The 142674-nt window shown below is 45.8% G+C and overlaps 1 protein-coding gene and 1 long non-coding RNA gene across 2 annotated transcripts; both read left to right on the top strand.

Annotated features, from left to right (window-relative positions):
* The first annotated feature begins 6490 nt into the window (after positions 1-6490).
* On the top strand, positions 6491-14713 carry DUSP7 (dual specificity phosphatase 7). Its single transcript, XM_015641351.1, has 3 exons — positions 6491-7103; positions 9390-9818; positions 12314-14713. The coding sequence occupies exons 1-3, from the start codon at positions 6692-6694 to the stop codon at positions 12619-12621; spliced, it is 1149 nt and encodes a 382-aa protein (XP_015496837.1). The 5' UTR covers positions 6491-6691; the 3' UTR covers positions 12622-14713.
* Positions 14714-25950: 11237 nt separating this feature from the next.
* Positions 25951-141394, top strand: LOC107210415. The gene is made up of 6 exons (XR_004499180.1): positions 25951-26160; positions 42709-42808; positions 49542-49734; positions 51504-51547; positions 63878-63996; positions 140522-141394. It is a non-coding gene; the product is annotated as an uncharacterized LOC107210415 (long non-coding RNA).
* Positions 141395-142674: the final 1280 nt, after the last annotated feature.

The following is a 142674-nucleotide window of genomic DNA, read 5'->3' as shown; positions in this document are numbered from 1 at the left end:
AAACTCACCCCCTGGGCATGTGCTGGGAGGCTGGGCTGGGGACACAGAGCTGGGTGCAGCCTGCTCAGTGACAGCCCTTCCTGGAGGGTGGCAAAGCTGCTTTCACAATGGTTTCCCATGAAAACCCTGCACCAGGAAGTTCCCCACTTGGACTCCTTGGAAAAAATCTTCTTCTGCAGGAAATTGCTTCTTGAAAACAGCCCGGCAGTCTGGAGAAGCTGCCGAGGAACTGACGTGTGTGGGGCGGGCGAGGTGCTGGGTCTGCGGAGCCAGGGAGGCAAGGGAGCCGAGCAGAGCTGAGAGCCAGGGCTCAGATAGCACCAACAGCTCCTGCACTCCATGCCTTGGGCCATCCCTCTCTTGCTTGACTATTGTAAGGAGGAAGGGTTTTTCTGCCATACAAAAGGAGGAATAAATGGGATATGGAGGTCTGTATTGAACTCTAGGCTGTGCAGGCTGTGTCCAACACATGCCTGAGCCAGGCTTGAAAGTAGATGTTATTGGTTTCTTAAGTCCCATAAATATCCTGTCCTAGTCCATCATTGCAGTGACTGACTCTGGAGGGTCTCGTACCAAAGGGAGCATTGGAGCTTTCCCCTCCTCTGGCCCTTTGCAGGGGAGGATTTTCTAAGGGTGGTGACAGAGCTTCTAGACTTCCTAATTTAAAACTCACTGCTTAAAGGATAAATAATCTTAAATATTCTCCAGTTCTTCCTCTGGAAGGAGCCTGGAGCCCAGGAAGTGAGGCAGGGAAGAAGGGAAATGGTGATGTTTAAGGATGCTTTCTCAGTTTAATTAGATTGGAGATGCCCTCCCTTTGCTGATGGAGCCTCTGGGCTCTTGGCTTCTGCTTAAACATGAGCCCCCTTTCTCTCCTGGGTTTCATAGAAAACACACCCATTTCCATAAAAATGCAGGGGTTTCCTCAAACCCTGAACTTGGAGCCAGACTTTTCCTGGCTGGCCAGTGAGGGCAACAGGAACAAATTGAAGCACTTAACTTATCAGCTCACTTTTTTACTGTGAGGATGGTCAAATACTACACCAGCTTGCCTGGAGAAGGTGTGGAGTCTCCATCCTTGCAGATATTGGGATACCCAGCAGTAGGTGCAATACTTCCCCCAAGAGATGCTGCTGTGAGACAGGAGCTGGACTGGACACTCCTCCAGCCTCATCCCTCCTGGGCTGCTGTGACCACTGTGAGATGGTAACAGCCCCAGGCTGCCCAGACACTGCACGTGCTTTCTGTCTTCTGCACAGGGATGGTTTGTTTCTTCTGCAGGAACCTGCCAGAGAACAATTTTGACATCTTTGGAGCAGAGTTCACTGACACATTGACATGAAAGCCTCCAGCTGTGCAGCAAAAGGGCATCTCAGAGAGGCAAATGTTATGTCCATTTAATAGAAGGAAAATGGCACTATCCCAGAACCTGGCAATGCCAGTTCCATGGGCTTGTGGCTGCCTTGTGCTTCACAAGATGCTCCACAAAGGTTTCTCCTTGTGGTGCTTCTTCCCCAGCCTCCATCCATCTGCCTTGCCATGTGGAAGATGCTTCCAGGGCTCAGCATCCTAGCGGGATGGAGCCCAACATCGGAGACTTTGCCCTGAGGCAGGGCTGTGTTAGGAAGGGTGAATCTGTTCCCATGGCTGAGTTGGATGCCTGCAGTGCCAGAGCTGATGCTCCACGGGGATTGTTTGTGCAGACAGGAGACTTGGACCCTCCTGCTGAGTGTTTGTGGGTGAAAGGCTTCGCCAGGCCAAAGTCATCTGACATTTTTCTCGGGGGTGGGTGAAGTTAATGAGTCCAGATTAGGCAGTGCGGAGGCTGGGGAGCTGGATTTCTGCTGAATATATATGAAGACAAATGTAAATTCTAAACTTTCTAGGGAGTATTTTTACCCTGGCTCAGTGTTAACATCGGTAAAAATAGTCACAAATTAGTGCAGGAGTAGAAAGTAAAATTGGGGATTTTTTTTTCCCCTGTTAAAACCATGCATCTGTTTCTCTACCAGGAGTTAACCTCTTACATGCATTAATGAAACATGGGGTAAACCATCAACAAGTGCCCTCTCCTGACAAAATAACTCCTACTACATTAAATAATTAGGAAGGGAAGCTGAAGTTAAATAAAATGTCTTTTTTTAAATATTTTTTTTTTAAAGATAGAAAAAAGTGATTCAGTCCTAGAAATTCAGCACTGCAAGAGGATGTTAACATCACACCAGCCCACCTGCCTGGTTCCTTAGCACCCAAACGCTTGCAAAGGTGATGGGAGGTATCAGCCCTGTTCTGCAGATGAAAAGTACACAAAACTGTGAATTCACTCAACATCACAGAGCAAACCAGAAGCTGGCCTGGGGACCCAGGTTATCTGAACAAGTTCCCAGCTGAAATTTTGCTTGCAAAACACTGCTTTGTGTTGCCAGTCCAGCATGAAGCTGCCAGGAAGGTGCTTCCTGTCTTGGTACTGATGGATATTTGACCACAGGCACCTGAGACAGGTGAAGACTTCTTCTAGAAGGAGTTTAATTGCTGTATGGATGGGTATCTGGGCTATCAATCGTACCTAATACTTCTTATTAGATGTAGCAAGCAGCTGATGAGCGGTGAGAAGGTAAGTCCTATGAATGTTTAGCTGCTACAGCCCAGATTTGTTGGGGGAGAGGCTGGAGAGAAAATCCTTTGGGGGTGAAGTGTTATGGAGAAAGTGTATGTTAAAAAGAAAAAAGCTTTTCAGTGGTTCATTTTCAAGAAGAAAATATATATTAACTTCTGACCAGCTTCTAGTTTACTTTGCTCTGTAAATCCTTAGGAGCCCCTGCCTCACATATACTGTAGGTAGTACCAGGCATCCCCTTGGGGTGTGGCACCTTCTGCCCTTTACTCACATCTTGCCTGCCCCTTGGCTCAAAGTAGGGCCTGTCACATCCTTGGGAGTGATGCCTCTGCAGGGGCTGCCGGGGCCTGGAGTGGCTTTGTGGCAGACATCTGCTAATGATGCACTTACCTTGTGTTCTGCCATGACTCATGGTCTTTGTTTCTAAAACATCAAAACAACCTGTGGGCTCTGCAGTCAGAGAATCTGGGAAAAGAGAGGTGGTGGTGATGGAAATGAGGAACCTGAGCTGGCATCTGCACCAGCACCATGGGAGATGGGGACAGGTGAAGACAAAGCACTCTGAAGTCAAGCCAGCAAGATGGGGCTGTGGGCAAGGGGAAGTTGCCTGTTCAGTGCACTGGGCATCAAGTAGAAGGACTGTTGGAGGAGAGAGCCTTTCCATAGCAGAAAAACAGCCAGCAAGATGCACACAACCTGTATTAGAAATCTGGGGTCAGGGCTGGTATTATGGTTTGGGAATGATGGCAATCCCTGGGCTCCCCAGGGCAGTGGTCACAGCACCAAACCTGCTGGAGTTTAAGAATGGTTTGGACAATACTCTCAGGCATGTGGTGCGACTCTTGGGATGCTCCTGTGCAGAACTAGAAGCTGGGCTCAACGATCCTTGTGGGTCCCTTCCCACTCAGGATATTGTATGATTTTGTCAGTCCACATGTAGAGTGGCTGTCGCTTTGTGCAGTCCTTGTCACAAGCACTTGGGGCTGTTGGGACCTGAGCTGGAAGCTGCTTATTTCTGAACATGTGTTGATCTTCTGTCAGCAAAGCCTTGTACACGGGGAGACAAACATCACCAACATCCCTGAGCCCCTGCCAGCCGCGCTGGGCCGAAGGAGGTGCTGGCACACCGTGTCCTGGCCCCAGCCCATAAGCCACGTCTCGGGAAACCTTGCGGGGTCGAGGCGCCTTCTCCGTGGGAGGGGGTTTGGAGGAATACCCACAGCTCTCCGCAGAGCAAGGGATTTACTCTGTGACGGGAGAAACAGCCGGCTGTCAGTGCCCGGAGCCTGGCAGGATGGTGCCTGTGGCTGAGGCGCACTTTGGAGCGTCTGACTGCAGAGGGCAGCACGGCGACAGGCTGGCACCGAGCGCTGCCCGCGGGCTGGCACCGAGCGCTGCCCGCGGGCTGGCACCGAGCGCTCGGCAGCCCGGCCCTGCCCCTGGCAGCCCGGAGCACGCAGAAGCGAGGGGAACCTCTTGCAATGTCCCTCAGGACCTGGCTGGGCAGGCAGAGGATGTCGCCTTTCTGTTAAGTGACATTATTTTGCTTTGGTCCCTCTCAGGGAAATCTGGTCTTCGCAGGTGACGCGTCTGGAGCCTGTCCCGAAACTCATGTGGTTGCTGATGCGACCGCAGAATGGAGGTGAAACATTTCTCTTCTGGTTTCACAGGACCAAACGCCGGCGGCTACACCTGCCTCCCTCGCACCACCAGAAAGGATCCCCGTAAGATTCCTGGGCTGTTTTCAGCACAACAGGGACTTTAGAACCAGATTTTAGCTCTTTGCAGAAGCTGCCGGTGTTCCCCTTGTGAATTGAAGGTGCTTCAATAAACATTCTGAAAGGTCAGCTATTTTCACTGTGCCTGTGGCTTGCATAAGAACCACAACATCCTCTGCTGCAAAGAGCAGTGTTAGGAACTTCCTACTGCCACACTGAATCACAATAGCTTCCCACAGCAACCAGTGGTAAAAATAAACTGGGCAAGGGGAAGTGGACAGCTTCTGCTGTTCCGCTTTCTTGGGCACACTTGAGTCACAAAAAAAGCGATGTAGAACAAGACATTTATTTTGCTGATGCAAATGAAATCCATGAATGGTTCAGAGCACGGTCCCGCTGAAATTACGGAGTGTTTTGCAATGAGATGCTCGCTGTGTTCAGAGTTAAATATGTGCTCAAATGCTGTCTTAATTTGGTATTTTCATCAGGATCCAGCCTTAGGAATTAGACTGAAAGGAGGCAGGGACCCCCCCACATCCGAGTGCTGCTTTTGTACTAAAGGCACAGGAATACAGCCCTCTTGGGATATTTCATGTGTTAATAATGTTAATAATGTTAATAAGGCATTTCACGTGTTAATAAAGACCACTGAGAAGACAGTGGCTCTAAAATGGTTTCAGTGCTAGATCTTGGCTTCAAGAAAAGCAGATTTTGACTGGAACAAAACTGTCTTCAATTACAAATCAATTTGAAGTTTTGCCTAGAGACAATGCCATTTGAACAGCACAGTTCTCAAGAACATTACAACTAAGACTCTGTGTGTGCACGTGTTTGTTTGCGTGTGGGGGAGTGTTTTAAGAGCAATATCTTTCCTGTTATACAAGGTACAGCCCAGTTGTTGAAATTCAGCCAGCTGGGGAAAAAAAACATGAGGAAATCTAGTCAGGTCGCTGAACCTGGGAATCTTCTGGTGAAACAGACCCTGCCTCTTCCCTTCAAACAGCGTGTGCTGACAAAGTTTATATTAAGAGGCTAAAGAGATGAGAAGTTAGGGAGAAAAAAGAGGAATGGCTCATCTGTCCCAGGCTGGGGAGAAGGAATGGTTCCCACTCACACCCACCGGAGTTTGGAGAGCAAGGGCTTTTCGGACAACCCAGGTGAGAAGAGACCACCGGAGAGCTCCAGACAAACCTGTGGCTGAAAGCTGGGTCAGCCCTGGGGTCAGGCCAGGTTACCTGGGGATGCGTTGGGCTGGATCTTGAAAACCAGCGAGGATGGAGATTGCACAACTCTCTGAGCAATCCACCAATGTTTGACTGCCTGCATGGTGAAAATAGACTGCACTAGAAGTGGCTCATACAGAACCACATTTTTAATGTCATCCCGCTCATTAAAAAGAGAAAGATCAAATCTATTTTGTAACAGGAACAGTTTGCGTGAGGCACGGAAAACTTCTGGTACCAGAGGACTGATTCACATGAGAAGGAATGTAATAGATGGAAGGAAACCAAAGGGTGCCTCCAGTTACATTCCTGTCTTGAAATATTAGTATTGCAGCACAAAAGGTTTGTATTTATAGTAGTGGATACCAACAGGGGAGATACTCTAAAAATAAACAAGGATGCACGGATAAAAACATCTACGTTGTAGCTCATTCTGAGAACGAAAGGGAATGCGGAGGCTTAATGAGTATCAGCCGATTTTATTTTGGGACTGTGAGCTCCTGTCAAAGACCAAACAGGGCTGGGCACGACCCAGTCGAAAGCCACGCGGGCCCGTCGGCCCGTGGGCTGGGCCACTTCGCTGCCGGACCCTTTAATGAAGCTGTAGCCCGCGGTCCGGCGGCGGGACGGGACGGGACGGGACCGGGACCGGACGTGCCCCGCGGCTCCCGCGGCCCCGCGGCCCTTCCCGCGCTCTGCCCCAGCCGCGGCCCCGCCCATGCCCATATTGGGCTGCCCCGCTCCCCCTGCCGCATCTCATTGGCTGCGGGGCGGCGGGGGCGGGGCCCAGCGGGGGGCGGGGCCAGCGTGTGCGCGGTGCCGCTCCGGCCGCTCCGCGCCTCGCCGGGCGGGGCCGAGCCGCGGGGCCCCGCCGCCGCCCCGCCTCCCGAGGCATGACACGCCGAGCCGCCGGCGAAGCCCCGCTTTAATTGAGGCCGCCGGCATGGGGCGCAGCGCGTAGGGCAGAGCGGGGGCCGCCGCGCTCCGGGCCGCAGACACCGCGCACCCACGGCCGTGCCGAGCGGAGCCGCGTCCGGCGCAGCGCAAGACCGACCCAGCGGAGCGGGGCCGCGTCCGGACGCCGCGTGGGTGGCCGGCGGGCCGGGCGCTGGCGGCCGCCGCTGCCGAGCCCCATGAAAACGCAGGTCTGGGGGAGCTCCCCGCGGGCGCCCATGGCTGCGGCGATGCCGTGCAAGAGCGCGGAGTGGCTGCAGGAGGAGCTGGAGTCGGGCGGCGGCCGCTCGCTGCTGCTGCTCGACTGCCGCCCCCACGAGCTCTTCGAGAGCTCGCACATCGAGACGGCCATCAACCTGGCCATCCCCGGGCTCATGCTGCGCCGCCTCAAGAAGGGCAACTTGCCCATCCGCTCCATCATCCCCAACCACGAGGACAAGGAGCGCTTCGTTAAGCGCTGCAAGGCCGACACCGTGCTGCTCTACGACGAGGCCACCGCCGACTGGCAGGACAGCGGTGCCGCCACCTCCGTGCTGGGGCTCCTGCTCCAGAAGCTGCGCGATGACGGCTGCAAAGCCTATTACCTGAAAGGTGAGGTGCCTCTCGGCCTCCCCCCGGCCCCGTCCCACTCCCGCAGCCCTTGTCCGTGTTCGCCTGCGCAGCCCCTGGCCCGCCGCTGCATCCCCGGGGTGCCCATCCCCTGGTCGCATGGAGGTGGCTGGCTTGTTCTGCCGTCTTCCCTTATCCCTTCTGCCTGATTTATTTTTATTTTTCTGTATGGATTTTTTTTTTTCCTCCTCCTCTGCATCCCGCTTTAATCCCCCGCACAAAATGGTCGCAGGCTGGAAGCAGCCGGGAGCGCCCCGCTCCTTCCTGCGTCGCCTCCCCGGTAGCGGCGGGAGGAGCCCTCCGGCGCTGCCCCGTCCCAGGCCGATCCCGGCTGGGCAGCGCCAGGCGCCCCTCGCCTCCGCTCCCCGGAGTGAACCTTTCGGGGGTTCCCCGTGCCGGCACCAGGCTCCTCTCCAGCCCTCCCGAAGGAATGGGCAGATTTTGGGGGACAAGACAGCGCTTCCCTATTTTTATTTTACCTCCCCACGTAACCAAAAAGCGAGCTCTTGGGTTTTCTTCCCCCTTTGCGAGGCAATGCCGCCGGTCTGGGAGCGGGCTGCCCGGCTGCTCCCCCGGGGCAGGGCGATGTGCAGCGGGGAGCTGCGCTGCCGGGGAGCCGAGCCCCGCACACGCCCCTCCGGCAGGTCTGGGGGTGCTTTGGGAGCTTTGGTGCTTTGGGGATTTTTTGGCCATTTTGAAAGATCGCAGCGGGCTGAGCAGAGCCCACAGCTGGGCTGCTGGGACCCTTCCCATCCTCCCAGCGCTCCCAGTGCGGTCGCTGGGTGGCAGGTTTGAGGCAGGAATGACAGGAGAGCGGGGGAGCCTGCGTGGGGGGAAGAGTGGTCAAGAAAGTTCCCACTTGCGGCTCTTTAAAAAACACGGCTGTTCCTTGATAGACCCTTTTTGGGGAGCCGGGGAAGCTGCTGGTGGCGGGGTGGGGAGGCAGGGGGACAGTCAGGTATTTGGGGACAGTCAGGTATTTGGGGACCAGCCCTCGGGGCTGCGCAGCCCCCACACGCCTCCTTCCAAAACATGCTGGGGGTCCAGCACAGGGGTTGATCCCATTCCCCCCTCAGCCCTCCGATCCCTGCCCGTGGGCGAGTCTCCAATCCCATCATCCCATCCCCGCTTGGGGTTCCCCATGGGCTCCGTTGCTCCCTCGCTTTGCATCCCTACTTCTCCTCCCCGTCGTCCTCATCCCTAGCAGGAAGGAGCGGTTTTGAAGTTACTCCTGAGCTCTCCCCGATGGTCAGGGGAGGAGCTGAGCCCCTTTCTCTGCCTTTTTCCGGGAGCCTCGGTGGGAAATGTTTCCAATTAAAATTCCAAAATGGCTCCTCGGCGCTGTCTGGCGGCGCGGGGGGAGGAAGAGGGCGAGGACGAGCCTTTTTCGTGAATGGATGTGGCAGGAGCTGTCTGTCCTGCTCAGTGACCCCGCCACAGCCGCCGAACCCACTAACGAAGTTTTCAGGAGCCCTTTCTAATTAAACCATTTATCAGTGTCAGATCCCGATAGCTGAACTCCGCTTGAATACTGCCTGGAAAGGAGGTAGATCACTGGGGTTTTTGCTTCCCTGCCTCTGCCTGCCTTCCCAAGCTGCTGAGCTGAAGAGCTGGAGAAAAAGACTCGGGGGCAGATGTGAAGGGTCCCATCACTTTGCACTCCTGCTGTGGTTTGGCTGAAGAGCAAACCTGTGACACTGCTCTGTTGCAAAACCTATTTGTAGTGATAAAACAGTTGGGAAGATCACTCTGTGGCAAAACTCAGGGGTTTTTTTCCTGCTTGGAGATGAATAATTTCGTTGGGTTTTAGTGCCTGGGGTGAATATGTGGTGGTTGTCCCTGATCTGTCTTTTCAGACATAGATCCTTTTCTCTCTATTAATAGCTCTCACCTAAACTGCCCCAGACCCTTATTTCTGAGAAGTGAACAAGGCGAGATTGTGTCTTGACATTGATTTGGTCTGTGGGTGTTTCTTTCTTCTGTGGTTGAGATTTGGCCCTATTTTTCACAAGCAGTATTGAACTTTGTAAGAACCACTCTTTGCTCTCCTGAGACCTGTTTGCTCAGGGAAGCCCAGGGAAGATGAGGGAGCAGGGAAATGCTTTTCTTGATGTGAAGTTGAAGGGATACCAACTTTTCCTGGTAAAGACTTTCTGAGTAACATATGTTCACATGTAGGAGGATTTCCCATTCTGAATAATAAAACTTTTTATTTTTATTTTTTTCTCTGTGCCTCTCCTCTTCCCTTTCTCCTTTCCCCCTTCCTAGGTGGCTTTAACAAGTTTCAGACTGAATACTCTGAGCATTGCGAGACAAACCTTGACAGCTCCTCACCCAGCAACTCTCCCCCAGCATCAGTCCTTGGCCTGGGAGGGCTGCGGATAAGTTCCGACTGCTCGGATGGCGAATCCGACAGGGAGCCCAGCAGTGCCACGGAATCGGATGGGAGCCCCATCCCGAACAATCAGCCTGCCTTTCCAGTCCAGATCCTACCTTACCTGTACCTGGGCTGTGCCAAAGATTCAACCAACTTGGATGTCCTGGGCAAATACGGCATTAAATACATCCTGAATGTGACTCCTAACCTGCCAAACATGTTTGAGCATGACGGAGAGTTCAAGTACAAGCAGATCCCCATCTCAGATCACTGGAGCCAGAACCTCTCGCAGTTCTTTCCCGAGGCCATTGCTTTCATTGGTAGGTAGTTGGCAGAACATCTCTTTTCATACTCACCACTTGGGTATGTGGTGTGCAGCTTCCCAGGGCTGCTGCTGTCTCCAGCCTCACCTCTCCAGGGCACAGCATCAGCTTATAAGCCGAGTGTCACGCTGTGAGGTGGCACATCTGGTGCATGTCACCTTGGCTGAGCTCAGGGAGGCCTCCCCTTCCAAAATTCAGCCCTCTTGCAGCACCTCAGCTGAGCTACCTGCAAGTGGTTTGACTGGCCCTGCTGCCTCTGGCCCTTGTTGTGGGGATTTGCACTGGTGTGAAATGGCTGAACCCAGGCAGTGGGGAGAGCTCCTTTGCCTTCTCTGCCTGGGGATGGGAACTGCATTAGTGTGACTGGTGCCAGCAATTCCTTAGCCCCAAATGTGGTTACAGTCAGGCTGTGTGTGTGTTTTCCCAAGGGGATTTGCTAGTCTAGTTGGGATCCTGCTGTAAGTCACCCTAGCATAACTAACTCCTTGTATGGATACTTCTCTGAAGGTAAGTGTCAACACAATGAGTTAGTTATAATAATTATACTGCAGAATTCCGATGGAAAAACTGCTCTGTAGACAGCCCCTGCAACAGTTTTGGCTGGTGGGGTTCAGGAAGGAAGATCCCTTCTCTCAGGCCAGCCTTCACTTTGAGAAATGCTTCTCATTTTGTGGGAAGTGTCTGTTGGGCTGAACAGGGATGTACACTTCCAGCCTGACCTGTGCTGTTTGCTAGCAATAGTCATTAGCCTAATCAGCTCTGTTTTATGGGGGTGATTGGCACAGGCAGTAATATCACCATTAACTATTAAAAGCCCCATGGTTTCATGTCTGGTTACAAACACTTGTTAGGTAAAGGAGAGGGGTACCTTTACCTGCAGACTGGAGCCTGTGCAGCCCTTTTCATTGTTGCCTATTTCAGACTCCTTAGCTTGTGCTTGCTGTGCTGTAAGGCCTGAAATGAGGCAGAGCAGTGGTGGATCCTTGGCTGCTCTTCAGCTGTCAGAAACCCTGCTTGCCACACGCTCTCCTCTGCCCCCAGCTTCTGCTCTCCAGTAACACGACTGTGCTCAGAAGCTGCTGCTTTAATGTGGCAGCAGGGACCTGTCTGATGTCCCATCTGCACTTCCTGCATGAGCGTCAGGGGTGAGGAACAGTGTCCCTGCTGACATGTGGCATTTGGGATCTGTCTGCTCCAGTCAACCCGTGTCTCTGTGAGCACCGAGCTTGTGCTTTCCAGTTAATGACAGGAAATGGAGGATTACCTCACTCTAAAACCAAACACCAAGAAATGCTGTGCAGGTCAGATGAAAAGGCAAAAATGTCTGGAAAAATGTTGAACAGGAGAGCCTGGGGGGAGGGCTGGGTCCACTGGGTGATGATTGCCCACCCTACTGGAAATTCTTGCCTGGTTTTGGAGGCTGGGCAGAAAACCTGTTGTGGCTTGGGTCTGGATTTTTGTTTCGCCTGCATCTTCTTTGCCCTTCCCTGCACTTAAGGTGCCAGAGTGTCTCTTACCTCCGGCTTTGCCCGAGGATCCTCTTTCTCCTGCCACCTTTTTGCTCCCTGCTGAGCTCTCAGTCAAATGACTGACTTCAAATAGGGCTGCCCAGAAGTAAAAGCAGTGCTGGGTACTTGCGTGCATTCAGTGCTCTCAGTGGCGTGTCCCTCTTTCAGCACTGAGATGTCAATTCATAAAGGGATCACGCTGTTCCGGCTGTGCGAGAGACAATGAGTGTGTGTGTGCTTTTCAGTCGGTGGCAAGGGAGGGGAAATTTCCCCACTGTTCTCGCCATTTTTTGGTCCAGCCTGCATTCCTGCTTCCCGCTACCATTCATCCTGAGAGTCTCCTCCAACACAAGCGTTTGTTTGTAGTGAAGTGCATTTCTGTCGATCCTAAAGAGCAGTTGCACAATAAGGGAAGTTCCTGCACTTCAGACTCTGCTTAAATTGGCATTGGCTGCATTCATGTAACTTGCTAGTAGAAGGAGGACAGGAACAGCAGAAGAGCTGTAGTTCATGCAGTGCTGGGCTGCAGCCTTGCCCTGAGTGCACAGCCTTCCCTGGTTTAGTTGGGGTTGCGCTGGGTGTGCTGTGCCCAACCACCAGCATCTCCCTGGAGCTGTCGTCTCCAGCTCCATCGGCTTCCTGTGGGTTACTCCAGCTCTCTTGAGTAGAGGGTACTGATGCTCCCTAGGCAAGGGATGTGTTGCTAGACTTGATTGACACTCCTCAAGCACGTGAGATGCTTGGCCTTGCTGGGGATGTGCACCTTTGCCACGCAGCAGGAATATCTCAGGATATGTCAGGATATGTCCCCTGTGGAGACAGATGTGGGTGTCCAAGGGACATGGGATGGTGTCACTAGGGGCAGGGGATCCAGTTCTGACAGTTGTGGCGCTGGGAGCGTGCAGCTGCCACCTGGCCCTGCTCCAAAGCCATGCATTTTTGGTTCAGAATAATAGACTTCCCCTTCCCCTTGTCTTGTTTCAGATGAGGCCCGTTCCAAGAAGTGTGGGATCCTTGTTCACTGCCTCGCTGGCATCAGCCGGTCTGTAACAGTCACTGTCGCCTACTTGATGCAAAAACTCAACTTGTCCCTGAATGATGCCTATGACTTTGTGAAAAGGAAAAAATCCAACATTTCCCCAAACTTTAACTTCATGGGCCAACTCCTGGACTTTGAGAGGACTCTGGGACTCAACAGCCCCTGTGACAACCGCTCGCCCAGTGAACAGCTCTACTTCACCACCCCCACCAACCACAACCTGTTCCAGCTGAACACCCTGGAGTCCACATGAAGAGGACGCTGCCTGGTCGGGAACTCGAGCATCGAATCGCTTCTCTTGAGTATTTCAACTCTTAAGAAAATATCTGTCTTGCCAGGCAGCTCTGAGATGAGTAGCTTCTCTGGGCAGAGGTGCCTGATCGCTGCTTTACGAAGGCTAGTGCCGCTCACTAAGTATCCTGATCCAAGTGGTTTGAAGAGGTAGTGTTTTTACAGGGGGTTATTTAACATGGGCGATGTTACAGCGTTTTGGACGCAGCTGTCACCGGCAATAACCGCTTTCCTGGGTGCATTGAGACTGTCAGAACACGCACACGTGTGAAGAGCTACCAAGGGTTAGCTTGCTGTGGAAAATGAGGAGATTTATGCACTTGGAAACCTTGAACAAAAGTTGTTGGGCCAAGACTGTTTTAAAACCCAAGTTTACTTTTTTTGATTTTAAAAAAAAAAATAAGAAAAGGTAGATCTTACTCGAGCTTTGGGTTCAAACTCTTTTTAGATATGTAAGTTCTTGACTGTTTGTACAGACCAGGTTGCAAAACCAGTATTTTATTCTGTTTCTTGTTTGATCATTTATTATTTTTTTTAATCAAATGTTTATATTGACCAAATGCATTTTGCACACTTTGTGAAGCCTTGGTATGTCCTGGCATATTACTGGGTACTCCAGAGAGAGATACATGCTGCTGCTGTTGTTGTTAGCATCTGGTAGGAAGCTTTGTTATGTGTGAAGGCCAGTTGGGCTTAAACGCAACCCCTTCACCACTCCTGCACTCACAATCACAAACTCTGCACTGATTCAGCCAAGGTGACTAAGCCGCAAGCTTTTTTTTTAATGCCACCCCTGCCAAAAACACTGTTTGCTATTGCCAGAGGTAAAACTCTCGTAGCCTCCAGAGTTGGTAGAAGCATGTCTGAGCCCGGCTTCATTCTCTGCTGCCTGTTGACTGACTTAACGTCATCCAGCTGGCCCGAAACCATTCCAGCTTCCCGAGTCCAGAAGGTAGTTGCGATGCTGGCGTTTCTTGTGCACACTGGATTCTTTCCAAGGTGTGCGGGGTGGAGGGGGAATGCAGCGAGCACCTGGAGCAGAGCGAGGATTGTGTGGCGGGACAGGACTCAATCGTCACGCACGGAGCGCGTGAGGGGAGTGAAGAGGTGTGGAAATGATGAGGAGAGCATTGTAACAGAGAATTTTTATATATATATATATATATATATGAATATATATATTAACTGGCAAATTCTGAGATGATTGGAGCTTTCAACAGAGGTTCTGATTTTTTTCTTCCTCTTTCGAATAACTTTATGCCGTGCCTTCTATTCTGAGAAGACTTGTATGTATTTCTGGCTAGTGTTTGGCAAACTCCTTTTACCGAGCTGGGAGGGGAGGAAGTGGTAATAATTTCTGGGAGGAGGGCAGAACGGATTTGGAAATTTCTTTATTGGCTGCAATGTAGTCCCTCCTTTCTCCCCCCTCCCTGTCCACTTTAACTCTCATGTAAGTGAAAAAAAAAAAAAAAAGCCACGGATTTTTTTCTAAATATCCAGTTTTTTGTACTTTTTTCAAGAAAAAGAAAAAATAATAATAAAAAAATCTCCATCTGGAGGAATGTTTGACGCTGTCACATCCTGAAACTGTTCTTTTTTTGTTAAAGATGTTATCAGAATGTTGGAATGAGCTTCTGTTTCTCGTTTTCTGGTTGTTTTTTTGTTTGTTTGTTGGGGTTTGTTTGCCACAATGTTGGGATCGTGGGTCATTGGAAGGGAGAATGGGCGTACGGTTGTGAGTGAGAAAATTGAGAATATCCTAATTGCATCTTACCTCATGGAGGAATTTATTTTTTCAGGGATTTTTTGACAGTGCATCTGTATTGCATTACAGCTAAGCTGGTTTGTAAAGGCTTCCTGTGCTGTTAGTGGTCTTTATTCTTTAAAGGAAAAAAATAAGATGCATCTTTTGATTAGTACAAATGAGAGATTGTTAGTGAGGAATGGTTCTGCTTTCTGAGTTATGAAGGAAAATTAGTGACCCTATATATACTGATCCAATATTGGGACTTTGTTTATATTGCAAATAAATATTATTTTTTCTTTAAAAATGATGTTTGTGTCAGATGCTTGTCTAGCCTCTGCCCATATAAGGGCACGCTGCTCTTATCCATTTTTTGTGGTCGATTAGGATCCTTCTGTGACCATGGAGAGCATTTGCTGGGCCGTGTTCAAGTGTGGTGTTTGGTTTCATGCACAGCTTAATTTTTAAGACCTGTGGTAAAATGGAGAGGGGGAGGTGGGCGGGCGAGGAGAGGGATAAGGGGGTATTGGATAAACTGGAGAACAAAGAACAGCTTGAGAATGGGACTGGCTTTGACCCCAGCCATTCCTCTATGCCAAAAATAAATAGATAAACTAAAGACACTTTTGTTCGCTGTTTAAGCGTGGCCTACAAAGGCATGGCAAGGCCTTTCCCACAACTGTTGTGTTAGCAGACTTTATTTTGGTAGGAAAGCAAGAAGTCAGGGGCTTGTGGGCAACCACCTGATGGGTTATCCTGGGGCTGTCAGGGAGCTGGAGCCCCCTGGGGAAGGGGGTGCTGTGTGTGTTACGCTTGGGCTGTGCTGTGTTCCTCTGTGCTCCCTGTATGGTTTGTGGGAAATCTGGAGGGGATGATGAGGATGCTTTAGGGTGAAAACATGGCTCTAAACATCTTGAGTGCATCCCAGCTAAGGGAGCTGTGACTCCCTGTGACTCTGCCTGTAGGTGGGCAGAAGTGGGTTCCCCCCAGCACTCCTTGTTTTAACCTGTATGGCAAGAAATTAAATAAACTGTTCAGTTGTTCAGTTCCTCAGGGTAAGTGTATGTGTCACCTTGTTCTAATCCTAGGGTCTGAGCACCAAAGGCAGGTAGTTTTTATTCCTTCCAGAAGCAGCTCAGGCTAGTGGGTGCAGAGGGGAGGTAAAGGCTGAAGCAGGAGCCAAGGGAGTGTGTGCATGAGTTTGTTTACTCCTGGACTCCATGATGGGAATCTGTGTATTGATTTAGAGGCCTGTTTGGGGCTAAACAAACGAAAATCTACCTGGTATGCAGGGGAAAGAAGACCTTTATGTTTTCCCCTGTAATTCCATGGTAGAGTAGCTCTTGAGGAAGACAGGAAACTCCGCTGGAGGCTGGCTGCACACTGGAGTGCAGAACAGCTTGTCAGGTGTATGGCTGTATTTGCTTCCATCTAATTTCCTATCAGGCTTTTCTGCTAAGGTGTGGAGCAGGATATTCACAGTTAGCATTGTAAGCACATTTGTGTGGTAGCTGAGTTGTGGCTGTCTGCAGCAGCACAGCTGCTGTTTGCTGAGGCCTTGGAGGAAGAGCTGGTGTGCAGGGAACCAACAGGCAGCACCTGACCCCTGATTCTGGGTCATGCTGTGAATGTCCTGGCACTGTGGCACTCAAAAGCCCTGTTGCCAAACGGAGGAAAATCATCCTGCTGTCTGCAAACAGGACACACAGGAGCTTTTTCCAAGCTTCCTAGCCTCAATAGCAAGGAGCAGCCAGCCTGCCTAGTCTTCAGCCATCAATGTCTTACAAATCTCTTTCCCTGGAGGCCTGATGTCCTGCAATTCAGGGAGGAGAAGAGAACTGACATCAGGCAAGGGGCAGTGCTGGAGAAACAGTTACAGAGGGAAAAGAGCGTGGGGTCTGTCTACACTCCCTTGCAGAGGCAGGCACGAGCACTAGCTGAGCGTAGGAGCACAGGCTGAGTGAGAAAGCTGGTTATGTTCAGAGCAGTGGAATTTGGCAAGGAGATAGAGCTTCCCACACGCAGCAGGGAGAAGCTCCTCGGTTAACTCATTGATTCCAGACAAGCTGTTTGTAAGATGCTCTGTGGTGTTCTACTCTACAAAAACAGGTAATCTCCTGCCTGGGCAGAGAGATCTCCTGTCCCTGGGTTTTCACATGTGATGCCACAAGCCCTCAGGCAATAGGAGTGGGAATTTATCTTCTTTTTTTTTTTCCCCCAATGGGTGACTTTATCTTAACTCATTTGAACAGTTAGAGGGACCACAGGTCCCAGGTGCTTTCAAAGTCTCTCCCTCCATTTCAAGTCATGGCAAAAGCACAAAGCTAGGCTTTACAATTCCCCACGGGAAGCCCAGCATCAGGAGCCCTGTGAGCAGGACACAGCTCAGGGAAGGGTCTTTGTGGTTACTTTAGCTTTTTTCCCCTTGCTCGTGTCTACCCTTGCTTTGGTGTGGCGTCAAACATATCCTGAGCATGATGCAAGTCAACCTTTGCAGCTCTGCACTTGCCTGCTGTTGCGACACCCAGAGACGCATGCACGTGGAAAAGCAAACGCGTCCTGCTACCATCTGAGTTTGGGTGCTCACATTTCCAAGGTAACCAGGTTATTTGTGGGCTGTTGCATTCTTGTTTTATCCTTTACGTGAGGAAATCAGGCTATTTGGAGGGTTGTAAAGGCATGCAAATAGTTCAGCTAATAAACACATCCCTGTATTTACTGGTACAGGATGTGATAGTCGTGCTCTGGGCTGCTCGGAATGTGTGTGAAAACCAGCTTTCTTCTGGATTTTGCACCATTTGCTCCCATGCTTCCTCAAATCTGTCTCTTCATTGTGGAGCGCTGGGCTCGCTAAACGTTGTGAGAGGGTGCGTGAGGGATTGCTCACCATGGATGGCAGCTCCTGGGAGTTCCATCCAGCCTCCATGTCCTGTTCCTGCGAGTTCCTTTATTCAAACTGCACAGTTCCCCTCTCTGTTGGCTTTGTCCTCTGGTCTCTTGCTGTATCACCAATATGTCTGGGCTCCAGGCTGCCACACGTGTTTCAGCACCAAACGTGGCTGTTCTCTGGGGGTCATGCTCTGGGTCCGGCAGCTGCTTGTGGGGCCTCTGGGTGGGAACTGCCACAAACCGTGAGGGGAGAAAGCGTGAGGGGAGAAACCATGAGGGGGAGTCCATGAGGGGAGAAACTGTGAGGGGGAAAACTGTGAGGGGGAAAACTGTGAGGGGAGAAACTGTGAGGGGAGAAACCATGAGGGGGAATCCATGAGGGGAGAAACTGTGAGGGGAGAAATTGTGAGGGGAGAAACTGTGAGGGGAGAAACTGTGAGGGGGAAACCGTGAGGGGAGAAACCGTGAGGGGGAAACTGTGAGGGGGAATCTGTGAGGGGAGAAACCGTGAGGGGGAATCTGTGAGGGGAGAAACTGTGAGGGGGAAAACTGTGAGGGAGAAACTGTGAGGGGGAAAACCATGAGGTGGGAAGAAATTGGTGTCCAGCCTCAGGACAGCTGTCCCCAGCATGGGCAGTGGAAGACACTTGGGGTTCTGCTCTCCCCACCTGCTGCTGTGACACCTCATGTGCCACATGGGTCCCTGACCTGGGAAGGCCTAAAAAGCTCATGGCCATCGCTGTGGCCGGGTCCTGTGGAGGATGAAGAGCCCAGGGAGGAAGGCTCTGAACCAGCCAAACCCCTCAGCCTGCAATGGAGGTGGCACCTCCTGTCAGAGATTGGGAGCTGCTCATGAAGGAACTGTAAGTTTCTGGAGTCTCAGGGCTCCTCCTGACACCTCCCTGGTGCCCTGCTCTGCTGTGCCGCCATCCTGGGTTTGGGGTGGGGGCTGGGTCAGGGTGGAAGCTGTGGTTCAGCTTTGGTGTCTCTGTCAAGGGTTGGGGTTTATTGATGGGTAGGGAATGAATCCTGCAGCAGGAGCAGCTGCCCAGGCTGGCTGTCTGGCCCTGGACTGCTGGGACCCAACCTCCATGGGCTATGTGGGCCCCTTGGTGCTGGGGCAGTGCAGATCCCCCTCCTCTGCCTGATGCAAGACATGACCACCAGTGCTTTGCTGGCCTTTCTTTCTCCCCCACTGATTGTGCTCATTGCTGAAATTGCTCTTGTTCTGCATTGTCCTTACTTCCTTCCCCTGGTTTCTCCACTGCCTGCTGTTTGTTCAAATGGTTGGGAGTTGAGGTGATCTCACATGGCAGTGGCTCCTGCAAAGCTGTGGTCCTTCTGTAGCAACCCTGGATTCCTCTCAGAGACATTGGAACATGTTGGAAATGGAGACCTGCTGTGCTATGGGGAGGTTTGGAGGGGATATACATATCACTTCTGTGCTGCTCAGTGGTACAAGTGGTCCAAGAGTGTGTAGGGCTCTAAGAAATATCTAGTGAGGGACCCAAGTCTGGGGAAAAAGGAGAATTCAGACAGATTTATTTTCCTACTTTCTTTCCCTAGAGAAACATCTGGCTTATGTAAAGCTGTTTGCTGGGTTTTTCACTGCTTTATTTTGAAAGTCTCTGCAATCCTGCACTTCTCATCTCCCATCACTGCCTTAGGGGCAGATTCTTCATGATTTGGGGTTTTGCTTCCATGAAATTTACTCTTTGTTTCTGGTCTGTGTTGTCTTTTTCTTCTCTTTTCTTTCATTTTCTTGTAAAGAACTACTCCAGTTTGACTTGTGGTTTTGCCTTGCTTTCTTCCAGGAGGTGAATTGTTGTGATAAGCCCTGCAAAAAATGGGAGGGAGCAGACTGGTGCTTTGGTGAGACCCTGGTAACTGATACAGCATTAGTGAAAGCCCTGTGCCAGGGGAAACTGAGTTCTGAGGTTTGATTGCATCCTAAAAGCACAGCATTTTTCTGTTTGGGAGATTTTGAATTGAATTATGTAGAGGGGATGCAGTTAGAGGGATTAGCACTCTCCTTCCTTTTGCCAATGTGGCTCTGAATTGAACCCATCATTTTCCCATGCATTTATCCTGGCAGTGAACTGCTCAGTACCTGGTGAAAGATTTACAGCCCTACTCTAGTGATGCAATTTGTTTGGATCTTACTCTAAATTTGCCATTTCCTCTCCCTGGGTGGCTGATTCCCTGCTGCTTGGAGCAGGCAGTGGTCCAGGCAGGATCACAGTCCCAAGAGCCAAGCAGGATCTTCTCAGAGCTGTGCAAAGCGAGGTGCTGGGAGAGAGTTTGACAGGATTCAGGGTGCTGAGCCTGCAGAAAGCTGCCCTCTCCTCTGACAGAACAAGGATCAGCTTTGCTCTCAGCTCCATCTCTGCATCCTCTCTGCCATTCTTCACCTTCCCTCTGCCCCCATTCCAGCTGTTGTCTTTGAGTAATCCTGTGCTAGAGCTTCAGACAGGCTCCTGCATGTCTTGGCCTTGCATCCTCTTGGCAGAAAGCTGAGAGTGAGAAATGTTTGGGAAAATCTTGTGAGTTTTTTTTGGTTGGGTTTTCGGTTGGTGGTTGTTGTTTTTTTGTTGTTGTTGTTTGGTGCTTGTTTTTTTTTAGTTTTTGTTGTTTTTTTTAACAAGAAGCTTCACTATTCATTCATTCCCCAAATAGCTTTCCCTCTCATTGGACATCTTCCTGCTAGGACAGTCCAAGCCTGTTCTGACAGGCAGCTTATCTGCCTGGCAGCTCTGACTGCTTCCTCTGTCTCTCCTTTGTGTGGGAGGTGTTTTGTCTTTCCAAACTTCTGCTGACTTCAGTGGGCATTAGCTTGTGCCCAAACATGCACTGATAGTGCAGTTCAGTGCTCAAGTTCACTGCTGTTTTTTATTTATGAACCTGCAGTGTATTTTTCTTTGCAAGGGGAAGGATTTAAGTGTTTTGGGGAGGGAAGGAGAGTTATTATTGAAATTTAGTGAGGCTGATGCTCTTGGTTCACCGTGGCTGCCTCCATCCTGCAAGTCCTGCAGCAGGACATGGTGAAGACACTGGTGTTGAGGGGTGCTACGCTGATGTGGGTTCAAATAAAGGCCTGATCTGCAAAAACCCTGTATCTGAAAAAGCCCAGAACAGCCAGCTTGTTACTTTCCTGTGTTGCCAGCCGCTCAGGCAACTTAGAGAAATTTCCAGCCTAATTTTAAACCTGGTAAAAGTGGAGACAGGTACATGAAGTGTGTGTGCATGAAGGAAGGCTTATGAATGTTGGTATTTTTAATAAAACAAAGTCAGTCATATTTGAACCTGCAGTTTGCCGGCACACAGAATCAATGCTTTCCTTGAGATACAGTTTCCAGTTAGCAAAACTCTGGATGATGGTCCTTTAATCTCCAGATTAAAGCCTCTTCCTTATGGGGAAGCATTTGGGTTTGTTTATCAAATTCTTTTCTCCCTGACCTGCAGGATCCTTCCTACTGTCCCTGAGATGCCACCACACGTCCAGTGCTGCTGCTTGTGCAGTGGCAGCCCAGGGATGTTTGTAGGTCAGGGATGACAGATACTCGGCAGGGCTCATCGGTGCTATTAATTAATTGCATTCCAACAGCAGCGAAAGCAGCAGCAAGAGTAATAAACAAATTATAATCTACATTATGAAGCTGACAGGTGCCACCCACTCATTACCTGTCTTTAACCACTCTCATTACTACCCAGTCTTTGTGGGAACTAATCTTGCTGCTCAGTGTCCGACTTGTTCACTTAATGCCATTATCTGAAGCAATCGGCCTCTCCCTGTGGAAGAAGAGGAAGGTGCTTTTCCTGAGGCTTGTTCTCTGGATGCTGGAACACAGGGAGCTCTGGGGTGGAGGAGGCCGAAGGTGCCCTTTGCAAAAACATGGTGTGATTGGGGATTGAAGACTGAAATCCACAGGGACAATCTAGGGAGGAGCTGGTGATGGGTAGCAAGATGGGAGATTGCTACTATGAGGAAAAAGCTGCACTTTGTTAATCTCCATGGATTATGGAATAGTATCCGGTGAAAGGGATAATAGGAAGAACCACTTTTATTTTCTCTTTCTAGATGTTTTCCAGGCTTTGGGAACAAGTTGGGTTGCTGACTAATGAGCCTTTTTTTTTGGCTGCCAAAGGGCATTGCAGGAGGAAGTCCTGGTAGTGTTTCTGTGGGGACCAGTTCAAGCTCCCCCAAGGAAAAAGAAATTGAACTCCAGAAATTTCTTGGGGTGGTCAGAAATTTCTTAGGCTGAGCTCAGCAAAGGTGAGGATGCTCAGCCAGAGGAGTTCAGCCTCCTTGCCTGGCTGCTCCATTGCCTCATGTGGGTCCTGGCATTAAGGACTGTGATGGGCCTGGGCTGCAGCTCTTCTCCTTTCCTCACTGACACTTCCTGGAGAACATTATTGAAAGCCTGGAAGATGAGGAGTTGGGCTGAGAGACCAGATGGAAAAATAGGTTTTTTTTCAAGATACTCCATGGATGGTTGGACCATGGCCAGAGGTCCTGTTGTGCTTTTGGGGTTTTAGGACATCTCATCAGGGGGTCTCTGCTGAGTAAATAATAAGCCAAAAGATGAGAAATAAAGGCAGAGAGGTGAGCTTTCCCAGTGAGAATTGGCATCAGTCAGACACAACAAGGGCCTGTGAAGAGCCAAACCTGTTGAATGTGTCTGTTAATTAAAAAGAGGAATAAGCAGCAGGTGAAGTTTTCTCTTGAGTGTTCAGAGTAGCAAAATCCAAAAGGTGCACTGAATTGCTGTAGGAAGTGCTTGCAATATGGAGTGGTGGGGTTGTAGCATATGATGCTGAGAAAAGCAAACCAATCCATTTCAAAATGGGATAATGTCACAAGGGAGAGAGATCTCAGAAGTGCAATGAACTGTGCTGTGGGAGCAAGGCTTGATTCTGAGCATGGTCAAAAAAACCCCAACCAGTCAATCTCTTGAAAAAGAGCTAAGAACAAACTGGATAAATGCATTGTATGACTCTATGGTGAACAAAAGTGTTTGGGGGTTTGGAGGGAATTAGAATAACTAATGCAAGGAAAATCCATTGAGTGCTTTTAAATTTCCATCCACAGTATCTTGTTGAGAAAATCCCACATCTGCAAAGAGCTGGAGCCTGGGCAGGCATTAGTAATGTAACATAGTTACAGGCTACATAGCTGCGTGGCCCCTTCTTACACTCTTCACTTGGTTCTGCTGTTAAGTACTGTAGGAAATAGGACAACAAGCTTGATCCAACAGTAGTTATTGGCTGTAATTCCTCTGCTTTTCAAAAAAATTGCTGCCCTAGAATAAGCTGTGTGGCACTCTGTGATTGTGTGTGTGTGAAGAGCTTTTGTGGAACTTGCAGATACTGTGCTCTCTCAGTAAACAGAGCTACTGAAGTGCATGGCTGGAGAAGACTCCTGAGGCTGTTGTACATCTGATATCTGAAAAGGACATTGCAGACAGCCTAAGCAAAGAGAAGGTCTTTGAACCAACAGAACCATATTGTTCTTCACCAGCACCAGTCACTCTGAAATGGACAGAAACCTTAGGTGATGGAAAGCCATTGCCTGGGTCACCAGACCTGCCTCTTGTATCCTCTGAGAAACATTTGGGCAGGAAACCAAGTCCAGAAGGATTTTATTTCTTTAACCTGTCCTCTCCCATCACTCCCTAAGTACTGTGCTTCTGGTAAAGGAGAGCTGGCTGACGTGGAAGTAGCTGGATGGGTCAGGCCAACTCATCCTGCCCTCAAAGCCCTCGTGTGCTACTTCAACACACACCGCAGTGGGGCGAGACACTGTGTGGGAGTGTGAGACAGTTCTTAATGTTCCTGTTGATCAAATGGCCCACTGAGTCTCCTGATCTGCTGTGGTGATAAGTCCTAACAAGGACTCTCTCTTAATCCTCATTATCCTCTGTTGGTGCTTCCTGCCCACATACACTAGATATTTCCTATCAACAGGGAGGAACCTCTGTGGAAGATAGGATCAGATTCCCAGGAGCTAGGCTGTAGTAAGAGTGAAGAAAGAATGAGGAAACTGTCCTAATTTGAGGTTAATCTTATAAATACAGGGTTGGATACAGACAATAGGAAGAGAAGTACCAGGAGAGCTTTAGCATTTAGTTAGGAAAGGACCATCTTTTTCCAGGAGTAGCCTGAATTGTAACTTATGATGTGGTGAAGTTACTGTTTGATGTCCGCTTCAGCAGAGGGGAAGAGACAGATTCTGCTTTGTGTTACCAGAGGAGGAGTAACCTGAGGAAAAAAAAACAGGGAAAGGTGTTTTCAAAAGCAATTTTTTGTCATCTATGTAGTGATTCAAGCGGCAGTATACGGATGGAGTGTTTAATTTCCCAGGTTTTATTTGAATAAGACACGAAATAAGGAGGAGAAAAGGGCTGTATGACTTTCTTCCCGAAGCAGACATGCTAATATACCCACTGGGTATTTAAAGTTGCATGGCATTGCTGAAAATGCAGAAACCCACAGATCTTTTCTTCTAGTATAAGTGGGTTATTGGGGTGGGGTGTTTCTTTCCCCCTACCTAGAGCCATAGCTGGAGCCTGGATCAGTCAAAGGCTTGGCCTGTCACCTTTCATGTGGGCTGGGTGGAGTGTGCTGAAGCTGTTTGTGGTGGGGAGTTCTCTACAGACAGTTGCTTTTATGAACCTTTTTAGTTAACCTGTTAAACTGAAGAGCTGCCTCCTGCCTGTCCTGTCCACATCCCAGCACCACGCACAGAGCCTGTGATGCCTGTGTGTTTTGTTCCAACACAGGGTGAGAGCCAGTGCCTGTTTGTGAGAAGTGAATCGCCTTTGTGGGGGGTGTGAGGGTCCCTAACTTCTTAATCACGTACAGCAGGTGTTCCAGCGTGATCCCATGTGAATGACTACCATGCAACAAGGTGTGGACACTGGTTGCTCATCCCCACCCTGAAGGTGGTGTTGCAAGTTCCTGAAAAATGCCGTCATGCCCTTGCGGGTTTGGACTCGTTTGGCTTTTCACTCTCTGTCCTGCTCACATGTGTGTGATGATGATGTTTTATTTGTTGGCCAGCTCAGGGCTGATCACTGCTTCTTCCCTCAGAAGCTTTACAGGCCTTGCTTGGACCAGGTTTGTGAAGCTACAGTGATATACAAACCCCTGCTACTTCCTAGAAACTTCCAGTCCTTTTTGGGTAGTCCAGCTTGTCCAGGAGATCTTGCAAAGCTTGGCCTAAGACGAGTGATACAGTAGTTCCCATGCTTCCTCTGTGAGTGAGGACAAGGCTTTTTAGCTGTTTATATACCACCTGTATCTTAATTTCCCACTTCCTATTGTTTCTGGCCCTCTCAGGATAATTATATTTTGCCTGAAAGCCAATAAAACAACCATGTTCTGCCATGTGAACTTCCAGTCCTTCCTCAGCTGGCTGTCTGTTGTTTTCTTGCCACCATGGCAGATTATGTCATCCAAGGGTTCAACTTCACTACAGACAGTGCACAGCTTGACTCTGGTGGCTGGTTTGGGTTTCTTTTTTGGGCTCTGTTTAAGATAAACTCTGTCAGGGAGCAGGGCTGGCTCAGAGGACATACACAGTGATGTGGGCACAGCAGATCATCTTTGTGCTTTTCTTTCATAAAGGGTTGCTAAGTAGTGCCTACAGGTAGTTGATACAGCTGGATAGTGAGCAGAGTGTAATTGCTTCTGCTATCTTCTGGGATGTGCTTCCAGCAAGTCACGACACCTGGTAATGTGCTTGTAACATCTATTAACCTTGTAATTATATAAGCGGTGCTTCAATACTGCCTGGTCACCAGTCTAGTGTGGAAACATTGACTGGGCTCTCCACGGTCACTGCTGAAATGCTGTGCCTGGTCACTGAGTTTACTGTCAGTCCTTGTCAGATGCTCCACACCTTCTCACAGCTCAAAGCCTACCCTTGTTTTTGGTTTTTTACCTTGGGTTTTCTGCAGTGTGGCTGTTGGAATGCTTTGCTGATCAGGTGCTGCGGTGTGGCCTTTCACCCCTTACAGATGACAGCCTGCAGTGAAGAGCTGTGAGGCTGAAGGGATCAACATTCCCACAAAGCCCTGAGCCACCTGGCATGGCACTGGATTTCAGGAAGCTAGAAGAACTGGAGTGAGTTGAGGCTTGCTGGAGGAAGAAGATTCAAGAATTCTTGTTTTGTGTGTACTGTTGGGATCCGGTATGCTGCAGGAAGGGGAGTCCATGTGCTGCTGGCTGTGGAAGGAACATACCAGCTACAGGGTGTTCAGCCAGGCAAGGGGCAGATGGAAAGGGATGTCCTGCACTGGCTGTGAACAGACTTGGGTCCCAGCCACCAGCAGAAAGATTGAGCTCTGAGCTTTTAACATACCATGACATCATGGCCCAGCCTTCTTCTCCAACGCCTCCTCTGAACATAGGAGTAAGGTGTCAGGCCAGAGTACCCAACTGCTGGGATACTGATCCTTACCTGGGAAGGTGTTCCCTGGAGAAATGCAGACAGCAGCATCCTGCCCTGTGGGAAGCACTAAAGAAGAGAAGGCTTGGCCAAGGGGAGATGGGGAGCACACAGGAGGATCTTGGGGTGGGGTTGGAGGACAGGCTGACTTCCAGGTCCAGCTCTGGTGCAGCTGTGGTAAATGCTCTTCACAGGACTGGGAGGGACAAGTGCTCAGTGAGCAGGGCGGGGTGGATGCTCTGTGCCAAACTCTCACTTGTCTCCTTTCTCCTTAGGGCATTCTTCATTCACTAAACTTGCTACTAAGGCAGCTTTGGTGGAAGTAATCTATTTCCTGAAAGTGGAGGCCCCTCCTGGCTGAGCACTCAGTGTTGGAGCTTGGGGGAACTGCTGTTTGGAAGAGCAGAGTGGGAAAAGTGGTGAGTTTTGCTGTGTGCTCCATTACCAGGGACGGTGGACAAGAATACAGATCAACAAACAACACCAAAAAGCAGAGAACCACTTTCAATTGCCTGCATTCAGATGTTCCTGGTGAGCAGAGCAAAGCTTTGAAAGGAGAGCACAGCCTCCAGTCTGTCTGTCTTCCTCCTTTCCTGGCTGGCTCTAAACAAGACTTCAAGTGCGTAGCTCCAGAATAAACAGTGAGTTTAGGGTGGGCACCATCTTTGCCCTCCACTATCTCTGGTGCCCCAGTTAGCAGGGACATGAGCCTGGGCAGCACCCCTCTGGCACAGCTGTCAGAAAAAATAACAAGCTGGCAAGTCCTGACTCCTTATTTATATTTTGGTGAAGGTTTTTATCATGTTTCCTGCAGGCATGGGCGCAGAGGAACGGGTGGTTTTGCTGTTAGCGTGCCTTTCTGATAAAAGCCAATGGCTTTTCACAAACTCTTGAGTTGCTGTTGGGTCTCAGTATCCCCTTTTGCTTTTCCATGTCACTGCTTCTCCTGTGCCTGCTGGAAGACAGGTGTCTTCTGTGCAAAGGATTTTTAAGAAGCTGCTTAGCCTGTTTACTTTTCATCTTTATAACCCTTATTCTGTTTCTTTATTCTTCCTCTGCCCCATAAACCTCCTGTTTACCTTCCCCAAGTAGAGAAACTTTACAGGAATTGTAATATGTTAATTGAAATTGCTTCTTGCTGTGCATGGAAACAAAAAAAGCAAACTACAACTGCAACACAATGAAAGCATAAACAGGAAAAAATACAAAAAAAAAAGCTTCATTTTGGAGACATAGTCCCTTAAGAATGCAAAACCTTCTAGTCCTGGAAGGTCTGTAATTCAAGTATCAATTGATGTGATGTACTAGAAGAAGAAATGTTTAACTTTTTTATTTATGTCCAGTAAATCTCAATGAAGCCTTCAGGGAAAAAACAACTCAGGAGGATTCAAAGGAAAACAGCTCGGAGGGCTTCCAGCTGTGTACGCACCACTTTAAATTTAAGAGCTTTATGGGAATGTTATTAGTTTATTCTCAGCAGTGTCACTGGAATGAGTCTGTAATTTGGAAACCTTTGCACAACTTTCAATTTTAAAATAAAAGAGAATTCTGGCCTAGATTTTAAAAACTGATTATGGAAGGGACCCTCAAACCAGTGGTTAGGTAACCCATAAATAGTGTCTAGAAAAGCAAGTTCCTTAAGGCTGTTTCCTCTCGGAATCCAAATTTAATGTGATTTATGTGATCTTATGTTGGGAAGTCACCATGTGATTTGGGCAACCAAAAATTGGTGAATTAACCATTAGCTGAAATATTTAAACAGAGCAATTGAACACAATGAGTAGAATCATCAAAACTGAAGTGTGTTTGTGGTCTATTTGTTGACTGACAAAGGAGTTCAATCATTTGATGAGCATTTGGCTCCAAGTTGTACACCAAGGTCTAGTGTCCAGCTGCAGTGGAGCAAAATGTTCAGTTAAGCTCAGTATTGATGGTTTATAAAGATCAGATCTATTTTTATTGCTTTACTTGAAAAAAACTTGAGAAGTTCTTGTGGTGTCTTTTTTTTAAAATCTTTTTAACCCCTTCCAGCAGGATGTCAGCAGATCAGAGCCAGGCAATTATCCCCTGCAGTTGGTCAGACAGTCATCAAGGAATTTCTTTGGTCTGGAAGTTTGAAGGGGTCCTTGTCTGTGCTGCACTGGGATGCAGCTAGGCAGGACAGCACTTTTCCTCTCTGCAACTTGAATTAGGGCAAAGGAAGAACAAACTGTCACTATGAGCTGTTCCAACCAACTCCCTTCTTCTATCAACTGCCAACCATGATTTTATGTTTCATTATTTGCATTACATCATTAGTCCTGTGCTAGGTGTTGCCCATGGCTAATGATGCAAAGCCTACCCCAGGTTTGGACACTGTACAGGCTTCCCTGTAGGGCGGATGTGAAAAAGTGTTTGAAGTGCTCAAGGAGGGGAAGCTGGCAAAACCTCCCCTACCTTCTCCCCTTGGAACAGTAAGATATTTAACATGTTAATTTAGCTCACTTATTAAAATGGAATAGTCATCTAAGAAGTAAAGCCTGCACAGGTTAGAAACTCCTTTATGCTTTCTGTGCTGTGTGTCTGAGCAGGACATTTCTGAGAGACCCTGTCAGAAGTCCACTGGGCTATTCCCACTGGCACAAGCCCAGCCTGGGCACTGGGGCAATTATTCAGAATCCATCAAACTCCTGGCTCTGTAGAGCATATAAATCAAAGCATTTCTTCTGAAGATGCCTGGTTAACAAACAGATCTTGGCTAGCTACTTGTCATTGACCCAGTGTTAGTCCTGTGTCCTCACAGCCCGTGTGTGCACACGTATTTCCACTTGCATTTTTATCATGTTCTCCTTTCTGAGCTTCCCTTTTGACTGTTGATAAACTGCATTGCTTAATATGGGCGAGGGTGTTGGTTTTGGAGGGTCTGGCAGGGTTCCCTGCGGAGGAGCTATCACAGTCTGGTCTCATGGTCTATCAGCTGGGCAGTGGAGCTTGCTGGGTCCCTCCCTGCAGGAGTGTGCCTCCCAGCTGCTATGGTGGGGGTAAAACTGGGAGAGGATGTTCTGTGTATTGCTAGTAAATCTCTGAGCAAAGTGGGCTAGAAAAGGGGATGGACAGTGCAGGTGGCAGAGGAGGGTCAGCCTGACTCGCAGAGCCCTCTGTGCTACACTGACCAAGTCTGGTCTGAAGAAATGGAGAGGGAAGTAATTTCTTCTCTGGCCTGTGTTGGTGCCTCTGCCCGCCCTGCTCTTGTGCAGTGCTGTGTGTGCAGTGTCTGGGAAGCAGAGCAGGGCCAGGCAGCAGGTGCCCAGATACTTCGTTCTTTCTCAGTCCTGTGGCAAGAGTTGAGGCCAGGTGTCTGTCACCTGAATCAAACCTGCCTTAACCTGATGGAAGTCAGGTCAGGGACTGAAGCTGGAATGTATCCTGATATTCCATGGCTGGCTGTACACTGGGAAACCCAGGAGTTCTGATGGTGCTTCATTGCTGTGGTAGGAGATGCCCTTTACCCCTCTCCGGAGTGGTTGAGTCTGTCTGTACTGAAAAATGCTCTACCTCCGGAAGAGGAAATGTGGGCCCTGCTTCTCTGAGATGCTGCAGGGTGGCCAAACATCCTCAGCAGATAGAGATCATGTAATTCAGGTGGACCACTAAACTTTTAGGCAGTAATTAGGACTTATACAGTAACTCTGAGTCAACTAATACCTGTGGGTGTTGCCTTGGCATACTTCCGATGGCAAATCCTTCCTGTGTAGGCTTGATGTTCTTACATACTCTGATGGCCTTTCAAATGCTCCACTTGGAAACTTGATCAAAAACCTGTGGTGATGCCAAAGGGAGATGTCCCATTAAATTCCTCAGTCTTCCTTTGGTCCTCTAAAACTGCAGATGATCCCAGGCAATTTCTTTGATGCCTTCTTCCCCAGTGGATGAAGTAATTACGACTTCTGTGCAGCAGGCTAATAGCTCTGAAGGCTTTAGTCAGACTGATTAACAACCACTGTGTTTTAATAAAAAATGTTCTGGTAAATCTTTCTGAATTGCAGCCCTAATTACTCTGCAGCCTGATGTGCAGCAATTGCAAAGCTAATAGGATCACCTGAATCCAGTTAATGAATCCTCTGTTATGGCTTGCTGTGACTCACAAGATGTGCAGTGTTTCTTCTGGTCTCCCCTGCCCTGCTCCATTCCCTGGTGAATATTTATGCTCTGTATGGCTGAAGGTAAAGGGGGTGTGCACCTAGACTCTGAATGAATTAACTTAAATATATGTGCATCCTTCCTCTCATTATTTCAAGGGACTTTTAAGGATCAAGAGCCTGGGCTTTTTGCTTTGGTCTCAAGGTGAGTTCACTCCAGAAGTCACCAATAGCAGCTGTTGCCTAATAGTTCTTTTCAGGATTACAGGTTTTGATGAGAAATCTACTCAACCCTGTTCTCTGCTTCCCCAGCAGTACTCTGCATCTGTGTTAGAGAGCAGAGTTAGGAGAAACACCCTTCCTTCTTGTTGCTAGCATTTAAAGGTGGTTTGTCCTGCATCAGAAAAGGAAAAAAACCTAAAACATTAAACTGAAAGTAATTTGTTTTGTTGGAAATTTCTCTGTAGGATTCAACCTTTTGTATGTAAACATATTTAAGCACCCTGGCTGCCTTCACTCCCCTTTCAAAAGAAGCAATACATATTAACCTCAAATCCAAGATTTTTCATCTTTGACAAGGTTGTAAGCTGGTGATTTAGTTTTGGAAAGCTTTGGAGTAGGACTCTTGGCAAGAAATACAGACCTACCAGTGCTTTTGGTTTTAAGGTGCCTTTTGCTTTTACAGGTGATTTAGGGCTACAGGTGATTTAGGACTTGTTGGCAGACTTGTGTTAAAGGCATGGCCTCAGTCAGGGATAAACAAGGATGGTTTGAAAGTGGCCTTTCAGGAGTTCCCTCCTTGCTCACTTCTTATTCTAAATGCAATGTGCTTCTTACATAGATTTATAGGTTTAACTCCTTGTTTAGGCACACTATAAAATGTGCCTCTAACCATGTACCTTGTAACTACCATAATAGCAAGGAAGCCTGTCTGACGAATTTAGTGGCAGGAAGCAAAGTCAACATCTAAAGGATGTAATAAAGCGATTCAGGTGGGTAGGACACAGCAACATACCAGAGGAAAGACTTGACACCAGTTACATTTCTGGTCCCGTAGCTCCAGTGCTGTCCTTTATTGGGCATAATCCAATGAACCATTTGTCTGAACTCTCATGGTGTTGGGGCTGTAAAGGGGAGGATGCATGGAACAAATCTTCCTCTTTTCTGCTGCTCTCATCACAGATGATTTCATACGTGGGTCAAGCTGAAAAGCTCCAGCTCAATACAGGGGTGTTAACAGAGGATATTGGACTGGGGTTTTCAGAGGCTTCATTAAATTTCTGTCTAGGAACTTGAAGCCCTTGGGTAAGAGGGGGGAAATGCTAAATGATTCAAGTTTTGCAGTAGAGAGATGAATGAAGTTACAATGGAACCATACAAATATTATTTGCATGCTGGCAACAGATTTCAGGTCAGCCCTTTACAGCTGGGAGCAGAGAATGACAATACTTTTTTCTTTTAAGCAGAGTTTAGAGCAAAGAAAAATAAAAGGCCTGGATGATGTTTAGAAGGAGGATCAAATCCAAGCCTGGCAAATCTGCTCGTACATGATAAGACAGGGAGGGCAAGAGAGCAGAGGTGGTGCTGGAAGGTTTGTGTTGCTTTCCTGAGCATGAGAAGTACAGCATCAGTCCTGTAACTGCTTCTGTCTGGCTGGGACTTGCAAAAAATCTGTTATGAATGATGGGCTGAATGTGGGAGGAAAGGAGTGCAGTTTATCTTAGATTTTTAAATATTATAGTGTCAGACTTCTGCATGTCTGGCTCTCCCCTAAAAGTTCAGAGCATTTGAAGGCTCCTTTTGTTTCTGGTATTCACAGGCATTTATCCTCTGTGCTCTGTGCTGGGCTCAGTAACTGGGAGGGGATTAGGAATGCAGGAGCTGTACCATGGTCAGATACCAGTTTTGATTGCCTGAGGTTTTCTTGTTACTGTTTTTGTTTGGTTTTCCTCTTTATGGAAGAAATGGGTAATGTGTGGTTGAAGTTAGTTTGACTCTGAGTTGCTGGATGCTTTGGCAGTGACATTAGCTTGGTGGTTTGGGGAGAGGGGGAATGCCTCCCAGAGTCAGAGAGGTTTTCTCATGGTGGGTGGGAGGAAGTCACTTCTCACTTCCTCCTCAGACAGAGCAGAGGTCTCCTGTCTCGCTTACATTTCCTTTAGTCCTGCTGATAAATATTTGTAATTTTGATGTTTTGGAAGCTGAGTGCCAGAAGATCAAAACTCACACTTGCTGGTTTTTGTGGAGAGTGAGAACTGGCTGCTTCCCACATGTTGTCTGTGGGATTGCTTCACATGGCTGCTCTGTGCTTGGACAGTGCCTCGCCCTACCTTGGGAGCTCTCGAGACAGGAGCTGGGCAGGAAGCAGCATGGCTGTGAGCTGGGCAGAAGCAGGATGTAGGGACCAAGAGGGATGGAGTTCATTCCTGGCTTCAGGGTGATGAGCAGGCATGGCAGAACATGGAGAGCAGCATGTGCTGGGTGCTGCTGGTCAGCAGCAGACTCTGTCCTCCTGTCACATTCCAATGGCTGACCAGACCCTGCCTAACCCACGCTGCCAGAGATGAGCCTCTCCTGCTTGACTCCAGCTCGAAGCAAGGCTGGAGAGGGAGCTGTCACAGTGGAGCTCCAAGCTCACTCTCTCTGAACCGAATGTGGGAGTTTGTGGCATGTCCTTGAGTGGGACAAAGATTTAAAATCTTTACCCCAACCTATGGGGAAAGCATTCAGGAGGCTTTCATCTCTGGAAAATGCACTGGGTTCTCTGGATGAAAGAGCTATTATTTACCTATCAACAACATAATCCCCCTCCCTCCTACAGATTGCAGGCAAGCTCCTGGGGCAAACGGCAGTGTAATTAAGAACAAATATTTACTATGAAGGACTAGCTGGGGCCTGGCTGGGCAAGCAGCCATGAGCCTTGTCTGAACTTGCCTTCTGTTTGTTCCCCTTTGAAAGCAAGGAGTCAAAGTCTTTTGTCAGAGAAGCGTTTGTGAGGCACAAGATGGTGGGTTGGGCCTCTGAAGCAGCCAGAAGCTATCAGGCTGTTTGTTCTAAGCCTAGGAAATCCCCCACAAGAGGAGTTCCTTGCATCTAGAGGCACTTCACTTTGGTGTTATGGATGGCTCTTAGGTACATCTGCAAGTAAGGGTTGGTGTGGGCACTGCACCTGGTGCCATGCCAAGCAAGCAAGTCTATGGAAATACTTGTCTAAAATCCCAAATTAATTCCGTGTTTGTTTGCATCTACTTTCCCTTCTGATTTCTGTTGCAATTCAAGATTTTGCTTCCCAGGAATCAAGCCCTAGTGTGTAGATGCAAGGGAGCTTGGCTGCTGGAGAAAGCATGAACTTACAAAATTGCTGGGACTGTTTCACAGCTCAGACTTGCAGCCTACTCACCTGCCTTCTGCCACTCTGATCAACAGCAAGGAGGGGTGACAGGGTTCTTGCTCATCTCCTGGCAAGGCTTGGCAAGCTGAAATTTAATAAATAAGTCAATTGTGAGTAATAGAAACAATTGCAAGGATGTGGTGTGTGGTTCAACCAGCTATCACTGCTGTGGTAATGCAACAAGGCATGTGATTAGACTGGGAAATTGCTGTAGCAATACCAAGATTTACAGCATGAGTCCCACAGAAGGAGTACTCGTGGGAGACACACACAGACACCCAGGGCTTGCAAAAGGACTTAGCAAAGTGTCTGAACAAAGCCAGCACCATCTTCCAGAGTGCTAAGGAAGCCATGGAAGCAACTGGAGAGGTGTCCTGCACCATGCTGGTATATGTGCTTTGAAACAGTTACACCTTGTCAGAGTTTTTGAGGAATATGTCACCAGCTGGGCTGATTTAAAAGGTCTTTTTTGGTTCAATCCTCTTTGTTGTAAGAATGGTCATGTACTATCAGCAGTGTAACAGCTGGAACCAGGGTTCGCAGATGCCTGTGCTCCTGAGCTGAGCCTAACATGTCTGGAACTTTGATCTTTGAGAACTGCTTTATATACTAGATATCTGGTTTGTGTATTTTAAATAAAATCCTTTGCTCCCAGAGAGAAAAGTTTGAGGCTTTGCTCTGAATGACTCGTCTCCTTTTGTTTGGGAGCTTGGGTGCAACACCAGGGAAAAGGCAGAGGTTATCGACTACACAGGTCTGGGGAATAGGAAGGGCTCTGAGCCATGGGCTAGGAAGCCACAGAGTCTTTCTCACAAAGAAATGAGTGGCTCTTGCCCCTTAAGAGCGCAAGAACAGCTTCAGCAGTGCCATTTGCTGTGGCTTTATCAGTGCCCACCTCCTGCTTTGGCCCTTGGTGTGTGTGGGGAGGAGGTGGCTGCTCAGCCACTGACAAGTGTGGTGACCAGTGTGTTAATGCTGGCAATCCCCAACTGCACTTGGAGCTTGAGTGGAACGAAACTTGCTTGCTGTTTTTCCCATTAAACCTGCACCATCCTGGCTCATAAGTGTGTGTGTTTTTTGGCTTCACTGTCCTGAAGAAATGCCAAAAAAGTTGTCAGGTCTCTGGTTTGGCTTCTACAAAGGTGTTGTCCATTCTGGTGTCCCGTGCATATGGGCTGTAGGAGAAGAGCCCTGCTTTTTCATCATTGCCAGTGAGCCAGACATCTACAGTCCCTCTGCCAAGCTTGTTCTGCTGTTCAAGGGTTCTGCTTGATTTTTAAAGGGAAGTTGATTTTTAAAGCTGCCTGGAGTATTTGCTGTGCTTTCTGAAAGAGAAGTAGGCAATGAAGTTCTGGTCAGAGAAAATATATGTTGGTTCTTTTGGGGAATGATTCTGGCCTTGTTTTGTTGATTCACACTTGCTGTTCTTTCATGGGCACATTTGCTCATTGTCAGGTTGAGGGATGCATGTCTTTGGAGTACTGTGTCCTGGAAAGGTGAGTGCTTGCAAGTATGCCTTGGATGAGACCTCATTCCCTTGGCAAGAGGATCCTGAAGCCAGATAGGCTTCTATAGACAGTGCTTGTATCCAGAGATCTGCATCATCCTTGTGCAGCAAGGCAGTAATCAGGACTAGGGAGACTATCTTTTAAAATTGTGTTTGGAGTTTTGTATCAAGGACAAGTCTGTGCCTGGGACTATGCATACACTGAAGAATGTCTTCATTTCCTTAAACTTAGCATGTTAAAGAGCGAGTTGCTGAAATACTTCCTACTTCTGCTCTTCCCCAGTAGTTTAGAGACAAGTTTAATAACTATTATTTGAAAAGAACCTAAGGAAAGAACTCAAGATATTCTTTTCTGTCTGACATTACAAAGAGACTTTCACACCTCATCTCCAGGCACTGCCAACTGAGTTGTGTCTTTTGTGATAGTTATCAAACAAATAGAGTAGGTACTTCCTAGCACTGTAGGTATCAACTGGACATTGAGGTGAAGCACACAAAGGAACCTGAGAAGACACTGAGGATCCCCAGAGAGGCAAGTGGGAGGTGCAGGTTGCTGTGGACTGCACATTCCTACACTGAGCTGGTGAGGAAGAGTTAACTCACTTCTGTCTGAGCTGAAGCTGGAAGCAGAGGTTGATTGACTGAACATTGGAAATCCTCTCTTCATGCCAGGTGTAACAAGGATCATCTGGTAAAAATGTGTGTCTGCCTGAGACAGATCTGCCTTAGACATGCATTAGCACGAATGGAGTTTGCTGTCTGCTGGAGGAGCCAGGTCCCCAGTTGAGCAAAGCCTAATGGAAATTGGATCCAGTCCAGAATGTCTGGATGGCATATGATATTTACTGAAATATGGTATTGCTTGTGTAAGCAGCACACCCTTCTCCCTCACTCTGGAAACCATCTGGGCTTCATGTGTGAGCGGCTGAAAACCGGAGCAGGAGAGTATCTGATGCTGTGTGGCTCCTGTGATGTGTTTCCCACTCTGGCCCCCCTGCCTGGGTGTCCTTGCATTTGCAAGCATGGGAGTCTCAGCCATGCCCCAATGTCCTCTTCACCCACTGAGGGCTTTCTTCCCATGCTCTGCAGTGGTTGTAAATGGAGCAGGGCTGTGTGAGGAGTTTGCATGGGGCTTTACTGACGGGGTAGGAGGCAAACTGTCTTGCCTTGGCCAGGGTACAATCATTTTGCTGGCCAAATCTTTCATTTCTAGCTGGGTCCACAGCCTGTAGTTTTATTGACTCTACTGATTTTTATACAAGCTGGACTCAAAGCTCCTGGGAACAAGGAAGGATTATTTGGCATGTCTGTGCTCTTGCATAGCAAGTGTTTTTTCCAAATGCAGCTGAGCACCCTTAGCAGAAACTTGGGACTGGGCAGAGGCTCCTGTCCTTGACAATGCCAGGCTAAGAAATTTTTTGTTCAATTGCTGCATTGAAAGGGCAGGAGGGGACAGAGGAGTACACAAAATAATGCAAGTTTGGCTGTGCTTTCCTTTAGCTTTTTGGAGGGGAGTTAGTTAAAGGTAGGACTTCTGGGGTGGGGTTAGGGTTTCCTCTGCTGTTTTCAAGGCTTTCCTTGTAGCTTCCTCTCTGTCTGTGAATGCACACTGTGGGTTTTGTTTCTTAGAGGGAGCATCATATGACAGCCCCAGCATCTCTGATCTTTCTGGCAGACTGATCCCTCTTCCTTCCTGAACTTGATAAACAGTCCAAGAAACTGTGCCTGTGTGTGAGTGCAAGTACGTCTTTCACAGACCACAATGCTTCTCCATTCTTGGTGTGGTTTTTCTATCCTTCTGTCAGAGTTTCTGGTGCTTCTCTGCTTTGCTTTCCCATCTCCCCTCCTGCTGTGGTTTACCTGCTGCTGCCTGACTTGAAGATGTGGGTGATACGTGAACAATCCATTTTCTGAGAACTCTGACTTGTGCTCCCTGGCCTCCCACCCTGATGGCACAGGTTTTCTGAGGTGGTGGTCAGGGTTTCAGGCCCTCTTGACAAGACTTTGCAGGGCTTTCTGAACTCAGCCTGCTTGTGCAGTGCTGGCAGTTTCTTCCTGCCAAGTGGTTGCTGTGGCTTGCAGGTTATCCAGATGTCCAGTGCAGGCAGATACTATTGGAAAGGGAAAACCTTCTCTGTGTGTCTGTGTAAAGCACTGTGGCACAGCAGAGCTCTGGTTCAGAGCAGGACTCTGACATGGTAGCGGAATGTGAATTGTTTCCCAGATTCCAGCTGTCTTTGGCCTAATGTGGCTAAAATACAGAGAGCCACTGAAGCAACTTCCCTTTTTTCCAACCCCAGCAGCTTGTGCTTTTGTGGCCAAAAGAGCTGGCTCCAGCTATGTTACTGCTGCTGGAAAGTGGAAATGCCCTGTGTGCAGACACCCATCAAGATCCAGGAGGGTCTGGAGGCCTGACCTTTGTACCTCTGCTCAGAGAGGGTCTTGTGGGCTGGGAATTACTGTAAGAGCTGTGCAATCCCTTGGGCTGAGGGGAGCATTTTCCTTAGCTCCTGAAGTAGTGCATGTTTGAATCTCTTTCTCCTCTCTAGGTCATTGCCAGTCTGAGTTGCCAGAGTCAGGCTGGACTAGCCTTGTACTGTGTCTTCAGCTCCTCCAGCTGAGTCTGATGCTTGAGAAGAGTTGTGTGCTCATCCCCATCCTCCAGGGTAGGAGAAAAGTTCCCTCTTCTGTGTTGTTTTCCTGTCTCTTGGACCCTTGGAGAGATCCAGCAGCTTGGTGTTCAGCAGCAGCATTTAAACAGGTCACTTCACTATGGAGGTACCTTTTCTGCTCCCTCCCTTCCTTTTTCCTGCTTTGGCAGATTGCCTGGCCTGATTGACTGCATTTTGATTCATTTAATCTCCTCCCTGGAGAAAGATGGGCAGGAGAGATGCTGTTGCTGCCCTGAGGTAGGAATCAAGAGCTGTGGAGTGTTATTTCATTCAGTCCAAAAAAGCCCTCTAACAGCACAGAGGACATGTTGTGCTGCAGTGAAAGGCGGCTTTGAGGGATCATGTAATCTGCCCTCGCCTGGCCTTGTGCTGTCTCTTGCTGTAGGGCTGGAATCAAAATACCATCTCAGATACTGCAGCTCAATTGATTGGAGCTGTTTCAACCAATTCCATCTCTGTGTTCTGGAGGAAGACCTTTCTTTCCTCCTTCTCCATCCTGGTCAGGTAACATCCAGGACAGTCAGTGTCCAGATGAGAGGTTCATCTTTTACAGGGAGGTGACCCTGTGAAGGAGACAAACAGCTTTCTAGAGAGCGGGGATGGGTGGGCTAAGGGTGTTGGAACAGGAGAGTGATAGGAGGGAGCAGATGAAATTATGTCCTCCATTTCTTTCAGCCAGAAGGGTTGTCGGGGTCCAAGGGTTGGAATACAGATGAGCAGCTGTGAGGCAGAGGCTGGAAAGAGCTTTTTTGTTCGTGCTGAATAACACTTGGTGCATTGGCTGCCTGTGTCTAGCTGTATGCTATCCTACAGGGATGTGAGCTGTGCCCTATTGTCTTTTCTCATCCTCTTTCCCTGGAACTTTCTACTGGGATGATCTGGGGCCTCTCTCGAAGGGTGCTGACTGATGACGTGCACTCAACTTTAAGCTAGTGGGGTTTGTTCTCTTCTCTCACCTATAGAAAGGTGGTTTCTTTCTGGTTTGCCATGGCAAAGAGGGATAAAGGTACCAAAACTTGCTCAGGCCAGCTCTCAGTGAAAGAATAGGGCTCAGAACTCTGATGTTGGTTGAATTCTGCCAAGTGAGACTTTCTGTATTCCTCCATGTTGCCTGTGTCCCTTGGCAGGAAGGGAATGGGATGAGAGCGCCCAGTGAATTTATTAATTTCTCCTGGGCTGTATCTTTCCAAGGTCACTGTCTTTCAATTGCATGCATATGGGTGGTCCCTCTGCCTAGCTGAGCTCTTGGAAGCCCACCAGGAGAAAGACCTCATGTGAGTATGAAATACAGAGCCTTTATACAGCCATCTCCAATGCTATTCTTTACCAGGACAAAGCCTCCTGGAGCAGGTCCCTGAAGGGAGCCAAGTTCTACATCCAGCTTAATTTCTTCTGACCACTGCTGTCCTAGACCAGTTCACATAAGGCCTTTTGACAGCCGGGTCCCGTGATCTTTTATTTTGCTCTAAGTAGTTATTTCTGCTGTTGGGAGTGCCCAGTCTCTTCAGGGAATGGTGGAAGGAGGTAGTGTCCTCAGCCTTGGCTGTAGCTGTGCTCCCTTCTGATGCTCTGTACAATCTTCAGTGCCCCAGCGTTTGGAGGAAGCTGACTGCAGCCTTATTTATATGCCATGGGTGGGGATATAATAAAAGGAAATGAAGAAGACTACACTAACAGCCATGGCTTTTGTTTGTCACCAGCAATACATTGTCTGGCCTCACTAAAAAGCAAATACTGAATGGCCAGCTGCCATCCCATCTTGGGCTCTGGCTAGATGCTCTTGTCTGGAGAGAGGAGCAGAATCAGGCCCATTTGCTCACTGCAGGTCCTGCTGCACAAGGCGATGGGAATGATGTGATGCGCTTCCCCAGGAATTAACACTGGATGAGGCACGTATTTAACCACAGGTCGGGCTCTCCAAGAGTTCTCAGAGTAAGACCCCCTCCTCTTTCCAGATGCTGGAACTCTGAAGAGTTCTCACTCTGGATAGACTTTTTTATTTAACTGCTTGGCTTCTGCCCAAGGGAGTCTGTGTGGCTTTATGGGAACGGAGTTTTAGTTGAGCAGTGAGTGTTGTGCACATTTGAACATGTGTACCCAGTGGATCATTCAGCTGGGGATGGAATTGCACTGCTGACCACGAATGTTTGTGCATATGCATTGATTGCACTTATCTGTAAAGTCAAAATCTCTACTTGGTTAAAGCTTCTGGTATTATACATCTGCTTGTTATTCTCTGTGCTTTGTGAGGCTCTGCTAAGCAGCCTCCTGCCCTGATGCATCCTTGTCTTTTTCCTCTTGTGTCTCCCACCCAGATGGAAAGTGGCTGTGCCACTGGGCCTTGCCACCCAGCTGTGCTTTTGGGAAATAAGTGATTTCCTTGGGGTGTCTGAGGGTGGTGGAACAGCAGGGCTGAGGACCCAGGCTCTCTCCTTGGCGTCTAGGAAGAACAATTGTTCTGTGGCTCCCTGAAAGGAGGTATATGCTTGTGTCTGCAGGGAGATACACTGCATCTGACTTCCAGTAGAACAATTTTGTTATTCCTATTTCTTCTAAATGGATAGGAGGAAGACAGGATGAGGAGAGAGGAAGAACTCTAAGAATGAAAAGTTGGTATGAGACTGGTAAAGACCTGTTACAAATGCAGGGCAACACTTCAGGGTGTTTCAGTCACACAGGGAAGGAGGCATGTAAAAATAGTCTGGACCAGTTGATGGGTTGTGCATGGCTCCTCCTCTGAGAAAGGTGGTGTAAGTTCAATGTTTGATATTCTGGAAAAGCATCCTTGTGGTGTAGGATTTATCAAAGTTTCAGGTCATTTACCAGTCCTGCCTTGAACTGCTGTGTGACTTCCTGGAAACTCTGTTACCTGCATATGCCTCAGGTCTTCCCTTGTCTCTCCTTGGCTGGATCTGTTCTCTCCATGGCAGTAGCCTCTCTTGCTCTCTTCTCTCCCTGAGCACAGCCCTGGTTTTGAGGTGGCAAAAACTCACTGTCTTTGTGGTTAAAAGCTAAAGCTTCCAAAAGGTCTGAGCTCCATTTCAAGTGTTCCAGAGAGGTACATCTGGGAGGGAAGGGGAAGTTTTGGCTGTAAAATGGAGCAGTGTGGGGTTTTTTATTCAGTGCTTTTGTGAGCCAATCAAAGCCTCAAGTGCTGTTGGTGCTTCTCTCTGTCAGCTTCTTCCACTGGAAACTCCAGTTCCTTTCTCTCGTCTACCCTGGACAAATAACTGCCATCTCAAGACCTGCAGGAATGCCAGATGGAAATGTTCTCTTCAGACTTGCTGGGCATACAGGGCTCATTTACAGCTTGCTGGCATGTGGTTGTTCAGAGAGCTGACTGGGCACTGCCTCCTCGCATGAGCAGAGGGAAACCAGGCTCCAGAACATAAAAGAAGTAAAGGAGAAGGGATTTGTGTGGCAGATGAAGGCAGCTGACGTGCCAGTGCTGGCAGTGCAAAGGTGTTCAGTGGATCCTAAGCTGCAGAAAGACAGACTGCTCAGCCTCCTAACTATGCTGGTTTTGTCCAGGCCTCTCCAAACACTCAGTGGACACTTCAGAGCTACTTGGAGCTATTGGATACTTCAGAGCAGCCCTCAGAAGCAAGCACCTCAAGCAGGGAAATTTAACTTGCCACAAGTTTGAGGCTACAAAGTAAATTAGTGGGGTGGTTTGTGATATGACCAGAAGTTGTAATTTCTCCATCTGTTCTTGGGCACTGCTAGGTACCACTAATTTTCCAGGGACAGACATTAAAGTCAAAACCAGCTCTGTTCTTGCATCCCATCCACCTTCAGCTTTCTCTTCTTCATACAACCTCTTACAGTGCTTTTAGAAGGAATGGGGAACTGGTAGTGGTAGGAATGCCAACAGGAGGAAAGGCAGGGTGTGAAAACACATTGGTAAACAGGATAAGTAATATGGATGGCAGCAGGGTTCCCAGGAGGCCAAGTGTGTGCTCAAGCTTCTCACTGGGGCTCCAGCAGACTCTGATAGAACTTTGATAGGAGTGGAGAAAGTACAGAGTTTTCCTAACCTACAACCCTTGTGAAAACAGCAGAAAGAGAACTTGTCTATAGCCAAGCTTTTTTCGGCTGACACAGCTTTCAGGTAAGTGTTTCTGGAAACATGACAATTTTTCCTCTTGCTCTATGGGATCCCCTCACTTGATGATCTAATTCAAGTAAGTGCTAAATGGCATCGTGGTCAGTGCCACAGTCAGCTGGGCTTCCTGCAGGGTCTTCAAAGGGATAGAGAGGTGCTTTGGAACATGAAAGGACTGACTTTGCAATAACACCCAAGCTTTTGCCCAGTAGACCCCTCTCATGTGAGTCTGAGGTGTATGTATGCATGTGCTGTGGTGGTGACTGAGGCCAGGTGGGTGCTCAGACCTGATTGTCTGAGCTGCCTGCCATCAGGTGCTGGGGTGTGCGCTGGGACAAGTCGCTATGGATTGGTGAGTTTAACACAGACTCAGTCATTGGGGAAAAGAGCTCACCCATTTCTGCCTCTTTCCAGGGCCCTGCTCTGACAGGCATTGCTGTGCTGTCCACTGTGCTCCAAGCTCTGGAGTCCTTGGGACTGCTCCAAGGCCGCCAGCCTTGCAGAGAAGATGGTTTTGTTTAGCTTGCTTATGTGAAGAAAATAAGTCTGTCAAACTAGGGATCTGGAAAGGAGCAGGGGAGCAGGAAGTCTTCCTGTTGGCATTTATTAGAAGGGAAATGAATGGTTTATGTTCAGGAGGCCCTGCTGGATGTACAGTGCTCGAGGACAGTGCTCTAGTGAAAGCCTTCTGACTTCTTGAGTCCGTGGTTAGAATGTGATCTGGAATGAGCAAGAAAGGGCTAAATATAGAAGCTGCTGGCTCTCATCCTGCAATGGTGGCTCTGCCCTCACTGCAGTCCTGGAGGCTGCAAGTTCTGCCTATTGTTCCGGTCACATTCTTGTGTCCCATGATGGGGCCTCTGTGATGGAATAAAATGAAGAGAAGCAGATGGGAAAACAATAACCCAAGGAATGGGCCCTGAGCTTTGCTGGAAGCTTCCAAAAACCCATAAATCCCCAAATGCATTTGTGCTGGATTAGGGAACTGAAGCAAAGCAAGGGCCAAGTACTTCCCTTCCTGTATCCATGTGCTCTTATTGCCCAGAGACAGATGTCTAAGGGGGCTCTACCTTGCAATAAATTATTGTAGTGGCAACTCTGTTTTCTCAGAATTTTAATCACGGCAACTTCTCCATCTGCCCTTTTTCTGCACTCTGACCATTTTGTCTTGTAGGCTGAGGGATAAAGTGACCCCCATCTTTTCATCCTCCTCCTGTACGACTGAGCTGGCTGCAAACAAAACATGGTGGGAGCCTCGCCAGGCAGTGGTGTTGGTAAGTGTTCTACAGAAAGGAATTGGTGACTGGGAGCCTCTTAGAAGGAGAGAGGAACTGATGAACAATGGGCAGGGAATATGACCTGCCTGAAACACCATGTTGGGTGATCATGAAGGTGATTGAAAGTCCTAAGACAGCTGCAATTTCTTTCTGTTTGTATTTGAAGTGCAGATTGTTATATACAGTATCCCTTCCTAAAGTGTGTCCCCATGCAAAACCCTCTGCAAGCATCAAGGAGGATGGATGATTCCAGAGATGAATGAAAGAAGTTTGGTGCTTTCTGCTTTACCTTGCAAAAAAGCAAACAACTTCTTTACTCACCTACCTGACTGTGAAGTTGCTTTACTCACACTCAGCCAAAAAACTGCAACTTCTTTCCCTGACAGCCTATTTGTTGCTCTCTCTTTGAGGTGGAGCAGTTCCCCAGAGGATTAGACCACTGTTGCAGCTGGTCCAGGGGAAGGGGGAGGCTCTGGTTTGGGGAGCGGGGGACAGGCTCCAAAGTGAAATGAGGTCTTTGAACCAACCATCTTGTGAAACCTCATCTTTTGGATCTGAGGCAAGAAGAGCTGCACAAACTGAATCTGTGCTGTTGCAGCATGGGAGCTAAGTTATTTAAAGCCAGGAGGGATCTATAGATCAGCAATCTTCATCCTTGTTAAAATTCTGCTTCTGTCCTCCTAATCCTTTCCTCAAGCATATATTCTTTCAGTCACCTTCCTCCCTGATATGTTTGCTCTTTACAACCACTGGTCCATGTTAAAAAGCTGTTGCTGCTCTGAATGGACAGATAAAAAGAAAGGAATGGTGAAACTTTTCATGAGTTGGAGTGGATTGGTCCAAAGCTACTGAAACCAACATCCAGGTTCACATTCTGTTTAATGGCCTTTGAATTAGATTTGGTGTTACCCAGGTGGTTTCATTTGCAGGACATGGGTTTTCTGTGTGGCTGGTTACTGTACTAGGGGGTATTTTGAACAGACAGATGTGTACTCTGGGATTGTAATTATATAGTTTGTTAACTTTATTGTTCCTTTCATTTGTGTGGGAGATTTTTTTCATTGAAATTATAGAGTGTTTATGCCCTTCTGTTCTTTGTGTACATAAATCACATAGGAACCTCCAAGTTCCTGGTGAAAAGTGAACTTGACATTGATACAAACCACTGTGTTGTGCACAGGAAAGTGCATTGCTTCCTTTGACCGAGTGTTGTGCTGCCAAATTTGTTTGATGTCCCCCATGTGCTGCTGTGGTGCAGCACTGGTGAAGCTGATGTGCTCTCGTGTCTCTGCTTCTACAGCTGAGGATAAGGAGCACACCTGACAAAACCTATTTCAAAGGCAAGGAGAATCAAATGCAGCTGGTTCCTGCTCTAGCTGATGTGTTTACTTGGAGGACTGTCCTAAGGAAGAATGCTGAGGATGGGGAACTGCTCCTGCCAGCCCCGTGGTGCTACCGGAAATGAATGTTTCTGTTTTCTTACCCACCTTGGTTTTAATTAGGGCAAACCCTGCTTCCTGCTGAACAAGGGACCAATGGAAGTGGATTTCATGAGAGACATGAAATATGTCCTCCTTTCTTTGGACTCTGAGCCACTGACAGCCTTTTCATGCCATCTGAATGGGATGTGGGAGGAAGCAAGGGAGGAGGAAAAAGACTGCAGGCTGATTTTCTCTTTTAGAGTCTGACTCCCATTCCTGTTGTCCCAGGGGGAGAGTGGTTTAAACTGCCAGTCAATGACCATTTCTCAAATGCAAAGTAAATATTTTCTCAGCAGACAAGTCATTGTGAAAGCAACAGTGGAGGGCAGGGAGGGGGCAGGTATAGGTTGGGTGCCAGGGTGGATAACACCAGGAAAGCCATCACAGTGACCTCCCAACCATTCACTGGGAACTGTCCAGGCTGCACAGAGTGGGAAGAGCAGAGTGTGGTTTACACAGTGAAGAAAGACGAAAGAAAGGTAGGGTCTTCAGTAGTGTGAGATCATCTAGCTCAGAGGTGATGGAAGGAGAGAATTCTCCAGTTTGCTTTGTCTCACTTCAAGGCACCAGCTAAAAGCTAAAGCCTTTTGTATGTGTGTAGAGATAAAAGTCTGTTGGTCAAATGCAGTTACTGTTAAAAGATAAAATCCCTAAAACCCCAGACCAGCACGTAGGGCATAAATGGTTGAATCCTCAATTAATTAGCTGCACATGTGGAAGCAAAATGTTTGGGCTTGAATGAAGTATTGAATTCCATTTGGGTGGGATGGTGTTCAGTAATGCCACACTGCAGTGTTTTGTTTTGGAAAAAAAGCCGGAGTAATTGAATTCTTTCTTAACATTGAAGCTATTCTGTAATTTGCAATTTGAAAGTGCAGCTTGGGGGAGCTGATTGCATTTCTCAGTGCCTGATCCTGAAAGTGAACTGATTGATTTCATGAGCCAATCTGAGTGTGAACAGAACTACCTTCACATTCAGAGCCCTACAGAACCCTGGGCCCTCAGGAATACAGCTACTGGAGAGAGCTGTGAGTTCTTATTGCTGTTATGAACAGGAATTCTTGGCTAAGAGTAACTGGGAGTGATTGCTTTGTATTGTATGGTCTGTACTGGAAGAAGGAGTATTTTCTTATATGATTTTTTTAAATCATTAAAACTTGCTCTAGCTCAGCCTCTAAATGCCCATGCCATTTTTGATATCACACTGGTATCAAGTCCTCTTCCATACAGTTTGGAAGTAGATTCTCTAAGGATGGTTTTGCCCTTGGTATGGGTACTTTGGTTTGCTTTACAGCTCTTTTGTCTCAAAACAAGTTTATCTTGAAGCAGGAAGAATTCTTGCTGCAGTCCCCCAAGTCTTCATTGTGCTTGTCCCTGTACAGTCAGAGCCCTTAGCTGGAGGGTTCACATTTTGAAAAGAACTGTCAAAGGAGTGACTTGCCCCAGGGTGCTAGGTGCTTGGGGAGGCAGCCTGAGAATAAAGTTCAGCTCTCCAGTGACTGGAGCCAAAGGCTCAGCCATCAGCAGCCTCCTCCCTGCTTCCTCGGGGAGCCCAAGCCTCACCTAGCACCTCTGTTGTTGATGCCTCTGCAGCTTCTAGTCACAGCCTGTGAATGACCAAGTTTGTGGTTCCTTCAGCAGTCATTGGGCTCCTGCAATGGAGAACAGACAGAAAAAGATTGAGGTTTGGCTTGTTCTATTTATAATTCTAAGCACCTATCCAGGTACAGCATCCCTTCAACTGTGAGAAACAGGTTCTCCACCTTCCTGTTGTTGAACCACACCTGTAAATCAGGAGAATCCTTTGTCTTTACTATTTTTGTTGGCAAGTGACTAATGCCTAATGTCTCCTTCAATATCATATTGATGCATATGTATTTTTTAAAAAATAATGGCTACTGTCCAGTCTATTTTGCCCCTTCCCATATAGCAAACTAATCTCTCATATTTGGCTGAAAAAGCAGCTGTGCATGAGACAGACACAGGGCAATGGCAAATCCAGCCCATGATGTAGGTTAGCAGTATCAACAGCTTACCCCTTTCTGCTGTTCCCTGCCTTTTCTGACAAGAGTAATGGAAAGTTAAAAGAATTTGTTAACATATGATAGATATTTAAAGAAACACTTCTTCCTGTAAAATGTGTGCACGGTTATCGACATCGTAAGGAGAGCATTTTGTCTGGCTCCTGAATGATGGGAACTCATAACGCAGTAAATTATACCAATATAGAAGTTAATGTACTTGGCTTTAACACAGATATTTTACTGTTATTATCATGATCAAAAGTGACATACATCACTGTGACATGTACCCAGAATGGGAAAAAACCCAAAAAATGGTGTAGTTGTGTCTAATAACCCCAATTATAGAGCTTTTTCTAATGCCTTTTTATAGCAGTTTTGCAGCTCTGTATTATCTGCCACTAATGTGAATTCTCTCCTATCTATAAATTTCTCAGGATTGCCTCTTCCCCTTCACTTTTGGTAATCACCATTTATTATCCACATGCTTCCCATAAAACAAGACTATAGGTGACAGAGAGAGATTGATGCTGACCTAGATACAGGCTCACCCCCAGCTTTTTTCTTTCCTCTCCCTCAGCAATAATGTGCTCGTTACAGTGTGGAGGAGGCTTTGTTAAAAGGTTTAGCTTCTCCCAGCTGTGAGTGCTAAAAATAGCATCATTAACTGAAACTTTGTGTGATCAGCTCCTGGGGAAGAGGTACCGAGGTGGGCTCAAGCTGTAAATAAACAAGAGTAAACTCCACCCCACTGCCCTGTCAGCTCCAGGACTAACTCGGGCTTGCATGGCAACACACTAGGAAATCTTTCTGTCTCCATCTCTGAGCAAAAGGAGGGTTCCCCATCCTCACTGCCCAGAGTAACTGTGTACCTCTGATGATGATTTTTCTCACATAGTTTTGGAGGTTTGTTCTTATGTTCTCACACTGAGCCTTTTCCCTGGGTAGCTGAATGCTTTGGAGACCTTACAAGGCTGCAGCACTTGGAAGTGCTCCTGGGGGTTTGAGGACTGAAAATTAGTCTTCTCTTGGAGGAGACAGGTATGGAGTGGTCCCTGGCTCACTGAAACCAAGGGATTTAGGATAATCTGTGCCTGGCTGCAGACTGCTGTGCTGTGGCTCTTTTCAAACAGCTTTGTGATATTCCATGCATTTCCCTGGACCCTTCTGGGGCTTCCCAGCCCTAGTAGCTCATTTCTGCCTGCCCAGGCTTCAAGAAGTGAGTAGAGTACACCTGTCCCTTCTGTACCTCTCCCTGAGCCAAGGTCCCTGCCAAGCAGGATGCATCTGTGACATCTGTGGGAACCTGGAGCAGTTGCACAGGTTGGGGAACATGAGAAGTGCCCAATGAGAAGGGATAACTACTTTGGTTGCCCAGAGTTGGTTAATTTTTTTCTGTTCCCCCTTTGCTAGGAATGCTTGGTCCAGTTTGCCAGTACTGGTGAGGAGACAGTGGGTTTTTGCAGCTGCACCTTGCTTGTCCTTTGGTTTCCTCTGCTAGGAGACTCCTCTGCATAGCAAAGGATGTCTCATTATCTCCTGTCCAAAAGGGAAATGCAGCTCACAGAGTAATTATCTCTGCCATCCTCACTGCCTTATTTCTCACCATGTTAGCACACTCATAATTAACCACAAAGGCTTTTTCTCCCCCCTCCCTCTTCCTAGTTCTTGCAGTTGTACTGCACTGAGCAAATGGGACATGCTTGAAATAAAACTCTGCCTTTTTCTACCTACTTGAGCTGAGTTTAACTCCATTAAAAACCAAAACCTCCTGTTTTGGGAGAAGACCTTTGCACACCATACACGATGAGGCTGTCCAGGCAGCTGGCATAGGGGAAGTGTGCTGCAACTCCAGATATCTGACCAGATTTTCATGGAGCATGATTTGTGGTTCTTTCAGAGAATTTTTGTAGCTTATATGTGTTGGTTTCTTAGTACCCTTGCTTTGGTTTAGCCATAATTTTTAATGAAAAAAAAATAAAAAAAATCTATGAACTCTGCTCCTGCTTTGGTGATGGGCTGGACTTTGGTTAGTGAGGGAAAAACCTTCACCAAATGCCATGTTAGTAGTGAACCATGGGTTTGATTATCTCATTACTGCCCTGAATGTCATTTATGTTACTGATATGTGAAAATTTTGGATAGTGGGTATCACAGCAATGTAGCAGAAGCAGTAGCATTTCTGAAGGTCCCTTAGTGGCCACTAGTCTGAACATCCTTCAGAACTTGTTGCTGATTCAGTTTAGCTGGGGCATTGTCAGGAAAGGCTTGTTTCTTCCGCTGGTTTCCTGCTCATAGCAGTGGTGGGAGGTGGGGAGCAGCTCCAGTGATTATTGGTAATTATCCATCATCATTGTGAGCCTGATCCTGGCACCTTGCCTTGGGCATTGGGTATGACTTTGACCATACAGAGGCAAAACCAAAGGCTCATGATGACCAGGGCTGTGAAGGCTGCAGGTAAAAGCAGGAAACTCCTTCTCCCCAAGTGGCCAGAAAACTGGCAGACAATTAGAAATCAGTGCTGACAGACAAGGATCAATAGGAGTAGGTGGGCAGGAGGCAGATGGGCTGCCCCTGTTCACCTCAGCACTGTCAGCCCTGCTCTTTGTGAGCAGAGCTGCAGAATCTTGCTGGCTGTCAGACAGCAGCTCCCCTTGCTGTGCTGGAAAGGGCCTGCTCTGGCCTCCTGGCACGGCCCACCATGGCACAAGGGTACCTGGCTGCCAGCTCCGTGTCTGGGCGAGGGAGGCTCTTCCCGTGCAGCAGGACAGTGGGCAGAGGAGGGAAATGTCTGCAGGCTGGGGGGCTGCCTGGCCTTCCCAGCTGGCTACTTGGGCTGTGTGACAGTAGCGAAGAGTATGTCACTGCCGTGCTGCCTTGTTTGAGATGGTCTCTCCATGATCTGCCATGTGGGCCTTGGAGCCCAGGCAGGAAGAGTGGTTGCTGTGCAGCCAGATGGTTTCATTTTTTGCAAGGAGGTTAATTAACTCACATTGACTGGCCCTGGCATCTGAGGAAAAAGTACTTATGGCAACAAATGAGCTGTCACTTGTTCCCTCCTGAGCCCACTGAAGGAGTTCAATAGACCTTTCCCCAGGCACTTGGTACGTAGATGTTTTGTGCTGACATATGGTACCTGTCTCTGTTCTTAAGGTGTCTGTTAAAGCTTGTGTGAGGGTATGTAGGTATGTTAAGGGAGGATTGACCAGAGCTTGGGTATATTTTCAGAATCCCCTTCATCTGTGAAGAACAGTTCTGCTGCCAACTTCATACCACCACCTCTTCCTCCACAGAGGAAAGACTTCTGAGCCTGCTGAGAGCTGCCTCGTTGTGTGGGATGGTGGCAGGGATGTAACTACAGAGGAGCCCCTATGCTCATCTCCTCCCCACAGCTCTGCAGAAGTGTTCTCAATCGCTTCTGGTGAGTAAGTCTTCAGAGTATGAATTTCTTGGATCTGACACTGTACAGCTCATGCCTTGTTGGGCCCTTATGAATGGGAAATGGCATCTGCAAGGCTGCAAATTTGGCTGTACTAAGTGGATGGCCCTGAAAGTGAAAAATGGATTTAAAGATTATTCAAGCCATGAGTTGTTTGGGAGATGTTGAAGCCTGTGTAATGGGCATGTAGATGTGTTAAGGGAGGGCTGATGAGAGCTGCGTACAGTTTGAAGATCCACTGCCTTTATATGGAACAGATCTGCTCCCAGCTTCATGTTCCCAACTATTCTGCTATGGACACAAGACTCTTTTTGGGAGCACTAACTTAACTGGAGTTTTTATGGCAATTGCTGTATTAGGAAGAAGGATTAAATAATAATCTTGGAGTTTCAGAAATAAAAGGTTCAGTGACGCCACAGCTTCCCACATGTTTGTTCTGAAGTCTGTACCCAGTACTGGAGCACATGGACCTGTCTGTTCAGGTTCTCACTCATGGGCAGTGAGGTTTAGCTCATTCCCTTTGTGCAAGTCTCCGTTTGTTTCCTGTACCCATCTGTGACCTTCCTGGGAGGGCTGGAAGCTCCAGGGTTTTCCCTTGAGGGATGATTGCTCACCCTTGAATAAGGTGTTTACTCTTGCCTGTAATTGCATGGGGTTTGAGCAGCACCAAACCCTAACTGTGCTTCCTTCCCATCTCATTGCTTTCATGTAGAGACATGGGTGTGTGCTTTGCTTGGGGAGTTTCAAGTTGGGGCATGATAAGCCCCATCCCCAGGCACTTTCCCAATCTAGTTTGTCAGGAGCAGGTTTTGCTTTTGCTTTTTGCTGTCCATTCATTGCAGTCCCCAGGATACATCAGGGTCTCCCGACCTTCCTTTACTGCCCTATCTCCCTTCTGACTCACAGTACATTTGGAAACAATTTACTCGTTTTAAAATTGGAGGAGAGATACTCTTTATTCCTCTTTGAAAAATGGGGAGGTTTGGAGCAAGAGAAGAGAAAGGACTATGGGCCCATTCCAGTATTTGTTTTGCTTATTGGAAAACAAAACCATTTACCAAACTGCTTTCAGAAAGCAGCAATCCACAGACTTGGCTTTCATTAAAAAGGCACTCACTGTTTTCCCCTGAGTATTTAGTGACATTTTTCAAGATTTTCTGTGCACAATAATTTTATTTTTTTTATCAAATTTTGTTCTGACTTTGTGACCGCAATAAAGTTTAGGAAACTATAATTTATTATGGGTTAAAAAAATATTTTATGAATCTGACTCCTTTCCTTGATTACTGGATCATACTGTGATTCTTCTCCCAGCTGCAAAACAGCATTGTAAATGCTGCTTTCAGACTCTGTGGGATGTTCCTCAAATGGCTTGGAGAGCTACTCTGTCATCCATTGCTCAGTTCTGTTGCTGAGACTCTGAGAGAGAAACTCTTTTGTCTCTTCCCAAGACTCCAGAAATTGAAGTGTTTGTTTCTGGTGTTTTAGTTTTACTTTGGCAGTAAACTTTCTTTTCTTTTCCTTTTATTTTTTTTTTTTTTTGAGGTGTCTCTTCTTGTAACCCTTCAGAACTGAAAAATAAGGTGTCCTGGTGATGATGTTAAAAGTCTTCCTACAACGCCAACCCTGCTACACCAACTTTAACAGACTCCAGAGGCTGTTTAGTGTTGTTTCAAGGATGGGGGTAGTGGGGAGAGAAGGTGCTTTCTCCCTGAAAGAGGATTCTTATAAAATCTGTGCTTGCTTTGCAGACAGGGAGTTGGCATTTGCCACACCAGAGAAGATCTGGAGATGGGTAAGTGACCTGCAGAGGCACTCGACGCCTGATGTTTGCTGTAGCCCAGACTCCAGCTCCCTAAAAGCATTGGGAGCAGAAGGCCAGGGCAAATTAGAGGTCCAAGGAGTCCCCCAAATACAGACCCAGGGAAGCTTCCACATTCATTGCAGATTGTGTGTGTTTGTACTGAGAGGAAGGAACTCTCAGATGGAGGGGCTGCTTAGCTTTCAGGCTTGATTTGCTGCTGGGGCAGGTATGGCTGTTTTCTAGGAGCTGAACCGTGGTCACTGGTCAGCCTTCAGGTAGTGGTGGTTGTAGGTCATTATTTAATTTAATTTACCTCAGTGAAATCTGAGCTCTGGGCTGTGAGTGCACAGTACCCAGCTACCAGTCAGCTGAATCCTACATGTCTTCGTTAGAGAGGTCCTCAGGTATCCTCTAAGGCACCTCGGATATGGTCAGGTTTTGTTAACAAAATAAACTGCATGGATTTTTTTTTTCCCTTCATCCTTTCCCAGAGGTGCTGCTGTCTTTCCATTCTCCCAGGACACTTGGTGGCATTTCATTCACTTGAGGTCGACTGATTGTGGCCCTACCTAGCAGATAATATAGATTCCTCACTGCCTTACAGTGAGACTGGAGGGTTTTTAAAGAACATGCTATAAATCATCTGTGGTTATGGATTATAAAGTAGAAGTGATGAAGTAAAATCTATGATGATCATAGAGGAGGGAACTGTGAGCTGCTGTTAATCCTAGAGAGGTACAAATGACCATCTGACATGGAAGTTCACAGAGAAAAAACCTCAGTGTATTTATTTGTTTCCATTTGTTCATGCAATGGGCATCTAAAAGCATAAAATTGTTTTAAAAATCTAGCTTTCTTTCCAGTTTATGACCCGATTTTCATAACGAGATGTGTAAATAGTGCACAAAGTATCTTGATATTCCCCTGTGCGTTAAACTGCTGCAGCCAGTGTAATTGCTTGCAAATATTGTGTGCAGCAGCAAGGGGAAAATCAGGTTTGCTCTGTATTTATTGTATTTCACTCAGCTTAGCCACTGGAAGCAGCTTTAGTCTGCTTTGCTTCCTCTCTCTCACACCCTTAACCCAAAGCTGTATTGTTTAGGTTCCTAGGAGAATTGGTTGGAAACCTTTCAAGATTATTATTAGTAAATGTTACATTATTTAGATAATGATTTTAATAGAGAAATAGAAATTTGGGTTAAAATGTTTGTGGCAACCTCTTGTAGAGACACCTGCTCACCCCAGCAGTGAGTCAAACACTGGAACTAAGATGTGAAAATTCCTACCTCCAGATCCAGCCCCACAGATCTCAACCTTTTTCCCTCTCAGCTTTGGACTGTTGTCTCTGTTGGATAGATATGTGGGATATGGGTATGTTCTAAACTGAGGGAACACCTTTACTTTTTCCTTGGCTCTTGTCTTTTAAGAGTTTTTTAAGGGTTTATGCCACATCAAATGTTATATAATCAGTCCCTGAAATTAAGTACACAAGGGCAGATATTTTTCTCTGGATGACTTTTAATTCATGTCTGAGAGAGAGAGAGAGAGAATTATTCCAAGACATTAAGCAGGGAAAATGGTATCTGCCTTTGGATAGCGTTCCTTCCTCTGAGGGGGGTCTTTGAGACCCCTCTCAAGACCTGCCCGCTGTTGAGGCTTGCATAGAGCCAAAATGGTTCTTGCCATGGTTAAGTGCCTTCTTGAGGGAGCCAGGCCTGGACAACTGCATGAGGGTTTAGATCCGATTTACCCCAAAATGATGGCACAAATTGAAGCACCTAAGAAATCTGGGATTGGGACTGGTAGAACATGGTTCTTCTTGAAAATTTCTGAATGTATGGGCAACTGGAAGTAGCATTTTGCCTCAGTTTCTGTATCTACTTTTGGGCAAGGCTTCTAGATGGCAGGAGTGAGCCCAGCTGGTCTTAACAGTGAGATGTGACTTACAGCTGTCTGTGCCATTTTCACTTGTTTTTTGTTGACATTTAAGTCTTTCACCTTCAAAATTTCTATTTGAAATATACACTATTTTTGTCTTCTCTTCTTTTGTGTGTGAACATCCACAAACTGCAAAGGCCAAATCTCTTGCTTTTCCTGTCCCCAGTGCAACTTGTAGGGAGCTGCCTTTGCTTGCCCACAGCCCCAGCTTCACTGTTTGCAAAGCCCTTCATGCTTGACCAGACGAGTTCCAAGTTGGATTTATGGGAAGATTGCTTGAGGTTCAGGCATAAAATCTAGGATGGCTGACTTTATTTAAAGGAGTCTGGGATTCCAGGCTGCCAGAATTGATGGGACTTGTATATCTTCTCTACTGAAGCCAGCTGACAGTTTTAAACCATCATTAAATCAAACTTTAGTCATTAAGATTTACTGGTAGCTTTTTTACAAATGAAATATAAAATCTGGTGCTCTCCACGTGGAAGACAAATTCTTGAATCTGTCTTCTTGTATGTTGACAGAAATGTGGGGCTTTCAGGTATATATTTACATGTACATGCTGCTGAGCCCTGCAGTGGTGACAGACACTTCCAAATGGCCCTGCCTGGAAAGGAGAGGTATCTCAGTGTTGGAAGGCAGATCCTGCCAGCCTCATGGATTTATGGGAATGAGGCCCCAGAAGTAGGTGAATGGGACAGGTATCTATAAATACAATGAGCTAGTCTTGCACACAGGCAGAGTAACTACATCTAGCTTTATAAATAACAGCAGCCTTTTAGGTTTCCTAGGAGGTCTGGCAGGCTTACAAATGAATGTGCTGCTAGATGTCTGAGACCAGACATCGGAAAGCTGTCCATGAGTGCTGTTGGCCCACTGTCTTATTTTTCCCTGCCCCCATTCCCCGTCTCTTGGTGGGGGTGGTTTTTTTGCTGTTTTTGGTTACTGCAACACAGACCCTGCCTGGCCTGCAATCTCTCACTGTTGCTTGCTGGAGATGAATGATTCATCAAGCCCAACCTGATAAAATTGTGCAAGCCAGTCACCAAAGTTAATCAGACCAAAAGGAAAGAGAGGAGGGAAGGGAAAAACAAAAACAAAAGGGGCCCTAGAGCTAGAGCTAATTTTTGAACCTCCCCTGGGAATTTAAAAATACATCTATAATGTACTCAGCCTGAGTTCTCCATCTTCCTCCAGCCTGCATTGGGAAATCGGAGAGCAGCCCAGGCGATGTGTTTTAAAGTGCAACTTCCGATGTTGCAATGCAGGGGAGCAGTGATTCAACAAGGCTGCGGCTGTTGGGGCGCCGTGTTTGCTAATGGTGCTGCCGAGCGGGCGGCCCTGGTTGCAACCTGCTAATCACTTCCACTCGGGTTTGTTGTGTCACACCAGCCAGGATGGAGCTGAGGGGGCCGGGAACTGCTGACATGAATCATGTGCTGCTCTGCTGTGTAATTAGCAAGGAGCCCTGTGGTTCTCAGTGCACTGGTGAGATTTCTCAGGCCTGAAACATAATAAAGGCTGCCACCCACTTCAGCGGGGAATTGGCATCTTCCCGGCTGGTCCTGAAGGAGGCTGAGAAGCCTGTTTGCTTGGGATCAGGGGGAACTGGGGTTTGGCAAGGTGGGTCACTGTCACATCACTGCTGTGGCCGTGAGGATGGATCTAGGAGGGAGAACATCAGCTGGAAGGAGAGCACCCAGGGTGCTCGGTGAAAAACCCATCACTCCCTGCTTGTGTGGCTGAAACAGTGCTGCTCACTTCCACCCCGTGACTAAACGAGACAGAGTTGCACAAGTGATTGCGATGTCTCCCCTGTCTGGTTGCTGTGATGCTCAAGGGGTTCCCAGGGTGCTGCTTCCGTGTCTGCAGCTGAAGAATATCCTTTAGTTTCTCTCAGCTGGTTGCAGCAGTTCAGTTGGCAGTGGGATGCTGTGCAGGACTCATCAGCTGCAAGCTCAGCAGGTCCCTCTGGGCTGATGTGGGCTAGTGAGGGGATCACCATTATAGCCACCTCTCTGCCAGCTGGTCCAGCTGTGCTCTGCATCCTTGGTGCTTTTGGCTTCAGGAATTACAGTGAGCTCTTAGTGAGCGTGAGGAAATGTGTTAAAGCCTGAAACCTTCCAGAATGTAGAGACTAATTAGTCAGCGAGAATGCTTCAAGGGATTTAATCAAATTGTCCTGTAATTCTTTCTACTCTCTGAGTCCACATTACAACAGAGAAGCATTCCCTTTGCTCTTTCTCGTATTGGGTTCATTTTAGTTCAGTTCACATTTCATACATTTAGCATTTAACAACATTTTATCAAAACAACATCTCCACATGATTTTAATTTAGAATTACATTGCTGTGATACTGTCAGGAGAAAACCATGTGCCAGACCCTGAGCTGCTGTGAATGAGCAACAATTCATTGATTTCAGCAGGGCAGCACTGATTTATTCCAGCCAAGGATCTGGCCCACCCTTGCTTAAAAGGAAAACCCATTTCCTCACCCTGGTTGCTGAAACATCGCATATCAAGATGGGATGTGTCTAAATCACCTCCTTTTACTTTTCACCACTTGTGTAATTTTGTTCCTGTTTTCCACTGCTCCTCATTTTTTGCTGGGGCAGTGAAACTTTTCAGTTGGGGATAATTTCACTCTAAGCTCTCAAACCTTGGCACAGCTGAGTTTTGGGAAGATGGTTTTAATGTTGCACTGAATATAAAAAATGAGATTATTTTCTGCAAATTAGGGCTTCTGGCTCTGATGTTTTAGTTCTTGTACAAAACCTTTGTGCTACACAAGGCAGGGAAGGGGCATGGGAGATGTTTCCTACTGTTTTCTTTTCTGTATATGACGCTCAAAGAAGCCAAAACTTGGTGTATAATTGCACTCTTTAAGTCAGAGAGCACCTTAAAAGTTGGGTACCTCTTGAGACAAATTAGAGATCTTCTGACTGACTCTTGTATGATTTCTCTGCAAGAAATACTTCTTATGGGCTCAGTGAGAGGTGTTTAATTTTTGTGATCCTGCATCTGCCTGCCACAGCACAGTTGTACTTTTGTGTTAGTGCTGTCAAACTACTTTGTTTGAACACCACAGGTGGCAGCTGCATTACTGCATCCCTTCCTTGTGGGGGGAGACACAATGTGAGGGAGGAACTCCAGCTCTGATTCCTCATCCAAACAGGATCAGGAGTTCTTAGGCCTGGCTCAGGGCAGGGTGACCCTGTCTTATGCATCAATATGTTTGACATATTTGAGAGAAAGCCCATTAAAGTTAGTGGCTTCTGCCTAGATGACATTGCAACCTCAGCACCTTCCCATGACGAAAGAAGAAACCCCTCTTTTTGGCAGGTGAGAGGAAAAGCAACGATGTCTAAGGTTATAGACTGGGTGTAGCTGCCACTCTTCTATTACTGCAGTTGTGAGAAATTATTAACACTCCTTTGTGGAATCATGGAGCTGAAACAATGGTGACCTCCACCCCAAGCACACGTCACTGCCCAAAACAAAGGCACGGCCCCAGCCTGCATAGGTGTGGACAGGTTTCCTTGGCAAGAGCCTGGCAGGAAAGGCAGGGAGGCAGCTGGGGAAAGCCTCAGGGAGAGAAGCAGTCAGTCCTTTGTGGGCTTGACTGATGGTGAAAAGGGAGCCGAAACAGGAGCAAATAAACTGGGTCTGGCATGGAGAGGAGAGATTTTGTACCTGCATCCTACATGAGTAGGATTTCTGCAGAGAATTAACTGGCACTGCTGAGAGGCAGAATCCACATATGGAGTCAACCCAAGGCTCTGGTTATCCACTTGTCTGAAATAAAGTCACTAAAGAAAATGAAATGAGTTGGAAAACAGAAGGCATTGGCAGGAGAACAGCCTGTTACCGGAATATATTTGTTGTATAGCAGTAAATGGAGGAGTCTGATTTGCCTGGCCCTGTGCAAATCCCACTAAGCTTTTACAAACCCAGAAGTGATGACTGACACAGAGCAGAGGGGCAGCAGTCTGAGAGTAAAGTGCTTTGAATGTCTACTTTTCATTTGACTCAGGTCCAAGACGACACAGTCCACCCCAGATTAAAAATAATTAAGCTTCAGGATATCTTTTGGGAGTATCTCAGGTTTGATTCAGCCCCCTTTTTAACTTTCATGCTCACCTCTCTTTGGAACTGTGGCATTGTGGCTGATGTAATTCTGTGGTGACTGGCAGCTGTGACAATGCCCTTGGCCTGCCTTCCTTATCTTAACCTGGAAATAAAAGGAAGACCTAGCTGCATCCTTATTTTTACCCAGAAATGCTTTTCATCCAGAGGCCAGGAAGAGTAGAGCCAGGAGGTGTGACTTCTATCTCTCAGTGTGAGTTTCTGGGAGGACTGGTGGGAGCAGGGGCTGATGTTTGCTGAGGCTTTTGGTCACTTCTTTCAGTTGTCTTTGCAGGTGTGCCAATAGAAACACCTTCCCACTATCCTTTTGAGTCCTTTTGAGTGATTTCACCTCAAATTTTGCCTTTGTTCAAGTGGTAGTAGATCATCTCCAAGTAATCTTGTCAACTGAAATCATCAAGTGTGGTTTAAAATGGCTGCTTCAAAATAGTGGATGGTTTCCAACCCTCAGACTTTTTATTGCTAAAATTATTTGGGAATTTGCAGGGTTTCATATGTTTCCCTGTGAATTTACAATTTTCTAACTAAATGACTTACCCAGCTCTCTTGTGGTCAGATGGGACAGGCAGTGTGGAAGTCAAGGAGCCAGAGGTGCCTGGTTAGAAGTGGCCAGGACTTGCTCTGCCAGCTCTCCCCAAGTGCTGTAGGGTTTTGGAAATGCTGCTGTCATCTGAAGGACATTTCATGCTGCTGAAGACCAGAGAAAGAAATCTTTTCTAGGAACTCAGGCCTGAAAAATACAACGAATCCACATATTTCTTGGTTTTCTCCGTTATCTCCTTGTGCTGCCTCACAGTCCTATCTCTCCCCGCACCCTTTAGGGTGACTACGGTTGTTCCGTGTGTAAGTGAGGGAATGTTCCACTTCCTTGTAAGGAGTGTCCACTGGCCTTACCTGCTGCTGCTTTGCCTTGCAGGGAGTGTGACTTGCACAGATCCTGTTGCTTATCTCTTGTGGAAGGAAGAAAACATCTTCACTCATCAGTGAGGCTGGAGTGACCACTTGTATACAGAGATAGACTTTTCAGTGAAGGGCAGGGCTTTGCTGCTGCTCTTTGTCACGATGTGCAGAGCCCTCCCATCAGAGATGGGATCTTCTTGTGTGAGGCATGCACAGGTAGGAAGAGATTGTTCTAAATCACAAAAAAAATGTTAAAATATATAAGGGAAAAAAAATAATAAAATATATAAGTTGGGAAAAGCTGCACAGAATTATTGACTGTTTCATGGCCTTTTGGTGGACTAGTGGCACATAAGCCCAGCCCACACAAAGTCTGTTCAGCATGCACAAAATTAGTTTCTCAAGGGAGTAAGTGTCCAGTGCTACTTCTGCTCAAAATACCCGTTTTGGGCACTCATTGCAATAGTCTCACATGCACTGGGTGGATGCAGCCAGGCCAGGTGACTGAGCCCATCATTGCTGCAGTGGTTTTTTTGTACTGTTAATTTTCAGTCAGTTCAGTGAACTGAATTTGGCTCATGTAGGCATCTCCAGTGCTGGAAACATCAGGAGACTATAGAGCAACAGTGGAATTGAGACCGGCCCTTTGGGCAGCTGTTACATTAATCCAGTCACTCTGGTTTACTCCATCCTGGTGCCCCTTCTTCCCTTTGCTGGTGGGACCCTGGCATCCCTGAATTTCTGCAATTTCCAGGAGTCTCCCTGGTGACAGTGGTGAAGACTACGCTTTCCAGCACAATCCATGCAGCGCTGTTTGCTGCTGATGAGACATTCAGGAGAAAGCAGATGAGAAGTGAGGAGCTCACAGCTGGAGAGAAGCTCCTGAAGTCAAGAGGAAAACAAGGAGTGTCTCCTGTGTTGAAGGGCTATTCACAGGAGCTGACCCTGCAGTGGGAATTGATGAAAACTTAACTTACAGTCCTTCACCATTTTACTTTCCACGGATTTTTTTTAAATTCAGTTTGTGCTCGCTCCATCCTGGAGTGGAGATTGCAGCACCTCCTCAGCACAGTACCTTAAGCAGCTCTTAAATTGTTTGCCAGACTCCTGTGGTTCTTACCAGAGCTGGGGTTTTGCTTCTTGTTCTTCAGGCTGACTGCATGAGGTGGATTGAAATTGCAGGGTTTCCTTGCATTCATGCTTTTTTTCTTTCTGATGTTTCATCACATCTCCCTCTTCCAGGCAGGCTGTTATATCTGATACATCATAAAACTTTGGAGAGGGAAGGCTTTGTTAAATAGTTGAGGATTATGAAGCAAGAGGTAGATTGTCTCTCAATCAGAGGAGAGCTTGTGGTGTCTGTCCCTGAAACATTTTAGGAAGAGGTTGTCCATGTGCTCCAGCCATGCTACACAAAAGAGGGGCCTGCTTTAAAATGGGATGGGAACTGCATGTCCTTGCACCATTTCTTCACCTTTGCTTCGCAAACAGTGCTTGCTAAGATAATCACCAATGACAAATGCTTATGGAATATTGTGAGTGTGTGAATAACCACCTGAGAAGTATTTGGAAACAGCTGCTCTTAGTTTTCTGAGTCTGAGTTTCCAAACAAGAGCTCCAAATAAGTAAGCAAGAGGAAGACGTGTTCTCTTAGCTGTGGGTACCCTTTGCTGAATGGGTGTGGGCAGCAAAGCCATGCAGAGGCTGTTAGTAATCCTCACAGGCTCTGATGTGGTCACACTGAACCGGAGGTTTTGTGTTATATGTGAATGCAATGACTTTACTTTCTAATATTTGGCTGGCTTTATAAACCATCTTCCTTTCTCCCCGCTCTTGTTTTCTCTCATGAAGTCACCGTTTTTTGCTGGTTTTGGGCTGTTTTGGTGACTGGAGAGGAATGTAGGCCTCTCAGAAGCACATGAGCTGTTTTGCTTTCCAGTAGTGTCCCTGCTCTGCTCATAGACAGAGGAGAGCTGGGTGGAGAGGGTCAGTCAGGAGGCTGAGGAGTGGCAGAAAGGCTGCTTTTTCTCAAGGGATCTGTGAAATGAGATGATCCTGCTGTCATTTCTGCAGCAGGTAATTGCATGGTTTTTGTGCACTTTGCATGTCCTTTGTGACCCATGTGTTTCTCATCCCTTGTACTTTCCTCTGAGACTCCTGAGCTGTTCTTCCTTATTCTCTTCCACTTTTGTGCTTGAAGCACAGGCCAGAGGTGCCTGCTACCCCTTTGATACCTTCTCAAAGGTATGACTGATGCTAGCCAGCCTTTGGAACAGAAGCAGCTGCAACATGGGCCCTCCCTATCCTGCTTCTGTCTGTCTCTGTGCAGTTGGAGGGGCCAGGCTGCTGCAATGCCATGGCTGCAGCTCCAGAAGCCTCTGCAATCTGCCTCCTGTGGCATTGACTCACAGGAGGTCTTGATTCACTGTCTCATGCTCTGGCTCCAGGCTTCTCTTAGCATTTCCTCGCTTAGACCCCAGCTCAACAAAGCCCTTGAATGCAGAGGGAGTGTGCAGCTCACTGCCCCCCTGCCAACATGACAGAAAATGTCCCTTGTTGCACTGATGGTTGCTTCCTGAGAACATGTGAACAGTATCAAGTGGACTTGGTTGCTTTGATATTCCCTATTCATGGTGAATACTAAAAATACTTGTTAAAAATCATTACCCTGGTGGCAGAATTCTTTTTCCTTTTCAGTTTTTGTAAACACTATCACTTGAGGAACAGGGAAATATGCCTGTACGATGGGGAGAGGATTCTTTTTCCCCACTGCCAAAACAAATGTAACATTTTAGGGAGAGAGGAAAACTTCCCATTGCTTTCATTAGTAATTGAAACTTCAGAAAAAGTGTCTACCCTCTATTCTTTCTACCACTATGGAGATTTTCCACTTAGCCACCATCTTGGAGGTGCTGGCCAGCTCTGCCTTGGCTTTGATCCCAAAATGTCTCTGATCTGGAAAACCATCCTTGAAATATCACTAGAATAGCCTTTCCTGTGATATTTCTGCTTCCTGCTGGGCTGACAATGCTGCTGAATCCAGTGGGATTTCCCCTGTGGGGAGTGGGACATGGTGTGTCTGCTCGGTACCCCAAATCTCAGGCTCCTCCTGAGAAACCTGTGAAGAGCCTCATTCAACTTAAATACTCAAGATTTTCACACTTGAGGGTTTTACTAGTAATTATGATGCTAAATCCTTCATGGGTGGAAGGCAGCCTTTGGATTTTTTAATCTTATGAAGGAAATTTAAGTTTTGGAGTATTGTGCTGAGACCCCAGAGAACTATTTTGGGAAAATTAAGAATATAAGATTGGCTGTGGCTGGGCAGTATTGCTCCATTCCTTTATTCCTTCTTTAATCTGCTATTGACTAATCTGTAATACAGCTGGAGGTACACTGATAATGTCACTCAGACATCAGGTTCTCTTAGGGTGTTAGAGGCCACCAGGTGCCTGTCCCAGGCAGACAGGGAGAGGAGAGTTCAGACAAGTTTTTGTTTTTAATTTCTTCCCTTCCCAACCAAAAACCTGGAGCCCTGCAACTCCAGTTATGCAGAACTGGGTTGGGACTCAGAGAACCCATTCATTTTATGTCAGTGCACTAACAACTATTTGAGTGTAGGGGTTCTATGTCCTTCAAGTTTACGGTGAATCCCTAAGGTCTCTTTATAAATCCCTGATTCTGTGTGTCTCTCTTTGTGAGTTCTGATTTGTTGCAGACCTTGCATTTATGGAATATGCTAGGCTGGAAGGTGCAGCCTGCTGTTAGATCACATTTACAGAGGGCTCATGCAAGACTTAAACCCATATTACGTTTGTTCCTCTGTGATGCTTATATTTGTCTTGCACTTTGTCTGGGAATTCAGATTGTGTGTCTTGGCTGGGCTTTGTCATATATGTTTAATCCCAGTTTCTTTGCTTTCCTGCAGGGACTTGCTAGGGAACAGGAAGTAAATGGAGTGTCTTGTAGAGATGCCTTGTAGGGAGAGCTGTCTGCCAGCCAAAAACCATCCAGCTACAAAAGCAGCTGTTTCAGCCCAAAGAATTTGTAAGCACAATTATTTTCTTAGCACCTCATCATGCTTCTTGCAGGAACTTCAGCTGTCAGACAGGTTTTCCATCCTGCTAGGCTGGGAAACATGGGGTGCTTAGTTGGTGAATTCAGCTTGGTGATCCTGTGACTGAGGGGGTGCATGTGTGAGAGGAGGGAAAGTATCAAGGCATGGAAAGGGGACCACTTGGGCCCAGTCAGTACAGGAGGTTTGGAGTCAGGTTTCAGCCTTTTTCCTGTGCCTGCTAACTCCAAACTAGAGCAGGTTTACTTTGCAGCTGGATCTGGAACGTGTGTGTGTGTGTGTGTGTGTGTGTGTGTGTGTGTGTGTGCGCACATGCCTCAGGCACAAGGGAAAGCAGGAATTTTCCTAGGCTGTGACGCACAGTCTACCTGGAGGACTGGCTTTGTCCTGGGCTGCGGGGGCGAGTCCCAGCTGTCCAAGCATCAGTCCTGTCTGGAACCTCTCAGACACTAAGAAGTATTTGGAATTAAAAATAAAAAATGTCATTTGCGAAAGACTAATCAGCACAGTGAGAGAGAGTGACCTGCTCCCTATATCTCACATGTATATCCCACTGTCAGTTCTTTTATGGAAAAAATCCTCCACATCTTGACAACAGGCATAAGGAAAATAGATTTGTTTGGTTTAACCACGCAGTTAAATGTAGCAGGCTGGTTCCCCTTTGCTCTTTGTTTCTCCACTGGCCCAGAGTGGGGAAATTCCTAATCTCAACACTCAGACTTGCCCTCTTTGCCAAGACTCATCTTGTCCACGTGGCTTGTGTCAAGGCTGTGACTGGGAGAGAAAAGCCTGGCAGCTAGTTTTCTAAGATCATAGCAATCCATTGCTGGTGTCCACAGAGCTGCTGCATCAGGGATCTGGTATGGAGCTGCAGGGGCAGGTCCTGGCCAGGGTTATCTGTGCTCCCCTACCCCTGGCACTCGTGGCCTCATGAAGGGATGACTGAACTGCACAGAAAACAGCTCTGACACAATTTACAGCCCAGAGTGTTAAGATAATGCCAATTGGTGCTGCTTGGCTGCATCAGCTGCTTCCTCCATTGTGTTATTACTGGGAGGGGGGGACAGACTGTTCTGAGTGTTGCTGTTACAAATATGTTTTCCGGCTGTGATTGTGAACAGCATCACTGTCCTGGAGATGGATGGTTGTACCACAGCTCATGTGGTAGAGCATAGAGAGAGCTGAGTTCTCCTTTTCTCCCTGTTTAGGCCTTTGCCAGACCCGTGGGACTCTATCTTACATTCTCAAAATTCTCCTTTTACAGTTTGGTTGCATCTGGCTGTGCTGTGCCCTGCATCAGCCTCCAGAGAGCCTGTGTGATGGGACAGGAGACCTTCCAGCTGGAGAAGTCAGACACTGTTCAAACTTGACCCAGATTCTGAGGTAAGGGGTAAATCTGCCCTTGTTTCTCAAGCACAGCAGTAGCAGGTTGGGGTCGTGGATGGCAGCACGGCCACATCGTGCAGAGTAGCTGAGGGGTGCATGTTCCTGCCCACGTGTCTCCCCTTGGGGAATGGTTACAAAACTTTCTCTGCAACTTTGATGACACTTGCTGAATTTTGTTGTACCCCCATATAGGCATAACTTTAGTTGATGATGGCAGAAATTCAATAGCAATGCTAAAAGTAGTCAACTGCTGCCTGCCTTGCTGACTGGCTGCTTCAGGCCACCCCTTCAGAAAGCTCTAGAAACATCTAGGGGGTGATGCTTGTTCTTATTGCTCTAAGCAAGCCTTAACTACAGAGCAGATGTCACCTTTTAACTTGGTTGTCTGAATTCAGTGGCAACTTTTCACATATGCAGCAGGATGCAGGATCCTTTCCTTCCTGACCAAAACTGTTGAATGTCATTTGCTGTGTCAGCCTAAAATGCAGGGGTGAATTTTATTGGGTAAAGCAATGCCTGTGTGTGGATGAAAAACAGATGAAAGCATAATGCGATCCAGCACCTAGAAATTCAATTTTGATAAATGTAAGCTAGAGAAAGAAGGTATGTGGTTTTAACAGTGACTAAATAGCAACAATTAAATAATTTTTGGCACCAATTACCAGGGGATACAGTGGTGGTTCTGTCTCTTGAAGCCTCTGAAGAATGCATGTCTTGTTATCTCAACCAAAAGAAATTTGGGACATCAAATGAAGTCTAAGAACATTTTTATGCAGGAGATCAATATTATAATTCCTGCTGCCTTCTTTATATCTAAAAATGTAAAAAATGTAATTTTAAAGGCACTCAGTATTCTTTAGTGTAAATATTGCTACTCTGCAGCAATCCGTATTTCCTTCTCCTTAATGCTGCTTTCCTAACACATTGTTCTGAGCTGGTGGATGGCAATCAAGATTACAAGAGGTTAAATGCCTTGCTACCTCTGTATAGTGTGGAGTGGTGGTTCATGCTCAATGTGTTGAAGGATGTAGAACAGACTGATCTAGAGACAGGAAGGTCCAAAGCTCTTTCTTGCTTTGACCTGAGATTTGGGAAATTAGTGGTTATTAATCCTTGTGATCCTGGAATGCCCATAGGCTGTGAAAGGAAATCTGGACCTCTTGAAATGCCCTGTACCACAAAAACAACCTTACTGTGAAGGACTGTATTAAACTAATCAAGATTTTGTTTGCCAAATCCTTAAAAAATGTGAGACATCTTCAAATTACTCTCAGTGTTCATTTGTAGTTTTTAAAAATTTGATTTTACTCGTCTGTTATCCTATTACCTCTTTGGTGCTTGGTAAATAAAACAACCTGCAACTGTTTCCTTTGACTTGCTGAACTTGAGGGCAATGCCAAAGCTGTAACTTAATACCAAAGCATCCCAGCTCTATGGACGTGTTGATCCTCTGACAGCCAGTGAATTCCTCTGGGCTAACCAGGGGGTTATAAAATACATCTTAACATGCAGCTATTCGGCAGAAATCTTTCCTTACCTGACATTAGCCAGGAAAAATCCCTCCAGCCTGCCCTGGAGGGGAGGGGTCCATGCAGCTGGGGAGGTCTTGATGGCTGTATTCTGTAAACACAGCACCTTCTCCACCAGTCATTACCCTGCCCTCCCTACTCTCCCAAAGCCACAATTGCAAGGTCAAACTTTCAAATTCCAAGGTGCTGCTTCTGAGTGCTAGTGAGTTGACCAAAATGTATTTGAGAAGTGCTGTGGATCTATCCAACAGGTTGGAGATCAGGCAGACCTATGACGCCCTCAGAGAAGAAGAGAATGTTGGAGGTCAAAGGTTTGGATCATAGGATGAGGAAGTTAAAGTTCCATGTCTGAGTCATGATCTTTTGTTTGGCTCTTCTGAGTAGGGGATTTTTTTGCTTTTAGAAGAGAAGTTGTTCTGCTTTTAAAGTATTGCCTTTGATTTCAAATGAAGGAAAAGTGAGTATAAAAAGAGGAATGTTTGTCCACGTTTTCTTTCTTTTCTGTAAAAGCCTTGTGAAAGCACAAGTAAAATTCACTTCTGAAGAGCAGGGTGCTCCAAAAGTGGGAAAGAACCATAGCCTGTCCCATCTATTATGGGTCACCTTCTGAGTCCAGACATGGAAACTCCCATAAAAGAAGCAATGAAACAGTCTGGAATACTTCAGCCTGGAAAAGGGATGATTTGAGGGGGAATGTAGCAGAGACTGACAAAATCTGGAGGTGCATGATGAAGCAAATGGGTAGGGACTGCCTATTCCTACATTTTCCCATGCAAGAATTGGAGGCAAACAACTGTGGGCAGATTTCAAACAAATGGTGGGAGCTGGTTCTGGATACACAGAGAACTTCTCATCAGAGTGTATTGTGAGTGCAAGGTGTATTCTCAAAAGAAGACAATAGTGTTTGAAACCAAGATTGTTAGGGATCACTGAATAGACAAACCCTCTAAGGCCAAAAAAAAATCTCTTCAGCTGAAAATAATTGAAGATTAAATAAATAATTTGTGTTTGAGGAGGGACCTATTTTTTGACCTGTTCTTCCTCTTTCCTGAGTGTCCATCCATAAGTTTATGTTGTGGTGGTGGGTAGATCCTTGCTGTGGATTCATATGGCTGCTGTAGGAGTTCTGAGACACTTAAGTCTGGAAACAATATTGTTATTTTTTTCAGTCCTGCAAAAGAAGCATCAGCACAACTTGAGCTTCCTTAGAACATCCCAAGGATGACTGATCTCCTTAGAAATTGTTTCCAGGCTATTCCTAAATTATCTGCAGTCTCAGTGATTATGATTTCCTTAATGCCTTCCCTGACCATATAAGCAGTAAATGGGAAGGTCTCTGCTTGCTCAGGGAAGCATCTCCTGAGGAATGGGGACTTTTGGGGAAGAGTAAGACATAAGAGGGGCCCGTAGGCAAAGGGGAAGTCTAGGGGGAGGCACTACAGTGGGACTTTGGGAGCATAATCTTTGGCAAGCTGTATTTTCTTGAGAAATTTCAGCTGCCTGTAAGTGGATAGGTGGATTGAGAGAGTTGGGTAAGAGCTGTACTGGGATGGGGTAGGAGCTAGTGATGAAAAAGCAGCTCTGTGTTGGAAGGTGTGGGAACATCTCTGTCCCATTTGCTCTTGAGCACAACCAACGCAAAGGAGCAGTGCTGGCTGTTGATTTCCTCAGAATGGGAAGCCAGACTCTCTACTTTCCATGTATTGCTATCAGCAAGTCTGACAACTCCTCAGAGGGATTTTTGGGGACTGTTAAATGTCATGTCTACATGTAACTTGTGTGAGGGAAATGCATATTCCCGGAGCTGTTTTTCTGAAAGCAGAACTGCAGGACTTTTTCCTTTATTTTTTCACTTCAAAAGGACTTAGTGCATAAATCTTGTCCCTGGCAGAGGCTGCCTCTCCCTTTGCGACAGCTCAAGTGCATACACAGGGAATCAGAGAGCAGGTGACTTCAACTTAACCTTCCCTCTGAGCTTGAAGAACAAGCCAAGGCAATACAAAAGGGACCTTCTAAGAGACTTGTGCAGCTGCACAGCCCTTATATTGGCCCCATGATCTGTTTATCTTTTGCCTTCAAGGAAGTCTCAGAGTTAGGGGAAGCTCCCCCAAGTTGGATGGCTTAAAAGACTGTATCCGCTGCTGGGAAGTGCAAATGCTTCTTTCTTTATAAGCCATTTGATGTGTTTTTCCTCTCTTGCTCTCTCTTCCCCTCCTCCCCTGCCAGCAGGATCTCTGGCTGTTGCATGCTTTTCATTAAATCTTTCTGATTGTAAGCTTGTATGTTCTGACCCAGGGTCAGAGAGTACCATGGCAGGGATACAGCTCAGCAACAGAATGGAGAGCTTTTTCTGGTTTGGATTATTGGGCATCTCCAGTTATTGCAGATTGTATTCTCGTCTGGTGTCTGAAGCCTGAGTTAAATGTCACCCGGAAGGGAGCATTCCATGATGCTCCTGGAATACTGAACTCTTGAATGATGAGGGTGTCAGTGTGTGTGCTCCAGTCGTGCCTTGGCCAGCTTCCAGCCTCTAATGCTACTGTCACTCTTATCCCACATGTTCCACCTCTGCAGTATCCATTGGGGGAGGTTATTTAACTTTCCTCACTGATATCAACAACTGCCACCGTTGTGTTGTTGGGTTTAGGTTGTTTGTCTGTAATGAAAGCCCCACGCTTAGAGCCAGCTCAAATCACCAATTGCTTACTCAGCTTCGCAGCTCTGTTATCGGAAGGCATAATCGCTTCCTGCATCTTTGTTTGTCTTTGCCTCCCTGCTGCTGTACTGATGGGCTGGGAGGTGCCCTGCTGCTCCTGCAGCTGCTTTTCCCTGCCCCAAGGCACATCAGCATGTGGGGAGGAAAAGAAGTTCCCGGTTATTGCCTCACCTTCTTGCGATGCCGCAGACACAGGCTGCTCTGTAATATGGAATATCATCCTTCTGAGGGAGGAGGTCATGGGGCATTCATGCCTATTGTGAAGGCTGTGGAGTTCGCACTTAGAGGGGACACCTGGCAAAATCCATCTGTAAGCTCTGGGCTACCTGGTATGAGCACCGGTGCTGAGATGCCATGTCCAGGCATTTCTCTTAGTGTGTGCCCATGATACTGGCCAGGGCTGTGGAGATGCAGTGACAGGGCCCTGAATGAGCCTGTCCTGGGCCTCCAGCCACTGCCCTGTCCGTGGGCTCAGGGGCTCCATTTAAACTCAGTCCATGACTTTCATCGCCCCCTGAGCTGTGGTGCTGATATACCGCTCCATACAGGGCCTCACACTGGGACCCTGATCCATGGATTGACCTCCCAGTTTGGCATCAGACCTTCCTGGTGACCACTGGACTGTCTCTGACTGTTGTTACTGTCACTGGAGCTGACTGACCTGCGATTTGAGCTCCTGCCTTCATCTGCTCTATCACCACACATGATCAGAGCTCTGAGTCTGCCCTGGCTGCCATCTCCAGACTTGGCTGCTGATCTCACTTATATCCTGTGGGATGGGGGAGCCCTGCCCTACTGACTGAGTTATCCTTGACTCCTCATCCTGTAGGGAACTCACAGCTCTTCCTGATCCCTGACCCTTGAAAGGTCCCTATGGATAGCTGATTCTTTGGAAAGACTCGTTTTGGTGTGAAACACTTCCTCAGCTACCAGCACAGCACAACAAGAGCATGTGGCCTTGGGGATATCCTGTCTGCCCACTGGGGAAGGTGACACAGTGCATCAAAGCTGTGCCTTCCTTCACATCTCCAGTGTGTATCACCAGCCTATTAGTTGCAAAATTAATTAGCATTCCAGCCGTTGGATGTGATGTGTTTCTCAGCTCAGCAGGCTGGCCAGGAACTTATGTCCAGCCTCAGGAAAGGAGGTTTGGGGATTTGGGGGTATATTTCTTGTTTGCTTTTTAAGCTGCTAATAATTCCAGTGTTTTCTGCTGCAATCAGCAAGCTGCCCTGTACTGTGATGCTTCCAAGACAAGAAGAGAAACCATTCTTTTGCAGAATCCTTGCTAAACAGGTTCCCTGAAAAATATGAGGAACTTGTGACTGCTCACACCTTGCAATCAAAGATCATGATAGATGCATTTACAGAGCAGAAATAATAACAAATATCAACAAACAGGGGGAAATGGCTCCTCTGAGAGTAAGAACCAGACTAATGCTCAGGTTAGATAGCTAAGTTTTGTGATGTACCACGGCAAGAGCCCACCTGTGAAAGTGAAGCCTCCTGATAAGGCTGTAAAATGTGTAAAGAGAATTGCTGCTGCCTTGTCCCATGGGAGGCCCCTAAGCACAGCGATACCTCCTGCCCTAGGGCAGTGCCTCAAGGGAGGGAGCGGAGGTTTCCTTGGAGAGGCACTGCCACATCACCCCTCTCCTTGGTGCTCCAGACACTGCCGTTTGTTTCCTCCCAAAGGGCTGGGAAATGCGGAGGCATTTAGCTGACTGTGGCAGCTCCTGGCGGCTGTTGCTGTCTCAGGGGGATGGAGAGAGCTGTAGGGAGCGGATGGTACATGAAACCCCTTTTTCCCCTTTTCTGATACGCTCCTAAATTCACCTGTGATTGCAGATACTGAAGGTTGCAAGCTCTTGCCAACCTTCAGAGATTTATAGCAAAAATCCTCCCACACATGCTATATACTTCAGAGGGCGGAGTATAAGGAGTGCTCCTGGGGGTGGCTGGGAGATGTCCGTGATGTTTTGGAGATCCCCATTTGTCACTGAAGGGTAAAGAGGGACAACTGTTGTCTCTGGGAGCCCCACTCTTGTTTATTCCCAAAGGAAGGGGTTTGCTGACCCAGCAGCCCAGCTGTAGCTCAGAGGAGCTTTATTGGGTGCTCTACATAGGTCCTACAGGTATTCTATGCATAGAGCCTTGTCAAAGTAATAATTCAAACAGGGTTCATCTGAAGCTTTTCTAGCTATTGTGGAGACAAATCAGGGCTGATGAATCTTATTGTTACAGAAAAAAAGAAATAAAAATTCCACACAGTAAAGGAAGAGTGCTGTTGTGTTGCTTGAAATTCTGGCTGGATTAAACTGGACGTCTGAAACTGGGGAGATGTGAACAATTGGATTCAAAGCTGAAGAAAATGTTCTTGTGACCCCTTGTGAATCATAATTCACTTACCCAGATAATGGGTGTTGTGTGACTTAATTATTGTAAAACCAGAATGTGTTCTGCTCCTAGTTTGCTTTTTTCTTTCAGTTTGTCTAGCAATTTCATCCCTTAAAGATCTTAAATATTGACTATATTATTACTGCCATTATTCTACCCAAGTCAAATTTATATTGCATATCCCTGCTCTGATTATAAATAAGATCCTAAAATTATCCCTAGCTCACCTAAGGTTGTATTTCTAATGTGGGGAAGCCATTGAAGCTGTCCTGGTGTTGGGAAAATATTTTTCAGCTCTTCAGGCACTGCAGAACTCCTCTGTCAAGATTTATTCCTACAGCCTGGACTGTCCATGGTATCATCATAGGAGATTTTTTTAAAAAAACTTAAAAAATACAAACTGTTTCATAGTAATTGATTTCTCTGATCCCTCCTGGGTGGGGAAGAATGACCCACCACATCCTGTGATGCTGAACAAGATGTGCTAATAGACCTTTTAATCCTTTATTTCCCTGTATGCCACAAGAAATTTGTACCTGTTTAAAGGCTGAGTAGATGACTGAACCACTCCCTTTTGGCATTGTGTAAGTTCAGGGGAACTACTGAAATGGAAATCAGATTTCCAAATCATCACCCACAGGAGGAAGAGAGGGAGCTTTGCTTGTGTTTGCTTGTCCAAGAAGAGATAATGGACTGAAGTTTTAGTGTGTAGAAAATGGGAAGAATGTCTTGAGAATTATGGTTGGTGCTTTGGTCATGGGGAGGGAGACACTGTTCTTTAGGGGCCTACAGAGTATTTTCCCAGTGAAACAACATTATGGGGGTATGGAAAACAGGGTGAAAAAGGTGAAAAAGGTACAAATAGAGATGAGACTTATCACTGGCAAGAAACCATGTTTCTGGGGGTTTATAGGGAAAGACTGTAATTTGGTTATTGTGAAGGACCAAAGCAGTCTTATCTATGTACCAGGCTTTGATAAGAACGATGCTGTGTCAAAATTCCCCCTGCATTTTTTTCACTGTGTTTGTTTTCTTTTCATCAAGAGTTTTGGGAAGTGAGATGTGGTTTTCATCTCTTAAAGCTGTACTGTTTGGAATGCAAATTGTTGAGGTCAGGGTTTCTTTCCCCTGTAGCTTTTATGGCTTTGCTCCTGTATATCGCCTTTTATCTCTACTTTTCACTCTGTTCTGAGATGCTCCATTGCCATCTGTGCCCTCAAAAGCACCTGAGGGTCGTTTCTCTACCCAGCCCCCAGATAAACCAACCTGGGTCTATGTGTCCAGTGGAATTGCCAGTACCTGATCCTGGCCTCAGTTGTAGTGTCTTTGCCAGAGTTCCTTGCTCTGAGAACTAAACAGATTTTCACCTTTGAAGCCCAACCAGCTCTGTCAGAATTAATTAGAAACACACAAGTGCACAACGTTCTGTTGTTTCTTACTCAATGAAGGTGCTAGGAAGTAATTTTTATTGTAATGCTGACTGTTAAATTGAAAATGACAATTGCATTTTTGCCAGAACTGGGCTTCTAGATGATAGGAGGTGTTAAATGCATAAGGTGTTGCTGCATGGCATGTCACACTACCTCTAGCTCCAAAACCAGAGAAGATAATTGCTAGATTTTTCTTTGTCATATGAAGACTGTCTAGCCCTAAATCTGTACAAGAGCTCAAAATTTATAAATATACCCCAAATAACCAAAAAGCACCACTGAGTGCATCACCCATGTTAACACACTCAGAGATAATTCTACTGTTGAATTATGTTAACAGAGTTTCAGGGGAAACGTAGGTTAAACTACAACTTCTGTGAGCTTGGGGCATCGGCTCTGGAAAACATCCACCATGCAGAGCTGCTTTTTTGTACCTGGATCATCATGATTTTATTTTCTTCCCCTGTGATTCAAGTGGTGAAAAGCACAGGACCTGTGAATTTTGGTTTTCAAAATGTTTTTTGCCAGTTCTGCTGAGCAGGGGCTTGCAGTCTAAAATCACTTTGATAGACTTATTCTCTCAGTGAAACTGGTGGAAATGGTGGAAAGGGGAGAAAAATGCTTCATTTTGAGCTGCCTCTTTCACAAAGCACTTCAGTTACCTTAAAATCTTTAGATCAAAAAAAGTCTGAAAGGGCAATTCTTCAACACAAAGGAGAGCAGGAGAAACACAGGGCACTCATGGCTGGGAGTGCTGGAGGAAAAATTCATCCCATTGTCCTGGAAAACACTTGAACACTGGAGAGGAAGGGGTGAAATGCAGCTCTCCTGGACAATGTCTTCCAGGGAAAATTCCTTCTTGGCCTAAAGTTTGGCACCATGAGAGAGGTGAGACTTCCTCAATCAGCCTCAATCGGGAGGAAATTGAAAGCAGAGATAGGAACAAGCTGTGGGCAATTTGAATTGCTTTCATTATTCAATTAACTTTGCATCAGTGTGGGTGATGCAGAGATGGAGAGTTCTGATAATGCAGGGAACTATTACTTGGGAATCCTCTGGACTTTCAGGACTTTTTGATGTCTTGCCTGATAAGAAGACTGTACTGAGATAAAGACCAGAATCCCTGGAGGAGCCCTTCAGCTATTGTGTTCAAGTAAGATGGCAACTAATGTTTGTAAAATAGGTTTCCCTAAGCTTTTAGCCTAACCTCATCTGGACTTTTCTTCTTGCCAGCACCTGTCACTATTGCACAAATTTTAACCCTCAGCTGAGTGGGGTCAGCCTGGGGTTACTTTCAGGCTGCAGCTGCACTCTAGTTTTAAAAAACACTGCACAGAATTTGCTTTCCTTTCAGAACAGAGACCAGGGAGCAGCAGTGACAGCAGATGGCTTAGAAGGTGTGAGCCCAAGCAATGACTATACCTGGCTTTGCCAGCCCAGCAGCCAGGAAGAAGGGGACAAGCCATGGGTGACTGAACTGAGCTGCTTTGCAAAATCCTGGGCAGAAACCTCTACTTTTCATTGCCAGGGATTGCCTACCAGCATCTCTCTCTTGGCTGTAAATGCCAGGAGAGAAAAGCATGCCATGCATACTTTCAGGAATTATAGGGGGGGATCAGGTTTCCCCTGCTCTGCTTGATGGTGACCCTAGACCCAGGTACATCTAAATAGGGTTGTCTGAAATGCTTACCAATAGGGCACTTCCCTTAGGTTTGTAAATAACCATTTAGAAAGGCGTTTGAAATGCAGTGATTCTGTCAGCACTGGTGTATTCTGACTATTTTATTTTTATTTAAGTCTCAGACTGATAAACACTACACAGTTTGAATCTTTGGGCCAGTGTGTGCCCCTAAAGGCTGTGGCCAAGCCATGGTGTTGTCCTAGTTGCTATTTGGAATCAGCAAAGCCCTGAGAACTCCCAAGTTAAATGTTGATTGAGAGTGAACTAGTGATTTGGATTTTATTGACTGGTTATTTTATCTGCATATGGAGAAAGAGCTCTACCTTCCCCTCCAGTTCTCAGCCCTTCTTCAGTAATTCCACTTCTTTGGTGCTTGCCTTTTGACTTCTTGTCCAAGTTGATCAACTGATAGGCCTGTTCCTAGCCTTTTGTTCCTGAGTGCTGCCCGGGTTAAGGGGAAGTCAGAGCTTCTCTGGCCATGCTTTTGTGTGAAGTGCTTCAGGAAACTCTACAATATCAGGTCATGTAGGTAGGCTTGAAGAGGGCAGTGTTGGGTGCTGGAGAGACAGACCACATGGCAGCAGGGAATGCTGTGCAAGCTCCTGTCCAAACACAGCACTAGGGGTGGATCCCAAACTCTGAGTTACTTATGGAGCTGTTTGCTTGCAGGATGCACAGGTCTGTAGGATTGGGAAAAACTGTGGAGGCACAGTAAGGGAGCTGGAGTTTTCAAAATGCAGAAATTGAGAGATGGGAAAACTTGCCCTGTGAGAATGTTTTGAGGAAGGAAAATGATTTCTTTTTGCAGGTAGCTTCTGGTCCTCTCCCAGTAAAGTGCTTCCTACAAAGAAACTGGGAAGGTAGAGGGTGGTGCCCAGGTCAGCAGGGGAATTGCACACTCAGGAGTCCCAGACTCATGTACTAAAATCCAGGAGAACAAGGATAGGGCCAAGCAGGAGAGAAGCACAGGCTGTTTCAGGAATCTGCTTATAGCAGTGAGATCTGCTAAACCTGTGTGAAAACCCTGCAGCCAAAGTGTTGACCAGGAAGCTCAGCAGCAAGAGGGAAGTTCAGAGAATTCACAGAATGTTCTGGGATGGAAGGGACCCACAAGGATCATTGAGTCCAACTCCTAAGTGAATGTACAGGGATTAAACCAAGTTCATTGCATCCAAACAAGCAAATGAGACGACTTTCTCCAACACAAATTGATTTAGCTGATAGATGATGACTCGTTGTGCCCCTGGGCAGGAGGTGGGATCAGACTGATTTTAACTGAAGTTCCTGGGGGTCTCCTGGCTCAACTACCTTGTTTCAAGCATAAATTACAGTGTATTCTGAGAGTATTGTATAGACTTGAGTGTTGGTGGGTCGGTTGCAATAAAACTTCCCCAAAGTACTGGTGAGATGATGCTTAAGCAATAGCTTGTAATAAACTAAGATGCGTGTACTGTACATAATGATTGACAACAAAGAGGAGCAGCAGGAGAAGGACAGGAGAGGAAGAGAAATGTTTCTGGTGAAGAGTATGAAATGGTATTTTTTTTTGTTGTTGTTGTTTTTTTTGCAGAGCATGTGGAGCACGTGGGTGGTTTGACTGGAATGTATTTAGAGTTCTGTCCCTGTCATGGCTCTGAGGGAGTGAGCGATGGGTGTTCTGTGCTGCCAGGCAGTTTGTTCCTCACAGGCATCACTGTGTGATAGATCTGTGTAAGAGCCACCCTTAGCATGTCTGTTAAAATGATAAATCCTGTGTCTTGCACAGGGTTCAGTGTGTTGCAGTTCATGCAACACAAGCAGGAGAGAAAATGAAGGTGCAGAACAAGGCTACAATGTGCCCCAGGGAGGCACAAGGTCTCCCTCATTCTTGGTCCCTTCTGCATGGGTGCAAGGAGCTCCCTCCTTGGCCCAGCTTGCCCCTTGGTGTTTGCTGGTGTTTGTGTTCCTCAAGAGCAGCCTTTTAAACCCGAGCAGCTCAGCATGAGCTGTTTCCATCCTCCTGTGGGATGTCACAGATATCTGTGGCATGACTCTGAGTCAAACTGTGTCACTCAGCTGTTTCAGAGCACACACAGGGCTCATCTAGGCCTTTACAGAAAAGATCCACAATTCCCTTAGTGCCTGTATAGATTTTTCCACAGTATGGTATTTGTCTGCTTAGTCACAGAGCTATCTTTGTGTTTTAAGAATAGACTTGTCTACCATCTCCTTGGCTGTACAGCAAACTAAAGACTTTATTTGTCTTAGCATAAACACCTTGTATAAGTGTCAGATGTGCCAGCAAGCATGTGCTTAATTAAAAAGGCTTCTTAATAGGTTTTGTTATCATTTTAATGCTCTGCACTTGAGCCACTTCTCTTAAAGGACTGTTTAATGAATTTCTGAGGCTGACAAGTAATGTTCTTGGCTTGCTTGTTGTATAATTGTAAAATTCATTAATGTTTCCCTTTGCATGGTGTATATTGAATCACAAATATTATGACTTAATTAGCTGATTGCAATTTATGGGATGGTGGATGCAGGCTTTTTATTTACTGATCTTATGCAGAACTAACCTGTTTAAAACAAGTAAACAAGTAGAAACTCAAGTTGTTTAGTTGTCCCTGCTGACAAATACCTCCCCTTGACCCTCATCATCTGGGGACTTTTCCATAGCTTGCTAACCCCCCTCCCCACCCCCTTTCTTTTTTTTTTTCCATAAAAAGGAAGAAAGCTTGCTAGAATTAAGCAGACCTTTAGTTTTGGGGCATTGGCAGGACTCAAACAACCTCATTGCTCTGAGTACAGAACTTTCCATGTGTATTTTCTTGTTACAAGCAGGTCTCTAGCATGCATTTCCTTTGAGTCTCACAGAAATGTTCTGAGGTGATTCCTTAGCTGGTGTACTTGGAAGTACTTCCTCACCAGTTCTGAGAAAGGGACAGAGTTATTTTTCCTCTGCTTCCTTGAGAGTTGAAATTATTCACACTAGTAAACAGAATTGCTGCTTGTGGGGAGGCACAAATCCACAGGGTTGTGGGTCTCTGAAATGCCTGTGCTAGCAGGGTGAAGGAAGCTCAGTGTGTGACAGCTGTGGGCCAGAAAGGGCATGATGTCCCTGGAAAGACCTACCTAGTGCAGGTAGCTCTAGATAACCATCAAACTGAAGTATCATGTTCCAGTTGTACCTTCTGCTGATGAGTTTATTTTCCCGTGTCTTTACAACAGCCTGGTGTAAAGCTACCATCCACCCAGGCTACCCACATTTACTTTCCTAATCAACAGTTTTGCTGGATGGGAAAAATGGGCAGTGGGTCAGAAATCACAGTCAAATTGTTTCTGCAGGATGACACTGGATGTGAGGGGTGTCGTGGTACCTGCTCTCTTGCAATGCCACAGCCTGTCTGTTTTGCACTGGGATGGAGATTGTCTCCTCCACAAATAATGTAGTTATGCTCCTGTCTCTCTGGGCTGAGACTGTACAGAGGCAAAATAATAGTAACAGCTTGCCCAGAGCATACAAGAAATCTGTGGCAGAGAAACAGGATTCTGCCAGAGATCATAATGGCAGAAACATCCTTTTTTCCATCTGTGTTGATTTTCAGATTGCTTCATGCTCCCTTTCTGAGTTTTACCCTCATTATAACTTGAGGAAAATTGAGCTGCTTCAGTGGTCTCTCCCCTTCCACTCCTCTTCTCTTCCTACAGCTTCCTCATTGTTATTCTTTGCTATGCAGGGCACGGAACTCCTTAGGAAATCAGCTGCTGCTGGTGAAGGCTGGACCTGTTTGGAGACTGTAGCCACAAAAGCCAGACTGCCCAGTGTAATCAGGCCATTAAACCTCCTGTGGGAATTTTTAAGGCTGGCTTTATCTGCCCTGCAGAGAGAAGTCTGGGGAGAGGCCGTTGCACCATTGTTCCTCCTGCTGATGACACAGACTGGAATTGCTTCTCCTTGAACACTGCCTCCATTGGGGTGAAGCCTGGCTTTGTCTTGTCCTAATCCCTCAGTCCAGACCACAGTGACCACATGAAGTTAAAGTAGCCCTGAGGCTGTTCCCTTGTTCTAACACGTGCCACCAGCAAACTGCTCAAAGAGATCAAATCTTTGACTAGACTCTGACCCAGTGTCTCAGCTTCAACCCAAAATTTTGGTCTGGGAGCAGTCTGATTGAATTTGGGCTTTACCAACATAAACAGCTGCTTAGAAAATTCAGAGCCTTATTTCCTTACTTTCGTATCCTTCATCCTATCTTCTGTCATTACATGTTTCAGTCCATGACTGTAGACTTTGCTGGAAAGAGTCAGTCTCTCTGGGAGTTACAAACGTTCGTGCAGTCTCATTCTCATTTTTGGATCAGAGGGATGGATTGGAAGTGAAGAGGAAGTTTTCTCATGATGTAAGATTGTTTGAAGTTTTTTATTTTCAGTATTTTTCTCCCAAACTGCAGTGAGTTTTGTTGTAGTTTTGTGTTTCCTGGTAATTGATAAAAAAAAAATCCATACTGGTTGGCAACAGCAGAAAAGGCACATAAGGTACCCAATCCTAAAACAAGAACAGTTCTGGCCTGTTCCAAGACACCTCCCCCTCCCAAAATGTTAAACTGGGAGATTTGCTGAAGCTGTTCTGTTCCCATGGCTGGATTAGACCTCAGTGAATCAGCCCTCTGAGAAATCTCCTTGGGGAATTCCTGGCAGGCTGTACCCCAGCATCACTTGCTGACTAAGTTGGGAGCTTCCTCAAGTAGTGCTGCTGTGCAGGACAATGGGTCAAAGCCTTGCTGTGCCATCCTGGAGCCCAGCTGTGGAGCACAACTTAGAGGCTGGGGAAAAGCCCTGTCCCATCCTGCACCACTCTTGTCCTCCAAATTCCCCAGGATGTGAGGGAGTTCACCCCTCTGCTGTGGTGATCTGGGATGAAAGCATACTCGTTTGAGCTCCTGCCTACACTGAGTCCTAGACTGCTGCTCTCCCAGGAGTGTCAGTGGATGCTGGGCTGCCTGAGAGAGTGGGGCACCAGGCAGGAGGATAGGAGCCAAAATACATACCTGCAGCCTCCCAAACACTGGGAACCCTCTTGGATATGGGGTGTAGACTGGCCACGAAGCTGCAGAGGACAGGTGAAGAGACTGGGGTTTGTGGTGCTTAGGACCTCACCAAAAGTTGTTGGAATAAACTGGAGAGCAGAATTCATCCCAGGAGCCATTAGACACAGGCAGAGATTTTACTTTTGAGCTTTTAACTTGATTTGCCTGATGTGACATACCTGTCTTTTCTCTATTTGGAATTATCTTGTCCTGTTTGTACCTTTTTAGTGCTCTAGTAAAACCCAGCCATGGGGCCAGAAGCCTTTGACTTCTGGCTTGGCTGCCTCCAAGACCAGATGTGGCAATTTCACCTCCCAATCTGCCTGTGTCAGCCCAGTCCCAAACAGCTTTTAAGTGATGAAGTAGACAAATGCTTGGCAAAGTTGCTCTGGTTGAAAGGAGCAGAGCTGGACAAGTGTTTTACCCATCAGGGCTCCAGCTCCCTGCCCAGCCAGGAGGGTTTGCTGCCTGCAGCACTCAGCAGCGTGTGTTTGTGCGGGGCTTTTTCTGCGCATACTGATTTTGAGCTGTACATTTTCTTCCAGGAAATCTGTATTTGGTTTTATAACTTCCCAGGAATAGTTTGTGCATTGGAAACCCCCCGCCCCCTCCTGCCATATGGGAAGGAAAAATCTCACTTGTACCCTGTAAAACATACATTAAGTTTTTTAATGAAATGAACTTCCGATAACTGCGGAAGTTTGGAATTTTCAGGGGCTTTGATGCAATGGGTGTAAATTCGTGACAATTTCTGAGATGTATGTGGCAAAAGAGTGCAGCTGACTGTGTTTGTCCCCTGTTTGGTCCATGGTCCAAGACACAGAAGCCACCAGCATGGTTTGGTACCACAGCAGCTGGTGATGCTCTGGTGGTACAAGGTCCATTATTCAACAACCAGTTGATACAACTTTTGTGTGGATGGCTCAGGTCATTTTCCCTTGTCCAGAGGTTGCAGCTGTTCCTGTGCCATTGCCTTTATCCTTTCACTTCCTTGTTTCCAAGACCAGTTGTGCTTGGTTGGGCAGTGCATACAAGGTCCAAGATGATGAACCTGTTCTTAATGTTCATCAAATCAGCTCCCAATTACCCTCCCCCAGAGCTGACTTTGCTCATCAGCCTGAGCACTCCTCAGACTGATTTTTGAGTGTCTTTTTAGTGCAGCAGAGCTAAACTATCTGCGTGGAACAAGTACTGGAGGGGAAATAGGACTTCAACAGAAATCCCTTTGTTTCAGCTTCCCAGCAGTAACACCTCCTTGAATGGAGACTCTTACCTCCTCAGCAAACAGTTTACACTGGCATACCCTGCTGTTTGCAAGGAATGAGACTTGATAGAGGTCCCACGGGTAAAGCAGGCTTGAGTAAAATGCTATCACTGTCACAAAATCCCTGCCCCTTCTGAGGCTCTCTTGTTCCTGCAAAACTGTTCAGACGTTGATTGTGCAGTATTCTGGTGTCCCTTATATGTATGAGGGTCAAAGCAAAGCAGTTAAATGACATTTCGCATCTCAGAACTGGAATTACCTTTTCCTGCAGGATGCTTCAGGTGAAAATTTGCTAAAAAAACCCCAACCAACTCAATGGCTTGCGCAAAATTCCTCCCAGGATGGAGAGTTTGACCAAGAAGAGAGGGGAAGATTGGGTAATTCTTTTGTAGAATTCATAAACATTCATTTTTTCACAGTTTCCTTTTACCTTCCTTACCTGAGCAGGTGGGAGGAAAATGTGGCCCAGCAGTTACAAAAGGGGCTAAGTCTGAAGAGAAATAAATCCTCTCTGCAGCTGCCCTGTGCCAGGCAGCTGGCCAGTACCACCTCCACAAACACTCGTGTACATCCAGCACAGGAGCAGCTGAGTGTCAGCCCAGCCCAGCATTTCTCCAGGTGCCAGGTACTTTTGGGTGGCATCACAGATTGAATGTTTCCTGGAAAGAGAGAGTCTCTGTGTAAACATGCTGAATAAACACAGTCATTCTCTCCATCCAGCCCCATCCTGTCAAGCATGAGGTGCAGATGCAAGAGCCAAGAGCTCTTCCAAATTCTTTCCCCTCTTGCTGCCTCTCTGTTCCACCTGCGGTGTACAAGCAAACCAAGGCCAATAGCCTTGGCCAAGGCCAGGCTGGGTGGGACTGGCCCAGTGCTACCTGCTCTGCTTCCAGCATCCCTGTACTGTGGACCTGCACCAAGCTCTGCCTCTTCATGGATTTGCTGGAATTGGGAAAAGGATTGCTCTTAACTTTGCTGAGGCAAAGCCACCATCCAAATGGTTGGGGAAGAGGGGAATGTGAGGGGATATGAGGTAACCAGCTCTTGCTCATACTGGTAATCCGTACATCTTGTGAAAAAAATACATAAGGAAGAACTGGGACTGAGTAACTCTTGTGCCCTTCTTTAAGGTGACTACTAAAGGCTCAGGAGTGGTAGAAGAACACCAGCATCTACAGATCAGGTAGAAACAGGTTTTGGAAATGGAGTTCTGGCCATCCTTTGTCTTAGAAAAGCATAGTGCTTTTTTCTCTAAATCCAACATGCAGTTTAGATTTGGGGCATTGTTCTGTGCTGCTTAAGAACTTACACTGTTAGAAGCATTCAAGAAACTGAAACTAAGGCTATAGGTAAATATTTGCCACATATTTTTTAGTTGAATAAGGCTTAAGCAGTTCTTGCTTCAGTGGAAAACTCACAATGTTTTTTGATTGTTTCTGCAGCATATCTATTACAAGAAGGCTTTGATACTTTCCCTCTGGATTTCTCTGGAGCTGCCTGAGGACTTTTGTAGGACCATGGGCAATATTATTTCTGCAGGGAGTATGTGACCAGGAAAAAAACCCGGTCTCTAAAGTGGGATGAAGGGTTGACGACCTTTTTGAGCCCTTTCACAGTTTGGACTTAGATTTGAGAATTGGACTTCTCTTGAAGGAGGACCTGGAGACTTGGAAAAGCCCTATGACGAATTTTTTGAGTCATAGAAGAATTGTGATTTTTCTGCAAGGGCACAGGATACCCATCCCATACTACATGCAGCAGTTGTTTGCTCAGTAATATGAACCATCAGCACCTGAAGCACAGAGAGGTGATGATATAACCTGTCCACTCAGTTCTTCACTTAGATTTTGGGGGGGCTGGAGCCACATATTTAGGATTTTGCTGAAGGAAGCAGAAGTGACCTTGGTGTTGTCCAGATTCTCCAGTTCCCATCTGCTGCCCTGGTTCCCACTACACTGGGTTCCTGCAGTTCTGACTTCTATTCTCTTTCCAGGCTGAAAGAAAACTGTGTGTGCTTGTATCCCCCTTGGAGCTGAGGCCACCGTGGTGATACTGTAAGGGAGGGCGGTGTGCCATGGCCCTTTTCAGCTCTCTGGCTGGAGTGCTGTGAGGAGTCCAGTGTTTTGTGTGCGAGAGAAACCCCTCTGGCATTCTGTGTTAGAGCTGGATTTACTGGAAACAGGTCCTTGATGAAAACCTTCCTCGCACACTTTTCCCAACTACAGGCAGTAGTGACTGGCACTGTCCAAAAGCCTTTGACAGCCAGTTCTTTAGTAGATGTCTGGCAAGGAGGCTCCAGATCTGGAGAACAAGGCTTAAGTCGAGGCTGCTTTAATTGGACAGTGCTGTGGGTTTGTGTATCAATGAGCAGGTGATGACCTTGCAAGTTCTTAGCCCTGCTCACTTGTAATAGCTCCTCAGGGCTGTGTTTGCAAGAGGATTTTTAGAAGCAGTTTGTATTACAGAGTGACAGGTGTAGAGAGCTGAATTTGCAGCCCCAGATCCTGATAGTTTCTTGAGGGAATGTTGTTTAGTTTCTATTGAAATGTGAAGGCTCCTTCAGTACTGCTCTTTTCTAGTACTGTTTTCTAAATGGCTTGGGCTGGGGAGAGAAGTGCATGTGGAGAAGAGAACAGGCATTTCTGCCTTTTGATTTTAATAGTCCTGCATAATTTTGAGGAAGTCTGTGGCTGTTGTTTGGTGCTGCTCCTGCTTCCCATGCCAGCCAACACTGGCAGCACAGGTGTATGTCTGCATTCCTGTTGACGCAGCCCCTGGTAAGTTCCTGCTGAAGGCTTCAGTCACTTCTCCTTTAATTGATGTGGTTTGCTGTGCTCTGATGGAGATTGTTTATGGACTATGACTTTGGCCCCAGCATGTTACTTATGTCTACACAGATGAGCACAGACAAACCTGAGCTTGTCTGCCTATGCAAAGATGGAGTTGACTGTGAGCCAGACACCTCTTAGCATGGAGTCAGAGCCTGCCAGGCTCTGTGTAACTGCTCACAACCCATGGAAGTACCTTCTGTGGCTGCAATGAAGTCCTTGCTGTGCAGCTTTCCTGTTTTACAGTCATTTGTCAGTAAATCCCATCCAAGCATAAGCAGGTGTTTGAGATTTGCAGGTTTCTGGGACGAATCTTTCCTTTTACTCCTCTGCCTGGTGACTGCATTTTGGGTGATGAAACAGATACAAAACACAGATAAAACATTGAGTTAGGGAGGAATGTAGTGACCCCTGTGCATATCCAAGCCTGGTGTCAGACTTTGATTGGCTTGATCTCCTGAGCTGGGGCCTATCCTGTTACCAAGATCTGCCAGGACAGCAGGGGCTGCCTGCTGAAGGGAGCAGCTGGTGGCAAAAGCGATGGAGCAGCCCCTTGGGCTGGCAAGGAGATCCCCCAAAGAGCATTGTGCCTCAGAAAATGCCAATTGCCTGAGACAGAACAATTTTGTGGGAAAATGTTGGTTTTGATGAATTTCAGTTGCTGAAAAATATTGGACGAAAATGTTTTGAAAACTGTTTGACCTTTTCTAAATGGCAAAGTTTCAATGTTTTTTAGGTCCAAATGCTGCTTCATTTTGATAGCTAGCATTAATTGAAGGTTAAAAAAAAATGTTGGAACTGAAATGGAATTCCTGAAAATGAATAGAAACAAAATGTTCTCTTCCTCTTTTCCTCCCCCAGCATTCTTATTTCTGGAGAAATTGTGAGATTTTTTTGACTTTTTAGTTTCTCCGAGCGGAGATATTTAAAACCTCACAAATTGTTGTGGGAGGGCATCCCATCCGGCTCACTCTCCACCTGCTCCAATGCAGTTGCTGGTTTTGAAGTGTTTTTTGTTTTATTCTGTGGTGGAGCTGCAAGCGTTTTTCAGACATTCGAAAGGGAGGGTTTCCAGATCTGCAAAGGGACCGGGGTGCAGCCTCTCCCTGCAGCTCCCGTCTGCCCAGCACCCTCTGTTGGCTTCCTGGCAAGTCTTGCATCTCCCCATCTAAAAGGAAAGAGTGTGAGCAGTGTGCTGTGATTTGTGCTGTGGCTAAGTGACAAACACACAGTGTTTGCTAAACTAACACCTTGGGAAAGCATGAAATGATTACTCTAAAAGCATCATGGCTGAAAGGAGCCAGTTGTGTGCACAAGTCGGGCTCGTGTCAGACCATAAGGAATACAAGGTAAACAGGACTGTGCAGCGGGAGATGCCTTAAAAGCCTCACCAAGAAAATGCTGCTCATAGGTCCAGAGACACAGAGAGGATGAAGTGGCTGGAGCAAAAGCCTGTGCATTGTGACATTTGCACATCTTACAGCCAGGTGAAGGAACTGGGGCAGAGAGGGCAGGAGGGGCTGTGAGCTTCCTCCTCTCCAGCTCTGCATTGAAGTGAAAATGCACCTTTCCGCCTCCTTTCTTAAATGGAAAGGATTCCTATAAGATGTGTCATGTGGGGTGTGATGGCAAACAGGCTGTGCTGTCTCCCCCAGCATCCCAAGTCTGTCTCTGGCTGATGTGAAGAGCATTCATTGCTCCTCTTTTAGCTCTGCCTGTCCTTGCCTCGTCCATCAGGTGATGAGTCACATCATCGTGGTGAGTGGTGATTTCTGACTTCCACATGATGCTGTATTGGATCTGTGTTTGGAGGACTTTGTTTCTCCTTTTGAGGGGATGTCTGACAGTTTTATTGCATTTCTTTGAGCATCCTCAGTGGGAACATGAGTTTGCATTTCAGCCACCTTCATATCATGTAGGTGCCAGTTTGGATTTTGGCCTTGCACAAAGATGATGGAGTTCAGTTTTGCTTTTGAGGGATGTTTGTGAAGTGCAAAGCCATAGGCTTCAGGAAATTGCTAAAAATTAATGTGTAGTAATGGTAAAATGATCCCCTTGATACCAAGGATGCTCCTAAAGCCCTCCCAGGAAGGCAGGGTGGGGTAAGATGAAGTCTGCAAGCAGCTTAGGGGCTGATAGATGGTGAGGTGTGATGTTCCTATAAATACCAAATACTGGTTTCAGGTTCCTGACAATATTGGTTTTATATTGGTCATTGATCTATTTCTGAAACATGGAGTATTTTGAAAATCTTTGTCAAGTTGATTTGCCTCAAAAAAGGGCTCCTCTAGGGTAGCCAGTAACTGGACCTGAATCCTTTCCCTCTTCTCTAGTAGAAAAGTCCTTTCTTCCTTATTTCCCTGTTGGCAGAAATGTCAACTATGAAGAGGTTGCAATGTAAGCAAACAATTTGTAGAAGACTATTTAAGAACAAAGTAATGGCAAACAACAGCAACAACAAAAACCCAGGAAAATCTGAAGGGTTTATAAGTGGCTTTTCCTCATTCAGATGGATGCCATTATGCTGGGAGAATGAGTGGATACAAGTAAAAGGGGCCTGGCATGGAAAAATCAAAAAACATAATTTCTAGGAGAGGTGCAGAGCTGAATTCTCTCTCCCATATCTATTGACTATATTCAGTGTAATAATTCTGAAGTCACTTCTTTTAACTCACCTGATTCTTCTAACAGATTGCCCTGATAAACTACTGTTGTCAAAGTACTTCCTGCATCTTAATGTGTCTTCCAGAAAGAGGTCTGCTTTCAAAAATGCACCTTGCAGGTATTTTTATTTTGGGTACTCATGTAACTTGTGCCTTGGCAGCCATTCACTCTGTTTGAATACTCCTCTGGCTGAACATTTGCTCCTTTGAGCAGAGTATAGGAAATTCTGTGTTGTACTGGTGCATTTTTCGTGCTTCAAAATCACCTTGAGCTGAGTGGGTGAAACTGTCTCTTGTACAAGTAGCTTGTGTTCCTCTGGGCAGCTCCCTTGCTGAATAGGATGTAAGGCTTGTACCAAGAATTTATAACTCTTTCCCCTCCCTGCTGGTTTTCCCCAATAGTTCACATTGCTTTCACTTCTACTTTTTCTCCAAAATACGTAAATGAACTTTTAAAAATTAGTGTCATGAGTGCTTACCACAAGAACTTGGGGTTGGGCTACATCTGAATAGAAAGATGGAATGCCCTTCTTCTTCACTGCACTGTTTTCCCTTCCAGCCTTTCAAGCTTTGTGTCTAGGCCCTACCTATTTAAAAAAGAAAAGAAAAATTAGCCTGATTTTTCAAAAAACTGGATACCTGGATTGCACCATCTTTTTTTGCTGTGGGTATTTTCTTTAAGAATTGGAATCCCCTTTTTCTCCACAATCATGCCTAGAACCTGATCGTTACCATGAGAAAGGGCTAGAAACTTAGATTCTGAGAAATTCAGTCTTTGGCTTATAAGGAGCCCTTCAAATAATGTCAAAACATCTTATGGGATTTTACAACCATGGAGTTTTTTGCTTTCATTTTGGATTCAAAGAAATCCTCGGACTTAAAGTTTAAAAACCCACTCACCAGTCTATTCTTGTACCAGCTTGTCAGGTTCCATCAAAACTACTCAGTTCCTTCCATGTTAATTTTAAGCTGCTGTATTAACTGGTCAGAAAAATCTTGTGAAGGGTCTCAGCTGGATTCAAGACCAAAAGACAGGATTTTTTTCCAGGCTTGGAAGTTTCTCAGTTTTTTGGAGATCACTGCAGAATTTGAGCTGTACCTTGAAAGGCTGAGAGTTGCATGTGTGTAAAATAAGCTGGGCAGTCACAGATCTGTAATGTAACCTGATTCTTTGCATTTTTTATGTTCCCTAAATGAGTTTACAGTCAAGAAAAATAGTAGTTTTTCCATGACCACACAGCTTTTGGAGATATTTATTGGATTTTCTGTCATCAATGCTCTCTTTATTATTTTCTGCAGATGTAACTCTGCATATGAGATTTCCATAGACAAATAATATCCTCTCTTTTCTGGGACTTTGGAAAGCATCAAGGAAAGCCAAACCAATCCTGTCCCCCTGTTGAGGTTCTCTTTGAAGAATGATTGCTTTGTGGTTTCTTTAGGGCACAACTTCAAGTCTGGAAGCAAAAGCAAAGTGAGCAGATTCTGGCCAGCAATTCCACCTGCCAGCAGGGTGCATTTCTTAGGTTTTAATGCCTGTGTGCCCAGAACTCTCTCTGCAAGACACTAACGAAACAATTAATGGAAAGGGCATGTAGATAACCCCCTAGAGAATAGTTGGTCTCCTTTTCATGTAAAACTCAGCATCCAGAGTAACCTGATGCAGTTGGCTTTCTAGGATGACTCCTTGTAACTCCCAAAGCACCTGGGCTTTGGACAGTTATCCTTCTCTGTCTGTTGTAAAATGCATCAGAAGTGTGACCTCTCTAAAAATATTAATTACCACGAGCTCAGACCTGGCACTGCTGCAGGCAGTGCTTGCCAGGGGTATGGCAGCTGTATCTGATAAAGCAGCAGCTCCCTTTTAATGAGAGGAGCTTGCTGGTTTGGCTGCTTTAAGCACCTTTCTTTGAAATATTGTCTCCAAAATGCAGGAAGAGAAGAAAGCCACCTCCTGTAGCTGTGCTTGGAGATCACAGAATCATAGAATGGTTTGGGTTGAAATGGACCTTAAAGACCATCTTGTTCCAACCCCCTGCTCATGGCAGGGACACCTCCCACTAGCCCAGGTAGCTCAGAGTCCCATCCAACCTGGCTTTGAACACTTCCAGGGATGGGGCATCCACAGCTTCTCTGGACAACCTGTGCCAGGGCCTCACCACCCAAACAAGGAAGAATTTCTTCTCAGTATCTAACTCTGCCCTTGTTCTAGTTTAAATCTTCTGAATGGGGAACCACTCTGAGTGTGTTGGCAGCTCTGGCTCAGGTAGGAAAGCAGAGGTCACAGAAAACATGGTCCCATCAGGCATCAGAACATTGTCAGTCACAAGATTTAGTTAAGCCGCTCGAGTTTTCATCAAGCTGCTGCCTCCAAAGGAAAGAAAGTTCCCAGATACAGATGAGAGCAGTGCCTGAGGCTGCTGAAGTGTGAGGCCACTGGGTGTCAGGGTTGTGGACTGTGCTGGGAATGCACCACATCTTCATGAGGCTTTGCCAGAGCCCAAAAGTTGTGCCTCAGTTGTGTCTACCAGCAGTGCTGGCTTTTCTGTGACACCTCTGTGTGTGCCTGAGGGAGAAGAGCTCTCTGGTGAGAGAGTGATTAGGAGGGGTAACCTCAGGAGAGTCACAGCTGCCTGCTTTGTAATCTGCCCATGCTGATGCAAGTTTAAGGTCAAAACTTGCCACCCAGGATTTTGTTGGTGTGTGTCCTTTCTACCCTGGGCTGCAAAGGATCCAGCAATACAAAATGGTGGGTTTCCCATGGAAAAACTGTGCAAGATACAGGTGGTTATATATTTTCTCATCTCTTACTGTATTGACTCTTCGCTATTCTGTCCCCATTCCAGGCCAAATCACAGTTTCAAAAACTCCTTGGTCATGATACTGATAATGACAAATAGATAAATTATTTTAAAATCCTGGAAATTATAAAAAGGAAGGTTTTCCAAGACACAGGTTAAGATACTTGAAGATGTGGCAGTGATAATTGTGCAATGGGAAGCGAAGGAAGTTCTCTCCCAGATGAACTACAGGATGAGTAAGAGAAGCCTGCCTGTCCAAGTCCTCCTCAGGGCTCTGGTGGGATCTGATACCTCTCCCTTCCTGTCTGAATTTGCAGCATGACTCTTGTGTGATTATTTCACAGGCCTCTGCCTGAAGCTGGCCCTGCCCTTGGACCACCTGTGCCTTCTCTCCAGTCTGTGCTCATTGGGTTTGTGTGTTCTGGATGAAACTACCACTGAGACTGACACAGTGGTGCTTTTCAAAGCCTGAAATGAAGCTGCTGTGCTTTGGTGCAGCTTCTGTATCTGGGGGTTCTTGTGATGGTGGAAAACAGATATGGGAAGAAAAAACCAAGGGTGGGCAGCACAAAAGGTTAATGTGCTGGTGCAACTGGCAGGCCCGGGGAGGGGGGGGAGTGGCAGGAAGGGGTTTGCAGATGCAGCTTTTCTGTGCTCTTATCTACCCCTCTGGCAGCAGCCTCAGCCGAGCTCAGCTCTTTGGGAACTGGCCCAAAGCTTTAATGAAGGCAGGCGGGGAGGCTCAGCGGCGTTCCTGGCTCTCAGGGGGCCCTTTGTCTCTCAAGGCTATCGGCTTTCTCTGAGGAGACACATCATCACCCAGCTCTGAGCTGGATAAGGGCTTTTGAAGTTTTCTGTTTGATATGCGTCACTGCCTCCGTCACACAACACAAGACCTTCTCTGGTTTTATCCTTTCGCTGGTGCAGTCTCACCCACCTGGTATCGCAACCAGAGATAAAACAGAGCTGAAGCTCACGTGTCTTGAAATAACTGGAGTTTGGGGAACGTGGTTTCCTAGAGAGAGCAATTAGCACCTTCAGAAGGTCTTAGCAGGAGTGAGGATGATGAGTCTCTCCCTCCCATGCACAATCTGGGCTTTATTTCATGTAACCAGCTCGTTGATGGTCTCAGCTCTTCTCCCCAGATCTGGTTGTTGAGCTGTGCTTTCTGGGGCTGTCTTGGCTTCAGCTTTTCACCCGTGTGTTTGGCTGTCCCAAGCAGGCATGGGCAGGTGCAAAGTCCTGTCCTCTGAGCTCAGACACTGCTCCAAGGTCAGGGCATCCTGTGGGTATCTCTGGAGGCCACACAGCTCCCACAATGACAACAGTGCTGACTGTAGTAAAGTATTTGCTGTTTAAGTTCAGGCTTTGGCCACTAATGCCTGGTAAAGACATACAAACAGAAACCAATCTGAGCTTTCAGGGTCGTTGTTAATTATTTAGGGAGGGGGATTCCTGGTTTCTCTATCAGTGGCAGGAGGATGACTAGAATGTGTTCACTGGTGTGATGAGCAGGTAGTTCTCTATTTTCCCCAGAGGCACATGGCTCCTGCTGATGGAGCAGAAAGAGCAGTCAGCAGGGCAGTACCTGAATGTGCTGGGTGGGATGACCTACCTTGGTGACTGGTGAGCCAGGATGTGTGAGCTGCTGGTGTCCTGGTGACACCAGGGCGCTTGCAGAGTTAATGTTTGACTGACCTGTGTGCCAGGTGACCTCTGGAAGTTTAGAAGTCAAGTCATGCATGGAGTCAACCAAAGGAAGAAGTCATGTGGAGGGGTGGGGTGAGGTACTTAGCCAAGAGGCAAAGCAAACAAATGATGAATGAGTTAAAACAACATTTCAGGTTATAACCAGAAGGGAGGCTCTGCTGAGAAGCTGTCTCCAGTCCTTGATTGTCTTGCCATTTCTAAGTGAGGGAATTGTGACCACAATGAACTGTGCAAGATCAATAATAAAATACATTCACCTTGGATTTTGTTATATCTGCTGTGCAAGCAAACAGTATTTCCCATGACTGCTGAGAGGAAAAAGCTAATTAAAAGAGCTGCTATTTAATTTGCCTAGGTTTATCTTTATCTAATAGTCAACAGCAGACAAGTAGATCTGAAAAGAAAAGCTCTGGAGGGTTGAAGTGACTTGACCAAGATTGAAATAAACCTAGCTTGAAATCAGCTCTTGTAATTCCCAGCAGAAGGAGCCTGCCCAGCTGACCGAAAAAAATTCTCTTGCTTGTGTTGCTGGCAAAGATCCTCAGCTCAGAGCAGAATACAAATGCCTCATTTTAAAGAAATTACTTCTGTAAAGCTTGTCCTGGTACTTATACACCCACATGAGCAGTGGTGGCTCAGAGAGGACTGCAGCAAACTAAACTGAGACAAGATGCAGGTGTGCAAAGAACCTGGACAGTAAAATTCAGTGAGAAGACCACACTGAGCTACTGGGATGCACTCAGCAGTGTTTTTATTCATTGTGAGAGTAGGGGTGAACCTGTCCTGGGAGAGAATTCACAGCACATTCAAGGGGGTTGAGGGCAGTCTCCTGAGCCTGTTGGTGCCTCTGCTCAACACGGCACATTTCTGCAGATTTATCCCTAAGCTCTCTTCCTTTGGGAAGTTCAGCCTCTGAAAGATACAGTCCCTGCATACAGTGGTTTTAGGATCAGGCTTTGGAGATGCTTAAAAGTGCAACAGGGGTGTCATTCCTGAGCAACATGTGAACTCTGTAGGATAGAGGCAAGGTGAAAACCTGTGGATGGTGCTTTAATGGCAAGTGTGTGAATGAAGTGGGGGATGTAACTCATCTCTGTCACCTGTTTTTATGGGATGGTACTGGCCATATAAGCTGGTGTTAGGAATGCTACTGGCAGTTTCCCCTATTCCTTGGAAGCAGCTCCTGTTCAAAATTGTGGAAGCTCACAAGACAAAACTTGGGAAGAAATCAGATTTCAGCTGCTGAACAAAACCAGAGTGTCATGTCTTTGGATCTTCTGATGTTTCTGGGGACACCAAAATATTGAACAGCCTGTGGCTAAGTCTTGACTTTTGTTCTCTCTAGTGACTTTGCAGTTGATACCCATGTCTCCTGAAGTCTGGCATGATGTAAATCACACCAGCCAGGTGCTGATCTCTACTGACTGTGGCTCAGGTGAACATGCCCACGTAGCTGACAGGGCAGCCAGAGCAGCGTGTGTTAGCAATGCTGCTCTCCGGGCTGAGGGGAGATCGGCTCCTTGTCCATGTCCTACAAGGACATTTGTGATTGACTGACACCTGACACAGCTCCTGGCATACCCACTTGTCACCTGAAATCCTCCTGCACATTCCATCAGTACCTTCAGAGCAGACATTGCTTTCCTGAGGAGGAAGGAATCAGGTCAGGCTGTTTCTGGGGAAGCATTTACTGCACACTCCTGGGGCTGACAGCTTAGCTCCTCTAACAAACTTGTGCCTGAGATTTAAGAGGCAAAAATACAGTGTTTGTTACAAGTGATTGCTCCTGTCCTCTTCAGTCCATATAACTTTCCAGTCTGACATAGCCAAGTTATCGAATCAGTGCTTTTAGAGGCTGGATTCATTTTATTTGTGACCAGGCAGTCCTGGGGACACAAGCTGCCAAGAATCTGTCAATAATCAACTACAGGATATCTTATCTTTTTTTTTCCTTGGCTAAACACATTGTAAGGGCTAACACACCATGAATAATAGATAGTCATAAAAAAAAGCCATATCCCCTGTAAATCTGTCCCAGCTGTTACTAGGCTGAATTTATGACAGCAATATTTAATCAACTGTTTTCAAGAAGAGGGTTACAAAAACACTGTGCTAAAAGTGGTGGGTCTAGCAAAAGTTTTCTGCTTTCTAGCCTAGAGGAGTCCCAGAAATGGAGAAATGTGGGAGGTGATATGGATAGACTTAGGCACTTTGTTTTTGTTTGAATCCACAGCCATGCTGCTCTGCTGTCTAACCTGAGACAACCCACAGGAAATGGATTTACAATCTCTGTGTTTTGTGCAGTGTCTGTCTGGTAAAAGCAATGCCTGAGAAGTCTGACTCTGCTCTTGCTAACCTCTATCTCTTGCTTTTCAGATGTTTGTTTTGCTCTTTATCATGAGGTGTAGATAACTCATTTGCTGTGGTGGTTGAGATGGTAACTGCTGTACCTTTTCCGAGGTGTCTACCCCTGCATTAAGGAAACCTGAATTCCCATTAATTTTCAATTGAATTTGGACTTGAGGTCAGCTTTCTGGTCATCTTTGTGGCGTCACACCTAATCCTGTTGTCTACTGGAGCTCTAGATTTTAGCCTTTTCCCTGTTCTCCTGATTTTTCTCATGCTGCCGATTCAGGAGTCTGGCAAATCATAGGCCAGCACTTTTCTACCCTTAGAACATCCTTTGTGAAAAGAATAACCTGAATAAATTAATAGAAATTTTCATTTCCATTCTGATGTTTGAGACTTCAGGGTCCATTTGTTAAGTGACCCTCTGTGCAGCAGTGATAGCTGTTACTTTTACATAACAACGTGGCTCCATTAGCTACAGCACCAAGAAAAAATTAATAGTCCTGGTGGAAGAGTGAGATTCAGAAATTGTCTCATTCAAAAAAAGTTTTCAAGGAAAAGGGATCATGTCAAGTCAATGTGTTGAGATTTAGGCTGATGAACATTGCTAAGGAGTTTGGAGCAAGTATCTGAAATGCCTCTTCAGAGCCTCAAGCTTAGTGGAATCCAGCATTATGGAAAGTCATCCAGGTGATTTCTGCATCCATACAACTCTGGATACAAATAGCATGCAGGTTCAGATAAGGGTAATCAAATCGGATGCCCCAGGCTGTAAGATGAAATCAGCAGGGGTTGGGAAAGCTCTGCTTCCCAGTCCTCCCCAGTGCTCCCCACTGGGGCTGGCCATTGATTTGCCTGTCAAACTATTAGGGAAGCAAAGTTCCATTCAGTGTTAATAACAGTAATGAAATCCATTACTCTGCTGTTTGCTTTTCTTACTTAAAAGCATCGTACTTGGAGGTGGCCAAGAACACAGGTTATAGAATCTCTTCTTCTGATCTTTCTACTCTTAGGCTTTTGATGTTATAAAAGTCTTTTGGAGTGGGTTAGGCATCCCAAAAGTGCAGTTTCTCTGGGCACAAAGCCCTTTCCAGTCTTTGACTTGGGCTTGTGATTTTATGGGAGAGGATCTTTCCTGGCCTGTGTGGTATTTGACTAACAATGAAGGTATATTAATACCATGCCCTGGAGAAATGGCTGCTGAAATGAACTGTCAGGCCAGTGTAAGACTTCCTGCTGTCTGAGGGGATCTGGGCAGAGTCTGCAGCCACCAAGAAGCAGATTTATACTCAGTGTTGCTGCAGCTACAGTAAATCTAATGTCAGCTATATCATGCCAAAGGCAGGATGTCACACCAAAATATTTTGTTGGGCTAGGGTGCAGGAGGGAGGTGGGTTTGTTACCAGATTTGCTGATGCTTTGCTTGGTGCTCTTGCTGGTTTCTTGTTTTGTTTGTGGTTTGTTTTTTTTCCCCTCCAAAGGTGGTGTGAAATATGTATCCTTTCTGAATATTGCACTCTGTCTTTTGAGCAGAGGTGAAGGATCAAATATTGATTTAGTTTTGAAATGTAGGTAAAAAATGGCCATTCCTCCCATTTCCACCTCTAACAGCTTGCTTACAACATTGTTAGCTAGGCTAGGTTGCAGTGCTGTAGACCTCTGTACCTTGGACTTCCAGGTGTATTTTGCTGATCTCACTGCCCTCCAGCACAGGCTGGTAGCAGCAATTTAGTTTGAAGGGAAGGTTAAAACTCACGTATCCCTTCACACAGGAAAGCTACAAGTGCCATGAGATTTGAGCCTCTTGGCTTTGTGACTTATTTTTTATTGCTGGGTTCATGATTCACTGGTTCTGATCAAACTAATTCCCAGCAATAAACAGCAGGAAGGGAAAAAAAAATGTGTGTCATTGTTGATAATATGATGAGTGAAGGGACCAATGACCCTGAGAGGAGGAGGGTGAGCCAGTCCTGTTACAAAAGATATGGCTCATCCTGTTCATAGCATGGTACTGCCAGGAACCTGGGGCAGAGAGAGATGAGATCAACCTTAGAAGGAGGAGAGAAGGGTGAGTGACCACAGGCTCCAGCTCAGGGAAGCACAAGCACCCTCCCTGCCCCTGCACCACAGACCACCAGCCATGTGGGCAGTGGGGCTGAGCGTGTGTGTCCATCATGGCCTGGGCTCTTGGATTTCCACTGGTGGCCTGGGCTACCAAAAAACCCCACAACATGGTCTCTGGCTCCCTGGTATGAAAGGAGATTCATGAGGGTGGGTGTGATGACAAAGCCATTTCTGTGCACCCTCAGCATGTTTCTGTGATTCTTCAGCTCTGTGATTCTTCAGCTCTCCCTTGCAAGAGAAGACATCAGTGCATCCCAAGTACAAGAAATTTTGGTTAATAGTCTGTGAGGTCCTGTTGGTTTCTCAGTGCCTCTGCCTTGCAATTTTGGGGCCCAGCCAGCTGTGCAGCAGCAGTGCTGCTGCCTCATACTCATTTGCCTAATGAGCCTCAGCCATCAGAAGGCAGCCAGGGAAGGGAAATGTAAAGCTGAACTTTGACTTCATGGGCTCAACAGAACTGGACTGAGCTGCAGATATGAAAGAAAGCACAACAAGCTTGGTAAAGCAGTATATCTGTAGGGTTTTGGGTTGTTGTGTGGGTGCTCCTGTTGTGATTAGAAGCTTTATCTCCAATTGCGTTCCTTTTGCTCTATTCTTCCTTATGGTGCCTACTTCATCTCCCTGCTGGAAGATGTCCTCACCTAAAAACATGAAATTGCCAGTCTGGATGGTGCTTTCATGTCCTCATGTGAGTTATCTGGTTTCCTCAGGTAGAGCCTTTTCCAGCAGGCCCAGGACAGCTCTTAGAGCCAGGCCCTGCTCCTTCTTACACTCAGGGTTCCACGTAATCACTTGCTTTTCTTGTCCCTCTGCATGACATGCTATCATGAGACATCTTATCAACAGCAGCGCTGCCTTGAAGAGAGCTAATTTATGTGATAAGGCCTTATTGCTCATTTCTCAATCTGTACCAGCACTGCCTGCTCAAAAATAAGATTATGGTGATCAAAAACCTGCAGGACAGTCACCTTGAATAGTGTTGTGCTCCTGAAAATGTGGTACGTGACATAAATCTTTATCAGGATGTCATTTAACACTGAGAGAAGCTATTGTACTTCCACCAGCTTATAGTGAGTGCTTAACATTTTTATTATGTGGAGTTTATTATTTTAATGGATTACCATGATTATGCAGCTGCACTGTTCAGCAATAAAGAGAGAGATGTTGCCTGGCTAAGTCCACTGGCCCTGGGTGAGGTCTCAGTGGTGGCTGCAACCACCAGCAGTTCTAAAGCAGCCACTGCTGTGGCCACCTGCTGTACAAGGGGCTAAGCTTGGTAGGAAAAGCTGGCAGGTTGTCCTGACAATGCTGAGTCTCAGAACTTTAATTGTGGCTGGTTTGTTGTTATGAAAAAGCCAAATCTCTCTAGTTCCTATTTAAAAGCAAGTGGTTTAATTAGGCAGTCTATTTATGGTGAGATGTGTATCTAAAGTGAAGGGCATTTCTTCATCACCTTCCATTTTGCTAATGATAAGCACAGTTACAATAAATTGCCTGCCTTGAGAGAAGTATCTCCATAGATTTTTTGGTTTGATATGGAGGGTGCCCTTACACTTGGCTTAACATGACCTTGTATGGTTAATGTTTCCCACCGTGCAAAACACACATATACACACATACACATACACACACAAAGGGTAAGAAGGTATAAAGTTGATTTCTCATTTGCTATGAACTGTCATAAATCTTAAAAAATGCATTTAATGCCTGGTTGATAGTAGCAAGAATTTTTTTGTGGGCATCCTATCCTGGCACAGATACATTGGCTGTGTACAGTCTCTTGACAGTGGCCACAGAGCATAAACCAAGAGTATTGGTGATAGAGATGTGCTCTGCAGTGGAGATGTGTCCTGTGCTTAATAGCTTCCAATAGGCTTTCCTGTGAAATTGTCAAATTGTTTTCGGAATCCTTGGTAAGCTCTTGATATCCTTGTCATCTGCTGGCAATTAGCAGGTTTAGAGGTTGTGGTAGTGTCTGTGATACTTTGTTGTTCTGGTGCTGGGTCCTACTCTGAGAGCTTTAATCAGCTTTGTTTTCTGGCAAAGCCTGCGCTCTTGAGTCTCCTTATTAGCAGGTCTCTTCTTTTGTGTTAGAAAAAGGTGAAATGCACAATGTCAGCCAGGAGTGTTTTGTTTAGGAACAAGGATATGAATTAGCAGCATGGGAACACTCAGATAAGGTTTTTCCATGCACATGTATTGCAGGAGGTTTGTAAGTCATTGCTGTATCTGACCAGCTCTGTTGACTTAAATATGCAATTTCTCATTTACAAAATAAATTTTAAATGCCTCCTTATCTCATCAGTGACTGAAAGAGAGATCTCTGTGTGAGGGCAATGGAGGAGATGTGGGGTTCCCACAACCACATCATGAAGGATGTAGCACCATGGCTTCTCTGCTCTTGCTTCCCAGAAAAACTGATAAGATGCCATTTTGTATTGGTTTTGGATTTTTCTTTCCTTGCCCTGTTAAGGGATTACCCTGGGAACCTGTTCCTTCTGAGAAGCTCAGCAGAGAGTTGACCAGAGCTGAGACACCCTGGGCCATGCAGTCAGGCAATATAGGGCACCTTCAGCCTGAAACAGCAGGGAAATGTGCTGGGGCTTTGCTGCCTGGGAGCCTTTGCCCTTGGCTCCATGACTGCAGTCACACATGACTGTGTCACACAGTTTGATGCCTGAGATGGGGGTCTTGCAAGCAGGTTGTTTCCCCTTCCAAGAAAAGGGGATTCAATCATCTGCACCAGGCAAAATGCCGAGGGGACCGTTGTATCTGTGTGCAGCTGGTCTAGAGTGTAACTTGGTAGTCTGTTATTACCAATCATTTCTAAATGGCAAACACTACAGATTGTTGTAAAGTCCCAGTTCAGAAATACACATAAAAATTACCAAAGTGTTTAAATTGTTTACACTCCCAAGTTTGTTTTTAAAATCTACTCAGAGTTTCTGTGTGCCTGATCACAATTTGCCATAAGGGATCTAAATGCCTTGGGAAAACTTTATTTACTTGCTACACTCTGCCACTTCTGGGAAATCACAGCCCAAACCACCAATTGTATCAGATTGGAGTAGGTCCTGTGAAGGGAGCCAGGAAGAAAAAGTGGTCCTTGAGCTTGGTCAGTCTGCCCAAGGCATCTCTTGTTTCCTGAGCAGCGAATAAGTACCTAAGCAGTGGCCCTTTAAAGTAACCCAGAAAGTCATGACACTGGCCTACGCAGTACTCAGCGGGACAAAAGGACATTTCATAATTGTTTGTCCAGATAAACAAGTGTCAAGCCTGCATGTCTGAATTAGTTGTGGTGGCTTAAGTTAGCCTTTATTATCAGCAGAAGAACACTTGTTATTTGATCTCTCAGAAGAATGCCTTCTCCTTTGCTCACTCGGTTAAGTAACACATAGGATTTTTCTTATGTCATCTATTATTTTATACCACCTAGAGAAACAGATGATTTGATTAGAAATATCAAACCCAAAAAATTAACATTGCTTCCTAAATGCCAGTGGAGATTAGTCAGTTTAAACCAGCTCTAGTGCTGACACTGTAAAATGAGTGAACATCAAACAGGGTTATGTTTTCTGTAGTCAAAGGTGGTAAAAAGTTGAACATTGGGTAAGGGAAGCTCTGACATAGCTTGTCAGAGAATTTCCAAGTATAAGGAATAGGAAGGAAAGCAGGTTAACTATATTTTAAGATGCTGATTAAGATAAGAATCACAGATTTGTCTCAAAACTCAAATCTGAAATTGCCTGTCTTTAGTAGCTCCTCTTTAGTGTGAATCAAGACACTGAAGCCAAATGGGTGGATCCAAAATAAAAAACAAACAAGCCCAAACCAAAGCCCAATGTGCTGGCAGCCTGGCAGCCTTTCTCTTATCTTCAGTGAATAAAGAACTGCTTGTTCACAACCTGTGACATGGGTCATTTGAAGGTGGGTTGCAAAACAGGGAAAGAGAAAAACAAGGACTTTTGAGTAGGTTTTGTGCCATGAGATACCTGTGTGATCACCTCATCTAATAAATCCTTGTAGAATGTAAATTGAAACCACTGCCTTCCTGGTGTCCTAGCTCGGACATGGATGCTAATGGAGATAGTGAGTTTTTTAGCAGAAATGAAAAATAAAATTGCAGCCTTCCTATGGTCCCAGTCCTATATTGGCAGGCAGTTGTCTTTATTATGCCAGTGGGACTGCTGGATTCAGCTATTCTTGCTAGATAACTTATTAATGTTGATGCAAACAGGTGTGTTACCTTCAGAAGGCTTGAGAAAAGGCCTATAATCTTTACAGATATGTTTTATACTTCTGCAAAAGGTCAGTGTTAACCTGACTAATGAAAAAACTCTAAATGTCCAGAAGCACAGTTAGTTTAAATGTATTCTGCCTGCCAGCTGGAGATAATTCCTAGTTGGCCAATATATCACTACTGGCCTCTCTGATACAGCTGGTGAATGGTCACTTATGTAGACCACTGTAGGTCCTGCTCTGCCTAATGACCCCAAATTGTTATGCAGCACTTTCTATTCATAGGTCCTGCAGCACTTTGCAGAAGTACATTTGTGTTTCACAGAGGGCAGGAAAGGCATACAAAGGGCAGTTACTCTGCTGAAGTGTGCCAGTGGCAACCTGTAGACTAGAAAATGAGCTCTTTTAGGCTAAACCTTTGAGCCTATCTAGTTTATTAGATTAAAACTTGCTGGTTCTAAACGAATACTTTCCAATAGTTACTCCTAATATGGTAACTGGTCAACTATTATTTAGAGTGTGTAGGATAGGGAAAATTCCTGTGTCAGTCTGATGAGGATCCATGCTGAAAGCTAAATGAGTTCAGATGAGGAGAAAATCTTAATGTATGGCACTGGAAATGAGCATTATGGATATCTGGGTGGATGCCTGGGCTCTGATTCAGTCCTGCAGCTGGGAAATGTGCCTTGTTTGTTGTGGGAATGAGGCCCCTTTTGCCTGGGTAAGAAAGGCACGTCATGGGGAGCAAGTGACCGTTAGATCTGTCCAGCAGTTAAGGACTTTTAGGGTGAAGTAAGCTTCATTTTCTTTTTTACTTTCCATGGAAAATGTAGGGACAGAGACTCTCCTGAATCTCCCCCCTGGCTGGAGTGTGTTTGTTATGGCACTTCCAGGAAGGCAGAGCTGAGCAGCAGACTGAGCCCACCGGGGATGGTGTCCCACCGAGCAGTGCCCAAGCTATCACCTCTTGGGAAGCCATGCAGGGGCAAAGTGGGAGACACTGGTGATCTCTGCTCAGAGAAAAAGCAGGTCTGGCACTTCTGTGCTCCTTGAGGGACATCCTAAATATGATAGCCAAGAAGAAAGCAAAGCCAAAAGACACAAGGTGTGAGGAGCAAAATGCTTCCTGTTCAGCTTTGTGGGTTGTCCTAGGTTTTGGTACAGAGAGCTGAAAGAGGGCAGGAAGTCAGGAAACATCGATCTTGTTTTGGTTTGGTTTTCCTTCTCTAAGGTAAGGGACAGAAATTGAAAGGTCAGGAAAAATTAGTCAGCTATTCACAGAAATAATACTGCAGGTTTCTGAGTGACAACAACAGTTCCAGCCAGAAGCCCTTATCTGCACGTAAGGAGCAGCCCTCATTGTAAGAGTTTACCTGTGAAAGATGGGGCACAAAGGGGAAATCATGAATTCCATTTGCAGACACAGAGCAGAGCACAGGGGGTAACTGGCCTGCTCCAAGCACAGGTGACAAGTTAGAGACCTGGCCCTGCTCCAGTGCCAATGGCTGCAGACTGGAGCCAGTGTGTCCCCCACCTCCTGCCCCTCCTCCTGCCTCTGCGGGCTGTAGTAACAGGCTCTTGGAGCTGCTCCATGAGCTGGGGAGAGGCTCACAGCTTGCTGTGCCAGGGCCTCTGCCAAGTGGCTCCATTAAGAATTGCTTTCATGATTACAGCGCTTATGCAAGCGGGGAGCAGGCTTTTGGGAGGATGTTTATATTGCACAGATCCTTTATCTGTCTTGACTATCTCCTCATTACCTGCATCGAAGAATTGCCTGCCTTAGTGGCCAATAAAACTAAATTGCTAAATCCAGCTTTGTGTAACCCTATTTACCTTTTGTACCAGATTAACCTTTATCATATTTGCAAGTGTGTTGGGAAAGTAACATAAACAGAGGTAGGTGGTGGAGGCAAAGGCCAGCCTGGAAGAACCAGCAGTGCCCTATTTGCCAGACCAGCACAGATAAGGGGAGGCTTGTGCCAGGCAGGGAGTTGAAGACAAGCTGTTGCCGAGCAGCACTCATGCTGATGAACATGATATTTGAAGGAGTCTTCCACACCTTCCCTGGATTAGCAGAAATGGCTGGGGCTTAAGGTGAACAGTGAGGAGCCCAAGCGCTGCAGAAATAGTTGGTGGGGAAATGAGTCCTCAGGGCTGGCATGGGCAGAGAGCTGTCCTGGTGGCTTGGCAGCTGGGTCAGCACCAGCCTGATGTTACCACGCTCTTCCCAAAGCACAGTCACCACCCTGCCATACAGCCTACACCTGGGGCAGGACCTGGGAGGGATCTCTGTTTTGTGAGCTGAGCAAGGACTTCAGGTGTCAGGGATGGGGGCTGTCTGTTGGGATAAATACTTGCAGGGACCCAGGGGACCAGCTCTTGAGGAATGACATCATGGCCTGTGTGTTTGTTGGTGTGTCCCTACTGCTAAAGACAGGAGGGTTTCCAAAAGTTCAAATGTGGGAGCTTCCTGTTTTTCTGAGGGCCTCTTGGGGCTCACTTGGAGCAGATCTGGTTTCTTGGTCAGCTCAGTTACACTATGCTTGAGCAGCTCTTTCTACCTTTCCAGCAGGAAAAACAAATTCTTTTTGCTTTGAGAATATTTATCAGTGAACAAAACAAGTATTGCCTGGGAAAATGATCCCATTCCTTGCCACTGCAGAATGTGTTCCTTTGCCTTTTTCCTGCTGATGTATTTAAAACAAACATGTGTCTACACAACTTCATGATAATTACAGCCCTGGCAAAAATTTCTAGGATAGATTAGTTTTATGAATGGATCTTGCATGCAGTTTGCACTTTGGATTGTGTTAAGATCTTACTGCTTTAAGTTCAGATGTGTTTCCTAGGAAGTGTGGCTGTGCAAGTTTTAGACTGAGCGGCTGAGAAATCCATGGATTAGTAGCTGTGTGGATACATTTCAATTTTTTCCCTAGTGTTTTAGTCTCTCTAAGAAAAAGAACTGAAGGAGAAGAATATGAATGTATTTTTTCACCATATTTTAATTTTTATTTTGTATCAGGATTTATGGACTTTTGAAATATTCAGTGAAGTCAAGAATAATTTTTGCAGTATTTGAACAAGCCATTGTGAGCTGTATTGTACCATCACAGAGTTCACAAGGCTGTGTCCCATTAAAGGGGAAACTGGAGCTCCCCTTGGTTGTCACTCCAGTTTAGTTGAATGGGAGTACTTGTCCCTTTGCTCTCCTTGAAAGGCCTGTTCAGCTAAACCTTGCCATTTCAATTGAGTGCTTTGCCTCATCCTTAGAAAATCAGGTCCCAAACCCCGTTTTTTCCAGTTAGATCTAACAGAGCATGAGGAAAGGAATAAGGATGGCACAAAACACTGCTTGCATTTAGGGCAAGGTCTCAGGGTCTTGCTGTCCTGAAGCAGAGAGCCAAGGGAGGAAATAGCAAAAGAAATTCTGGGGGTGCCAGTGTTTCCAGTGAGAGATGGATTAGAAAGCTCATTCTCCATCCCTGACTTGGAAAACTCAGCAGTGACCATGCTCCCTGCATCCAGGCTGTGCATCCTGAGGGGAACTGAGTTTCACCAAGTTCTGAGCCTGGGATGCAGTTTGGAAATAGAGAATTGAAGCAATGGGAATCTGGTACCCAAGAATAACTTGCAGACTGATTATTTTGAACTCTTTCCATCCTACTGAGCTGCTAACAGCAGGAGTGTGACTTGTCTACAGCTCCTGCTTGGACACAGCTCTGTGCCAGGTGTGGCAGATGCAGCCAGGAGGGAAGAGGTGGAGCAGCAGAGCCTGTGTTTCCCCTGAGTCTCTTGGGATCCTTAGCATCTTGGCTCCTTATCTGGGTGCTTGCCTTGCTCTATTTATTGCTGGTGGCTCTTGAGAGAGAAAAATTTGCTTTGTTCTGTTTCTGAGGCACCTGGAATGCAGAGAAGGTGAAGTTCCTGGGCAGGTGAGCATGCAAAGGAAGAGCTGGGTCTCAGAGGGTCCCCGGGGGGTGTTACCCCTGTGGAAACAGGCACGTGCTCAATCTATTTGTTGAACAAAAGCCTCCAGTCCTCCATGTGTTAGTGGACTGTGACAGGCCTAGTCACAAGTGGAACAGTTTACATAGCATTTTGTCAGCAGCAGGTCTGCAGTTTTGGATTTATTTTTTTTTCCCTAAGTCATTTAAGAGAGTTACATCACAGAAAATGCAAGTTCAATGGAAATTTTACTGTCATGGACTTTGCAACTTCTGCAGAGCAAGCAGCAGCCAAGCAGATAATCCCATCTTCTCATATCTGTGACTTTGTCCTTCTTGCCTGACATGAGTTTGATCACAATGTCTGTTTATGTGCTGGCTTCTTGAGATGCTGGTGAACACAAAGATATTGGGAGGGTGTTGAGGAGGAGAAGAACGATGACAGAGACCTGCAGCTGTTGGTTAACCAGTCTCACTTGCGAAGAAGGGCCATAGCAACAGGGAATTGTTAATAACTCCACAGACTGGATGTTGACAGGACTGGGGTTTTCTTGAGTGGTGAAATGGTGAAATCATGCCTAAACTCTGTTCTGAAGCTGGGGATGCAGAGGTGTTGTTAAGCTTTTGTTCCCTATGAAGTTTTAGATATCTTTGCCAGCAGAAATCAAATTTGAGCATTTCCAGTTGTTGGGTGAAAAGTCCTTAAGCAAAACGGTTACTCATTAGAATAAAAAATTTGCCTGCTCCCTCTGCAATTACCATCTTGTTTCCAGACCCATAAGGTGCATGTCCTAGGAACAGAATAAAATGCAAGTTGGCCACAAATGTTTCCATAAAAGTGTTTTCATTAAAAAATTTTGTTGAAATTGAGACCTTTGTGTGAAAGGATCAGATTTAACAAATTTCCTGTTCTGTAAGTGGTTGTGAAAACAAGTTTAAAGTCTTGGACATATGTTTCCCTTTTTATGAGGAGGGACTTTATATTTTTTTTCCCTCCATCTCCCATTTTGGCATAAAAATCCATTTGAATGAAACTTTTATTCGAAGATTTAACAAGTTCCTGGAAAAAATGGCAATCAAATAAGAGGAAAAGGTCAAGCCTTTGTGTGTCTGGCTGCTTCCAGCTCCCTTTCAGTGCTGCACTGCAGGGCACTGAGCTGTCACTGAGGTCATGCCACTGGTGGCATATTAGCCAGGGCAGGGAGGGGAGTGCAGGCAGGGCCCTGTGAATGCAATCCTTGTGCCATTGGAGAGGTAAAGAGTGTGTAGCTGCCTTAAGTCATGTAGGGGACACAGGAGCTGGAAGGACACACAGTCCTTGGGATGAGTACTGTGAACAGAGGAGTTACCTGGATGTGCTTTCCCACCTGTCTCAGGTGCTGGAGGTAGATTCCAAGACTGCAGAGCAAAATCCAGGAGGGGTTTGTTTTGCTGCATGATTTAACCCCCTACCATGCTGCATAAGTGGCCTTTTTAAAACTTGACAGTTGTCATTGTGTGACATGATGTTCTTTCTGGAAAAAATTAATGTGATTTATGGCTGCTGTCCTGCCCTCTTCAGCGTCAGGGAGCATGGCTAGATCAAAGCAGCTCTAAACTCTACGAATTCAAGAAGCTGGTGATCTTCTCTTCCTTTTCCTAAACTTTGGCCTGATAATCACCCTGCTGAAGCCAGAGAAAAGGCTCCTGCTGAATGTAATGGATCCATTGTGTAGGCCAGATTTGCACTAGCAAGTTTTACCTTGTCTCTTTAACATTCAGAATCAGCCTTTTCACCAGTTTCCCAGGATATGAGGGCTTGAGAAAATTCAGAGTAGCACAGGCAATGTGTGTGTGAGTCACTCGGTGTGTGAAGCCTTCGTCCAGTCATCCCCAGATTTTCCACATGGTTAGGAGCAGGCAGGTTGTGTTGTGGAACAGGAGCAGATGAGTCAGTTGGCTACAGGCTGTGACTGTCACTTGCAGACATGAGCCCCTCTTTGCTCCATGGTGACTGACCCGATCATGTAGGGTCTGCAAACCTGGACAGATCTGGCCTGGGATCCAGTCTCAGTGACAGATGAACTTAAAATGATGGGAGAGGACTTTTCCTTGCTTCTGGCCTGGTTGCAGACACACTGACAGGCAAAAAATTATGGCAGAGTTTGAGTAAACTTTCACCTCATTCTTGCTTATGTCCCTTGCCTTCTTCCTTCACCCCTGGGCTCAATGGTTTCAGGTGCATCCTGAGAGAGATGATGTTCCTGGCCTGAAACTGCCACAAGTCTAAAGGCTCCTCATCTGCCCAGCCTGACTTCCCACTGGCACTGGTCTCTTGCTGTCAGGCTGCAATAATGCGTGGCTTAAATGACATTGCCACTGCCAGAACTGCTGCTGCCACTGTGCAGAAGCTCTCCTGCAGCTCATTGCAAAAATCTGGAAAAAGCATTAATAATTTGGGAATGTATCAGCTGCTACCTGTGTTAAACCCACATGCTTCTGAAGCCAAAAGGCAAAGTTCTTGCTGTTCCCTGGGGCACCAGGGTTCACAAGGGAAAGGGTTGTGGTTGCATCTTGTCCATTTCTGCTCGCTCTTTTGAGAGTGTTCCCAGGCTGCCCATCCTGCGAGAGGGCATGGACAGATTAGGAGGGATTGGTGATACTCTGGCTTATTGTTAAAGCGAATAAGAGGGACTCTGTCAACAGCATAACACAGCAGGATGTGGAAAAGGGTTTCATCTCCTTTGGAGTAGCTGAGAACAGGATGGGATGCTCTGATCTTCCTATGTTATGTCTGTTCTCCACTTTTCCTTGCATACTCTTGGTATCTTGACTGGTCTGCAGCAGGGAAATGGAATTTGTCCTGAACCCTTGTTTCCTTTTTATTGCAGTCCACCAATCTCTTCTCTTCTGTCACACAGAGATAAATATTGGTTTCAGAATTAAAGACCACTTGAGGAATAGACTCCAGTTTGTCTTAATAAGTTCATACAATTTGTTTCATATGATGATATTAATAAACAACTCTCATCTCAATGCATACTCTGAGCATGGGTAGGAAACAAAGCCATGCTGACAGCCACAGCTGTGCTGTGCTCCCCTCAGCTTGGGGAGGGTGCTGCTGAGCCCCACAGCCTGGCCAGAAATGTCTGCCTTTTCCCAGGAAAGTTCTCTGCTTTAGACCACACAGATGCCTGAATGATCAGGGAAGTCTCTGTAACTCCATATCCTAAATCATTGCTCTGTGATTACAAATTTTCAAAATTTATCCATTTAAAGAACCAGAACACCAAAAATTTTGGCAGATTGAACTTGATTTAGTAAGATAGAGTGCTTCTTCTCACTGGAGACTTATCACAGCCTTTAAGTTTTTTATGAGGTTTCTTCTTTCTCCCCTCAATTTTGCTACCGTCTATTTCTACCTGATATTTTATGAAGAAAATACTTTGTGGCAGCTGTAGAACAGATATTTTAAGCAGAAGCTTCCTGCAGTCAAATCAGGCCACCACTGCTCTGCCCAGTTTCACTGTTCCTCTCTGAAGAGAAAAGGAGCAGAAGCCTCTCCCAGGTAGGTTCCCATTACCTGGTCTTCAGCATGAAACTGTGCTGGGGACATGTTCTCCCTTTGCCCACAGTGCTGGTCCTTAGCTTTGGCTTTTGGGGGCTGAATCCACCTCCTCAAGTTCTTCCTCACTGCTGACTAGAGAGAGTGTAGGAAGTGAGAGATCCTGCATGAGGAGAAAGATGAAGCCATTGACAAGCTGACATGGCCAGAACTTGTTCCCTAATTCTTGGGGGGCAGCTGGAGCCCCCATTTGATCCTGAAAGAAGACTGTTCCTTGCTCAGACCAAGCAGCCTGGGGAGATGCTTGGATTATTTCTCTTGCTTCCCCCTGGCAGTTCAGAGGCAGTGCTGCCCCTTTTACTGGGGACAGAGAGAGAGGAAGAAGAGCCTGAAATGGAGGTCAGGTTATGTTGTGCAGAGAACTGCACTGGATCCGTGCCTGGAAGCTGTAAAAGAGGCTGTCCTGGGAATACCAGCCTCACCCTGCTCATGGATGATGCTTTTCCTGACCTCTGATTGATCTCCCTATTCAGTCCTGGCCTTCTCAGTCTGCTTTCCCATTCCATAGCCAGGATGTGGCCTCTTCCAGTCTCACCTGGCCTGGGCTAGGCCAGCTTTTCTTGTGTCTTGTTTCCCCATGAAGGGAAGTCTGCTTTGCTTCCTGTGGATTATATGTGACATAAGTTTTGCAGCAGATGCTCTGCTTCCTGCTACATTGCTGTAAAAGCTTGTTCCATCAATATGTTTTACCCAAACAAAGGTATTGAGAGACAGGAAGAATTTAAAGTGGTCCATGATTAATGAGCCATCTCCAAGAGACACCCCATGAGGCCTGTGACTCCTGTCTTCTCTCAGAAGAACTCCTATTCCACCTACATTCTTTCATGCCCCCAAAATCCTCTTCTTCAGAAGGGACTGGTGGTTGGAGGCAGCCTGGAAAGAATTAGCAGGCCTGGAGAGAGAAGCAGTTTGACTGTCTTGTCCTGTTTGATCCGTTGCCATAAAGTTATTTATTCTTCATGCTGTTTATCTTAGGACCAACTGAGATAATTAAGAATATGCAGAGATAGAACTCCATTCATCTGAGGTTCTCTGTAGCTTGGAAATGGTGTTAGCTTGTCTTAAAACACCTCTCCCTTACTTTACTTCAAGTGCTTTGCTTAAGTGTTTTGCTTCTGGCACAGGTTGTATGAAGGGTTCTACCTGACCTTGGCCAGGGACAGGAGCCAAGTGCATTGTTTGAGGCCCCAGGGTGAATCCATGGAATGATCAGAGCCCTTGGCTATGAATCTCTGTTCCTCAGCCCTCCCACTCCCCTTCTTGACCCTGGTGTTTTGTACCCTTTCACACAGTCATTATCTTCTGTTTCTGCTGCATGTTTTTCAGGGTGAGTGACAGGAGATCTGCTGCATGAGGGAGTTAACTCCACTGTGAGAGAAGCTCTGCAAATGATCTGTCTGCAACACTGTAGGGGAACTGAAAAAGTGTCATTATTTCTCTTTTCCTATATAAGTCCTTGGTTTTCCAGAGCAGAGCCTGGGACGTGCTGCAGAGAATTTATGAGTGGGCTGTCACATGCTGCAGTGTAGGATCTCAAGATGAGGAAATCCCTGCAGGACAGTGCTGATATTCTCTGGGAATACTAGACCTGAGTGCACTGTGGTAACCCCCCAAGGCCATATCCTGTCTTCCAAGACCAAACCTGCTTTTTCCAGACCTCATTTCCACCATTCCATGCATATACCTTGAACAGTCAATTTATTTATTATTTTTTGTCCAGTTTAGTCTCTTCTGCTGTGACAGAAACCTCATGGAAATGAAACATCTCTGGTGGGTTTCCAGCCCTCACAGAAATTAAGTTCTAGTTCCTTGAACTTCCCTCAGCCCTTAAGGAATCCAGTCATGGGGTATTGCCATTTAATGGCAAAATTGGTGTGAGTTTTGCTCTCCAATGCCCTGCAACAATTGCAAGCACCAAGGCAAAGAGAGTCAGAGCCACCTGTTGACTCAAGGTCATCTCCTGAGCTGTGCACCTTTAGGACATCAGGGTAAAGCTACATGATGTTCCTGGCTATGTATGTGTTTTGGGGTAGTGACTTCCCCATAAGACAGGGACAATTATCCTTTGAAGTTTTACATCCAAGTTCTACGTTTTTAGTACTTTTTATTTTTGTAGCATCCAGTGAAGAAAGCTCTACTTGCAGAAAATCTGTCCTGGCAAAGTAAATCCTTTTCCAGCTGGAAGAAGCTGTAAAGCTGCCACAGTCTAACTTTCTCTCTAGTGCAAATCAATTTTTTCTGAGCCATAGGTGTAGGAACTTGCTATGCTGGCTGATGTGGGTGATGTGGGGGATGTGCTTGAAAGCACACACAGGCACCAGGAATCTGCATTTGGGGAATATATATATGTGTAGTTTAAGAACTCATTCAGTCTTTCTGGCACTGCTGGGAAGGGGAGCCCCTGCTCTATAGCAATAATGGTTATTCTTTTGACAGCCTGATTGCAGGCCTACAGATGCAAAACCCCAAGCCCTTGACTCCTGAAATTCTTTGTAATAACACTTTCGCCAAAACCAGACCTGAGTTTGATCTGCAGTCTGAAATATTTGACTAGGACATCAAAGTGAGTTTGGAGAGGAAGGGTTACTTGATAGAATTGATGTCGCAATTTACCTGATTCTTTTCCAGCTCTAGATATTTCTGACATTGATGTTGTAATCTCATTTCTAAATACCCCTATTTCCTAAATATTTGGCATTTGGCCTTGTTTTTCATTGGATTCTTCTGAAAAGTCAGTACTTACCTAATCATTTTGATATAAACACTCAGAGAATCATGGCAGGGGTCTTCTCTATAGATTCATATATGCCTACAGGAAATAGGGCCATAATCTAAAGGCTATTCTGATCAGTATCACAGTGCAGGAAGTTTAAGTAAATGTCTTTTTGGTGGTTTTTGTAGCATAACTAAGCTGTTAACACTAGTGCTTTTCTAAATCATGACATGTACTTACAACTCAGCAGCAATAATGACATCTTAGTTTGTTCTGTTGGTGCCCATTGCCTTAATCTACTCAGTTTAAAGGCCCAATCCAGCCTGAAGCTGAAAGATATTTTGGTTGGACTTGACTGATCATTATAGAAGCAAAGTTCTTTGGACACACTGGCTATAGTATTTCAGCCCTGAACAGAATTTTTAAAGGTTGAAGATAAGGCTGAAAGCTCCACTTACAGGAAGACTTCAAGGATTTCTCTCTTCCTCCCTTCCCCCCCACCCATAAAAGAGAACAGCAATTTTTCTGCCCAGCTTGGAGGTGGTTCTTTTAAAATCAGATACAGACTTATCCCCAGGCTACTGAGACTGGGAGTTATGGGCCTTGAATATGAATATTTCACAAAGAGAAGCCGGTTGATACAACACTGAAACTACCTTGGGTTTAGAGGCATCAGGGTACTTGGTGACAGTGGGGACTCACAAGTCAGGGAAGGGACAAATGAGTTTGTGTGCAGGAGATTCCCTTTTCTATCCCACAACCACTTTGTGGAGACTCAGTCCCACCTAATGAGGTAAAAAATTACCTTATTTATCTTTTTTTGTGAGCTTGCTTTACATGCTGTTGTCAGATCTATGTGCAGACAAATTGCAGATGAAGCTCTTTGCTATTTACATGGCTTATAGAGGGTCAGCAAAGTAGTATCTGCTCTGTCCCTCTGGAACAGGGCACAACAGAGGAAACAAGGCTGGGAGAGTTGGCATGATGTTGGGCAAAGCCTGCTACAAAACCAATAGTTTGTGACCATGCACAGATAAGATCTTGCACTTCAATAGCACTTCAGATTCAAAGGGAGAAATGATATGCTCACAAGCTTTATCTCTCTGTTGGAATGGTGTTCTCTGAGGCAGTGCTGATAAACCAGGTGATGTTGTTTTGAATGGTTTATCAGGACAGGAAGTGAAGAATGCTTACTACTTACTTAAATTTCCAAAGTGACTAAGCTCTGGGAGCACAAAGAGCAGCTATTTGCCTATCATCAAATCACTGGGAATAGGCCCGTTTCCAAGAGCAGCCACAAAGTTCTTGGTGATAATTCTGATTTGGGCTCTGTGTGTTAAATTATTTTCAAGCCCTAGTCCCTAAAACGGTGCAGTGCCCCTGTGCTGCCTGCGTTCTGCCTTGTTGAGTCAGACCCCAGCTCATGCTCTCCTGCGGGATGTCTGCTCAGCACTGCCCACACCCAGTCCTGCTGTGCTCCAAGAAGGGCAAGGCTTAGCCTGGGGCCAGGTGCTTGCAAGCTGTGCTTATGGTCTTTGTTTCTATGGCTACCAGGATGATGCTTTCCCATGCTAAAAGCAGCCAGATGACTTTTCCTCCATCCTCTTTGCCTGCTCGTACACAGCAGTACTGGTCAGGACTTGCCTCTGAGTAATCCACTTGCCTTCTCTAGAGGGTGTCATCTTAAAAAGAACAATGACACATGGTTTGATACAAACTAAGACAATATATCCTTAAATAACCAGGGCAGATGTTGAAATCTTATTCCTTAGAGCTGTAGTCTTCAACATTTTTGATGGCATACTTCTTTTGCTTGAAAGTTGCCTTTAGGAAGAACATCCTTAGTAAGTGTAAACATTATCCATTATTCCAGTGCCCCACTCAGGATTTTTTTCAACTGAGTGTTTCCAATACCTGAAGAAATGTCCTTATACTCTTTGTATTTTTTGCCATCTTTTCACTGGGAGAAAGTTTCATAAGGAAACACCATCTAAGATGTTTTGGGTACTTATTCTGTGCAGTGATGGTAACAGAGAACCGCTACAAGCATGTAGTATGTAATGCCGTTTCCTCTTGTCCTGTCTCTTGTGACCTGGGAGCAGAGGTTCAGGGAGTTGTAGAGGTTGATAAGACCTTCCCAACCTCCTTATCTCCAGGCCAAGCCTCTCTGTGAGCTCCCTCAGCCACTCCTTGCAGGAATTTTCCTTTAGATCCTTCACCAGCTTTGTTGCTCTTCTCTGGGCACAATGCCTTTCTTGTAGTAAGGGGCCCAATACTAAATCAGAATGAAAGAAGGAATCTTGTTAGGCAAAGATGTGACAGGATCAGCATCATCCTACACCTTTATACTGTGTGTGTCATGCAATGAAGAAGCATCAGCTCTGAAACAAAGAATCCTTTCCCTGGCCTATCCTGCTCTAGAGGTGCCACTTCCTAGCACAAGACAAGGGTCAAGGCCAACCTGATGCCTGTAACTCATTTCTGCCACTTCTTGCATTGGGCCAGCTCCATTTCCAGCTCCACAATGAAGATGTGGCTGAGGCCATCTGCCTATCAAAGCAATGATGACAAGAGCAACTCTATTCTTGGTAGTCTCAGCTGACAGAAACTGCCTGTTCTTTGTTGTAATTAAGAAAGAGTCCAGTTGGACAGTCCGAATTTCAAATACTAATTCCTCCAAAGCATCTGTAGTCCAAGGACCTCCATTAAATATCTCTTCAAGTGAGAAAATGTTGTGCCACCTGCAGCTTGTTCATATTTTAAATAGTGTAATCATTGACACTAAAGGTATGTTGCAAAAATTTGGTAGTTAAGACTGAGTTGTGATATTTATACCAGATTTTATACAGCTATAAAACCTGCAGTTAATATTTCTGGCATAGATTACATTCACAATACAAGTGGAAAGAGTTTCTTAAAATGCTGAACAAATGGGAGGTTGGGTGAGGGGGATGTTGCTCAAGAGGGTTTGGAACATTAGAGTGGAAAAGCAACAAAAGCAGCACTGAACTCCCAAGACAATGGAAAAGTTGAAATATTGACAGAATAATTGACACAGCTGACTTAAAAATATCCTGTCAGCTGTTAACCCTTCTAGTGCCAAAAAAAGTGTCCAGTTCTTGCCTGAGAAGCTGAACACTCCACTAATGGTAACAGTGATTGAGTAGAAGCAGCAAAGAGGTCCTTGTACTAAAACATGCTCAAAATCAATACTTTGGGAAATTGGGTGCTCAAGGAGGACCTGAAAGGCAGAAATTCATGTAGAATTTTTGCAAAAGGACTTTTAGATAATGTTCATAGTGTACAGAACCAGAGTTCCAAACAATATCTGATATTACTGAAGTATTTATCACAATACTAGAAAAGTAAGTGTGCAATCAACCCCTTAGAAATGTTCCCCAATTTTACAGCTCTTATCTTTCTGGACAAGAAGTGCCAGCATGCTTAGACCATCAAGTATAGAAAATGAGGAAAGAGCTGAGGTTTAGGGAATGTTCTCTAGAGTGTTTGGGTCACCACAAGTCAGATATTCTCAACCAAATCTTGGTCAGAAATGTGATGTAGTAGGTCTGGGTTTTGCAGTTTTCTAACAATGGTAAAAAGTACAGGTTAGAGACCATGGAAAAGGATATGGCCTGGTAGAAGGTATTTGGATGTAAAAGCAATTTTAATAGATCAATGTGGAGTTTTACGTCAGCAGAATTGAGAAAGCCTTGGAAAAAATCTGGACTTTTAAAGTGTGTTTGCTGTTTACAAAATATAGCTAATCTGACTGAGTGGGAGCAGTCAATATTGTACATGATGATGAAGAGTAAAAAGAGAAGCTATTTGTATTTCACAACTCTCCTACCACTGTGTTAGGAGAAAACATGAGCCTTACATAAGAAAATGAGTTAAACAAATATGAGCTTTTTTTTTTTTTTTTTCTTCCAGGAGAGTGTGGAAAGTAGAAAAGGATTTAAAATATTTTTCTGTAGTATGCACACTGAGTACATGATGCATGCAATTTATATCTGTAAAATATTATTCTCTCTAACGTTTTCATTACAATCTTGCATTTGACTGAAATCTCTGAAGGCTGATCAAAAAATGGTGGGAAATGAAACTCCTCAACCACTACACTTTCTTTAATTTTCTCTGAGGAGTCTCCTCTTCTTTCTCCCAGCTCTTGTTTTTTGATGGTGTATTTTTTGTCCAAACACCTATTACCACAGTATCCGAACACCTGTGAGGAGTTGCTGCTCCAGGATGTGGTCAGGTTCAGAGGCACACAGGCTGATGAATATCACATTCTACCTCTTTAATTGCCACCCCACACAAATCTTTTTTTGGCAGATAAATCAAGGAAGGAGGTTGGTGCGTGATTCATTTACATACTGCTCAGCACAGGGAAGGCAGGAGCGGGCAGGTGGAGACAGGACATCCAAATGCTGTGGGAGCAGCTGTTTAAAACAGCCTGGAGATGACCAAAGCTCTCTTTGAGGCTGACAGTAGGTTTCCTGTTACGTGTTTTACTGAAGGATCTGGAGCAGAAAAGCCCAATATTTTTTGAATAGGGTCTCAATGTCATCACCTTCCCCCCTACCCCAAGCCTTTCGTACCTCTAGTCTCCCTGCCCTTGCTGTCCACTCCCCCACAACTGCTCCTGCCTTATTCCCGCCTCAGATTAAACTTTCTAGCCCAGCCTTGCTGCCAGGTGCAGTCAGGCAAATGCAGATCCCAAGCTGGTAGGCCTGGGGAATGCAGCAGCTTAAGCCCTGCTCCACATCATGCTTCACTTTTGGTTTTTGGCTTAGGTGACCCTGGGGACCTGCCTACTGAGAAGTGAGGCTTTCTATAGCTCCCAGCAAATTTCAGAGCTAGCTGAAAAATCACAAGGAGGCCCCATAAGATTGTAAGGATGTGGCAACAAGAAATAAATGGAAATGTTTAATGTTGTTGCTTAAATAACTGCTTACAAACAGGAGAAACGTGTCTCTGCTGATAGCAAGATGTCCACAGATGAGCAAGGAGAGTTTTGGCTGAGTGTGGCTTGACAGAGCAGCAGCTATGCCTGGGAGACCCCCTTCCCCTTCCCCTTCCCCTTCCCCTTCCCCTTCCCCTTCCCCTTCCCCTTCCCCTTCCCCTTCCCCTTCCCCTTCCCCTTCCCCCCTGCTCTCTTGACTACAAAACGGGGTGATGATGTCTGTCCACATTGGACTGGTGATGTACAGTAGCCAGAAAAAAACATATGAGGTCTAAGCTCACCTTTCCATGTAGCTTTTGTTTGTTTCACAAATAACTACAGCTAAACTAATAGAACAGAAATTCAATATTTCATATGGAAATATTTAGAAAATGAGTGTGTGGTGGTGTTTTTCTCTGTAGTTAGCTGGTGAAGGCATTGCTAGGTGAGGCTCAAGACCCAGTTTCAAATCCCTTCTCTGTGTTTAGTAACATAATTGGATTTAAATGTCTCTGGTGACACAGAAGGGCCTTGCCAGGTGCCTGTGGACTGTTTCATGATGGGTTTCTCTGCCTTTCTAGCCAAGTCCTTGTGGAGGTGGGTGCAGTCAGTGGGAACAATCTGTCACCAATCTGAAAAATGACTAGTCCATCTCAGGTGTGCTGGAACAGCTGTCACTGGGCAGTCATGCCATTGCAAAACACTCTGTTCAGCTGTGCATGCCTTACTCATAAGAAGATGTTCCTTTTCCTCTAATTACCTCGGTGCTATTGTTACTCCCAAGCACGCTGGAACACTATTAAGTAGTAATAACTACTGATACTTGTGGGAGAAATAAGTGTTAATACGTAGCTCGTTAGGAGATCTCCAGGAGGAGCACAGAAAGGGGTTTTTGTCTCATACAAAGCATTAAGCTCCCATGGCTGAGTCTGAATGAAGCCTCACTGGCAGGAGGGTTACACTCAGGAGACAAGCAGTTTGGTCCTGGGAATTGAACTCTTGTCGGATTAGAGAATGGGAGAGTGATACTGACAAGCTGAGCCTCTGTAGTTTGTTTTATTTTTGTGTTTATTGTGGTTTGCTTGATATCTGTATCAGATGTGGCCAGGAGAACTAGGGAAGTGATCCTTCCTTTGTACTCAGCACTGGTGAGGGCACACCTAGAGTATTGTGACCAGTTCTGGGCCCCTCAATTCAGGAGCGACTTGGAAGGGCTGGAGTGGGTCCAGAGAAGGGCAGCGAAGCTGATGAGGGGTCTGGAGCACAAATCCTTTGAGGAGCAGCTGAGGGTGTTTAGCCTGCAGGAAAGGAGGCTAAAGGATGGCTTTGCCACTCTGCACAGCTCCCTGACAGAAAGTTATAGCCAGGTGGGGAATCGGCCTCTGCTGCCTGCTAACTAGTGATGGGGTGAGAGGATGTAGTCTTAAATTGGTCTATGTTGGACATTAGGAAAAACTTCTATACAGCAGGGGTGATCAGACACTGGAATGGGCTGTCCAGGGAAGTGTGGAGTCACTGTCCCTGGAGGTGTTCAAGGAAAGGCTGACTGTGGCACTCAGTGCCCTGGTCTGGCTGACATCAGGGAGTTCGGTCATAGGTAGGACACGACGATCTCAGAAGCCTTTCCCAACCTGATTGATTCTGTGATATCCAGAAATTTTTCAAACCAAATAGAAGATGCAAATTGGCATTGAGTCAAGCTCTTGGTCCGACTATGGGTATATGGAAATGAGCTGGAGTAGTCAGGATGGGGTGTATTCCTTCAACCTGCTTTGAATGCCACACCTCAGACCTTTCTTCTGTACCGTGAGGAGCCTTGTGTCTCCCCATTATGCTGAGGCAGCAAAAGGAAAATCTGAGTGAGCTGCACCTTTCACAACACGGTTGCATGGGGAGGTGTTTCTGTGTAAGAATATGGTGGCATGCTCATCTTGGCAGCTGGACCTCTTGGTTTTCTTTCTGCTTTTTCCCTTGCTGATGATGAGGGCTCTAGTCATGTGATTTTCCACCACTGTGAGAGTGGCCTTGGGTGCTGCTTGTGAGTCTTCAGCACCACTTGTCCAGGTTGCCTTCCGTGGCCTTGCAGGGCTCGCTCCCTCCTTCTGGGAACTGTGTGAGTGAGGGTCACACAGCTGGTGCACACTCAACCATAGCTTCTTGAGGTGTAACTTTAGGGCTTTCTAACTGCACATCTGATCCTCCTACTCCTTTTGCCCTACTTTAAGAGAAGAGCAGGCTCTTGTACTGCTGTCCATCCAGGTGATGTTCTTGCTGAGGCTTGCTCTAGTCTGTGGCATTAAAAAAACTAGACAGGACATATCCTGTTATCACTGTGCTGTGGCAAGAACACAGTTGTATTCATGTAGAACCATTGCAGCCTGTTTGTAAGACATGATATAATTGAAAAGTCTGGCACATTTCCCATGGCAAACATTGTTAATCCCCACTAGCTAGGATTAGTCACCGCTCCTTACAAGCCTTGACACAAATCTAGCAAGTTATTCAGTTAATCTGCACTTACAGGATAAATATTGCATCCTATGGGAAATTAGGCAGCCTCTTCTTCCTCTCCTGTTGTGCAGTGATGCATTGTGTCCTTTACACCTGAAAGTGGAAGGGAAAAACACAATAACATGTGATAGATGTTAGCAGACACCTGCTATCACAATGCAGCTGGATCAGCAGGAAATTTAGTACAAAATAGCTTGCTGAAACCAGGCAGTGGATATAAACAGCATCTTTGTGCTCTTTGTGGCACTGCAGAATTTTCCTGTTGTACAACAATGAGCACTCGATGCCTGACAACTGCAGGACTCTTAGAAGAGCCCCATCTTCCTTTTTTGCTGGGGGTTTTCTCCTTGTATAATCTCAAGCTGTATCTGCAAGTCATTGGGTTTGGGTGATGCATTTCCCATCAAACTAAGGCCTCTGAGAGGAAGGTGTTCCAGGCTCTGAACATTTGCAGTATCCAAAAGTATAGCTCCAAGTTTCTTCACAGGCAATCTCCAAAACAGCAAGATCTTACTGAGTGGGTGGCCTGAGATCCTATTTGTCTGGGCAAAATAGCTGAGTGGATCTGCAGAGACCAAGTTTCCAGTTCTTGGGCAATTTAGCCAGAGAGACTGGCTTGAAGAAGAGCACCAAGGAAGCTTGGAGGTTTCAGTTCAGCAGTCCTGCTAGGGAGTTTCTTCCAAGCCTGCACACTGAATCTGTCCAGTGAAACCAAGACCACCAGTGGGAAATCAGGGAAAGAAGGGCCCTTTTGGCTGGGGAGGTCTGGATTTGTGAGGAGTTCTGGAAATTTCTGATTCTGGTGTTTTTGATCCAAAACATTTTAAAAATTATTATTACTGAAGTATTCCCTTAGAAATTTAACTCTCCCAGTGCTTTAGAACAACATAAATTCCATTTTATCTTGGGTAAATAAGTAATTACATAAATGAATGGGTATTTCTCCACCTCATTGATTTATCTTCTCATTGGACTGAATAATGTTTTCAAGGATTTTAAGCTTAAATTTCACTCCCAGTCAGCAATGTGGGTTTGTAAATCTTAAGCAAGGTGCTTTTGGAAAGAGAGGACTCATGCTAAGAGGTTTTTTTTGCTTTGACAATCTGTCTGGTCACCCTCATCACTGTGTGACTAAGTTCCCTTAAATCTGGTAATGAATTATGTCCCCTCTTGTCCCATTCCAAAAAATGTTGTAGTAACCATGTGTGTGGCCAGCCCTGACTCCCCAGCATCTTGTCTGAGTGAGTGCTGGCTACTGGGAGAAGTCTGGCATGGGATTCCTAACATATCATCACATCTGGTGATGTTTGTCTTGTCCTTGCACTTTGCTTTTTAGTGTTGGTTGTCTGCCTAGGAAAATTCAGGATTCATTTCCATCTAATCATGGACTTAAAGAGCTAAAATAGTTCTAGACATGATAGTGGAGTTTGACGCAATTTTACTGCTCTAAGTTGTGGGTCCAGTGGAACTGGACTGGTTTTAACACTTGTGCCTACTGATGGTGGATATGGTGAGGACCCATTGTCACACTTTATCTTCTCAGAAGCTCTCCTGCCTGGATTTTTAAATACTATGTTTCCATCATGTTTCCTCAAGACAGTCAGTATTGCAGGAAGGGAGCACTCAGCTCAGGGGTCAGGTTTCCAAGGATATCTCTCCTGAGTGATAAGCCCTGTTGGCAGGACTCTCTGTGACACTGCCCTGCAGCTCCTGGAGGCAGGAGCTGGTGTTCCTTCCATGCCTGGGGATGACCGGGGGGACATTGCAGACTGGTTGAGATAAATCACTGAGTCAATTGGAAACTGCCAGCAGTATTTTTCTTCCTACTGTCCACATCCAGAATTTACACAAGAAGGTCATGTTACTGCTGTTTCCTCTTCCACACTCCCTGTCAGACAAGGTCATTTTTGAAGCCAATGGCCAGTTAAGCTTTAATTCTGCATCCATGGAAAATTATTATCAAAAGGGACAAGCTTCAAAGTAGATGATTAACTGGCACATCCGACCACTGGTTACAGTTTAACAGGATCCTTTTACACAACTCCCTTCAGCTGCAGTGAACTTGAACTCTTATGAAAATGAGTGAGATGGAAGGGGTGACTCTCCCTCACAATGTGGCTCAATAAATCCTGGCTGAATAAATAGATGGAGAGAGAGGACAGAACAAACTTCTTGGAGCTCTCCTTGGAAGCCTAGATTTTGCTCCTGCTCCTAGTTCTTTGTTGCTGCTGGTTGAATTCACTTAGTTTTCTGTTGCCAGGGTTTTGAGAAACATATCACAGTCTCAGTTGTGCTGAGATAGGTACAGCCTGTCACGGTTCTGGACTAGTGATGGCACAAAGGTGGACTAAAGACAACCTCACTCCCGTGTTGGCTCAGGTTTTGGAGTACCTAAGAGCCAGGCCAGCTTTATGTGAGATGTAAATCATCAAAGAGGGAATGACACAGATGTACACCCATGCCTGGAGGAGCAAAAGGAAGGATGGGTTATCCCAACATGGCCTAAAATGATCCTTCCCCTGCTGTGTTTTGGCAATATTGTTTCCTAAAAGAAAATGTTGCAAGGGTGTACTTTGTTTTGGTGCAGAGCATGTATCCGATGTTTACAGTCCTCCCATCTGAATCAACTGCAGGGCTTGAACATTTCAGTTTTAATACAGGGGGAAAAGAAGGCTGATAAACCAAAAAGAAGCACAGCTATGAACTTAAGAAGAGAAAGATAATGTCTCAAGATGGTAATTTTTAGTAAATTGATTAATTTCATCAGGCTTTGAGTTCTGGCTTCCCTTCACCATGTCTGAAAGGTGCATTGGGGAACCTCAAGCCATCTTGCCCCAACCTGAAATACAGCACATGCTGATGTGGTTAAAGCCACTCATACCCAAAGCATTATCTGCCAGTCACTGGTTATCACAGCACTGACATCTGGGGAGCTCTGCCTACCTATGTCAACAGAGCATCTGGCACAGATTATACCCCCTTGTTGAAAACCTCATCCAAAATTACTTTTTCCAGGCTGTTTTGAGCTGCTGCTACCACCCTGCTTATGGGTATCCAGCCAAGCTCCTGTGCCACTGGCACAGATGTGTCTAGTCTGGCTGAGGCTGTCCCTGTTTGACTGCAGTCTAGACCAGAGTCCATCTGCTTACATAAGAAAGAAGCAGAGTTTGCCATGCTGATGGTTCTGGGGGAGGCAGAGGCAGGTATGCATCCCCATGCTGGCATTGTTCCCCAGACTCAGTTGTCTTGTCTTCCCTGAATGACCCCTTCCAGCTCGCCTACAGCTGAGGGCAGGAGATGGCCTTTACTTTGGTTTATTTATGGCAGCTTCATTTTTGTTCTGTTTCCCCTATTAGTAATAAAGAATGAATTCTGTTCTTGGCTTAATCAGGGTAACTGTGAGCAGGCTCATGCCTGTGCACTTGGAGGCTGTTTTTAAAAGCTGGCTGATATCATTGTTATGGTGTAAAGCTGACAAATCTTTAAAGAGAAGGTCACAGGGCTGCCTGCAGAGGCCTGACATTACCTTCTACTGACAGTGATAGAAACTGGTGGTGTATGTCTCTGTGGTATCAAAGAATGATATCTAAAATTCACCCCTGCCTAAAGGACTAATCTCCTGAAGTCCTTCTGAATGGCTTCTGAGCTGGGCTAGAGCAGGGCAGGCATTTACATTTGTCCCACTGGCTGTGTCTGCCCTCCCCTTCCCCGCAAGCAGCTTTGAGGCAGAGTTTTGACAGCTTTGTATGCACAGCTGAGTCAGAGACCAGAGTAAACTGGTGTCTCTGCTGGACAGCTGTTAATTGAGATCTGCAGAACCGAAAGCCTCTGGCAGTCAAAAATCTGCTTGTAAGAGGTTTTTCCCTTTTCTCTTTCTAGCCACATGAATGGAAACTGAGATCCTCGCTTAGTGATGTGATCCCCATTCTCAGTTTTTATCATGAAATTTCAGATGTTTGGATGCAGGAGCAGAGGGGCCAGCACTGGCAAACACCTTGCTCTTGTTGAAGGTGCTGTCCTTGCTCTGGTGGAGACAGGATCAAGTGTGCAGTTACACTGCAGTTGGAAGTTCCTTGCCCTCGCTGTCTGCTGTTCCAGTTGTGTAACTGTTTCTGAGGGGTTGTCCACGGGTTTATGTTTGGTAAAACTTGTCCATAAAATTCAAGATGTTGAAAATAGGGAAACAGAGGCCTGTCTCTAATAGCGCCAACAAGACAAGGTTTCTGGGATGAATGTCTGAGAATAAATCAACTGCCACATCTGGGGATAAAGCTGACAAGAAATGACCCTGGAGATCTTTTTCGGGTCTGAAACAGAAGCTGATGAAGCTTAGGGAGGTGTTAAATGGTTAATCATCCTTGGGCCACTGTGGCTACAACAACACTGCTGTAACAACAGCAGCAGAGGCATTTGCCAACATATTTCTCTGTAAATTCACTGGGATCCATTAGTCCCTTGTTTCCCTGCTCTCATCAACCTTCTACCTTATGAAAGGCAGAATACTCATATGAAGACATTAAAAAAAAATAATAATCCTGAATTGATTTTACATGGCAGACATTGCTGACAAATTTAGGAAGATGGCCAAAAGGCTAACAGAACTGAAGAGCAATCGAATACAAACATTTTTCAGTGCCAACTGTTCTGCTGTGCTCTAGAATGTTATTTTCAGGGCAGCTTTTTCTATGCCTGAGCAAGAGAGAGAATTCATCAAGGTGCCCAGGAGAATGTCAGTGAGACCAGTGGCCTCATGCTCCAGCAGTCAGTACTGTTTGGATTATGCATTTTCCACAATGATTATCTATGTCCCTTCTTTTGTTGCTCCTGCTTGGGTGAAGGACTGCACTGTAACTGCTCCCTTCTGGGAGCAAGGACCTGTTTGCATTATAGCAAATGATTCCTTAATAGAGGGCTAGATTTGGTGTATTCATGTGATATGCAATCTCTTTCAGCCCTTTCCATCCAGTTTAGCTGGCATTGCAGCAGCTGACAGTGCCTAAGACTGTGTAGGAAGCTGCAGCTGGTGGTCCCAGCTGGGAGGCAGTTTCCCACAGAACTGGGGAGGGTCAAAATTTGCCGAGCTTCAGGGACTGGATCATTGCTTCACTTTTCCACAAACTGAGTCTGGTTTGATATATGCTGAGGAGCTGGGTCAGAGCTGGGCTTTGTAAACAGGTGTGAAGCCAGTGCCTGAATGGCTTAGCACCTGATTATACCAGAGGAGGCTTGGTTCACCGTCCTCCCATTTCCTCCTCATTTGACTACAAGGTTAAAAGTAGTGTTTGCTTTTGCAGCACTGGCCTGATTTCACCGGTTTATACTGCAGACTATTAGTGGGAAATACCTAGGCACTGAAATGTTAATGGTAAATATTTCAATTAGCATGTTTTCATGTTTTATTGTCTTGTTTTGTTAGACTTGTGCAGTCTGTAAAGGGCTGGGGGGATTCCATAAAGAACATAATGTGAGTCTGTATTGTTACATACCTTCGAGTGTCAGCCTGAAGGAAACCCCAACTGCACTTCTGTTCTTTAAGGACAAGGACAAAGAATCAGCCCCCATGAAAAACTCAGGAAAACATTAAATAAGCTTTTTCTACTTTTAATAAGGAAACTGCAAGGAGATAATTCATAAGTGTGACAGACATGGCCTATAGCCTGTGCCAGCAGCCCCCAGATACCAGCAGTGCTGAGGGGGGCAAGCTGGATTGGGTGTTTGTGGTCATGCCAGAGCCCTGTCCTTTCCATAAAGAGGTGGTGGAGGGGGTTAAGGAGACTGCAAGAGGGATTAGAGGGTTTTGAACAAGCTGATAAAATTTAGAGGAGAAAAGCCAGCCTCAGGCAATAGCAAGTGAAGACAAAAGCAAAAACCTACCTGAGAAAAGCAAGACCTACCTGAGAAAGCCACATGTAGTAATTTCTGGCAGCATTTCTAAGGGGACACTGATTACGACTTTAACGAAGCTCTGTTCACAACATTTTGCAAAGACTTTTACAGGATAACACAACTTAGTATTGCAACAAAACTGAGCTTTGAAATGCACTGTGCAGCCTCTCTGTTGGCAACCACATCATCCCAATCAATAACATCAGTCCATGAGCCTTCTAGAAGCAATTACTAGTCTGGGCACAATCAGCCCCGTTCAATGCAATCCCAGAGTATTGCAAGTTTAATGGAAATTGGTCCATCCCCTGTTGATATGAACTGAACCTCTGCTGGTGTCAATGGGTTGTGTTGATTTAAATGAGTTCAGGATCTAGTAGTAAAACTTTTCTTAAAAACCTTTTCTAGGAGATGTTGTTGCTAATGTAGGACTGCATTTCTATCTTGCCTATACATTCAGAGCTGACTCCTGTAAGCACACAGGTGACTAAATCCTATAGGAGCAGCAGCATGCAATTCCCAGCTCCTTGTGGTGCCTGTGTGCTTCACCACTGATGGCTCTGGGGGCTCACAGCTTAGCCAAGGCTGCCCCTGGAGCAGGAGCAGCCCACACTTGGCAAGAAAGTGGTGTTTGGTAATCATCAGCCCTTTTCTTGCAACCAAAATGGGTGGCAGGAAAGTGTTTGGGATATGAGTTCATCTCATGCCACATCTGCTGTGGCACAGCTCTGGCTGTTCAGTTATTAACCTGCTCTGGTGGAAGGTGCCCCTGCCCATGGCAGAAGGGATGGAACTAAGTCACCTTTAGTATCCCTTTTAACCCAAGCCATTCTGTGGTTCTGTAATTATCCTGACTGTGTTTGTGGAGTGAGTTTCTGTCTCTTAGGATCAAGCTCTGTGGTAATTACACCATCACTGACCCCAGCACCCTTGCAACCTGCTCTTGTGCACTGTCTCAGGAGAAGGGCAAAAGAGGCACTGGAAGTCTTAGCTTTCCTTCAGGGTACCTAACCCAGCTTGGATCAGAGACCTCAGTGCATTGAAACCTGAGAATTTGTCTAGAAAAACAAAAATCAATAAGGCTGTTGGTGATGGTTTAAAGAGGTAGCTTTGAAGGTAGGATTTTATCTTTCAAAGAGTGTGTGGAGAGGAGGAAGCAAATGGCTGTGAAGGATGGATGTAAGGAGAATCCTTTGTATCTGCAGTCCTCCCATTTTATTGCTTTATTATCTGTCTGGAAGATGATGGAGAAATACAGAAACCAAATAGTTGTTTGTTTTCAAAGTATTTTAGTCTTTAGCTTGAAGGTTGGGAGACCCCTGTATTTACCTTAAGCCACATGTTTTGGTTGTTTTTTTTCTTCTAGGTGTCAAGGAAAGATAATTTTATCTTTTTTTTTTTAATTTTTTCTCTTTACTGAGCTGAGACTTGTTAGAAAAGTTCCTCCAAAATGGAAACTCCCTTGGGCTTGGCAGAGTTACCCTGGAATAAACTCTGTTTGTGGTATATGGGGCATTGGGCAAAATATATGGCAGGCCTTTTGCAGTGGTCTCTCTGTTGTGTCTTGCCAACCACAGAGGGATTTTACAATTATTGCAGTGTGGAAGTGATCCAACAAAATTTATTATATAAAGCTTCACAAAGACAAGGGACAAAAAAGAAGGGCAATGCACTCAGGAGCCTGGATGCTGGGCATAGAGTACACCTGGTTTATCTCCACTGAACAAAGTTCTGCCACAAGAACTGTGTGCATCAGCACAGATGATAGCAAGGGTACAAGAGCCCTCTAGGTCTGGCCAGCAATCTCAGTAGTCCGGGCAGCATTTTCTTTTAAACTTCTCAAAAGAATATATCCTGCCCTGCTGTTACTGCTGTAGGAATTGTTGGGTTTAAAACTCTAATTTGCTAATGAACCATGGCACTGTTTTGGGTCAGCCTGAGTGTTAACTCTCCAAATCTGTTCTGTGAAAAGAACGAAAGAAAAAAAATGTTTAGATTGGAATTGAACAAAATAGTTTAATTAAAGAGCCATTACTGGGCTAGCAACTCACTGTTCCATTCTCTTCTGGAAGCCAGGCTTGGTGCATGGTAAAGAGAAGCACCCCTTTTCCATTTGGAAGAAGTGCGGTATAGCAATAATGGATTTGAGGCCATTTCTTTCTTTCCATTGCTTGGTTGGGCAAGTGGAAATACTGTCAGGGTCATGTACTTTGTCATTTGAGGGACACATGCTCTGCTCTGCCTTCATTTCTCGATGCCAGACAAATTCTTCTAAGAGATGACATCAAGCTGAAATTCGCTGGGTATCAAAACTCCTGCTAATATGCAGAGAGTGCCCCTTTATGTTTAAATACTTGAAGAATGTATTTCAAGAGGGTTTTTACAATGAAGGTGGGGAGGCATTGGCACAGGGTGCCCAGAGAGGCTGTGGCTGCCCCATCCCTGGGAGTGTCCAAGGCCAGGTTGGATACAACCTGGTGTGGTGGAAGGTGTCCCTGCACACAGCAGGGAAGTTGGACTATATGACATTTAAAAGTTTGCTTCCAACTCAAGCTATTTTATGAATCTATGATATCAACTTGTCACCTTGTTAGAGTTAAGACACAAAAGAGTAACTCTGCCAAGGGAAATGAGATTCCCATGCCACCGAACCAAATATTATCTTGTGTGAACCAGCCAAAATGAGGGCTTGGAACCTCCATGTTCAACCAAACCACAGCTGTTTCAAAGCAGATCCAACAGCACTACAAAGAGCTTTTCCTTTTTTCCATTTCCCCTAAACAAAGCACTTATCATGGAAGTGAGGATGAGAAAGAACAGGCCATCCCATGGGCTGCTAGATCAAGCCTGGTAGGAAATCCAGCTTCCAGCTGGCATTTTACAGTGGCCAAAGGAGGTGAGACCAAAGCCTATCTCCCAAATTTCAGCTGTGCAATCAGATCCAGGAAGAGGCTCGTTCAAAGCACTTCCACCCTGAACACACTTTTTCCATTGGACAGCAATTTAATGGTTTTAACAACCAGAGGCTATGTCAAATGGACTTTTCCTCTGTGGATTTGTCTAAGCTTGTGCAAAATCCAGTTCTGGCCACTGTAACAGCTCTTGGCATGTGGTTGCCCAATTCTACCATACATGAGAACGTACAGTTAGTTAAGCTGCAGATATTGCTCCTTGTTAAGCCAACCACACCCCAAGACCTTGTTTATAACACAATGGGAGGGACCACATTTGCAGACTGTTTCATGGCAACTGAAATCATAATTAGCACAGCTATCTTCATATGTTGCAAGATAATTTCTCTTCCGGAGGGGGTGGATGTTAAAGTTTATGTAAATAATCAATTAAAATGAAAGAATCACTACTGTGTTGCTCTCTGGCTATGGTAGACAAAATTGGATAACATACATTTCTGAGCCATCATTGTAGTTTAAATTACAAAATCGCAAAGGGGTTTTAGAAAAAAAGGTTCTTCTGCTGCTTTCTGGTTCACATCATCCTTTTCAGAGAGAAAGGAGTCACGACAGTGTGACTTCTTGAGCTGGGTGTGAACTATGCAGGCAGTTTAGTGCCATGTAGGGACCCTTATGGTCCTTCAGTTCTCATGCATGGCTGAGAGCAAAAGTGAGTGACAGCACAGCAGCCTGTATGGTATTAGCTATAATTATAGGCTGCCATTGTTCGTCAGACCAGGAGGAGAAGTCAAATATTTACTGTTGGGGATAAATGGAAAAGGAGGCGGGTTTTTTGAGAGTGGGCCTGGTTCTGCACTCTTAAACACACTGATTTGAAAAGTGTCAGCACCTGCTCCTGCTCTTTGTCAGTAGATGCAAGCAATGCAGCAATCAGGTTCAGAGCTGACAGCACATGGTTGACTTTGGAGTTTTTGTATTTTTAGCACTGCTGGTGTCAGAGATACCGACAGCAGAATGATCCCAGTGATTCTCACTGAGTGAGAAATGATTCACGCTCTGTAAAAATAAAGCTTGATGCAAGCAGTCCTGTATCCACTGAAATTAGGGCTGCAGCCCCCAGATTTTTGAAAGGACCTTTCCCCCTCAGTTCTTTCAAGAAGATGTGAAAGTTTTCCTGTTAGTGTGGATCCCTGTTTCTGGACCGCTCTCCTGAGCAGTGTTTTCTGCCATCACTCTCTTTTGCCCTGGCCTGGCACTGAAGCTGAGCATTTAGGAGACTTGAACTCAGGTTCCATTCGACATCCCAAATACTGACATGAATTGTTCTGTTCTCCACTGCAGCCAGATGTTGCTCTCTTCAGTAAAGAAGACTGTAATAGTTAATGTTTGCCTCTGACCATTCCTCTGATATGTAAGGGGAGAGACAGTGTGAGATTGTGATACCAGAGTGTCTTGGCTCTGGCCATCTGCTCCGGGTGCTTTTTGAGGCACAGAGAAGGTCTATTTCCAGACAAGTAGCACTTGGTTTCAGTGGGAGAATCTGGATCTTTAGTAAAAGGTTTTACATAGACTTGATATAAAGAAGGGGGAGGGAGTGTGAGTGGGAAAAAATATTTTAGTAATGCTTGTGGTTTACAAGGTCTTATGATATTTCAACAAATGGCATGCGCATGCCATACTGAGGCAAATTCAGTTGTAGAAGAAAATTCAGAGAGTTGATACGTCTTTCAATGAATTAATTACTTGGCCTCTATAAAAGGATGTTCACAGATGTGCCAGAGGCAGATGATTTTAATACAGAAGGCTGGTACTGAGTCTCCATACCTTTGGCAGCTGTTGGTCATATCTAAACCCTTCTCCTTGTAGCAGCACATCTTGTGCAAGGTCGCTCTGTGAGGCTCCGTCTGTGCTGTGGGACCGAGGAGAAGGCTTGAGGTTTTGCCCTGGGATCTGCTGGGTGAGCTTTGATGAGGAATGTATTTCTCTCACCCAGAGAGTTGTGCATCCTCACAAAAGCATCTTGAGATGAGTGGAGAAGCTCATTGTATTTCCACACACAGGGAAATTCTCCTGTAAGATCGAGGTTGTTCGCTCGCCCTGTGTCTGCTCCGCATTGCAGAGCTGCTCTGTGCGTGTTCCAGTGCCAGGCAGATGAAATGACTCAGCTCCAGGAACTGAAATAATGATTCAACTAAAAGTTTAAACAAAAGTTGCAGGATGGCAAAAAAGCCTTTTGTGGACTTTCCACTGTTCCAACAACTACTTATGACCTTTCATACCGTCAGATAAGTGGCTTTATCAAACAAAAACCTGAAGCAGGAACCCAGCTTGTTAACAGAAACACTTGGGTTGCCAGTGACATTTCTTTCCTTCCCTTTACAAGCTTGACTGCCACATTTTAAATGGCAACATTTATTCTGAGAAAAGTTGACCGAGATTTTAGCCACATCATTGATTTGTGCACCAGATACCGTCAAATTGTATTTGCATTAAAGAATGAGTTGTAAGCAGGGAACTAGAAACTGTGGCTTAAAAGGTGAATATCCTCTGGATATCGAAGTTCAGATCTCAGGTCACAGCTTTAAATGATTATTAACAACTCCTAGAGTGTACAGGAGAGTGTCTTTCTTTTCTCCTTTTTTAATAAAATTCTGTTGAGTAAGGCAATGCAGAGTTGGCATTGTTGAAAACAGGATGGAGACTTGAGGTGCATCTGCAGACCAATGTATAACCATATATAAAAGGTTCAGTTTATTGATTTATTAGATTTATTTGCTCATCTGAGGCTTTGAGTAACCTGATCTAATGAAAGATAACCCTGCCTATGGCAGGAGAGTTGTAGAGGATGATTTTTAAGGGTCCCTTCCAACCTAAACCATTCTATGATGTCCCTCCATTAGAGGGACAGCTCCATGTGAAGGAGGTCATGCCAATATAGGGAGAATTTTAAGATTCTTCAGAACTGATTGAGTCCTTTATAAAATTCTCAAACTTTGGCCAGTAATCATTGGAGTGGATTATATTTCATCTCTTCTATCTCGTGTAGAGAAGCAAAAACTTAAAATATGCAACAAGAGGAATAAGGAAAGCAAGGAAAATGGCAACCTGTTACAGTTGTGTGCCTCAGGGAAACCTCAGAGTCCTCCCAAATTGCAAATTTTTTTCCCAAACTTGAACATATGGACAGGAGTCTTTTTCTCTGAAATGATTATATGGTTTAGGTGGCATAGAGAGGGGTTTAGGCTATAAAAACTATTTAAAAATATTTTCTTGGATGTAAGATTAGAAATAGCTTAAAAATCCAGCTTTAGGTAGTTGCCTGTTGTGGAAAATTGCAACACAAGGAGCTAAAACTTAGCCAAGTTATGTGCAAAAGAGAACAGAGCTGGATACTGAAAGGTCCTGGGCAGGCTGTACCAGGAGCATGGTAATGCAATCTGTAACCCAAAGTGTATGTTATGTAAACATAGCATTTTCTGTAATGTGAAGTATAGCTGAGAGTGTGTGATGGGGAGAGAGGGAACATTTAGCAGCTTCTGGTGTATTTACTCTCGAGAAATTGCAAACGGATGTTAGAGAACCTGCTGCACGAATGCCATTTAGATTAGGAAACCAGGCAGATAAGGAGTGCTGTTGAAAATGCTGAAATTACCCAAGGAATGGTATGAAGCTATGTCAGGGGAGGTTTAAGCTGGATATCAGGGAAAATGTTCCTCCCCCAGAGGTTGGTTGGGCCCTGAACAGGATCCTCAGGGCAGTGGTCACAGCACAATTCAAGGAATGTTTGGACAACGTCTCAGGCACAGGGTGGGATTGTTGGGATGTCCTGTGTAGGGCCATGGATTGGACTCAGTGATCCTTTTGGGTCCCTTACAACACAGAGATTCTACAATTCTGAATGCCAGGACCCTCAGACATTTTGATAATGTTCTTCTGGGAACCTGCAGGACAAAGAAAACCACACAGATCCACAGGCTGCTTTACCTAAGAATATTGCTCATCAGAGTCCTAGGAAAATCAAATCAAGCTGAACATGTTATCTTGGCTGTTTCAGTTCCTCAAAGACTCCTTTAAAATGCAGTTATTTGGTTAAAATAGTTTCTTTAATGTTTTCAGCATGAATAGAAATCTTCGTTTCCCAAATAACTTCTGGGGTACTTATTTCTTTGAGACCATGTATTTTGACACCACTTTGGTTTCTGCTCTCTCTTCTGCCTGTAGAGACAATAATCCTCCAGAGCAGGTTAATGGAGAGGAGCCTCTGCAAGGAGTTTCAGGGCCATGATCATCTAAGCAAGGCTCTCCTGGGGCATTGACCTGGGGAGCAAAGCTGGGTGGTGAGGTAATAAAGTTTCTGCAGAATTGCTTGGAGCCAGAAGCAGGAATCAGCAGTGGCTGCCTGGCCTAAGTCAGTCCCATCAGCTTGAAAATGCTAACTAGGATTGGTGTTACTGCAAGGAAAGTGAAATACATTGTTTTTCTCTGACTGCACTGTCCAGTGAAAGCTCCTGTGTGAAGCTGGGAAAGCTTCCATGTCAGGCATGGTAGTAAAGCATGAGCAGAGCTCTGATCAGAGCCCTGTAATCAGCTGTGAGGAAAGAATTAACAAAGCATCTTAAATATGTTCTATGAATGCTGTAGTCCTTAAAAACAAGCAGGTCTCTTATTAAAAAGCCCCGTATTCAAATACTGTGATCAATAACTGAGTAGCAGAATAGGCACTGAAATATTGCCATACCTCAGCAGGGTCTGAGCTCCCAACTACCCCTAGCAATGCCTGACCTCCCCTTCTGTTTTCTGGGAGCTGTTTGCATTTTAGGAAAGGTGATCCAGGCCCTGTGGCATTCTCCTGAGTGATTGTCTGATGTTCTTGGAGTCTTAATATCACAAAATGTGGAATAAAAACTGGGATGTTAAGATTCACTTGTTGCACATTCAGTCCCGGAGCCACTGCCCAGCTCTGGCAGCCTGTTAGGTGTCTCCTTCCTGTTCCCAGCTGAGCAGAGCAGGGACTGCATCCCACACTTTGGGGACTTTCCAGCATCTCTGTAGGGTGCTTTTGATAATGCACTGATGTTGTGGTTGTGACTTGGGGCTCTATTTGGTCCTCTCTTTCCTGGGTACGAGCTCTTGCTTTTAATTTCTTTGAGATTGTGTTACTGATATCGAGGAGACACTGACATTTCAGGTTCTTGCTTTATTTTGGTTTTCACCACCTAAAGAAACTGGTCTGTTCTAATACTGTCCTGGCTAGAACTTAGTTTGAGCTGATGTTCAAACATACTCTACTGCCATACGAGGACAGCCAGTGAGGATTTGCCAAACAGAAGATAGACAAGCCACAACAGTGAGTGAAATAAAGATGGAAATTACAGGAACGCAATTTTGAATGTCTCAGTGAGTCACAATCTGTTTGTTAGCAACAGAATACCTTCTGGAGATTATGGAAAAAAATGTGAGGAAGAGTATGGGATATACCACACCACCTTTGCTCACATTGGATAGACTGTTGTCCTGCTCTGGGACTCCAAAGGACACAGTCCAGCCCAACAAGAGTTTTATTGGCAGAGCTGACATCAGAAACAGGGAAGGAACTGAATATGTAACCTGTGACTTCACACACAAAAATCAGTCATGCTCCATTCTCTGTTCTAGATAGATCAGTGATATTTAGAGAGAGAGAAGGATACGGTGCTCTCTGATATGAAAAAAAGTTGTGGCTCAATATTAATCTGAAAGTAGATGGGAAGAAGAGCTATGTTCAAATGAAAGTAGCTTTGTGGTTTATCCTTTAATATTCATCTTATCTTAACGGGATCTGTGTGATGATTAATCTCTGACTCTATTTGGTTACTGAATGTTATTAATTTGAAAAAAAATCTAAAAGTAAATGTGTGGTACTGCCTTGGACAGATTCTGTCTGGAAACTGTTTCATTTGAAGACCCCATTTCCTTGGCACTTTACAGCAATGACTGTATGTGAAATAGCATTTTTAAGTGTTACCTGGCAGATGTGATTCGTTATCTCTCCATATTATCCTGCTGTACAGATGCTCTGGGAAAATACAGCCAGGACATGGTCTGTCTCTGTGCCAGTCACTGCTGTCCTAGAACTGAGCAGGGTCTTCAGAGGAACCTCCCCATAGCCATGAAGGTCCTTGTTTTTTTTAACGTGTGGAGCTCCCACCCATCCAAAGCATTTGCTTGGAGCAATGTTGTAAATAGTGAGACTTCTGGGAGCACAGAGTTTTCAATGACCTAATGAGGAAGGAAGACACTAACGCCCTAGGTCTGATCCTGTCATTACTTCTGATGCTCAAAGAAATCTGTAGGCTTGGACAACCCAGGAGTGCAGGCATGACCCTGCCATGCTGCTAATGATACTGCTCTTGAATGTCACATTCCTTTTTGTAATGCAAGACCGAGACTTCCAGTGAATTCTTTACAAGCTGGTTCATAGTCTCAGTTAAGTAACACATCCATAATTCATTGACTTAATTATGACAGTTCCTAGGGAGAAAATATGAGCAGGGCTTAATTACAGTGGGCATCAGGGTCCCTGCCCCCTGGTCAGGTTGTGTAGAAGAGGAGGGCAGGCAGGAGGGGGGTGGCTGCAGGGCACTCAGTGTCAGACTTCACTCCAGAGCTTGTGCCCAGGCACCTGATTTCTGTACTGTCTGCATCAGTGTGGGGGCTGCAGAGAGGAAAGCTATGAAGTGTGCCAGAACATGACATCATCTAGATGTGTATAAGAGACCTGTCTGCATCAGTGTGGGGGCTGCAGAGAGGAAAGCTATGAAGTGTGCCAGAACATGACATGAATGAAGAGCAGAAGATTGCTCTGTCCCATATTTCCCTTTCTTCTCTTTGTTCGTATTTTTTTCCCTTTCTTTCATGCTCGCCACCTTTTTCTGATCCATCTTCTTTCTGTGTCATCTTTTGCAAGTCAGATGGGTTGCCTTGGTGAAGAGGTTACTTTCAAGGTGTGATGACTTAAAACCCAAGGTCAGTCCTGGTGAGCAGAGGGCCCAGATGTGAATGTGACTCAGGCTGGTGTCTCCTGGACTCACAGCCTTGCTGAAGACCAGGGAAGCTGGGAGGTTACTGTAAAAGGCTTCTTTTGTAGAGGGCTGCTGGCTGCATCTCTTGCTGTCCCCTGCACAGGGGTTAGGCTGTCCATGCACATCCACCCAGCCAAGCCTTCTTCTGTCTTCCACTTCAGAGGCATCTGAGTTCAGCCCCCTGGGGAAGAGCCCACGGACTCAGAGGTGGAAGGGTTCAACTGCTATGAACCCTGTGCCTGGTTTTTACATTCCTCCTTGAGCACATGGGGGGTTTTGAGCTAAAATCTAGGTATGTGCTAGCTACTGTTACTTGTAGCCACATCTGCACTGCTCAGCTCTTCAGGGGTCTGTTCTCCACCACTGTGCTTGGCAGACCCTTCCCAGCTTCACACCTTTCTTGCCCTACCACCTGTAATTTACTGTTTCTGCCTTACAACAATGGATGCGCTGTGTGCTACAGTTTGTACTTCTGGAGGTGCAGCTGGGGGTTTAATATCTGCTTCCCTGCTGTTCCTTCTTGGAAACACCAAAAGGGCCTCCCTGGCATGCTCTGACCCCTGAGGAGTGTGCACAGCAGCTGGGACATGGCTGTTGGGATCCTTTGGGCAGCACAAGTTGTGTCTGTGTTGTTCTATGCCCAGTGCTCTTGTGCAGGTGTTGGAGTCAAGGGTAACTACAAATTTGCTGTCCCCTCCCTGCTGGAGTTTGGGAAGTTCAGCATCTCTGTATCCACAAGTAACATCCCTTTCTTCTTTCAGTCTGCTGCTAATCAACTTATTAAAAGAAATTTATTTAAAGAAAAAGTTATTTAAAGAAAAAGGAGTGAATCTGGAATGACTCTTAGCTGATGGACATGGGAAGACTCAAAGCCAGAGGCAACAAGGTTGACATTTCAGCCCAATATTGCACTGTCCTGCCTCAGCCAGCACCCAGCTCACCTAAAAACTGGGGACAGGAGGGTCTCTGTGCCACTGGGCCCAGTGCCTCTATAAGGGTAAGGAAATGTTAATAATTACTTTTGTTAATAATAATAATAATAATAAAAAAAAACACTTTACAAATCTGTTTCCTACTGCTGTTTTGACTATCCTGTGCTGAATGTTTATGTGTGGGGAATTCTGGTTACAAAATATCTCTTTGCTTGTGATTTTTTTATCCAAACTGGAGGCTATCAAATTCTCTCCTGCAATTTTATGGGACCAGGCCAGTACTATTTTCTTGCCAAGAGTTTTTCCAGTGCAAATAAGAGACCTAGGAGGAATTCACATAGATGGATTTTTATTTTTTTTTTTTATGGTTTGGGGGTTTCTTTGGAGGGGTTTTTTTGTTTGTTTGTTGGTGTTTGTTGGCTGCTGGGTAGTTGAATACCAGTCATAGATATCTTTTTTGATATCTTCATTTCTCTGTTCATGAATGTTAGACCAGCAAAAGTGTCAACAATATAAAGTGCTGCAACAGTCTTAGAGTGGAAAATGGTGGGTATGACTTCACTGGTGATGCCACCACGTTTTGGGGTGTTTTAGAGGTGTCAGTGGCACAGCCTGGGATGGTAGAGATGCTCACCATTTGTTCATTTGGCATCTGCTACAAACAGGAGCAGCGGGGCTTTTCTACAAAGATAAAGTTCCCCTTTTAGGTCTCTGTGTTACTGTAGAAAACGCAGAGCATCCTCTTTCACTTTTGGAAGGAAATGATCCTAAACAAAGCCCTGCCTGTGCTGTGGGCCCTAGGCAGATGGCCAGTGCCATTATCCTTTAAGGGTGCATTAACAGCAACCTTCAGTTCAGAGGCACTGGGTTGTACCCCTCCCATGAGATGCCAGAAGAGGGACAAGGCATGGATCCCTCTTGTCAATGCTGCTGGACCAGACAGTGTCAATGGAGAAAACATTTGTTCTGCTCTTGGCCTGTCTTCTGCACAAGGATTTGGAGACAACACAGCAAAGGTGATGTTGCAGATAGACACAAGTTACCAGACAGAAGCACAGGCTTTAGGATTTTCTGCAGCCAGATGCAGTTAATAGATGCCACCATCTACTGTATGCTTCAGAGAAAGGCACAATCTTCATAACAGGCCAAAATCACAGACTTCTATTTGCACCATAATGATCTCTGGAAAGAAATTTCTCCCTGATTAGCATATGCCCAGAAGGGTTTGTAATGAATAGGCCTTACAGTTTCATCTTCTGAGCACCACAGACATTTGGTTGTATCATCAGCTGGTGGAAACTGGCATTGCTTTGTTGCCTTTCCAAGTCAATTTGCAATGAGTGAAGATTGGTCTTTCTGTTCTCCTTCACATGAAGGTCATGTAGCTTTTGTGGCTTTGTGCAATATGTTCTTCCTAAAGAGAAATGAATGTGCAGTTGTGTTTTATTTTGCAATGATCTTCTAAAGTACCCAGTTCAAAGATTGGGCGTGCTTGACACACTTTCCACCCATTTCTTTCAAATTAATAATCCTCTGATGCCTCTCACGTGATCTGCTGGTCCTGCAACAGTTTGAGCTTTGATGGAGTAGGAGTCTTTGAACAACAAGGGAGTACTGGAAAATCTGGGGAACTTCTGTTTTAGTGGCTTTGATACTGTGATGGTACACTATCCTACTGTTAGGCTGCTTCAGTGTTTCCAGTCTCTCAGGGTCATTTCATAATAGATATGGGAAGGATTCTCACTTGGATTGTCTGCAGTTTTCTTAGTTGCCTGGGGAAGAGTATAACTCACCCACTAAAACTACCTGTACCTTGTTTTCAAAGAGATCTAAGAGCAGGATGCTTCAAAGGAACAATGTAGAAAGTTGGAGAAGAACCAGCCCCCCTGAGGAAAGTTCTCATTCTAAATCATCAGTAAGAGCTGGGAGGCAGACATTTTTCCATCCCCTTCTTTCTTCTCTGTGATATGAGGAGTGTCAGCTGCCACTCACTGTGAACAAATGTTTAAGAATTTCTCACACATAGTGTAGAGATGAGTTGTTCTGCAGGCCTGCTGAAATCAGGACTCAGCTTCCTGCCCAGTCAGGCTTTGAATCAAATTCCCCAGTGTGGCTGGGAAGTGGCTGGTTAGCTGGGTGTCCTCCAGACCTGCTCCAAAGGGATCCTGCAGATGAGGTCTCAGAGCACTCTAGGAAGCTGGAGGAGTCCCTAAACATTTACAGGAACAAATTGCCTTGAGAGGGTTTCAGTCACTGCAAGCAATGAGGAGAAAAAGTCCTCTTTGAAAGCCAGTAGAGGTTTTCAGGAACTGACACTTCTTCTGAGAGGAAAACAACAGACTTTAAACTATGAATCCAGAGCTGCCCCCAAGCTCTGGGTAAAGGCAGAGTATGTTTAAAGGCCAAGCCCAGCAAGGCTGGCACAAGTGGTCAGGAGCAGGAAGTGTCTTACAAGATTGGACCTCAGCTGCTTGAAGAACATCAGGGAGCATCAGAGAGTAATGGAAGGAGGAGCCAGCAGTGTCACAAGCAGTGTCAGGAGTCAGATATACTTTCTAACACATATCCTTCTGGGTGTTCTTTGGTATCAAGGGAAAGCTCAGTTCTCCCTTTAGCGGGGCACCAGCAGAGACTTCTTGCTCCATTTGAGTCCCAGTTTTCTCACAGTTCATAGGAGCTCAGTATATTGGTGGCTTTTCTCCTGGATGGAACAGGACAATTCCCAGAGGTAATAGGGCACATGGTGCAACCACGTGGAGGAGTTGCCTTCCTTATGTATTGTGAGGAAATGGCTGCAGATCAGTTCTGTGAAGTTACCACTTCCATAGGTCTGATCTCCAGGAAAAATCACCTCTAAAGAGAAAAAGGTGACTGCCCTGTGACACTGACTGCATCTGTCAGTTCTGTTTTCCTTTAAGCAGACAGTAATTGATCTCAAAGGTCTTGTTTGCACTTGATGATGCCTCAGAAATCCTGAGTCACTCTTTACCCGAATTCACCCTGGTACATCTGTTTACTCTATGGCTGTGTGATAGTTGGGAAAGTCCTCAAGTACAAAGAATGTTGAAACTGTCATCTTCCTAAAAACGTAGTCCTGCTGCTTTTATAATGGGAAAGTAGGTTGGATGTCACATTCCTTGATGAAACACAGCTGTGTATCAGCCCCAGCACTTCTCAGGTATTGAGACAGCTCAGTTTTGCTGTCTGCTTGTGCTCAGAATCTCCTGGTTGTTAACCTCCAGGAGAGCCAACACAGATTTATACCTCCAAAATGTTGAATACATATTATGTTTATGTCAGACAGAAACATCTTGGCCTACTGTCTCAGTTCCTGCCCTGGACACTGTGTCAGTGTGGAAGAAGCAAATGAACAATTTTTTTCCTATTTCTGACTTTGAAGGGTGTTTGGGGCTGTGTTCAGCTTGGCTCTGCCCCACGTTTGCTATGTCCATGCATGTCTGTGTCACTTGGATCCTTCTGTCTTTGCTAGGGGTTAAGACTGTATACACAGCAAGTTGCTGAGGTCATCTGAAGTTCATTTGCATTCATTTTGTGGTAACTTGGTCACGAATTTAAGCTCTGAAGGGCACCAAGCAATTGTGCTTATCAGTAGGAGCCTTGGTGCTCACCGTTTGCTATTGGGCTCTTTTCTAAGTTATCTTCAACCTCAGTCATCGCTGGCATCCAGGGAGCTTAACATCAGACAATTGTCTGAGTATTCATTAAGCTCTAAGTGCTTAAACAGTGAAACCTCTACAAAAGCAGCTCTGAAAGCTGAAGAAGAAAAATATAACTGCCTGTAAGGAAACCTTCCTGCTGCTAGCCATAAATCAGTAGGTTTTTAGTGGCTTGTGATGAGCATCTTAATGGGGCCTATCAATCTGACTGCATTTAAAGTTTCAGCCATTGTTACATTACCCAAGTGATCACAGATCCTCTGATGGCAGAGATAACTTGGGAAAGATTTAGCAGAATATGAGTTTATCTGAAACTGTGACCTGACAACTGCAATGTCTCTAACTGCCTAAAATTACTCATGTTCATCTTTCCAGGATGCACAGAGACTGCACTGATGCCACTCTGTCTTTTGTGATAGTTAGGCTATTCATCTTCTCATGTCTCCCACCTTCATTTTCTGCCTGCAGACAACAGCATTCACTCCTGTCACACTTGGCCCAAGAGACTGGAGTTAAAATTCAGATCAAGGAGGGAAATTAGGAAGCAGTGTATGAGCCAATGTCATCCAGAATTTGGGCTGATGTAAAATTTGGGCAGTTGCCGCTGTTTCCCAGTCATATAATTCACTCTCCTCTAGCAATGGGTGCAGCACAGCTGCTTCAGAGTCTCACTCTTTTTATTTTGCTCCTGTTTCAAAGACACCAGTAAAGAAAAAAGGTCCCCATAAACATCCTGTGGCTTAGGAACATGAGAAAGCATAAATTGCTGGTTTTAGGCGCTTCTCTTCAACCAGCTATCCCGAAGGCTGTTTGAGCTGTAAGGCCCATCCATCACTTTGGCTACTGACGCCAGTGCCACTGCCAGGGAAAGATCAGTCAAGCTGGATTATCAAAGTCAAAGCCAGAGACAGCTCTTGTGGGAAGTGGTTGAGAAAGTCTCATGTCTTAATTCCTCACTGTGTACGAAATAAAAAGGGGATTGTGCACGTGGGGTGGGAATACCCTGTTTCTCATTAACTGAATGCATGGTCTTGTAAGAGAGGGTGGAGCCCCCGTGCAAAACAGAAATCATATTAATACAGCTTGTTTCCCTGTTTTTGCCTTCCAGTGCTCTCCTCTGGGAACTGTAGTCCAGTCCCAGGGCTTTGCATGTGAACACATATATAGTTAATAGTAAAGATGTGTTGGTTTTTATGTGAAAAGAAAAAGCCAAACAGGAAAATGGAAAAAACAGGCCTGGAAGATGCAGTGAAAGCTCTTTAACCATAAGCAAGTGGCCGCTGTGGCTGCAGGGGTGCAAAGGCAGGCCCAGCCCTGTGTCCGCACTCAGCAGCGCTGGCTGTGCTCTGGGCACTGGCTGCCAGAGCCGTCACAGCGGAGCTGTCACCAGGGCTGACAGCCTGCCTGTGCCACGGGGAATGGATGTGACTGGTGGCATCTGTCCGTGCTGGTAGTGGGGATCCCCTCCGGGGAGCGAGTGGCCCTGGCAGCTCAGCACAGGGTGCAGCTCGGGAGCGCCGGCAGACGGGAGGAAGGAACTCCTGGGAGCGTCTTTGGGGCACCCCTGTGAGTAGAGGGCAGTGATTTGCACTGGTCTGTGAGCTGTACTCTGCTGTGGTTTCAGTCACCAGCCCTGTCTCTTGTCTTGGTTCAGAGCATAAAGCAACTCAGAAGCCTTTTTTTTTTTTTTTTTTTGTGTTCATTGGAAGCTGAGGCTTTCTAATAGAAGCATGTGTTCCAAACCCAGTTATTTCCATCGGGACCTTTCAGGACTTTTGGTGGTAGGAACATGTTTGCAACCAAAACCCAGTTTTGCTAACCAAAACCCAATTTTTCCTGCATCCCTAATGCAGGATTTCTTGTGAGGGATGTATATGTGACTTAGATTTTATGAAAAAAACTTACCTGAGAACCAACACCTCCGTCAGAAAAACAGTGATAAACCTTTTACAGTTCCATGAAATATTTTTCAGAAGGCAGGAAACTATTCCCTGCCTCCCTCCTCTACTGTGGTTAAACAAGGCTGAGCAGTGGATGGGCAAGATGGAGCTTGATGGGGGTGAAGGGTGCTGGATGCCCTGGGGCTGGCGGGCTCCAGGCTGGGAAAAGCCAGCAAGCTCCCACCTACGCCTGCAGTGAACCAGGAATTGCAGCATTGGGAATGTATCCCAAACAGCTCAGTAAGCCCTGAACAAGAAGATACAAGTATTTGCTAAAGGTCAGGATCCTAACTATGTCTTGAGGTGGAACTTTGCACAGAAATCCACTAAAAACCTAGGAAGTAGCATCCTTTTAGACGTTATACAGAGAAGGTCCAACACCATACACACCAATTAAGCAGTGAGGTGAGCTATAGTAAAAGAACAATTCAGAATACACAGCCATAACTTGCCCTGCATGGTGTGATTGTGCCAAGATACCCTTAGAAGTTGTTTAAGCTTCTCTAGTAGCAGACTCATAGGAGCATTGGCAGTGCAGGTAATGTGCTTCATGCATAAATTCATCACTGGCTACATTGTCCCTCATCAGATTTGATTAAAGTCTCTCAAACTGAATTGAAAATGGAAAGAATGGTGCTATTAATTTCCACAGCTGCTGATTACAGAGGGCTTGTTGCATTAGATAGTTCAGTGGTCAGGTCAAGCTGCGGTGTCCATATATGAAAGAGCCAGACGTGCTGTGCAGGGAAAAGCGAGCCCTGTGCTGCTCCCTGGTGACTCCCTCGCTCCAGTGGGTCTTGCAGAAGTGCTTTGACTTGTGTGCCCCATGGATGGGACATCGTGTCACAGTGAGTGACTTCCATAATAGCTACTGGTGTTGGCTGTCTTGGCAGAGAGGCTGAGAATGCACCGTGGGGAATGAGCTCTGGGCTCACTCTAGAAGAGACCTCTTTAGGTATGGGTCAGGACACATGGACAGGCAGTAGTGAAGAGGGACTTTGGGATTATTTGTGGACAGACAGCTGACATCAACTTTCAGGGCTGCTTATTGCAGTGTATTTCACAGTAAGCTAAAACTGGGTGTATTTTTAATGCTGAAAAAAAAATAAGCCAAAAGAAAGCAACAGGCAGAAGGCCTGAAATAAAAGGTTGCAAGAAATCAAATGAGCATTTTCCGGGAGCTGTGTGTCTGAGTGTTGCTTGGGGTGAAACATAGCTTGTTTTCCAAGATCAGCTCTCAGCTTGTGACACAGTGGTGAGACCGTGATCACTGGAATGTCTGCACTGGCTCTGGCCAGAGGCTCACCTTAACCCTTATCTTCTCCCTGGCTTGGAACCAGTAATGTGTAGGAGGAGTGTAAGAGAAACTGTTTGTAGTATGATCTATCCCCTGGCATAACCTGAGGCCCATGGTCACATCTGTTGGCCTCAGCATCCTGATGGTTTTTTGGTGCATCCTGTGATTGCAGTGGCTTTAAATTTGGGTTTTGGCCTGGTGGTTTAGGAGTTTTTTTCTTGGCAGGGGGAGGGGGCAGGGAGGTGTTTATGAGAAATACTGAACACTTTTGTTTTAATCACCTTTCTGCCCTTTTTATTTCAACAGACCTTGGTCTCATCCCTGTGCCACCTCTTGTCTGAGCTGAGGCATCCTCCCATGGAGAAAGGAGCTGCAAAATCACTGGTCAATCTGTTCTCCTTCATGCCTTGTCTATCCTTGCTAAGAGAGGGGGTGAGACACTCCCCCCCACAAGTCATGACTTAGGTAAACTACAGGATCATTTTCTTCCAGTGGCTTTAAAAAAAGGAAGGTTTTACCTTCCTTTGCTTCAGCCTTTCAGTAACCCTTTGAGATCCTACATGTGTTTGTGACCATCCCTGAGCCCCAAGCTGGAATTTTTAAAGCACTACCAGCATCAACCCCAAGCGAAATAATAGATGAGATGAGAGCAGAAGGAAGCACCATATGCTCAGAGTAGAGAGCTGCATGTGCAGGTAAGCTCTGAACAATTTCTGATTTTATACTTTGCCAGTGTATTATTTATGCCCTTGGAACACGGTGTACATCTGCTTGGTCAGCCTTGAAAGTGGCCTGACTTTAGCAATTGAGACAAGCAGACCAAGGCATTTCCAAATTCTTGGTCATATTTGAGAACTCCCTTAGTTTCTGGCTGGGTTATGTGGATGATGTGCTAGGAAGAAAGAGGAAGTGTTGGTTTGAGCTGTTAGATTGCAAGTTTTTCAGAGTGGCCTTGTAACCTCCTGGATATGGAGTCAGCCATGTGTCAGGCACTGCTGCTGGTAACAGCAATGTAATCCAGCCCTGGGATTATGCTGTGTACATCCCCTGCTTCTTTTGTGGTTTTGAATTTCCCTAAAAATGTTTTTTTTTCGTAAACTTTGGTAATGAAGATGAAATCCCCCTTTGTTGCATTTTTGTTCCTTTTTATAGATAAGCTATTGTCTCACCGAAAAAATAAATTTGATCATGGATTATCAAGTCCCCATTGCTCCACTCTTCCTCTCTGTGCTTGGAGACCTCTGTTCCCTCTTGTATGTGTTTTGACATAAAACTTGGACAGCATGTGTGTTACATGGGCATGTGCTACCTTACAGACTACACAGCTTCTTCACTGAGAATGGGTTTGTTCATCACAGCTGCAGTAAGGGCTACATTTCCAGTTTTTGCTTTTTATTTAAGTTTCTTTTATTTACCTAAATACAAGACAGCCTCCCACTCATGCAATTTCCACTATTCCACTCATATAGGGCTGCATTTGTTCAGAGCAACCTTGCTGGCCAGGGTACTCTCTCCATTTTTATTCAATGAGTTAATCTGAACTCTCCACCTGAGGCAAGTAACACACCATTTGGGTGACACATTTACATCTATCACTTGGATTTACATCTCTCTCCTCTATGAAGTTGAGCTACTTTGTCAGAAAATATATATATATAAAAAAAGAAGTGTAAATAGAAATGTATTTATTTAGGCAATATCAATATAATTAAAATGATTGAAAACTTCAAGTGGACTTAAAGAGATAGCAGCAGTACCTCCCTGGGCTGTATGGAAGAGGAGCTGTTGCTTTTGGGGAAGAAGAGGAGAAAGTAGTGCTGAGGTATTTAGATGACTGCTCTGTTTTGCTTTGTCACAGAAAGAGATACGGTGTAAAGGGCAAGGTGGGGGGCAGAACAACTTTTTATGTTTGGGCATGGGAAGGGAGAAATAACTGTAACGCTGTAAATATTGCAGCTGACACAGCAGAGACCCATTTGGCTTGGAATATAGGGCAATAAATGCAGTCAGGTGATTCAGGGCTGTTGTGCATCAGTCTGCCAGGTAGTCAGGCGAGAGCCGATCAGGAAATAATTATGGCTGATAAGGGGAGCTGTAAGGAGGCCAGCACCTTCTGTGACCATGAAAGGTGTTAATGATTAACTGTTATGGAAAAGCTGGAAGCACATTCTCCCCTTCCTTCGAAGTCACACCCGGCTGCTCTCCTGCATCATTAACTCGAGAGCTGCCCCGCGAATGCAGCCGGGCGTGCGGCAGCTTTAATTCAGGGCAGCGGATGCGGATGGGGAAGCTGCTCGCTTCCGACAAGGGCACGGCTGGCATCCTGCTGTGTCTGTGATCCGTGTGCCTGGAGCTCTGGGTTAATTCCTGGGGAAATCCATGCTGCTCCAGGGGAAAGGGGGAGAGATTGCTGTCCCCTATATGCTGCAAATGAAACCCCGCGCTGGCAATAGGCTCCT

The sequence above is a fragment of the Parus major genome, chromosome 12, assembly GCF_001522545.3.
Source record: "Parus major isolate Abel chromosome 12, Parus_major1.1, whole genome shotgun sequence".
In the NCBI taxonomy this organism is placed as follows: Eukaryota; Metazoa; Chordata; class Aves; order Passeriformes; family Paridae; genus Parus; species Parus major.
The sequence above is the reverse complement of the archived record's forward strand: the minus strand, read 5'-3'. Positions and strand labels throughout refer to the sequence as shown.

Bases quoted from the DNA above. Each gene is read 5' to 3' on its own strand.
- DUSP7 (XM_015641351.1), top strand. From the start codon at position 6,692: ATGAAAACGCAGGTCTGGGGGAGCTCCCCGCGGGCGCCCATGGCTGCG. The intron at 7,104-9,389 runs GTGAGGTGCCTC...CCCCCTTCCTAG, and splicing joins CAAAGCCTATTACCTGAAAG to GTGGCTTTAACAAGTTTCAG. The intron at 9,819-12,313 runs GTAGGTAGTTGG...GTCTTGTTTCAG, and splicing joins CGAGGCCATTGCTTTCATTG to ATGAGGCCCGTTCCAAGAAG.